This window comes from Amblyraja radiata, chromosome 39 (genome assembly GCF_010909765.2).
Source record: "Amblyraja radiata isolate CabotCenter1 chromosome 39, sAmbRad1.1.pri, whole genome shotgun sequence".
Classification (NCBI taxonomy): domain Eukaryota; kingdom Metazoa; phylum Chordata; class Chondrichthyes; order Rajiformes; family Rajidae; genus Amblyraja; species Amblyraja radiata.
In genome coordinates, this window is record NC_045994.1 from 16300228 (window position 1) to 16432727 (window position 132500).

At 46.3% G+C, this 132500-nt stretch overlaps 6 protein-coding genes across 12 annotated transcripts in view; 4 read left to right on the plus strand and 2 right to left on the minus strand.

The window, feature by feature from the left end:
• The window catches only part of ikbkb (inhibitor of nuclear factor kappa B kinase subunit beta), a 54713-nt gene extending 46093 nt beyond the window's left edge, over positions 1-8620 (plus strand). The window contains 5 exon segments of the mRNA XM_033013826.1: positions 5556-5655; positions 5957-6104; positions 6330-6406; positions 7871-7970; positions 8591-8620. Of these exon segments, the coding sequence (XP_032869717.1) occupies positions 5556-5655; positions 5957-6104; positions 6330-6406; positions 7871-7970; positions 8591-8620 (455 nt within the window).
• A 3948-nt stretch (positions 8621-12568) lies between these two features.
• On the plus strand, positions 12569-28524 carry enkd1 (enkurin domain containing 1). 2 transcript variants are annotated; one of them, XM_033013667.1, is made up of 9 exons: positions 12569-12653; positions 14869-14970; positions 16295-16519; positions 17978-18150; positions 22935-23084; positions 24237-24406; positions 26810-26946; positions 27664-27837; positions 28340-28524. In XM_033013667.1, exons 2-8 carry the CDS (start codon positions 14886-14888, stop codon positions 27822-27824), a joined length of 1101 nt encoding a protein of 366 aa, XP_032869558.1. In that variant the 5' UTR covers positions 12569-12653; positions 14869-14885; the 3' UTR covers positions 27825-27837; positions 28340-28524. The 2 variants fall into 2 exon arrangements, with proteins under 2 accessions (XP_032869558.1, XP_032869560.1); XM_033013669.1 differs by lacking the exon at positions 12569-12653 and adding an exon at positions 13943-14138.
• Positions 28525-30437: 1913 nt separating this feature from the next.
• On the plus strand, positions 30438-71644 carry polb (DNA polymerase beta). The gene is made up of 14 exons (XM_033013672.1): positions 30438-30622; positions 31610-31667; positions 32677-32743; positions 32921-32995; positions 34667-34725; positions 37889-37938; positions 38727-38778; positions 40813-40867; positions 42529-42601; positions 43328-43398; positions 50517-50603; positions 65930-65994; positions 67137-67276; positions 71312-71644. Exons 1-14 carry the CDS (start codon positions 30562-30564, stop codon positions 71404-71406), a joined length of 1008 nt encoding a protein of 335 aa, XP_032869563.1. The 5' UTR covers positions 30438-30561; the 3' UTR covers positions 71407-71644.
• A 5439-nt stretch (positions 71645-77083) lies between these two features.
• Positions 77084-89558, minus strand: dkk4 (dickkopf WNT signaling pathway inhibitor 4). Its single transcript, XM_033013689.1, has 4 exons — positions 89344-89558; positions 85528-85678; positions 81898-82065; positions 77084-77483 (listed from the first exon to the last, which is right to left on the minus strand). Exons 1-4 carry the CDS (start codon positions 89458-89460, stop codon positions 77230-77232), a joined length of 690 nt encoding a protein of 229 aa, XP_032869580.1. The 5' UTR covers positions 89461-89558; the 3' UTR covers positions 77084-77229.
• A 21897-nt stretch (positions 89559-111455) lies between these two features.
• vdac3 (voltage dependent anion channel 3) lies at positions 111456-127150 on the plus strand. Of its 6 annotated transcripts, none has more exons than XM_033013682.1 (10): positions 111456-111582; positions 114453-114520; positions 120378-120427; positions 121093-121095; positions 122171-122323; positions 123092-123144; positions 123958-124185; positions 124758-124908; positions 125470-125527; positions 126637-127150. In XM_033013682.1, the coding sequence occupies exons 2-10, from the start codon at positions 114454-114456 to the stop codon at positions 126726-126728; spliced, it is 855 nt and encodes a 284-aa protein (XP_032869573.1). In that variant the 5' UTR covers positions 111456-111582; position 114453; the 3' UTR covers positions 126729-127150. The 6 variants fall into 6 exon arrangements, with proteins under 6 accessions (XP_032869573.1, XP_032869576.1, XP_032869575.1 ...); XM_033013684.1 differs by having other exon boundaries at positions 111479-111589; XM_033013683.1 differs by having other exon boundaries at positions 111481-111596.
• Positions 127151-128597: 1447 nt separating this feature from the next.
• The window catches only part of LOC116967215 (cGMP-dependent protein kinase 1-like), a 35145-nt gene continuing 31242 nt past the window's right edge, over positions 128598-132500 (minus strand). The window contains exons 16-18 of the mRNA XM_033013651.1: positions 131782-131844; positions 131374-131440; positions 128598-129782 (exon numbers count right to left, since the gene is read on the minus strand). Coding sequence (XP_032869542.1) covers positions 129684-129782; positions 131374-131440; positions 131782-131844 — 229 coding nt within the window. The 3' untranslated portion in view covers positions 128598-129683. The remainder of the gene's footprint in view (positions 129783-131373; positions 131441-131781; positions 131845-132500) is intronic.

Here is a 132500-nt window from a genome sequence, read left to right on the forward strand (position 1 = left end):
TTTGTAGGTTAATTGGCTTGGTAAAACTTTTTAAACTGTTCCCAGTGTGTGTAGGATAGTGTTAGAGTGCAGGGGTCGCTGGTCGGAGCGGACTTGGGCACTTTCCGCGCTGCATCTCTAAGTTAAAAACTAAACTCAAGCACAAGAGCCTGATGGTTTGTTGGGAAGAAGCTGTCCTTGAGTCTGGCGGATGGTTAATTGGCCGTTGTGAGAGTGGGTGGCAGTGGTTGGCACGGACTGGATGGGCTGAAGGGCCTGCGTATATCTATATCTGCGATGCCAGGGTTGGCTGCGGTTGCTGTGCTGTGACGCGGGTGTACGGCAGCTCACTGTGCTGTGTGTCCCCAGGATGAGCCTGCTGCGTTACAACAGCACGCTGTCCAAGCTGAAGACCACCATGATGTCCATGTGCCAGCAGCTGAAGGCCAAGTTGGATTTCTTCCGCGTCAGCATCCAGATCGACCTGGAGAAGTACAGCGAGCAGATGGCCTTCGGGATCAGTGAGTACCCGCACTGAGCTGCCCGCGGCAAACCCAGCGCGGGCACGTGCCAGAACACCGCCTGCATCCGGCGAGGGGAGGGTGGGATTATCCACGGGTTCGGAACGTCCACCCAATGATTAAATTGGCGAGTTGAATTGAATTGAATACTTTATAAGTCACAGTGAAATTCTGTGCTTGCATGACCACAGTATGTGAATAGTCGCTACATAAAGGGCACTAACAAAGTTACAAATCCCCCACCCCCCTCCGCGCCAGGGCTCCCTTTGTTCTTCCCCTCCCCACCGGAGTTTTGTCCGAGCCAAGTTTAATAGCCTGATGGCTGTGGGGAAGTAGATATTCCTGTACCTGGTCGTTGCAGTCTTCAGGCTCCTGTACCTTCTACCTGAAGGTAGCGGGGAGATGAGTGTGTGGTCAGGGGTGGTGGAGGAGGCAGATACGATATTGGTGTTTAAGTGGTTTTTAGAATATTTGCATGGGCTCTGCAGGGAATGGAGGGACGAGGGAGGGGAGATCAGTTTGTCTTGCCACTGACTGGTAGCTGGTGTCTTCCAGCCTCAGAAAAAATGATCGCTGCCTGGAATGAGATGCAGATGAAAGCTGAAGGCTGTGGAAGGGTGAGTGGTCTGTGCACCTGCCCCCCGCCCTCCCCCCCACCCACTCAGCCTGTCCCCCTTCACTTCAGAGGGTCTGTCCCCTTCCCTTACCCCCTGCGTCTGTCCCCCCCCTGCTCTCCCCACTCCCCCTCTCTGTCTGTGTTCACCCCCACTGCCTTTCTCCTCTCCCCTTCTGTCCTCTCGCCCTTCTCCCACCCACTCAGCCAGTTCCTTCCTGCACCTCACCACTCCCTCTCTGTCATAGATCCATAGACACATAGACAATAGTTGCAGGAGGAGGCCATTCGGCCTTTCGAGCCAGCACTGCCATTCAATGTAATCATGGCTGATCATCTACAATCAGTACCCCGTTCCTGCCTTCTCCCCATATCCCTAGATCCTGCCTTCTCCCCATATCCCTAGATCCTGCCTTCTCCCCATATCCCTAGATCCTGCCTTCTCCCCATATCCCTAGATCCTGCCTTCTCCCCATATCCCTAGATCCTGCCTTCTCCCCATATCCCTAGATCTATTTGAAAGCATTCAGTGAATCGGCCTCCACTACCTTCTGAGGCAGAGAATTCCACAGAATCACAACTCTCCGTGTGAAAACGTTTTTCCTCATATGGGTTGCGGTCGGGGTGGGTTGGGGTCGTGGGGTCAGGGTGGGTTGGGGTCAGGGGTTAGGGTCGTGGGGTCAGGGTGGGTTTGGATTGTGGGGTCAGGGTGGGTTGGGGTGTGGCTGGGGTCGGAGGTTATGGGGTCAGGGTGGGCTGGGGTCGGAGGTCATGGGGTCAGGGTAGGTTGGGGTTAGGGTGGGTTGGGGTGGGGTCGGAGGTCGTGGGTTCAGGGTGGGTTGGGGTCAGGGTGGGTTTAGATCGTGGGGTCAGGGTGGGTTGGGGTCGGGGTGTGTGCCGTGCTGCTGGGGATCCGGGCCGGTGTGGAAGCACAGATGGAGTGAAACCTTCTCTACTCCCACTCCCCCCACTCTCCTTCCCTTACCACCTTTCCCCCTTCCTACTCCCCCCTTTCCTCACCCCGCTCACCCGCAGACGGCTGACGTCAGCAGTCTAGACGAGCAGTCGATGGCGTTGCAGACGGACCTGGTCGACCTGCAGCGGAGCCCCTCGGCCTGGCGACAGGGGGAGGCGCTGGAGGTTCAGTAAGTGTCCGCGCTCTCTCCTGGTGACTGCCCGCGGGGACGGGGTCAGGCTGTACAGAGGGGACCACTACCTTGCCACCCACCTCCCCTCCTCTCCCCGCACTTCTCCTCCCCTCAACTCCCCCTCCCCATCCCCACCCCTCAACCTCCCCTCCCTTCCCCGCGCTTCTCCTCCCCTCAACTCTCCCCTCCCTCTTCTCCCCTTCCCCTCAACTCCCCCTCCCCTTCCCTCAGCTCCACCGCCCCTCCCCTTTCCTCACCTCCCCTCCCTTCCTAGCTCCTGCCCTCCGCTCCCCTCAACTCCCCCCCTGCCCTTCCCTCCCCTCTCCTCCCTGCTCCTCTCGCCTCCCACCCCCTCCCCTCCCACCCCCCCCCCTCCCCTCCCACCCCCTCCCCTCCCACCCCCTCCCCTCCCCTCCCACCCCCTCCCCTCCCACCCCCTCCCCTCACCAGCTACCACTGTTCGTCTTTCTGCAATAAATCCAGGTGTTGCTGGGAATGCTGTGGAGAGAGGAGCGGTTCCACGCCGGGTTGACGTGCTGAGTCTTCCACCTGAGACGTTTACCCGCTCCACAGATGCTGCTCCACCTGCTGGATGTTTGCAGCAGCTATTGTTTTTATTTCAGATTCCTAGCATCTGCATTTTCTTTACATTTGAGTTTATAGTTGATTCTGGGTGTGAACTTGTGTCTGTGTGTCAGTGAGTGTGAATGTGTGTATCCATGCAAGTGTGTGTGTGTCTGTGAGTGTGTGTGTGTATCCATGCAAGTGTGTGTGTGTCTGTGAGTGTGTGTGTGTGTGTATCCATGCAAGTGTGTGTGTCTGTGCGTGAGTGAGTGTGAATGTGTGTATCCATGCAAGTGTGTGTGTGTCTGTGAGTGTGTGTCTGAGTGTGTCTGTGAGTGTGTGTGCGTGCGTATCCATGCAAGTGTGTGTGTCTGTGTGTGAGTGAGTGTGAATGTGTGTGTATCCATGCATGTGCGTGGGTGTCTGTGTGTGTGTGTGTGTGCGAGTGAGTGTGCGTGTGTCTGGGAGTGTGTGTGTGCATCCATGCAAGTGTGTGTGTGTCTGAGTGTGTGTGTGTATAAGTGCAAGTGTGTGTGTGTCTGAGTGTGTGTGTGTATAAGTGCAAGTGTGTGTGTGTTTCTGTCTCAATTATATTAAAATGAAAGTGAAGGATAAGAGGTCTTACATTTCAGTGTCAGTGTTTCTTTAATAAACCTTTTCCAATTTGGTAAAATTTCCAAACTACTCAGCAACCAACAAAATACTTTCCAAAGACAGACACAAAAAAGCTGGAGTCAGGCAGCATTTCTGGAGAAAAGGAATAGGTGACGTTTCAGGTCGAGACCGTTCTTCATTCCCAAAACATCACCTCTTCCTTCTCTCCAGAGATGCTGCCTGTCCCGCTGAGTTATTCCAGCATTTTGTGTTTATCTCCTATCCTGTATACTGACTGGAGCCGGTACTTTGTTTCCAGGGAGGAAGCCGCCATGGATTTGTTTCGCAAACTCCGGGAAAGACCGAGAGGTAGGAACACAACGTCATTCCTAAAACAAACGGGTGGGACGGGGGCGGGAAAGGTGTCAGTGGGCGGCACGGTGGTGCAGCGGGTAGAGTTGCTGCCTCACAGCGCCAGAGACCCGGGTTCAATCCTGACTACAGGTGCTGTCTTTATGAAGTTTGTACCTTCTCCCTGTGACCGCATGGGTTTTCTCCGGGTGCTCCGGTTTCCTCCCACACTCCAAAGACGTGCAGGTTTGTAGGTTAATTGTCTTCAGTAAAATTGTGAATTGTCCCTAGTGTGTGTAGGATGCTGGTAATGTGCGGGGATCGCTGGTTGGTGCGGGCGCAGTGGGCCACAGCGCCTGTTTACGTGCTGTATCTCTAAAGTAAAGTCTAAACGAACCCACCGACCTGTAGCTGTGCCGATGCTATGCCTACATATTTTCACCTCGCCCCGCCTCTGGGTGGTGGAGGTTGGGCCGGGGGCTTTGGTGCAGGCAGGGTAGTGGTGTGGGACGGGTCTAGTGGGGCAGGGGGGGAGGGAGTGATGAAAGGGAGGGGTGTGGGCAGGGTGGGTGACGGGCAGGGTGGGGTGTGGGCAGGGTGGGGTGTGGGCAGGTGGGGTGGTGGGCAGTTTGGGGGTGGGCAGAAGGGTGGGGTGTGGGCAGGGGGGGGTGTGGGGCAGGGTGGGGTGTGGGCAGGGTGGGGTGGGGCAGGGTGGGGTGCCGGAAAGGGTGGGGTGTGGGCAGGTGGGGAACGGGCAGGGTGGGGTTGTGGGCAGTGTGGGGTGCGGGCATGGTGGGTGACGGGCGGGTGGGGTGCGGGGGGCAGGGTGGGTGACGCGGGCAGGGTGGGGTGTGGGCAGGGGGGGGTGTGGGCCACAGGGTGGGGTGGGGTGGTGGCAGGGTGGGTGGTGTGGGCAGGGTGGGGTGTGGGTGTGGCAGGGTGGGGTGTGGGCAGGGTGGGGTGTGGGCAGGGTGGGGTGTGGTGTGGGCAGGGGGGGTGTGGGCAGGGTGGGGTGTGGCAGGGTGGGTTTTGGGCAGGGTGGGTGTGGGCAGGGTGGGTGTGGGCAGGGTGGGGTGTGGGCAGGGTGGGTTGGTGGGCAGGGTGGTGTGTGTGTGCAGGGTGGGGTGTGGGCAGGGTGGGTTGTGGCATGGTGGGGTGTGGGCAGGGTGGGGTTTTGGCAGGGTGGGGTGTGGTGTGGGCAGGGTGGGGTGTGGCAGGGTGGGTGTGGGCAGGGTGGGGGGTGACGGGCAGGGTGGGGTGTGGCATGGTGGGTGTGGGCAGGGTGGGGTGTGGGCAGGGTGGGTGACGGGCAGGGTGGGTGACGGGCAGGGTGGGGTGTGGGCAGGGTGGGGTGGGGGCAGGGTGGGGTGTGGGCAGGGTGGGGTGCGGGCAGGGTGGGGTGCGGGCAGGGTGGGGTGTGGGCAGGGTGGGGTGTGGGCAGGGTGGGGTGTGGGCAGGGTGGGGTGTGGGCAGGGTGGGGTGTGGGCAGGGTGGGGTGTGGGCAGGGTGGGTGTGGGCAGGGTGGGGTGTGGGCAGGGTGGGGTGTGGGCAGGGAGGGGTGTGGTGTGGGCAGGGTGGGGTGTGGGCAGGGTGGGGTGTGGGCAGGGTGGGGTGACGGGCATGGTGGGGTGCGGGCAGGGTGGGGTGTGGGCAGGGTGGGGTGCGGGCAGGGTGGGGTGTGGGCAGGGTGGGGTGTGGGCAGGGTGGGGTGACGGGCAGGGTGGGGGATGGGCTGTGAGCAGTTTGTGGGCAGGAGGCTGAGGGCTGACGGTGTGTTTGCTGCAGACCAGCGTACAAGTGGAGACAGCCAGGAGATGGTGCGTGTCCTCCTGCAGACCCTGCAGTACTTCGACAGGAAGGTGAAGGACATCTACTCCCACCTCAGGTACCAGACCCGAGACCCCGGTTCGACCCTGACCTCTGCCGCTGTCTGTGTGCAATTCGCCATGGGGTTTTCTCCACGTCCCAAAGATGTGCGGGTGTTTAGGTTAGGGGAGGGCGGGTGTGGGCGGTGGGGCGGGGCAGAGTTTGAGGAGATGGTGTGTGGGGGGGCGGGGGCAAGGTTTGAGGAGGGGGGGGCGTGTGTGGGGTGTGGCGGGGCAGGGTTTGGGTAGTGGGGGGGGTAAGGTGGGAGACAGGGTGTGGGGAGCGGAGCAGCCTCTGACCTGCCCCTCGTTGCCCTACAGTAAGACACTGGCGTGCAAGCAGAAGGTGATGGAGCTGGTCCCGCGGCTGGAGCGGGTGCTGCAGCTGATGAATGACGATGAGAAGCTGGTGATGAAGCTGCAGGAGAAACGGCAGAAGGAGCTCTGGCACCTACTGAAGATCGCCTGCGTGAGTCCCCACCCCTCACCACAGCACGGGGAGACCTGACCCTTCACTACATCACGGGGGGGGGGGGGGGGGGGAGAGTCCCAGTCTCTTGGATCTGCTAGTCCTGGTCTGGTAACGTTTCCAGAACGAGTCCCGGTCTCCCTGGAGCTCCCGGAGCAGTTTTCGATGTTTCTATGCCTATGTTTCATCCAGCACAGTCATGAACTTCCTCTCTCCCCTTTCCAGAGCAAAGTCCGAGGCCCGGTGAGTGGCAGCCCGGAGAACATCAGTGCCACCTCCAGCATGGAGAAGCCAAAGAGCGGGTATGTTGCCGTGGAACGAGATGCTCACCGCACACGGTTCAGTCTAGCGTGTCTGAGTTTAGTTTATTGTCAGTGGAGGTGCAGTGAAGAGTTTTGGTTGCGTGCTGTCCTGTCAGCAGAAAGACAATACGTGATTACAATCAAGCCATCCGCAGTGTACAGATACATGATAATGGGAATAATGTCAACAACGTTTGGTGCCAGATCAAGCGAGTAAAGTCCAATCAACGATTATCTGAGGGTCTCCAGTGAAGCAGATAGTAGCTCAGGACTAAAGGTAGACAAAAATGCTGGAGAAACTCAGCGGGTGAGGCAGCATCTATGGAGCGAAGGAATAGGTGACGTTTCGGGCCGAGACAGGTCTGAAGAAGGGTCTCAACCCGAAACGTCTCCTATTCCTTTGCTCCGTAGATGCTTCCTCAACCGCTGAATTTCTCCAACATTTTTGTCTACCTAGTTCAGGACTGCTCTCTCGTTGTGGTAGGATGGTTCAGTTGCCTGATTATAGTCGGGAAGAAACTGTCCCTGAATCTGGAGGTGTGTGTTCTCACACTTCTATACCTCTTGCCCGATGGGAGAGCAATGTCTGCTGGCCTTGCCGAGGCAGCGTGAAGTGTAGATGGAGTCAATGGAAGGGAGGTTGGTTTGTGTGTGGTCTGAGATGCGTCCACAATTCTCTGCTACTTCTTGCGGTCTTGGATGGGAGCTGTTCCCAAAGCTGTTTGTCTCGGACGTTGGCTTGGATGAGCATTGGACATTTGCTGCACCACCCCACGTGGCCTTCACCTTTGGCAAACTCCCTTTGTAAATTGTTCATGCAATCCGAATTGCAATCTTTTCAGTAGAAACAAGGAACTGCAGATGTTGGCTAATGGATAAATGGATGCAAAGTGCTGGAGTAACTCAGCAGATCAGGCAGCATCTGTGGAGAACATGGATAGGCGATATCTGCATGTAATCCAACCAAATCAGAAAATACTACACATAAATACAATCAAGCCAAACTCGTATAACCGTAAGAACAAAGGGAAAGATACAGAGTGCAGAATATAGTTCTCAACATTGTAGTGTAGCAGAGACACAGCCCAATGTCTGCAATGGGATAGGTTTGTGAATCGAGACTGTACCCTAGCTTGGTCCCGTTGTTCCAACCTACCCCATTGTGGACGTGCACTTTTTTAAATTTGCATTTTCTTTATAAACATAATGCTATACCACTATTGTGCATTACTCTGGTATTTTGCACTATCTGTTGTACTTGTGAATGGCTAGATTGCACTCATGATTTGACTGGATAGCACGCCACAAAGATTATCACCGTATTTCGGTGCAACTGACAATAATAAGCCATGAGCAAGCTCCTGTGTGTGCGGAGGACGGAGTGCGTACATTTATGGGAGGTGCGTGGAAGGGCAGAGCTGGGATAATCGATTGTGAAATGCATGTCCTCGTTCTTCCCTTCAGCGAGGAGTCGCTGGTGATGATTGAAGAAAGTCAGAACTACCGCAGCCAGCTTCTGACCGTCATGCAGGAGACAATCCAGGACCGAGAGAACACCTTGCAGGTGAGATTGGCCACACAGCACCTCGCTTGTTTGTGTTCACTTACAACGGTTCCCCTTGCTACATTTCATTCACTCCCGTGGGGCTACATGTGCTGCCACTGCTCCTGTGTTATCAATAGGGCACTGTAGGAAATTTTACTCTACGTTTGACCCTGTACCGGGACTGTGTGTTGAAGAGTTTTACCTTAAAAAAGACACAAAGTGCTGGAGTAACAGCTGGTTAGGCCGCATCTCTGGAGAACATTTCATGTTCCCTTCTTCAGACTGGTGATGTTTAGGGTTGGGACCCTTCTTCAGACTGATGTAAGGTTGAAGTCGGGTCCTCTCTTCAGACTGGTATGTTTCAGGTCGGGACCCTTCTTCTGATGCAAATGGTTCTTCAGTTTTACCAAACCTGTGCTGGGTTAGAGCTACACATGTCTGATGGAAACAGAAGTTACGATGCCTTGTGTTGACCTCAAGACACTTATAGACCTAAGTCAGCACAGGTTAGGTACAGTAAAACTCTTCATGTTTATTCCCAATGCACGCTTCCAGTAGTGGATCAAGCTCAAAGTTTACTGCCAAAAATAACAAACAAACTGTCAGCTTTCTTCATCTGTTTTTATTCCTTGTTTCAGTCACTGGATTGGAGTTGGCTGTCCAGCTAAGAGGGAGAAAGCAGTGGAGGTGGATGTCTTTGATCAGCGGTGAACTCAAGCCTGCCTCCCACCCACATGGACTTGCGGTACATCAGCTCCCTCTTGTCTTGGGAAGAAACTACATCCCACATTCTTAACAAACTGGTGACCAGTGCCAGGGAACCCGATTCTCTAGCCCGATGCTCTAATCCTTCCTAACTCCTGGAACCAGGAAGAAATCAATCTGAGGAAGGGTCTGGATCTGAAACATCACCCATTCCTTCTCATCAGAGATGCTGCCAGTTCCGCTGCGTTACCCCAGCATTTTGTGTCTATCTTCGGAAATCAATCAGCTCCTGGAAACCATCCCAAGTGGACACTTGGCAACATGTTCAGCAGAGGGCTTGGGCCTGTTCTGTGCTGTACTGTTCTACGTCCTAACGATCCTAAATGCGTCTCGGTCTGCCCTCTCCATGGGGTGGCTCTTGTGGGAGAAGGGCTGTTCCATCTTGTGTCGGGAGGGGAGGGCTGGGTAGTGGGAGCACACTGCCACACAGGACTACACTGGCCGGAAGACTTCTGATTCCAGCTTATTGCTCATTCCGCGGCGGGCTTGTGATAAAATGTTTCGCTCGAACAGGTTGCAGACACGGCTAATGACTAATTGTAGTAAAACATGTAATCAATGCACTGCACAGATCCACCAGCAAACTATTTTTACAATAAATAAAATTCCGTTATATGTGCCTTATAAAAGTGCAGTCACAGTCTTATCTGTATGTAATGTTATAGTCAAATGATGCCACTGAAAAGCTGATGTTTTAACTAAAGAGTCACCTTTGTGGATGTAGGTGAGTCTATTGTTATATACACCTGGGTGCAAAAATATGGAGACCTAAGAGACTGCAGATGCTAGAGTCTTGTGCAAAAAGAAAGTGCTGGAAGAACTCAGTGGGCCAGGCAGCATCTGTGGAGGAAAATGGACAGATGATGTTTCAGGTTAGGATCTGTCTTCAGACTGATGGAATACAGGGGAGAAAAGTGAAGAGGGAGGGGAGGGGCAAGAACAGCTGTTCCCTCCCCACCCTCACCTCCTTACCAGCTTTCTTCGTTCCAGTGAAGAAGGGTCCCAATCTGAAACATCTCCCCTCTATTTCACCCTACGGATGCTGCCTGACCCACTGTGGAGAGAGATGGAGGCAATAATAATGTGTGGTCCTCACCTTTCTCCCACCTGCCTTCCGCATCTATTCTCCGACATTTCCGCCACCTTCAATGTGATCCCGCCACTGCTCACATCTTCCTGCCATCACCCCTTTCTGCAGGAGGTAGGGACAATGCTCTCCAGAAGTCTCACTGACTCTGCCCCCTCCCCAAGCACTTTCCCCAGCAACCTCAGGGGATATAACACCTGCCCCTACACCTCCTCACTCACCTCCATCTTCTAGGGACCCCAGTAATCCTTCCAGGTGAGGCAGAGGTTAACGTGCACTTCATCAAACCTCATCTCCTGCATCCAGTGCTCCTGATGTGGTCCTCTCTACATCGCCAGGACCTGGGTCCAGAGCCTGGGGCTAGGTCGGTCCCGGAGGCCGGACTTGGGCGATGTCCCGGGATGGGGGTCCCAGCAAGATCAAAAACTTAACCCTAATGCAATTACAGTTCCTTCCTACACATTAAAAAATACTAATGGTAACTGATAACCTTTTCTTACACAGACTATTCATAATTTGATCTATCATGTATACAACATAATTATTTACCTGATCTTATCTTCAACTGACATCCTAAACCTGTTGAATTTGCTTGTGTCGTTAGAGTATTGTTTTTCTAAGACTGGAAAACTGGGCTGGAGATCAGGGGAGCACTTTGTATATTGGGGCTTGGACGATATTTCTTATCACGTCCTCTTGGCTCATGAGTATCATAAAGCTAGCTAGATAAAGGATCTAATATCTCCATTGCAAAAATGCAAGGCTGAAGATCAAGAGTTTCATTGTCATGTGTCCCAGACAGAACAATGACATTCTTACTTGCTGCAGCAGCACAACAGTATATGTACACATAGTGCATTGTATAGGGAGGTTTCACGGCAGTCGGGTCACGACCCATGACCCGTACTGTTGCTACGCTATTCCAAATGGATTACACGCGATGAACTGCAGGTAGGCACTTACCATTGTGTCCAGCGTAGCGGGCCCGTTAAAACCCGCTGAAATGGTCAATTTTTGCGCTGTAAATAATTATGGAAATCTGGATAAGCGTGTGAGACATTTAGCCTACTTCAGAATTCCAAAAGTGAGGAGAAATGATGGTAGATAGAAACAAGAGCTGAAGGGACAACAACAGCCAGAGTGCTTGGCGAACATTGGCCGTTTGCTCACTGCATTTCATCAACAGTAAGGCATTATTTGTGTTTTTTCTTGATTCCTTTGGCATCTAAAAAGTTTCAGAAGTGATAAATCGGGCTGTAATTTTTTTAAATCGCCCATGGCTCTCGTGGGTTTTTACATACAAAATGGAAACGCCTCTGAAGAAACATTTACAGCCAGATTGATCACTTCTGAGAATTCTTAGATACCAAAGGAATCAAGAAAAAACACAAATAATGCCTTACTTGATGAAATGCAGTGAGCAAACGCGATAATTCCCAATATATTTTCAATGTTTACCAAGCACTTTAGCTGCTGTAGTCCCTTCAGTTCTCGCTTCTCTATACCTTCATTTCGCTTCACGTTTGGAATTCTAAAGTTGGGTACATGTCTCTCACACTTACCCCGACTCCCATAATTTTTTTTCAGCGCAAAAACCCAACATTTTGGCGGTTTTTAACAGGTAGGAAAGTACGCGTTTCTTGCATTAATAACATATACCGGAAGTGACGGATGTCTTCAATAGAGCATGTCATTATACATTGTGAGAGGTATGAGGAAGAAAGAAGACAAATGAGTGAACGATTCAGAAAAGAAAACGTACAATTTGATTTAATAGATATTTTACAAAAGAATTCATATAAGTGCTATCAAATCCTATTGCTTTTTCTCAGGGTAACCAATTTGTTTGGAAAGATATAGGTTATTGGGACGACAGATGGCACAATGGGCTAAGTGTTCGGCTGGCAACTGGAAGGTAGCCGGTTCGAATCCCGCTTGGAGTGCATACTGTCGTTGTGTCCTTGGGCAAGACACTTCACCCACCTTTGCCTGTGTCTGAATGTGTGTGAGTGATTGGTGGTGGTCGGAGGGGCCGTAGGCGCAGATTGGCAGCCACGCTTCCGTCAGTCTGCCCCAGGGCAGCTGTGGCTACAGAAGTAGCTTACCACCACCGAGTGTGACTGAGGAGTGAATGAATAATGCGATGTAAAGCGCCTTGAGTATTAGAAAGGCGCTATATAAATCCCATCCATTATTATTATTATTAGTATATAAGTTATAATGTTATTTGATCCACAGTTGGTGGCGGTAATGCACTAAAAAGTTGTTTGCCAACCGCCAAAAAAAAACTACATAGAAGAAGACGGATGTCTTCCAGTTGGATTTAGCGACTCCGTGCGTCGAGCCCTATGACCTGGTGACCTTTCGTGCAACCCCCCTATATGTAAACATAGTGCACCTTGTATACAATATGATAAACGAGGAAGAAACAAAGAAATAAAATAATGAATGATTGGGGAGTGAAGAATGTGGAGAGAGATCTGATGAGATTGGGGTGATATTAATTGTGAACGCTTTAAATTCCATTTGGAATATTCTGGAGGACCAAGAACCAAGAACATCTCCTGCAGGACTCTGACCCCGGGCCCAGGACATCACCTACCCCCGGGACATTGCCCCAGCCCCCCCCCCCCCCCCCTCTGAGGCCCGACCTTGCTGGGACCTCCGACCAAGCCCCAACTCGGGCCCCAGGCTCCAGACCCTAGGCCTAGGCCCCCCCGCGCGTTGCCCTGGCGACCGCCGCCGTTGCCGGGACTGAAGCGGCTGCCATGACGATGGCGGCAGCGTGCGCGTCCCCGCGGCCGGGCGTGCGTGCGTGCGGGCGGTTGGACGGTGACGCTGGAGCGGCGGTGAGTGCGCCCGGGGACAGGGGGTGGAGGACAGGGGGCAGTGGGGGAGGGGTAGAGGGGGCAGTGGGGCTGGGGGTAGAGGGGGCAGTGGGGGAGGGGGCAGTGGGGCTGCAGTAGAGGGGGCAGTGGGGCTGGGGTAGAGGGGGCAGTGGGGCTGGAGTAGAGGGGGCAGTGGGGTTGGGGGTAGAGGGGGCAGTGGGGCTGGAGTAGAGGGGGCAGGTGGGGTTGGGGGTAGAGGGGGCAGGTGGGGTTGGGGTAGAGGGGGCGGCAGTGGGGGGGGGGTAGAGGGGGCAGTGGGGCTGGAGTAGAGGGGGCAGTGGGGTTGGGGGTAGAGGGGGCAGTGGGGCTGGAGTAGAGGGGCAGTGGGGTTGGGGGTTAGAGGGGGCGGCAGTGGGGTTGGGGGTAGAGGGGTGGCGGCAGTGGGGCTGGGGGTAGAGGGGGCAGTGGGGCTGGCCGTAGAGGGGCATGGGGATGGGGTAGAGGGGGCAGTGGGGCTGGGGGTTAGAGGGTAGGGGGGGGGAACAGGAGGGTAGGGGCAGGGAGGCAGGAGAGGGTGTGGGGGGATAGGGTGGATGGGGCTGGGGGGGGGTAATAGCATGCAGGGGGGAACAGGTTGCAGGGGGAAAGGAAGATGGAGGGGTTAGGAGGGTTGAGGGAGTTAGGGATGGGGGGGGGGAGAAGACAGGGTTAGGAAGGTTGAGGGGGTGGGGCTAGGGACACGGTTCAGGGGGGACATGATGTAGGGGTACAGGAGGATAGAGGGGACAGGAGGATAGGAGACATGTTTAGGGGACAGGAGGGTTGAGGGGGGACGGGGCTGAGGACAGGGTGAGGGGGGGGACTAGGTGTAGGGGTACAGGAGGATAGAGGGGACAGGAGGGTTGAGGGGGGACGGGACTGGGGACAGGGTGAGGGGGACATGATGTATAGGGGTACAGGAGGATAGAGGGTCACAGGAGGGTTGAGGGGGGACGGGGCTGGGGACAGGGTTAGGGGAGAACAGGATGCTAGGGGGTCGTGGAGTAGGGAAGACGGGGGGGGTTGGGATAGGGGGGACATGAGGGTAAGGGCTGGGGGGAAACTGCGGTGGCAGGGTGGGCTGGAGCGGTGGCAGGGTTACTGGTAGGGGGCCAGAGTAAGGGTAGATGATATAGTGTGCCGGGGGGGGGGGAGAGGGGCAGGCTGAGGGGCATACGGTAGACTTACAGGTAGGGGGCATGGGCAGGGCGGAGTGGTTATGGGTAGATGGCAAGGGCAGTGGATGGGGGACTGGTGGCAGGGGGCCAGGGTCAAGGGCAAAGGACAGGAGATGATGAGCCGGGGCAGGAAGCAGGGTTACAGGTAGGGACCAAGGGCAATTGAAGAGCAAACGGACAGTTGTCTGTGCAGATGGTAGGGTAGGGGGCAAGGGCAGGGGTGGCAGTGAGGTCGGGGAGAGGCCGAGAACCCCCCACCCCCCGTCGACCATCCTTATTTTGACTTAAGGTAATCAAAGATATGGAATAAAGTTGAGGTAGAAATCAGACATCCAATTAAATAGCATAAAGTGTTTGGAATAATCTTGAGCAGGAAGCAAAGTGCTGGAGGAACACAGCGGGTCAGGCAGCAACTGTGGTGGGAAATGGACAGACAGAATTTTCACAAGTTATGGGAGTAGAATTAGGCCATTCGGCCCATCGAATCTACTCTGCCATTCAATCATGGCTGATCTCTGCCTACTAATCCCATTTTCCTGCCTTCTTCCCATAACCCTTGACACCCGTTCTAATCAAGAAATTGTCCATCTCTGCCTTATAAATGTCCACTGACTCTGCCTTAAAAATATCCACTGACTTGGCCTCCACCGCCCTCTGTGGTAATTTTCCCAGATTTTCCCAGTAAACTACCCCCTGACTAAAGAAGTTCCTCCTCACCTCCTTTCTAAAAGAGCGCCCTTTAATTCTGAAGCTGTGACCTCTGGTCCTAGTATCTCACACTTTTGGTTTTGGTCCCTTCTTCAGACTGATGATAGATGAGGTTTGACATTATCGGGTCAGTCTGAAGAAGGTTTCTGACTCAAAACATTGTCTTTCCCTTTCCCTCCACAGATGCTGCCTGGCCCGCTGTATTCCTCCAGCACTTTGCATTTTGAGTGTAGCGTCTTTGTACGGCTAAATGGATTCTCGGTCTTTGTTCCTCTCTTTAACCAAGCTACTTTGACAATGCTTTGTTACAGCATTATCAGCAAAGAAAATGTCTGAAGGACCCTCCAACATATCTGGACCTATTCCACCAGATCCAACGCTGTTCCCAGACTTTTACCGACGTCCAATATCAGGTGAATGATTATTCCGTTTTTTTTCCCCAGGTGAAATTGCTCCAATTTTCAGTTTTGTAGTGTTAGTTAAATCACCAGTCTGATCTGGGTGGCCTTAAAGCAGGAGGCAGTGCAACTGGGTGGCAAGGGGGATAAATATCTGGTTGTCACGCGATACAAGCTTTCTGTCATTCTATACACCAGGAAATAGTTTGAAACACAGAGTTAAGGAAAGGCAAGGAGTAAGAAAGAGACAACAAATAAATTCTTATAGTAGACACAAACTAAACTTTTATCTTGCCAATAAAAATAAAAAATGCTAAACGTATTCAACAGTCCAGTTAATATCTATCGGGGTAGGGCCTTACATCGCCCGACGCAGCTTTAAGTGGCCGTGGGACTTGCTAGCGCCCGCCGGGGGCTTTGACTTTGAGTTCGGGAGAGGAATGGTGAGCAGGGGAGAGACAAGACTTTGCCTTCCATCACAGTGAGCAGGAGATGCACTGTGATGGATGTTTGTGTAAATTGTGTTGGTGTGTGTCTTGGTTCTTATCTTGTATGACTGCAGAAACCAAATTTCGTTTGAACTTCATGTGAGGTTCAAATGACAATATAAACGGTATTGTATTGTATTGTATTGGAAGGGTCTCGACCTGAATCGTCACCTGTTCCATCTCTCCAGTGATGCTGTCTGACCCGCTGAGTTACTCCAGCTTTTTGTGTCCATTGACAGAGAAACAGTTAACAGAGCTGGTCGATGATTAGCTGTTTACCTTGTTAAATTAGCAAACGGACTGATTTGCTGTAAGTGGCACAGTGTTGGACACTGTGAAGAATTTAATGGATGGGTTCTTAGTAAATGGACGGGTGAGGTTAAGATCTTTTATGGGATAATGAGATACCTGTGTATGATTACAAGGCAGATATTGGATGAAAAGTGGAGTTGGATTAAATTAATCGGAGTAGTGAGGTGGCCTATTCTTTACTCCCCATTTTTTTATTAGACCTGGTTTACAATTTATGTGAATCTTTTTATGGTGCCTTCTTTTGTGGATGGATCCTATTGATCTGGTTATGTAAAGTGACAGAGAAATGTCTGTAATCGGGGGAGGGGGGTGGGGGTGGGAAGGGTATGGTGGGGGGTGGGGATGGGGGGGTGGGATGGGGGTTGGGGGGGATGGGGAGGGGGGTTCGGGAGGATGGGGAGGGGTGGTGAGGGAGGGGTCTCAACCCAAAACGTCGCCAATACCTTCTCTCCATAGATGCTGCCTCATCCGCCGAGTTTCTCCAACAGTTTGTGTCTACCTCCCATCTAAGTTTAATTTCCTTCTGTTTCTGCCCGCAGCTCGGGGAAGGTTAGAAGGGAACAGCCTAAAGCTAGACTTCCTCACAGGACCACTGGCTCCCGACCCCACTTTGTACCCGTCATGCTACAGTGCCCGTCTGCCCCGGCCAGCCCCTCGTGTACGTGCGGACGCCCGGGAGATCCTCGAGAGGGGACAGAGGGGCTCTGTGGGCGTGCTGCTGCAGCTGGAAGGAGTGTCACTGCACAGGCAGCCTCCGCCAAGAAGTTAGTGGACTCTTTTACTGCTTACATCTGTGTATCCTTCAGCAGCAACAAGGAACTGCAGATGCTGCTTTATAAAAATAGACACATAGAGTTGGAGCAACTCAGAAGGTCAGTCAGTTGGGTCTCCAACTTCCTCACTCCCAAATAAGGGACAAAAGGTTAAAATAAAGGACAAATTCCTGACGGCAATTCCTTAACCGACTCGGCCGTGGCTGGGTGAATGATGAGTTGGCCCGGGTGCTGGACTGCACACAAAGCCCAGCCGGCGGGCCAGTTGAAGTCCGGCACCCCGTCCAACTCGTGAACCGATGATCGGCCATGAGAAGGAGGGGTGGTGGTGGTGTCGGCGGTAACGGAGGTCCGAAGGGCGGACAGCTGGCCGGGCTGCCGACCGACGGGGCCACAGGCGAGGAGCTGCTGCTGCTGCACTCCATGGGCTGCACTACGTCGGGACGGGTGAGGCGGGGCCGGTCGCGGCACTCCAACCCGACAGTCCCCTCGACCTGAGAAGTAGCAGTCAAATACGAGACAAGGACGGTCCCATACGGGACAATTTAGCCCAATATACGGGATGGCCCGGCTAATACGGGACAGTTGGCAATCCTATCAGTCAGCATCTCTGGAGAACATGGATAGTTGATGTTTTGGGTCGGTGCCCATCCTCAGGGTCCTGAGCAGAAACGTTACCTATAATTGTTCTCCAGAGATGTTTCCTGACCCTCTGAGTTACTCCAACTCTTTGTGTATCCATTAGTGTTGGGTCTGCAATTTTGTTGTGCTGAACAGCCTTATTGCTATAGTGGGATATCTCCATTAATGAAAAAACATATTAAAAAACACAGTAATTAAAATAAATAAATAAAACAGTTTTTGATGATGGGACGGCAACTGTATGTGTTTGGCTATTGCTTGGTGTTTTGGTGATCTATCCCAGACACCTGGCGGTTCATCTGTGCCTCCCAATTTATAGAACCCACAGTGTCTGTGCCAAACATGACGCCAAGACCATCTCCTATCAGCCTGCACATAATCCGTATTCTTCATTCCCCACATATCCATGTGCCTATCAAAACATACCTTCTGCCATATTATGGAAATGTTTACAGAAATCCCAGTGATGGTTAGATGACTTCAGTCAATTAGTACTGTAAAAAAATCTCTCAGCTCACTAGAGATGTTTTATTCCAATTGCATGGACCAGTATTAGGACAGGAACAGACCCTTCGGCCCACAATGTCCACACCGAACACGAAGCCAAGTAAAATGAACCTCCTCCAAATGAGAGGAAATCCAATCCTGAGGATTGGAAGGGCCACCTGGCTCGAAGGGCCGAATGGCCTCCTCCTGCACCTATTTTCTAAGTTTCTATGATTGCTCTCCATTAGTGCCCAACCCACTGCCATGAGGCTCACCGGCCTATAATCTCCTGGATTTAAGAAGGATTTTGTTTCTTGCTAGAGAAGGAGCCCAGGGACCACGAGAAGGAGAACGTACGGCGAATGCGGGAGATCCAGAAAAAATGCAGAGAGAAGGACCAAGAGCGTGAACAGAGCGGCCCCAAACCGGTGAAAGCGTTGTGGAAATCCCACAAGTATGAATCCGTTCCATCAAAAGTGATGGCTCGCTTACAGGTAAAGGCCCGGCCTAGGTGTGAGAGAAGCTCCTGGCAGGCAGGAGAGTAGTGGGAGACTCCTGAATGAATAGTGAGATGGATAAACTTGCACAAAGCAGAACAGAGTAAATGACTTGTGTCTGGGCTCCGTATGAAGTCAAGTCAAGTTTATTCGTCACATACACATACGAGATGTGCAGTGAAATGGAAAGTGCCAATGCTCGCGGACTTTGTGCAAAAAGACAAACAAACAAACAACCAAACAGAATGTAACAGAAAGGGGGTTGATGTCGGCTGTGGCTGATCAACATGTATGGAGGCTCTGAGCAAACATTAGAGAATCCTCCTAGATAGTCCGAAGAAGTCTGAGGAAGGGTCTTGACCCCAAACATCACCCATTCCTTCTCTCCAGAGATGCTGCCTGTCCCACTGAGTTACTCCAGCATTTTGTGTCTATCTTCGATTTAAACCAGCAGTTCCTTCCTACACAGAGAATCCTCCTACACCCCCATCGTTGTTGGAGTTATTGGATGTAACTGTGACATTATATGTCAGTAGAGCCTGGGCCCAAACTGCGCTGTAACTGTGGACTATGTATGGAATTATATTAAATAACTTAAGGAGGAGAAAAAATAAAATACAATGCACCATCTTCCAGTTCACTATTGAAGAAATCTTACCAACTTTTAAAAAAGTAAACCACATAGTGCTTGAGCAAGCACGCCAGGCAGCATGTGCAGACGGAATGGATAGGCAACATTTTGGGTGGGAACCTTTCTTCAGACTTTAGCTTATTTAAAAAAAAATTGTAGCTGTTAATTCCAACTAAGATTCAATCTTTATTGTCATTGTGCAGTGTACAGTTACAGATACAACTGTACATTGCACGATAGAATCTTAATTACTCCTGGCATGTCATGTTTGTCATTTCTTTGCTATCAAAATGGTACACTTTCAGGGTGGCTCAGTGGCAGAGCTGGTAGAGATGCTGCCTCACGATGCCACAGACCCGGGTTTGATCCTGACCTCGGACGCTGGCTGTGTGGTGATTGCACGTTCTCTTTGGGGTTTCATCCCAAAGACTTGCAGCTTTGCAGATTAATTGGCTTGTGTATATTGCCCCCTAGTGTGTAGGGTGTGGATGCGAAAGTGGGATAACATAGAACTTCAAGTTCAAGTGAGTTTATTGTCATGTGTCCCTGTATAGGACAATGAAATTCTTGCTTTGCTTAAACACACAGAAAATAGTAGGCATTTACTACAAAACAGATAAATGTGTCCATATACCATGATATAAATATATACACACATGAATAAATAAACTGGTAGTGCAAATAACAGAAAGTGGTTGCTAATAATCAGAGTTTTGTCCGAGCCAGGTTTAATAGCCTGATGGCTGAGGGGAAGTAGCTATTCCTGAACCTGGTTGTTGCAGCCTTCAGGCTCCTGTACCTTCTACCTGAAGGTAGCAGGGAGATGAGTGTGTGGCCAGGATGGTGTGGGTCTTTGATGATACTGCCAGCCTTTTTGAGGCAGCGACTGCGATAAATCCCCTCGATGGAAGGAAGGTCAGAGCCGATGATGGACTGGGCAGTGTTTACTACTTTTTGTAGTCTTTTCCTCTCCAGGGTGCTCAAATTGCCGAACCAAGCCACGATGCAACCGGTCAGCATGCTCTCGACTGTGCACCTGTAGAAGTTAGAGAGAGTCTTCCTTGACAATCCGACTCTCCGTAATCTTCTCAGGAAGTAGAGGCGCTGATGAGCTTTTTTGATAATTGCGTTAGTGTGAACGGGGGGGGGTCGATGGTCGGCCTGGACTCATTGGGCTGAAAGACAGGTTTCCACGTTTTCTCTCCAAGACTATCTCGGAGGGCGGTGGAGGCAGGTTCTCTGGATGCTTTCAAGAGAGAACTAGATAGGGCTCTTAAAAATAGCGGAGTCAGGGGATATGGGGAGAAGGCAGGAACGGGGTACTGATTGAGGATGATCAGCCATGATCACATTGAATGGCGGTGCTGGCTCGAAGGGCCAAATGGCCTACTCCTGCACCTATTGTCTATTGACTAAAAAACAAATATTTAAAACTTTTGCACGTAAGGTTTGTGAACCTTATTGCTCTAACTTATGATATTGTATTTTCAAAGTTGTTGGTTAGTGGACAGACATATATATTGGTGTGTCTCTGATTTATGTCAGGCATATAGAAAGGATGCTCCATCAGTACAGACAACACACCCAAACTACCCAGGACACTAATCTCAAAATGCACTAAGGAAGGGACACACTAATAGGTAGGATTTCCCTTTATTCATTATCTGGACACTTTAAAACTACATTTTTAGGAAAATGAACTAGAATTACTCAGTGTGCCAGTCAGCATCTCGGGAAGGAATGGGCACGTGATGTTACATAGATACATAGAAATTAGGTGCAGGAGTAGGCCATTCGGCCCTTCGAGCCTGCACCGCCATTCAATATGATCATGGCTGATCATCCAACTCAGTATCCCGTACCTGCCTTCTCTCCATACCCCCTGATCCTTTTAGCCACAAGGGCCACATCTAACTCCCTCTTAAATATAGCCAATGAACTGGCCTCAACTACCCTCTGTGGCAGAGAGTTCCAGAGATTCACCACTCTCTTGTGTGAAAAAGTTTCTTCTCATCTCGGTCCTAAAGGATTTCCCCCTTATCCTTAAGCTGTGACCCCTTGTCCTGGACTTCCCCAACATCGGGAACAATCTTCCTGCATCTAGCCTGTCCAACCCCATAAGAATTTTGTACGTTTCTATAAGATCCCCTCTCAATCTCCTAAATTCTAGCGAGTATAAGCCAAGTCTATCCAGTCTTTCTTCATATGAAAGTCCTGACATCCCAGGAATCAGTCTGGTGAACCTTCTCTGCACTCCCTCTATGGCTATAATGTCCTTCCTCAGATTTGGAGACCAAAACTGTATGCAATACTCCAGGTGTGGTCTCACCAAGACCCTGTACAACTGCAGTAGAACCTCCCTGCTCCTATACTCAAATCCTTTTGCTATGAAAGCTAACATACCATTCACTTTCTTCACTGCCTGCTGCACCTGCATGCCTACTTTCAATGACTGGTGTACCATGACACCCAGGTCTCGCTGCATCTCCCCTTTTCCTAATCGGCCACCATTTAGATAATAGTCTGCTTTCCTGTTTTTGCCACCAAAGTGGATAACCTCACATGTATCCACATTATACTGCATCTGCCAAACATTTGCCCACTCACCCAGCCTATCCAAGTCACCTTGCAGTCTCCTAGCATCCTCCTCACAGCTAACACTGCCCCCCAGCTTAGTGTCATCCGCAAACTTGGAGATGTTGCCTTCAATTCCCTCATCCAGATCATTAATATAAATTGTAAATAGCTGGGGTCCCAGCACTGAGCCTCGCGGTACCCCACTAGTCACTGCCTGCCATTGTGAAAAGGACCCGTTTACTCCTACTCTTTGCTTCCTGTTTGCCAGCCAGTTCTCTATCCACATCAATACTGAACCCCCAATACCGTGTGCTTTAAGTTTGTATACTAATCTCTTATGTGGGACCTTGTCGAAAGCCTTCTGAAAGTCCAGATACAACACATCCACTGGTTCTCCCCTATCCACTCTACTAGTTACATCCTCGAAAAATTCTATAAGATTCGTCAGACATGATTTACCTTTCGTAAATCCATGCTGACTTTGTCCAATGATTTCACCACTTTCCAAATGTGCTGCTATCCCATCTTTAATAACTGACTCTAGCAGTTTCCCCACTACCGATGTTAGACTAACTGGTCTGTAATTCCCCGTTTTCTCTCTCCCTCCCTTCTTAAAAAGTGGAGTTACGTTTGCTACCCTCCAATCCTCAGGAACTACTCCAGAATCTAAAGAGTTTTGAAAAATTATCACTAATGCATCCACTATTTCTGGAGCTACTTCCTTAAGTACTCTGGGATGCAGCCTATCTGGCCCTGGTGATTTATCGGCCTTTAATCCATTCAATTTACCCAACACCACTTCCCGACTAACCTGGATTTCACTCAGTTCCTCTATCTCCTTTGACCCGCGGTCCCCTGCTATATCCGGCAGATTATTTATGTCTTCCTTAGTGAAGACGGAACCAAAGTAGTTATTCAATTGGTCCGCCATATCCTTGTTCCCCATGATCAACTCACCTGTTTCTGACTGCAAGGGACCTACATTTGTTTTAACTAATCTCTTTCTCTTCACATATCTTACTGTGTTATGGCTTCTTCGGTCTGAAGAAGGGTCCTGACCCGAAACAACCCCTGTCCATCCCCTCCAGAGATGCTGCCTGACCCACGGAGATCCTCCAGCACTTTGTGTTTTGCTCTAGATTCCAGCATTGGCAGTCTCCTCTGTCTCTCGTACTCAGTCATGACTGTAAGTATCACCAGGAGGTCAAATAAGCTGACTACATAGAAAATAGGTGCAGGAGTAGGTCATTCGGCCCCTCGAGCCATTCAATATGATCATGGCTGATCGTTCAAAATCAGCACCCCGTTCCTGCTTTCCCCCCCCATACATTGGGACTGACACCTAGGCTTTCGTTTCTCTATTTTAATTTCTTCCACAAGATGAGTGTGTCGGAACCTGCAGCATAACTGAGCATGGCAGAGTGTTCCTTAAATTACTACCGAAGCCATTTCCTATTTGTATCTGGTCAATGACAGTCACAGTGAATACATGCCTGTAACCAGGTTGCAGACTTGCAGACTTTCCCGAATGCTGACTGATTCCTTTTCTGTCTTTTCTGTCATTTCTCATCAGGACAACACATCCCCCATGCCTTTGGATAATCAGCACTACCTTAAAGCTCACTCGCGATGTGGGACTGGGGTCGGTCCCAAGAGATGCACATCCCCGAGCCCAACCAAAGCAGAGGCGTGTGTCGAGCCTCCAGAGGATTCTATCGCAAATGTGAGTGAAATATTGGACAGAACTCACTAAGTATTTAAACGTAGGTAGACAGAAATGCTGGAGAAACTCAGCGGGTGAGGCAGCATCTATGGAGTGAAGGAATAGGTGACGTTTCGGGTCTCGACCCGAAACGTCACCTATTCCTTCACTCCATAGATGCTGCCTCACCCGCTGAGTTTCTCCAGCATTTCTGTCTATCTTTGATTTTTCCAGCATCTGCAGTTCCTTCTTAAACATTAAGTATTTAAACATGACTGTTTCATGCTTCGTTTAGTTTAGTTCAGAGATACAGCACGGAAACAGCCCCTCGTCCCATTGAGCCCACAATCACCTGTTCACACTAGTTCCAAATGATCCCAGTTTTGCATCCACTCCATACACGAGGGGCTATTGACAGAGAGCCAATTAACCTGAAGACCTGTCTCCGGAGAGTCTGAAGTCTGAAGAAGGGTTTCGGCCCGAAACGTCGCCTATTTCCATCGCTCCATAGATGCTGCTGCACCCGCTGAGTTTCCCCAGCAATTTTGTGCACCAACCTGAAGACCTGCATGTCTTAGGGATGTGGATGTGGGAGGAAACCTACTCGGTCACAGGGAGAATGTGCATACTCCACACAGACAGCATCCGAGGTCAGGATTGAACTTGCGCCCTGGCACTGTGAGGCAGCAGCTCTACCAGCTGCGCCACTGTGCTGCCCAAATGATCAAACTGAAGCATTATTCAATCCAAGGACAATATTACCAACTTGCAAACTCATTGCCCACAACGTGTCTGGGAAAGACTTTTGTTGGAAAGTCTTGATAATCATAGAGCATAGAACAGTACAGTACAGGAACAGGCCCTTCAGCCCACAATGTCTGTGTCGAACATTATGTCAAGACCAAGTATATTCCTGCACATAATCCATATCCCTCCATTCCCTGCATATCCATGTGCCTATCTAAATGTCTCTTAATTGCCAGGCACCCTTCACCTTCTGTGTAAAAAATAAACACTTGCCATGCACATCTTGCCACTTTGCCCCCTCACCTTGAAACTATGCCTTAAACCTCTGATATAACCTCTCTGTAAATTTGCTGTTAATGCGACTAATGAAAGTGAATTTTGTTTCCTGGTGATAATTACTAACCTGCTTGTTTTTTTTAATTGCAGGCTCAAGTCACAGGCGTCAGTATAGATTTCATCAGGCACAACGCCCAGAATGCAAGGAAAATGCCAGTACGGCGCTCCAAATCTCTGCAGTCCCTGACAGACGTGCTGGACAGGAAAGAGAAAGAACAGCAGGACTACATCAGCCAGAATAAAGGACAGCTACCACAGTAGTAAGGAATGCATTATTCATCAATCCTTTTCCTTCACCTCTTCCGCTGCAACTGGGTGCTATTGGTAGCTTTTATCTCAGAAATTATCCCAGCCTCACTCACCTTAACCTCCTACTCAATCCCCGACACAACCTTCCACATATCTCCATACAGCGCCAGAGACCTAGGTTCAATCCTGTCCGTACGGAGCTTGTATGTTCTCCCCTTGACCTGTGTGGGTTTTCTCCGGGAGCTCCGGTTTCCTCCCACACTCCAAAGACGTACAGGTTTGTAGGTTAATTGGCTTGGGAAAACTGCACATTGTCCCTAGTGTGTGTTGGATAATGTTAGTGTGCGGGGATCACTGGTCGGCACGGACTCGATGGGCCGAAGGGGCTGTTACTGCACTGTGTCTCTAAACTAAACTAACCAAAGATGCCGTGCTCTGCTCTGCCTTGAACGGCCTTGCATTTGATCATCCCTGCTTCTGGCGATTCCTTTACATCTTTTCCAGAGCTAAATTTGGCGTTTGCTACCCGGTGAGATCGACCAGTGTTGAACCTCACATGCCGAGGCCGACCACGACTGTCCATGACTGTCCCTCAGGTGGTGAACCCAGAGTCTTGCACCTGCAAGCCCTTTGCCCTCTCACCTGTGTCAAGTACGACACAGTACAGCACAGGAACAGGCTCTTCGGCCCACAATGTCTGTGCTGAACATGATGCCAGGATAAACTCTTCTCCTCTCCTCCACAAGATGCATATCCCTCCATTCCCTGCATATCCACCATCCTATCCAAAAGCCTCTTAAATGCCACTATTGATTCTGCCCCCACCACTGCCCTGGCAGTGCATTCCAGGCATCCACCACCTTCTGTGTAAAAACAAAACTTCCCTGCACATCTCCTTTAAACTCTGCATCTTTCACCTTAAAGCTAAGCTCTCCGGTCTATGACATTTCCATCCTGGGGAAAAAGGTTCTGTCTGCTTACCCTATATATATATACGCCTCTCAAATGTTATAAACTTCTATCAGGTCTCCCCTCAACCTCTAACGTTCCAGAGAGAACAATCTTAGTTTGTCTAACCTTTCCTTATAGCTAATACCCTCTTCCACCATCCCCTCAGCATTGAAATCAACTTATACAAACAACTTCACTGGCTTCCCATCTCCCACCGGATCATCTACAAAATCCTGGTCCTCACCTACAAAGCCCTCCACCATCTGGCCCCCCCCTATCTCACTGACCTCCTCTCCCCCTACCAACCCTCCCGGTCCCTCAGATCCACCTCACCCGGTCTCCTCTCCATCCACAAGTCCAACCTCCGCATTTTGGGGACAGAGCCTTCTCCAGGGCAGCTCCCAGGCTCTGGAACTCCCTCCCCCAACTGATCCGCAATTCCATGTCCCTCACCATCTTCCAGTCCCGCCTCAAGACCCATCTCTTCACCTCTGCCTATCCTTAGCCCCACGTCCCCCTCCCTTTTCATCTGTGCTTGAATTGCCTCATATTGTGTTTTGAATTGAATTCTGTCTTTAATTTGTGTACTAGTCATGTCTCTACTATTTATTTCATTCCGCTTACATGTTTTTCCTCTACTTGCTAAATTTTTGTAAGGTGTCCTTGAGACTCTTGAAAGGCGCCCATAAATATTATTATTATTATTATTATTATTATTATTATTATTATTATTATTATTATTATTATTATTATTATTATTATTATTATTATTATTATTATACTGAAGGGTTTCCAAACTTGATCATCTTACAGTCAGGAAGTTTTTACAACTCAGCTTTGGATTCCCTCACTCACCCACAATTAGCTGCTGATTAATCTTGTTCACTCCATTTGCAATAATTATGGTTATATACCTCAGTCTTGCCCAAATCCTTTAGCAAGGTTTCTAAGTTTGAAAAGTGGAACACGTACAAGGCATGTCCTTTGTTCCAGAGTGACATTGTCAAATTGAATGTTATTTGCTTTTCTTCCTTTAAGTCAAAACTAAATTTTCCTTTTTTTCTTCTCTCACAACATTCAATAAACTTATCGAATAGTGAAAGGCTTGGATAGAGTGGATGTGGAGAGAATGTTTCCACTAGTGAGAGAGTCTAGAGGCCGTAGCCTCAGAATTAAAGGACGCTCCTTTAGGAAGGAGATGAGGAGGAATTTCTTTTGTCAGAGGGGGGTGAATCTGTGGAATTCTTAGCCAAGTCAATTGATATTTTTAAGGCAAAGATAGATTCTTGATTAGTACGGGTGTCAGGGGTTATGGGGAAAAGGCAGGAGAATGGGGTTAGGAGGGAGAGATAGATCAGCCATGATTGAATGGCGGAGTAGACTTGATGGGCCGAATGGCCTAATTCTGCTCCTATCACTTATGACCTTATAAATCCTCTCATAAATCCTCTCCGTGTTTCCAGTTTAATTGAACGGCGGAATCAATGGAGGAAAGATGCGGAAGAGCGACAGAAAAATATCCCTGACCCCAGCATGCCTCCAGGTCACACCAGGATGCCAGAGAATGAAAGACTGGAAACACTCAGTTCCCTCCAACAAAGTAAGTTTCTGTGCTCTCCCTGCTGTAGAGGATAACATCTCTAGGATGACCCGAAACGTCACCTATTCATTTTATCCAGAGATGCTGTCTGACCCGCTGAGTTACTCCAGCACTCTGTGTCTATCCTCTGATGAATTATTGACAGGGTAACAGTTTGTGGATAACACTTGCTCCTGTACCAACTCTACATTTGGGTTAAACAAGCATTTCAGTCCAGCTCGCCCCATGCACCGTGTACAGATCACGCTCGGACAAAGCAGTGCCCAGTGATTGCAAGTTTTAAACAAATAAGTAAAGCCATTTTGCATTTCTAAAAGCAAGAGCTGCAGATGCTGGAAGTCTCAATTAGAAACAGAACATGGTGATAATATATGGTAGACAAAAGTGCTGGAGAAACTCAGCGGGTGCGGCAGCATCTATGGAGCGAGTTTCATAGATGGACCTCCGCTCCATAGATGCTGCCGCACCCGCTGAGTTTCTCCAACACTTTTGTCTACCTTCGATTTTCCAGCATCTGCAGTTCCTTCTTGAACATGGTGATAATATATAGCAGGTCAGGCAGTATCAACGGAGAAAAAAGACAATATTGTGGGTTAATGACATTTCATCAGAGCCCGTGAACTATTCAAGGTACATGGGTGATGCAAGTTGAGTGTTTAAAGTGTTTATGTTTTAATTAACTTGAACCATCTGCTTCCTGCCAACCCCTACCACTAGCCCAAAAGCAGCTGATCAAGCAATTGCTGATGTTTCCTGTGCGAGTGGATACGATTGGCATGCAGAACAGACGCGCTGACCTGGAGAAGAAACTGGCAGAGATCGAAGAGGCCATTAAAATCTTCTCTCGGCCCAAAGTTTTCATCAAAGTTAATGTCTGAGCAGCTCAGAAAGGTAAAATTCAGGTTGCAGCAACATTTCTGTTTCTGGTTATTGCTTGGAATAATGGTTATGATGTGAAAGGCTTGGTCATGATGTGAATGGGGGGAAGAGAGTTGAGGTGTATGAAAACAAACTTGAATCAGTTACCAAATACACAGGACAAGATGTTAAAAATGTTAAGTGCCTAATATCAACTTGCTCCCGGTGGTGATGGGAGCCTTATGCACTCACGTATGCTCCTCCGATGTTCAGAAAGGCTAGGCAGACACGTCACTGGGGTTATCAAGTGGGCAGCTTTTCTCTAAGAAAATTAGAAACATAGAAAAATAGGTGCAGGAATAGGAAATTTAAGGTGATTTCGTAATTCTACAAAAATTACCTTTTGAAAACTAGTGATTTTGTTCATCTCTGAATTAAATTTAGAAGTTTACAGAAGATGAAACCTATTTTGTAGCCAAATTAATAATTTGAATCCTCTGAATTATAGTTTTGTTCTTGTTCCTTTACATTGCAGGCTTTTAAACAGAGACATTTCTGGACCGCAGGAAACAAGTTGGAGCTACGGCACACTTTGCTTTCTGAGTCTGTTGGTAATGTTTCTCACAGATCTGTAAATAAACTGACAGAATATTTTTTTATAGTAATTAAATGTTCATTTTGTGATTCCAATGTTATTAAATTGATCAATTTTTGAAACAATGTGTTTTTGTTCTTTGAGACCTATAATAAGAGAAATATTTGGATCGTCAAAACTTCCAAGGAGTGGAGGAATATTTACCTTGTTTATATGGCATTCACAGACCATCCTCCTTTCCTTGTAGCCCCTTGACTCAATATCAAATTTCCCAACCTCCGATAACTTGCTTTCTTTGCCTATATCAGTACTGTGTTCAGCATGGTGGCGCAGCGGTAGAGTTGCTGTCTTACAGCGCCAGAGACACGGGTTTGATTCCGACTACGGGTGCTGTCTGTACGGAGTTTATATTTTCTCCCCGTGACCTGCATGGGTTTTCTCCGGGTGTTCTGGTTTCCTCCCACATCCCAAAGATGTACAGGGTTGTAGGTTAATTGGCTTGGCAGAAATGTAAATTGTCCGGTAGAATAGTGTCAATGTGCGGGGATCGCTGGTCGGCGTGGACTCGGTCGGCCGAAGGGCCTGTTTCCGCGCTGTATCTCTACAAGTCATTATCTGTGATATTGGCTCGGGTTATTTTTTTCTCTTTTGTTCCCTCTCCCTTAACACACGTATTTGCAACTCATCACACTTCTTTATAGCAACAAACAATCAGCCATGAGGGGAAAATAATTGCCGCCGATACTGCTCAACCCACAGATCCTCCAGCATACTGTTCCACACCTAGTTATCCCCTCTGACTGGCCTCATTAGCAATATATTCCCTTTGCAGAATGTGACCAAACTCTACTTGGCGGCAAAGTGTGAAGTGGAAACGATTGTGGCATTGATGCATTGTAAATAAAATGTTAATGTAACAACCTTTAGGTTTGTTATTATATATGCAAAAGTACAGTGAAAATCTTTGTTGCATGCTCTCCAAGCAGATCAGATATACCATACATAGATACAATCAGTTCAAATACAGCTACAATAAATAGAGCAAAGGGGAAGATACAGAGTGCAGAATATAGTTCTCAGCGTATATCATTTCTTTTCACAATGTTCCCAATATCCTAATGAGCTCTAGGGGCTAGTGGAGTCGAGGGATATGGGGAGAAGGCAGGCACGGGTTATTGATAGGGGACGATCAGCCATGATCATATTGAATGGCGGTGCTGGCTCGAAGGGCCGAATGGCCTCCTCCTGCACTTTTATTTTCTATGTTTCTATGTCCTCAATGGGATTGAGGTGAAATGGAAAGTACCCTTGCTTATGGAAGGACTGTTCAGAGGCCTGTTAACAGACACTCGCTGAAAAGGGATAGGGATAGGGAAGGTTTTGAGGGATATGGATCAAAGGCAAGCAAATGGGACCAACTTAGATGGGGCATCTTGGTCGGCATAGCCGAGTTGGGCTAAAGCCTGTTAGTGCTGTATTTCTATTGAAGGCACAATGAATGGGACTCTATTTGATGGCACAAATACAATACAATGCAACGTCCAGGTTCAGGAATAGCTACTTCCCCACAGCCATCAGGCTATTAAACCTGGCTCGGACAAAACTCTGATTATTAATAACCCATTTTCTGTTATTTGCACTTTATCAGTTTATTTATTCATGTGTGTATATATTTATATTATGATATATGGACACACTGATCTGTTTTGTAGTAAATGCCTACTATGTTCTGTGTGCTGAAGCAAAGCAAGAATCTCATTGTCCTATACAGGGACACATGACAATAAACTCACTTGAACTTGAACAATGACAGCATTTTCTATGCATATTTCTGAAATAATGTGCAGTGCTCCCCATGCATGTGGACGTGGCATTCCCAGTGACACGTTGCCCGACTTTCTATTGCGGTTTGTGCACTATCTCTCTGTGCAATAAAGCCAATAGATCAACCGGTATAACGAGGTTTATAAATATAGTGTAAGGCAGGTTGCAGCCTGAGGCCAGCGCGGGGGCGCGCACGGTTTAAATCCCCGGGCGGCGGGGGCGCGCACGCGGCCTAGCGACGCAGCAGAAGCCTGGGCTGACATTGTGACGGCGGCCGGGGACGGGGACGGGGAAAGGAGGCTGCCGTTCGGGCGGGCCTTGCACAGACAGCCGCCGCCATGAGCAAGAGGAAAGCGCCGCAGGAGTCGCTGAACGAGGGGATCACCGACTTCCTGATCGGTAATGGAGGCCGGGAGACAGCGCGTTCAATCCCCTTCCCCTCCCCCTTCCCTTCCCCTCCTCTTCCTGCCCCTCTTCCCCCTTCCCCATCTCCCACTTCCCCTCTCCCCCTTCCACTTCCCCTCTCTCACACTCTTCCCCTCCTCTCCTCTTCCCCCTTCCCCTCCTCTCCCCTCCTCTCCCCCTTCCCCTCCTCTCCCCCTTCCCCTCCTCTCCCCCTTCCCCTCCTCTCCCCCTTCCCCTCCTCTTCCCCCTTCCCCTCCTCTTCCCCCCTTCCCCCCTCTCCCCCTTCCCTCCTTTCCCCTTCCCTCCTTTCCCCTTCCCTCCTCTTCCCCCTTCCCCTCCTCTCCCCCTTCCCCTCCTCTCCCCCTTCCCCTCCTCTTCCCCCTTCCCCTCCTCTTCCCCCTTCCCCTCCTCTTCCCCCTTCCCCTCTCCCCCCCTCCCCTCTCTCACCCTCTTCCCCTCTCCCCCTTCCCCTCTCCCCCTTCCCCTCCTCTCCCCCTTCCCCTCTCCCTCTCCCCCCTTCCCCTCTCCCCCCTTCCCCTCTCCCCCTCCCCCCCTTCCCCTCTCCCCCCTTCCCCTCTCCCCCCTTCCCCTCTCCCTCTCCCCCCTTCCCCCTTCCCCTCTCCCCCCTTCCCCTCTCCCCCCTTCCCCCTTCCCCTCTCCCCCCTTCCCCTCTCCCCCCCTTCCCCCCTTCCCCTCCCCCCCCCTCCCCCCCTTCCCCTCTTCCCCTTCCTCTATTCTCTCCCAGGGGTAACAGTCGCCCTCACCCCCACTGCCCCGTCTCCCCAGGGTAACAAGTCTCCCCCCCCTTCCCTGGGGTAAGTCACCCTCACCCCACTGTCCCCACTTTCCCCAGGGTAATAATCCTCACCCCCCACCCTCCTTCTCCCCGTGGTTATAGTTACCCCCTCTCCCTGGGGTAACTGTGGCCCTCACCCCCCACTGCCCTCTCTTTGAAACATACCTGGTTGTTTTATTTTGCAGAACTGGCTAACTTTGAGAGGAATGTGAATCGAGCAATGCACAAGTACAATGCTTACAGGTAATCCTCACTATCAGCAGCATTGACGGCCGTAAGATCCCAGCTAACAGTTGCATTTCTTCCCAGGGTTCCTGACCTAATCAACAATCACTGTGGTGGAGGAGCTCAGTGGGTCAGGCAGCATCTGTGGCGGGAATGGACAGGTGATATTTTGGGTCGGGACACTCCTTCATACGGATGGAGTAGGGGGGAAAGTAAGCTGGTAAAGAGAGGTAGAGCTGGAGCAAGTGATCGGTGTATGCAGTTCAGTTGACTTGGGTCAGTGGCTCCTGCTTAATATTGGTCCCCTCAGTAAACCCAGTTCATCACCCCTATCAGGGGGTGCTTCCAATTGGATCCAGAATGATGTTCTGGACAAACAAATGAGTTACTCTAGCAATGGTTCCTAATATGAACCACATGATCGGTATACTTCAAACTTTAATTTCACATTTTAATTGGTTTAGTTTATTTAGTTTCGAGATACATCGCGGAAACAGGCCCTTCAGCCCACCGAGTCTGCATCGACTAGCGATCCCCCGCACATTAGCACTATCCTACACACACTAAGGACAATTTACACATATACCAAAGCCAATAACCTACAAACTTGCATGTCTTTGGAGTGTGGGAGGAAACCAAAGATCTCGGAGGAAACCCACACAGTCACGTGGAGAACGCACAAACTCCATAGAGACAGCACCTGTAGTCGGGATCGAACCCGGGTCTCCAGCCCTGCAAGCGCTTAAGGCAGCAACTCTACCGCTGCGCCACCGTGCTGCAGTTGTCCCGTGGTTGCCGGGTTATAAATAGAAATACACTTTCAATCTGAGTTTGTCATCTGTAAATTAGATTCTTAATTTGCAGTATACCTGCTTTCTATGTGAGGCTCACATGGAAAGGGAAAATGCGTGTAATACAATTTTACAAAATTATAACTGTATCGAGGCTTTCTATTCTGCAGAATGATTACCAAAAACAAAGTAGACATTTGGAATGCAAGTTTGTACTTTTTGTTACCTTCTGACAGGAAAGCAGCGTCAGTTATTGCAAAATATCCAACAATAATCAAGAGTGGTGCAGAAGCTAAAAAACTGGTGAGCATTTCAATACTAAAAAAACATTTTTGTAACGTTTCAAAATGTTGTAAACTTTAGTTATTCTTCCCAATATTTGCATCATTTAATACATCTTAAATGAGTTAAAATGACAGGGTACCCGAGTGGTGTTTTGTGAGATAGAATGCATTAATTTATATTTGCAATACGTTTCAGGAAGGAGTTGGTGACAGGATTGCTAAGAAGATTGACGAGTTTCTAGCAACAGGAAAGTTGCAAAAGCTGGAAAAGGTACATCATGGATTATTTATTCAATTAATCCTTTCGAGTGTTAATCACCTGTTTAGATTTATTCCAGATTAATGGTACGGGATGATCGAACAATCATCCAAAGTAAGAAATCTATCAGGCGTGAAAAGAAAGCCATGTATGTTTTGCAAAGAATAATGGATGGGATTTATATAGCGCCTTTCTAGAATACTCAAGGCGCTTAATACATCTTTCGAGAATACTCAAGAAGATCTTCAGTTCACTTAGGTGGATCCAAAAAAGACACAAAATGCTGGAGTAACTCAGCGGGACAGGCCGAGACCCGAAACGTCATCCATTCCTTCTTTCCAGAGTTGTTGCCTGCCCCGCTGAGTTACTAAAGTATGTTGTGTCTATCTTTGGTTTTAACCAGCATATGCAGTTCCTGTACATTTTGTTTTGTTTTTTTAAATTTTATTTTTATTAGAAGTACAGTAAATTACATGAATACACATCACATATATCTTATTACATTTTGTTGTACCACTTCGTTTTTTGAGCTTTAAAAAAGGTAGAAATAAAAGAAGTAAGGAAAGTGAGCAAGAGTCGTGAAGGTGCAGGAAAGTGTTGGGAGAAGAAAGCCCCTTAGGGAAGAAATTAGAGAAGGAAGTAAAGAAAGGAAATAAGACCCTAGAAAGAAATTTTTTTAAAAAAAAGGAAAAACAATCGCTCTATTGTAACACAAAACTCCGCAAAAAAGGATATACCAACCGTGTTTTTATTAAAAATTTATTTTATGCCCCCCGTTACCAGATCCTGGTACCATTTATATTTTAAATTACTATTGCACCTTATGCTTGTAATAGTTCCGTAAATGCAGACCATGTCTTTTGGAAGTGGTCTGCTTTGCCTGCTAGGAGGAGTCTCATCTCTTCCAAGTGTAGTGTTTCGAACATGTTTGAAATCCACATTTTTATTGTTGGTATTGGAGCATTTTTCCAAAATTTGAGTATAAGCTTTTTTCCCCATTATTAGCCCATAATTAAGTAAGTGCACTGTACATTTTGAAAAGAGGGTAGTCCACACAACCCCAACCCCATATGTTTACCAGCGGGGTTGGTATACTTACTGTTGTGAAATCTTGCTCTAACTAAATTGATTTCAACATTTTCTATAAATGTAGAACTTCAAATTTTTTTAAAATTGTTTAAAAATGAAGCAGGGACTTGACCCAAAACGTCGCCCATTCCTTCTCTCCAGAGATGCTGTCTCACCCGTTGAGTTACTCTAGCGTTTTGTGCCTACCTTCATTGGTGTAAATGGTGTAAAAAGAAATTCCACATCACATCGAGTAACTGGGAGCACATTGCACTGGACAGGCTCTCCTGGAGGAAATCCGTGCAGGAAGGAGCTGCACGTCACAAAATGGAACTACGCTATGTCGCAGAGACAAAGTGACAGCATCGTAAGGAGAGAGATAGAGAGAGAAGGGGGCTCGACGACTACCAACCATCCCCAGTCTCCACTGCCCACGTTGCACCAAGGTGTGTGGATCGCGGATCAGCCTCTACAGACATCTGCAGACCCACAAGTAGACGACCCTATGGAGAGGAGAGGACAGTCGTACTCGTTTCCAGTGACCGCCATGATGATGGAGTTTAGAATTTTCATATGTTGATGATTACATTGAAATTTTGCTTTCTTTTCTCGCAGATTCGTCAAGATGATACCAGTTCATCTATTAACTTTTTAACAAGAGTAACCGGGATAGGGTAAGTTCTGACGGCAATAACATTTATCACAGTGGAACTTCATTATCTGGCAAAATGGAGGGGATTCCCTCTATCCCAATAATTTTTGTTGCTAATGCCAGTATAGTTTAGTTTCTTATTGTCACATGTACTGAGGTACAGTGAAAAGCTTTTGTTGTGTGCTAACAACACTCAATAGAAAGACAAAATGCCTAACAGTAGTAGTGAAGTTGGAGATGGTATCAAACAGGAAATTAGAAATGCGTGTGACAAAGGCAAAACCGTTATAATGGGTGACTTCAATCTACATATAGATTGGGTGAATCAAATTGGCAGGGGTGCTGAGGAAGAGGATTTCTTGGAATGTATGCGGGATAGTTATCTAAATCAACATGTAGAGGAACCAACGAGAGAGCAGGCTATTTTAGACTGGGTATTGAGTAATGAGGAAGGGTTAGTTAGCAGTCTTGTTGTACGTGCCCCCTTGGGCAAGAGTGACCATAATATGGTTGAGTTCTTCATTAGGATGGAGAGTGACATTGTTAATTCAGAAACAATGGTTCTGAACTTAAAGAAAGGTAACTTTGAGGGTATGAGACGTGAATTGGCCAAGATTGACTGGCAATTAATTCTAAAAGGGTTGACGGTGGATATGCAATGGAAGACATTTAAAGACTGCATGGATGAACTACAAAAATTGTTCATCCCAGTTTGGCAAAAGAATAAATCAGGGAAGGTAGTGCATCCGTGGATAACAAGGGAAATCAGGGATAGTATCAAAGCGAAGGATGATGCGTACAAATTAGCCAGAAAAAGCAGCATACCGGAGGACTGGGAGAAACTCAGAGACCAGCAGAGGAGGACAAAGGGCTTAATTAGGAAAGGAAAAATAGATTATGAAAGAAAACTGGCAGGGAACATAAAAACTGACTGCAAAAGTTTTTATAGATATGTGAAAGGAAAGAGATTAGTTAAAACAAATGTAGGTCCCTTGCAGTCAGAAACAGGTGAGTTGATCATGGGGAACAAGGATATGGCGGACCAATTGAATAACTACTTTGGTTCCGTCTTCACTAAGGAAGACATAAATAATCTGCCGGAAATAGCAGGAGACCGCGGGTCAAAGGCGTTGGAGGAATTGAGTGAAATCCAGGTTAGCCGGGAAGTGGTGTTGGGTAAATTGAATGGATTAAAATCCGATAAATCCCCAAAACCAGATAGGCTGCATCCCAGAGTACTTAAGGAAGTAGCTCCAGAAATAGTGGATGCATTAGTAATAATCTTTCAAAACTCTTTAGATTCTGGAGTAGTTCCTGAGGATTGGCGGGTAGCAAACGTAACCCCACTTTTTAAGAAGGGAGGGAGAGAGAAAACGGGGAATTACAGACCAGTTAGTCTAACATCGATAGTGGGGAAACTGCTAGTCAGTTATTAAAGATGGGATAGCAGCACATTTGGAAAGTGGTGAAATCATTGGACAAAGTCAGCATGGATTTACAAAAGGTAAATCATGTCTGACGAATCTTATAGAATTTTTCGAGGATGTAACTAGTAGCGTGGATAGGGGAGAACCAGTGGATGTGGTGTATCTGGACTTCCAGAAGGCTTTCGACAAGGTCCCACATAAGAGATTAGTTTACAAACTTAAAGCACACGCCATTGGGGGTTCAGTATTGATGTGGATAGAGAACTGGCTGGCAAACAGGAAGCAAAGAGTAGGAGTAAACGGGTCCTTTTCACAATGGCAGGCAGTGACTAGTGGGGTACCGCAAGGCTCAGTGCTGGGACCCCAGCTATTTACAATATATATTAATGATCTGGATGAGGGAATTGAAGGCAATATCTCCAAGTTTGCGGATGACACTAAGCTGGGGGGCAGTGTTAGCTGTGAGGAGGATGCTAGGAGACTGCAAGGTGACTTGGATAGGCTGGGTGAGTGGGAAAATGTTTGGCAGATGCAGTATAATGTGGATAAATGTGAGGTTATCCATTTTGGTGGCAAAAACAGGAAAGCAGACTATTATCTAAATGGTGGCCGACTAGGAAAAGGGGAGATGCAGCGAGACCTGGGTGTCATGGTACACCAGTCATTGAAAGTGGGCATGCAGGTGCAGCAGGCAGTGAAGAAAGCGAATGGTATGTTAGCTTTCATAGCAAAAGGATTTGAGTATAGGAGCAGGGAGGTTCTACTGCAGTTGTACAGGGTCTTGGTGAGACCACACCTGGAGTATTGCGTACAGTTTTGGTCTCCAAATCTGAGGAAGGACATTATTGCCATAGAGGGAGTGCAGAGAAGGTTCACCAGACTGATTTCTGGGATGTCAGGACTGTCTTATGAAGAAAGACTGGATAGACTTGGTTTATACTCTCTAGAATTTAGGAGATTGAGAGGGGATCTTATAGAAACTTACAAAATTCTTAAGGGGTTGGACAGGCTAGATGCAGGAAGATTGCTCCCGATGTTGGGGAAGTCCAGGACAAGGGGTCACAGCTTAAGGATAAGGGGGAAATCCTTTAAAACCGAGATGAGAATAACTTTTTTCACACAGAGAGTGGTGAATCTCTGGAACTCCCTGCCACAGAGGGTAGTCGAGGCCAGTTCATTGGCTATATTTAAGAGGGAGTTGGATGTGGCCCTTGTGGCTAAGGGGATCAGAGGGTATGGAGAGAAGGCAGGTACGGGATACTGAGTTGGATGATCAGCCATGATCATATTGAATGGCGGTGCAGGCTCGAAGGGCCGAATGGCCTACTCCTGCACCTAATTTCTATGTTTCTATGTTTCTATATCAATGGATTTAGTGCTTTCAGAGTTACAGCAATGACAGTAAGAAAGAACTGCAGATGCCGGGTATAAATCGAAGGTAGACACAAAATCCTGGAGTAACTCAGCGGGTGAGGCAGCATCTCTGGAGAGAAGGAATCTGCGATGGTTTGAGGACGTTTACCAGGATGCAGTTTAAGAGATTGGAGACCTCGGAGGTTTTCAGCTCAGAATAAGGAAAAATTATGTTTATCTGATGGCGTAAGGGCTAAGATTTGCCACGTTAAATGAATTAGTGTCCTGATCAATTTAAAATAATGGGCAAAAGAGAAATAACAGGGGAAGGAGGTGAAATATTTTGGAAGGTATTTAAACGGGATTGAACCCAGTCACGTACTAATGCATGTTGCTACTTTGCAGACCTGCGGCAGCGAGAAAGTTTGTGGAGGAGGGAATCAAGACTTTGGATGGTACGGTATTTGAGCCCACATTTTTTAAAACTACAACAACACCAGGCTGTAAAGTTACAATCTTAAATTAAAAAAATTATTGCCCATAAATAAAAATACATATGAAAATGTTCCTTTAATTCTTTACTATGTATGTGCAATATATTTCCTGAGAATGCAAAGTATTTATTTCACTTCAGCGTTTTGTTAATGATTGGTCTTTCATAATGAAAAGCAAAAAAATCAGCAGTTAAGAAAAATAAAAACAGAAAATGCTAGAGATACACAGCAGGCCATGCAACATGTTTAGTTTAGTTTAGAGATGCAGCCGTTTGGAAGACCGAGTCCACGCCGACCTGCAATCACCCCTATGCTAATTCCATCCTACACATTAGAATGTGGCAGGAAACCGGAGCACCCGGAGGAAACCCACGTGGTCACAGGGAGAATGTACAAACTCCAGTAGTCAGCATCGAACACGGGTCTCTGATGATCTGCGGCAGCAACCCCGGCAGGGCCCTCCATTTTGAGCATTTACAATTGGGGATGAGTAAGAGGTTACATCTAGAGAACTATGGGGCTGGAGTTGAATATAGGGATGGGAAGGTAAAGTGTTAAGTGCACAGCTCAAACCCATTTACATGGCCACTGTGATGATCATCTTTAAATGTACCGCTCTTTGAGAGAGGAACAGTTAGCCCTCTGGAACGGGAAACCAATTTGATCTAAGTCTTGGCAGTAATTCTTTCCTGTCATTTGAAGTCTAAATGGCTATTAATGATTTGAAATATTATTTCTCTGATCTACAGATCTGAGAGAGAATGAACACATACTGAATTATCATCAGCGGATTGGCTTGAAGTAAGTGTTTTCGTAGTGGAGCCATTTTGTCATAAATGAAATGTGATACAGGACGGGATCAAGTATTAATGGTGAAAGATTCGGTGCAGAGAGCAACTTTGCTTGCTGCACATTGTTTGTTGTGGTGCCTACAATCATCATAGTGTTTTACACAGTCTCTTCAGCCCAACTTGCCCACAATGACCAACGTGGCAATGTGAGCCTGAAAACTGTAACGTCCAGGTTCAGGAACAGCTGCTTCCCCACAGCCATCAGGCTATAAAACACAACAAATAAGCTATGAGCTCTGAACTGCAAAAGACTATATTATTATTTGTTTTGCACTATATTTGTTATTTATTGAACTTTTTTATTTCTCTCGTGTTATATACCATGTTTACATATTCACATATTCTGTTGTGCTGCAGCAAGTAAGAATGTCATTGTCCCGTCCAGGACATATGACAATAAAACACTCTTGACTCTTGACAAGCCCCATCAACACTCGTCCCACCTGCCTGTGTTTGGCCCATATCCTTCTAAACCAGACCTATTCACGTACCTGTCCAAACATTGTCTTCTAAACATTGTGGTAATGCCTGCCTCAACTACCTCTTCTGGCAGCTCGTTCCATACACCCACCACACTTTGCGTTTAAATTTAAAAAAAAGTTGCCTCTCAGGTTCCTATTAAATCTTTTCCCTCTGCGAGTTTGTGAGTTTGCCAGAACAGCAGAGAGAGCCAAAGTGAGAGTCTGAAAGATGTCTTACTTTATTGTTAATCACTAAAACCTTTGCAGTCCTCTTTGGATCCAGACATTCACCTTTATTCTCCTTTGATTTCTCCTGCCACATACCTTTTCTCTGAAAGAGTGTAAATGTCTATCTATTGGTCATTTGGAGGAAAATTACTTTGAAGGGACAGTAATATTGGCAAAGAGCTTGCGGTCAAAATGATTTTATACAACACAAAATGGGCGGAAAATGATTTTTAGAGAATTGACAGGCAAGGTGTATGTTCCATTTAAATCTGAAAGGTGAAGTTTATCTTTGTAATCAGAGCCTTGCAGCCATTAATTAAAGTTTGACTGTCCCCATTGTAATTTCAAGTTGGAGGAAGTAGTTTTAAGGGAATTCATGATTCAGCCAGCTATTTTGTTATACTCCTTGGTTAAGAAAGTTAGTTTGCACCTGTTAAATCTTCCTGTTGTGCTTTAAAGGATATGGAGACTAATCTGAAATTATCCACAATGATTGAGCATTCATTTTCCAAATAGATTAACCTTCAAGACTTCAAAATGTTTTACGTTAAGGACACATCCTTTGCGTTTAATTTGTTTGCTGATTTTGTACACAGGCTAAAATTGTTGGGGAAAAATTTAATCATTTCATTTTTTTAGATCGTTTTTCTTAAATGTGAGCAATTTTGTAGTGCAGGTATTTGCTTGATGTGCTAAAGCCCTCTGGTGGCAAAAAAAAGGGATAACTAAACAACTTCTAGTTTTGGACAATAAGATCATGTAATGGGTGGAGAATTAGGCCATTCGGCCCATCAAGTCTACTCCGCCATTCAATCATGGCTGATCTATCTCTCCCTCCTAACCCTATTCTCCTGTCTTCTCCCCATAGCCTTTGACAATAACTTAGCCACACTGTGCTACATGTAATAATCGCAGAAATATTTTTCTTGTAATGGATTTCAAAACGGAGGCTGGGCAGTAACACAATGTTTAATGTGTTACATAGATCGCACAATTATAGTTTGGATCTGAAACTTGCGCTTCTACCCTGTGCTTCATGTTAGTTAGTATATTATATGCGGTGCAGGAGGATTGGCGAGATATGAAGGTATTGTGTCAAAGTAGTTGTTATTTTTCATTGATGCTAAACCTGAACCATTTAAAAGTAAGGGGTGACCTGAATTAAGTCACGCAGGATAACAGAGAGAGCTTTTAACTGAACATTTAACCTACAGGGGTGACCTATAATAGGCCAGTTCAGGTGGAATTACTTTCCAATTACTAAATGCTCATAGTTATTTTATTGATTTCTGTAGGTATTTTGAGGACTTTGAAAAGCGAATTCCTCGGACAGAAATGGTGAAAATGCAGGTAAGGCAAAGAGACCTCAAACTGGGTAAGATATGTAGGAAAGAACTGCAGATCGAAGATAGACACAAAATGCTGGAGTAACTCAGCTGGACAGGCAGCGTCTCTGGAGAGAAGGAATGGGTGACGTCTCGGGTCTCGATTAGAGAAACATGTCCTTCGGCCCACTGAGTCCCCACCGATCAGCGATCCCTGCACACTAACACTATCCTACACACACCAGGGGCAATTTTTTACATTTACCAAGCCAATTAACCTACAAACCTGCACGTCTTTGGAGTGTGGGAGGAAACCAAAGATCTCGGAGAAAACCCACGCAGGTCACGGGGAGAACATACAAACTCCGTACAGACAGCACCCGGGTCTCTAGCGCTATAAGGCAGCAACTCTACCGCTGAACTACAGTGCCACCCTTAAACTTTGTAGTTACTTCATTGGTCTCAAGGCTTGGGAGGTTCTGACGTGATGGAAGGAATTGCACAAATGCGTTTTATTTCTCCTTTGAGCTCTACTGCAATTTTTGTTTTAATCGAAAATTCTTGTTCTCTTTTGAAAACTTGTTGAAATTGGTTCTAAGAAGCCATCAGTCAAATTTTCCTGTCTTTAGTCCTCTGGTTTTTCACCATGAGCCATTGGAAACTATTTCATGCTACTTATTTAAACCTTTCATGATTTTCACACTTGCATCTAATCTCCAGTTAGTCTTCCCCTGTTGCAAGGAGAACAATCTCAAACTCTATGGATGATTTATAAAACACCGATGAATAGTTGGGAATAATGAATTCCTGTAATCATTTAGTAAATCTCCACTCTTTAGGAAAAACTCTTGTTGCCAAATTTCTTGTTTTATTTCTGGGCAGTCCATATTAAAAACATGAATTCCTGGCTGGAAGAAATGGATCAACAACCAGATTGGTTAAGGATGGAAAAGGAAGACTGTTTACCTTTTGAGCACAATTCTGTGTGCTTAAGCAAAGCAAGAATTTCATTGTCCTATACAGGGACACATGACAATAAACTCACTTGAACACTTGAACTTGAACTTGAACTTGAAATTGGTCCGATTATATTTGCTCCCACAAAACTGCACAAAAAAACCTATAAGGAAAACCCTATAATACATAGTGGAATACGAATTTGGAAACAATTAAAAAAAGCTTTAAAATTGAGTAATATACCACTATGCCTTCCCATTGTAACTAATCCTTTATTCAAGCCATCCATATTGGATAAAGGTTTCACACAAAGGAAAAACTGCCACACCATTCCTAAGTTTGGTCCTTAGCAATTATCATTCTCTGAATATCTATGTGCCGATCCAGAACACTATTAAATGCCACCATTGTATCCGCCATAATTGGCAACGTGTTCCTGGCACAAACCACCTTCCTTCTGTGTAAAACTAAAACACTTGCCCCGCACATCTCCTTTACACATTGCCTGCACATGATCCCAGCATATCCATGCAATTTTACCACAGTAGAGTTGAAGTGAATGAAAGATCTGCCACACAATACACAATACACAATAATTTATTTGTCACTTGAACCTCATAGAGGCTCAAATGAAATGTTGTTTCTGCAGTCATACACAGTCACGAATGTCACTTCTGCTTTTACTTAGCCTCGTGAATTTTAATTATTTTTGTCTCTTTTACTCTTTAGGCTCTAGCTCTGCGGGAGGTGGAAAAATTAGATTCTAAATATGTCGCCACCGTTTGTGGCAGCTTCAGACGAGGTTGGTACATTCTGCTTTCTGCATTAGCAAAATGAAAAATGGCAAATGGAATACTTGCTCTTTTGCCTAAACCAGGATACCATTTGATGATTTTCCTAACTTTTCCTTGCCTCATTTTTAAATGTTGTCTGCTTTAAAAGCAGATTTTTTTTTAAATGGATCAAATTGCCAAGGATGTGTGCAAATTCACAGTGTGCTGAAGGGGACTGGATAAGCTCTCACTGGTTGATCGCGGGGCTTGAAAAAAACATGAGAAGTTATCACTTGTGATCTTGAGACTTATCCACTCCTCTCAATGTCGCCATCTCTACCACATCTGCTCCCAAGATGAAGCTTTCCATCCAAGATGTCTTCTTTCGTTAGTAAACGTGGTTTCCCCTCCCCCGCTGTCACGGATGGAACCTTGAACCATGTCTCCTCCGTGGCCAGTGGTTCTGCTTTTGCTCCCCCTCCCCCCAGGCGCAACTAGGACAGAGTTCCCCATGTCCTCATTTTTCACCCGACTTGCCTCCGCATCCAACACATCATTGTCTCTACTTAATAACATTTATAATACTTTCCTCTAAAGTGATTGAGCTGATAGACGACGTGCTGTTACAGTTTTATGACCACCAGTTATTCTTTATCTGTTCACTATTTCTATTTGTTTAATGACTACTAAATGCAAAAAAAAATGTAGGGAGTATGGATCAAAAGCAATATTCCTCAGTGTTCTCTTGTTCTCAGGCGCTGAGTCCAGTGGTGATATGGATATTCTCTTGACTCATCCGGACTATACCTCGGAATCATTAAAAAGGGTACGTTGCTTTCTAGAGATGTCAGTTTACAATGTCATGTGTTAGTATTCAGCATGTACATAATCACCAACTCATGTCATATGGGTTTCAGTTGTACAAAAAGGTGATTCATCATCACAGGTGCATTTGGCAATGGATGGACAAGACTTGTTGGCCTTGGATGTGAATGAATAATGAAAAGCTATACCTGTTTCTGCTGTCCTGCAGTGTAGTCTATTATAATAATCCCTGAATAAATTTAAATGGTTTCATTGACCTCTCCCCATTTTGTTTATTAGAGCACAGAGTGCCAGAGGAACTCTGCAGGTCAGGCAGCATCCGTGGGGGAGTAGACACTGCCTGATCTGTTGACTTCCTCTGGTGTTTTGCTGGAGATTCCAGCACTTGCAGTTTCTTGTGTCCCCATTCTACCTACCCTGGGACAAGGTGTGTGCTTCCTATACCTAGTCATGGCCATGCATTTTGTTCAGATTCAGGCATTGTTCAACAGCAGAGGGCACTGTACTTCTTCCCTAGGATGCAGATAGACTGAAGGAATTAGATGCCAGTGCTGAACTCAAATAGATTTAAACATTTTTTAATTGCTGAAAACCGTGTCTTTGCAAGAGGATGCTCACGTTGCAGTATTAAACTACAGAATAAAGACTGAATGCTTTAATATAGGAAATAAATCCTGCAGACATGGCTATGATTAAGGTGACCTTTGGTCACCTTTTGAAGGAATTTGTGAACAGTTTAGTTTATTGTCACGTGTACCAAGGGACAGTGAGCCTGCAATTTGATGGGAGTTGAGGGAGAGTAATCAGGACCAACTTTGCAATGCAAGAATAATTTCAAAGCTACTTTCACATGACATCTTTAGGCCATTCTCAATATTGAATGTGGACAAAAATGCTGGAGAAACTCAGCGGGTGCAGCAGCATCTATGGAGCGAAGGAAATTTTTTTCCTTCGCTCCATAGATGCTGCCGCACCCGCTGAGTTTCTCCAGCATTTTTGTCTACCTTCGATTTTCCAGCATCTGCAGTTCCTTCTTAAATAATATTGAATGGATTGTTCTGATTCCATTTTCAGGTTTCTTGCATAAATAACTATCACCTGGATGGTGTCTAGTTTTGTTTTTTAATTGTCACGTGTACCGAGGCAAGGCTTTTTTGTTGCGTGCTGTCCAGTCAGCGAAAAGACTATATGTGGTTACAATCAAGCCATCCACAGGTCTGCTCGATGATGAGCCAACACCTTTTTGATATTCATTTTGAAGATACAAAATAAAGGATTTCCCAAGTAGTAGCTATATAAAAAAGACAAAGGGTGGCTAAGGTGAACGTTGGTCCATTGGAGGGTGAGACTGGAGAGTTGTTGGTGGGGAACATGGAAATGGCAAAGGCATTAAACGAGTATTTTGTATCAGTCTTCACCATAGAAGACACAAAAAATATTCCAACGCTGGATAAACAGGGGGCGGTAGGAATGGAGGAGCTAAATACTATTAAGATCACCAAGGAGGTGGTATTAGGGAAATTAATGAGACTGAAGGAGGATAAATCCCCTGGGCCTGATGGATTACATCCAAGGGTCTTGAGGGAGATAGCGGTGGGGATTGTGGATGCATTGGTGATAATTTTCCAAAACTCCCTGGAGGCAGGAACGGTCCCAGTGGATTGGAAAATGGCCAATGTAACACCTATATTTAAAAAAGGAAGTAAACAGAAGGCGGGTAACTATAGACTGGTTAGTCTAACATCGGTGGTGGGTAAAATGTTAGAGACAATTATTAAAGAAACACTAACGGGGCACTTGGATAGACATGACTTCATCGGACAGAACCAGCATGGTTTTGTGAAGGGGAAGTCCTGTTTAACGAATCTGCTCGAATTCTTTGAGGAAGTAACAACCCGGGTGGATAAAGGGGAACCGGTGGATGTGGTATACTTGGACTTCCAAAAGGCTTATGACAAGGTGCCACATAAGAGACTATTGCTAAAAATAAAAAATTATGGGATTGGGGGTAATATATTAGCATGGGTAGAGGATTGGCTAACAAATAGGAAGCAGAGAGTGGGGATAAATGGTTCATACTCGGGATGGCAACCGGTAACTAGCGGGGTTCCGCAAGGGTCGGTGCTGGGACCCCAGTTGTTCACAATTTATATAAATGATTTGGAGGAGGGAACCAAGTGTAATATATCAAAATTTGCGGACGATACAAAAATGGGAGGAAAAGTAGGGGATGAGGAGGATAGGAAGAGTCTGCAAAAGGATATAGATAAGCTAGGTGAGTGGGCAACAACTTGGCAGATGAAATTTAATACTAATAAATGTGAAGTCATTCACTTTGGGAAAAAAAATGATAGGGCAAGTTATTTTCTAAATGAGGAGGAGCTGCGTTGTAATGCAACGCAAAGGGATCTAGGGGTATTAGTACATGAATCACTAAAAGTTAGTATGCAGGTGCAGCAAGCAATCAGGAAGGCCAATGGAGTTTTGGCCTTTATTGCTAGGGGGATTGAGTATAAAAACACGGAGGTCTTGCTGCAGCTGTACACAGTATTAGTGAGACCACATTTGGAATACTGTGTACAGTTCTGGGGTCCATACTTAAGAAAGGATGTACTAGCCCTGGAGGCAGTGCAGCGAAGGTTTACAAGATTAATTCCTGCAATGAGGGGATTGACATATGAGGAAAGGTTAAGTAGGCTGGAACTCTACTCTTGGAGTTTAGAAGAATGAGAGGCGATCTCATTGAAACATATAAGATCGTGAGGGGCCTTGATCGGGTGGATGCACCGAGGATGTTCCCAATGATCGGGGAAACTAGAACTAGGGGACATAGTTGCAGAATAAGGGGGGGCTCTTTTAAAACTGAGATGAGGAAGAACTTCTTCACCCAGAGGGTGGTTAATTTATGGAATTCACTGCCCCAGGGAGCAGTGGAAGCAGAAACTTTAAATATATTTAAGACTAAAATAGATGTTTTTTTAGCTGCCAAGGGGATAAGGGGCTACGGGGAGAGGGCAGGGATATGGACCTAGGTATGGTTAGTATAGTAAGACCTGAGTGATCTCCTGGACAAGTGTCGATCGCCTGGATTGGGGTCGGAGAGGAATTTCCCGGATTTTTTTCCCGAATTGGACCTGGGTTTTTATCCGGTTTTTTTGCCTCCCCCAGGAGATCACGAGGTTCTTGGGGTGGAGAGGGGTGATAGCGGTATAAAGGGGAGGGTAGTGTCTTGTGTTCTGTGTCTTGTGTCTACTGTTTGTGGGTAAGTGTGTCTGTTTAGTGTTCAGCCATGAGCGAATGGCGGTGCGGGCTCGACGGACCTGGTGGTCTACTCTCGCACCTACTTTCTATGTTTCTATGTTTCTATGTTTAGTACATTAACAGAAAAAGAGTGTGGGAAAATTGGCTGGGAAAGAAATCTGACAAAAAAGCTGAGCGACTTAAAAGTTCCCCTTTAAACCATTTAGATGGTTTCATGTTAACATCATGCCATGCAACTTTACCACATTTTGAAATTAATTTGTTTACGAGCGTCGAGGCTACATGTGTATTTAATTTTAATCCCACTTCACTAGCCATGGTAAGGAACCAATTCCCATGTGTGTTCACCTCATTAAACCGAGCATAGTAGCACCATTATAGTATGTCATTTGATAAATGGGATTCTAGTTTGATCACTGATGTTGCTAATTCACTCCTGGCGCCACGAGTGGACACAGCAAGGAAACTAAATCCAGCATTGCTAGGCTACTTACTAGAATGCCAGAAGAAGATTGGAGCAAAGTGGTTTGGACAAATGGAAAGGGTGCATAGTTGGTGAAACTAACTGAGAAGTTGAAAATATTTCGATGGGCATTAATGACAGACCTAATGGTTGAATTTGATCAAACTGCCCCTTCACTGAATTTTAGCACCGTGGAATTCATAGGAGTTTAGTTTATTGTCACATGTGCTGAGGTACAGTGAAAAGCTTTTGTTGTGTGCTATCCAGTCAGCAGAAAGACAATACACGATTACAATCGATCCATTCACAGTGTATAGACACATGATAAGGAATAACGTTTAGTGCAAGGTAAAGCCAGCAAAGTCCGATTAAGGACAGTCTGAGGGTCACCAGTGAAATAGATAGTAGTTCAGGACTGCTCGCTTGTTGTGGTAGGATGATTCAGTTGCCTGATAACAGCTGGGGAGAAGTGCTGCCCATTAGAAGTGATATTTTGACCTGCCATTTAATGATCTCAGCAAACCTCTGTGTGAAGGCCTTTTACTGGTGGATTTCTGCCTGACCGAACATTGTAGACACTGATAGTAGGAATGGGTGACTGAAGAAGGGTCTCGACCCGAAATGTCAGCCATCCCTTCTATCCAGAGATGCTGCCTGGCCCTTTCCATAGGTGAGAAATAAAAATGTAACTGTGATTGACTACAAGATGTCAACTGTCAGTTTGTAAATTGTGGGAGGAAGGGAAGGCTGGAGGAAGGGTTGAGCTCAAATGACCGAGGTTCAGTCATCACTCCCTCCCTAGATGCTGACTGTCCCTCTGTGATCCTCCAGTACTTGGTTTCTTTGCTCAAGATTCAGGCATCTGCAGTTTTTTGTGTCTCTTTATTTCTGAATATGCAATGAGTTGTCTTTTAATATAAAATAATCAATAAATGCAGCAAAATATCTCTCCTGAATAGCAAGTTTAGCCTGATCTTTGCCATATTTCCATTGACTTATCCATTCACATGCTGTTCTTTCATTTGTATTTTATTTATTTGGGCTGAGACCACAGGATTTTTGTTGTTCCCTTTCAAATATACTTTCCCACAACAAAACAGCAGCTAATTAAGCAAGTGAGAAAATAAATAGAATTCTCACATTTTGATGAGATTATGTTGACCTATATATAGAAATGCAGCACAATTAAACTCTTATGTTTTCCAGAACAGAAAAAAATAGAAAATATTCACCAGTTCTAGCCATTTATGTCACAGGTGAAATAGAATAACAGACTTAACATTTAGTCAGTGATAGCCATTTGGCACAAAGGACAATTCCTGTAAATGCCATGTGTGCCTAATACTGTGACCCAGCATTTTAATTGAATGTCATTTGGGATAAGAGGAGATTTGCAAGGCTAACAAATGCAGTGATGATAAGGCGTTTAGTATTTAGAGGTGCTGATATCTTTACAGCCTAGGATTTACAGTATTAAATTCATTGTCGCTTTCCACCTCTTAGCATAGAGGATAAATTCCAGACACTGGAAAATAATGTATGAATGGAGAGAGAGGAAGCAAGCATTCTCTTTATGGTTTACTATAATATGGTCATACAGCACGGAAACAGGCCCTCCCTTCAGCCCTACACTCATCTACACTCGTCCCACCTGCCCATGTAGAATAGAATAGAATGCAATTTATTGTCATTCAAACCTAGGTTTGAACGAAATATAATTTCTACAGTTTTTTACATTACAAAACAATCCAAGACCCACACTTAACACAGTTTTACATAAACATCCATCACAGTGAGTCTCCAACATCTCCTCACTGTGATGGAAGGCAAAGTCTTTATCTCTTCCCTTTGTTCCTTCTCCCGCGGTCCAGCAGTCCCACTGCAGTGTCGAGGCGAAATGGGGCTCTGATGTTAAAGCCCCCGGCGGGCGATGGTAAGTCCTGAGGCCGTTTAAGCCACGCCGGGCGATGTTAGGCCCCGGCTCCATGTCCTTAAACCCAGCGGGAGAAGTCGCCGTTGCGGAGCTCGGAAAAGCGGTCTCCCACCAGGGACCTGCGAGCTCCCAATGTTCCCGTCCACCGGGTCTGCGGCCGGTGCCTCCGAACTCCAAAAGTCGGGTCACAGCCGCGCGCCACCACAGCTCTTCCCGCTCCGAAGTCGGCCAGCTCCGCGATGTGCGTTCCGCAGGCTCTGCAACTGGAGCCCCCAGGTTAGTCCCGGCCGGAGGTTGCCGCCGGCTCCACGATGTTAGGCCCAACGACATCCGAGACCCGACAAGGAATAGTCGGGTCCCCGCACAGGGAAGAGATTCAAACGGTTTCCCCACAGCCCCCCCACCACCCCCCACATATACACAGCTAAAAAAAATAATAAAATATAACTCAAGACATACATTTAACAAGACAAAAATAAAAAAGACAGACGACTGTAGTCGAGCCGCTGTCGTTAGGCGCCGCCACTAACTATGTATGGCCCATATCCCTCTGATCCTTTCCTAACCATGTACCTGTCCAACTGCCTTTTAAATGTTGTTTATAGCACTTTTATCAACTACCTCCCCTGGCAGCTCGTTCCACTTACCCACCACCCTCTGTGTGAAAAGTCACCCCTTGGGTTCCTATTAAATCTTCACCCTCTCACCTTAAACCTATGTCCTCAAGTTCTTGATTTCCCCTTGTCTCATTAAAACACTCTGTCCTTTCACCCTATATAGTCCCCTCATCTTACACACCTCTATAAGATCACCCCTCGTCCTCCTGCGCTCCATGGAATAAAGTCCTAGCCTGCCCAACCTCTCCCTGTAGCTCAGTCCCTCGAGTCCTGGCATCATCCTTGGAAATCTTCACTGCACTCTTTCCAGCTTAAGGGCATCCACCGTCTGATATAATTAAGTAAAAACATCAAAAAGATCGATTTGTATTAGCACCAACAGATAGTGCTCTCAGGGTTATTTCACTAGCCTTTCTGTGGAATAGAAATATTTGGGCAGCATGGTGGCACAGTGGTAGAGTTTTATATATTCTATGTTTTGTGTTATTCTGTAGATTGGCAAACCTCTTAGAAATGTAGAAGGTGGTTTATGGTATGAACTGCAGTTTGTTGAATTAGCCTTAGAGCTCTCACTGCCAGTAAAGTTATGGGGAGCGAATGAAATTCTTATTGAATATTCAAGTGAGTTGTGTAAAAGACTTGGCAACAATACTGAAGTTTTGTGTTCTTTCAAAATGGCAATAGATTTGAACTGTATAATAATAAAATGAAGAACATATTAATGAACTTGCAAGTGTGTTAGTATGGCCTCCAATTGTCCCCACCAGCTAAATAATTGCACAGATGATTATTATTTGAGATCCACTGGAGCTCAGTTACTGAGATTTTTATTGGATCTTTTTCAGCCAAAGCTTCTTCATAAAGTTGTGGAATGCCTGGAAGCAATAGACTTTGTCACCATCACCCTTTCCAAGGGAGATTCCAAGTTCATGGTAAGTAATATTTCTCCAGTTGCTGCAATGAGAAAACGATAAACAAAAGCAGAATTTTATCTTTTTGTTAGTCTGGAATTGTCTCCCTTTCACCCATTGTATTAAAATCACAAATAAAATGATGGGAGAGTGGATTTTAGATGACTTCATCAAATATGTATATGCTGACATCCTAGTCATAATCATATTCCTGTGGTGGCACGGTGGCGCAGCGGTAGAGTTGCTGCCTTACCGCGCTTGCAGCGCCAGAGACCCGGGATCGATCCCGACTACGGGTGCTGTCTGTACGGAGTTTGTGCTTTCTCGCTGTGACCGCGTGGGTTTTCTCCGAGATCTCCGGTTTCCTCCCACACTCCAAAGACGTACAGGTTTGTAGGTTAATTGGCTTGGTTTTGTATACTTGGTATAAGTGTCCCTAGTGTGTGTAGGCTTGTGTTAATGTGCGGGGATCGCTGGTCGGTGCGGACACGGTGAGCCGAAGGGCCTGTTGCTGCACTGTATCTCTAAACTAAACTGCATGGCAGCAGGCCCTTCAGCCCACCTTGTCATACTGAGCTAGTCCCATTTGCCTGCGTTTGTCCCATAGCCCTCTAAACCATTCCTATCTATCTTGTCCAAATGTCTTTGAAAAGTCATAATTATATCCACTTCCATAGCTTCCTCTGGTTCTTTCCAGATATGGACTACACTCTGAGTGAAAACGATTCTCCTGAATTCCCTCATAAATCTCTTCCTTATGACATAGGCTTAAGATCATCAGGATCTTAAAGTTATGCCGTCTAGTTTTAGATTCCTCGACTCTGAAATAGATTGTGAGCGTTCACATTATCCATGCCTCTCAGGATCTTGTACATCTTAATAAGGTCACCCCTCGGCCTCCTATGCTCCAAAGAAAAAAGTCCTTGCCTATCTAACCTCTCCATGTAATTCAAACCTGCAAACCCAGGCAACATCCAGATGAATCTACGCTGCACCCTTTCCAGCTGAATGATATTTTCATTTAGCTGGGTGACCAGAACTCCATATTGTACTCCATTCAGTATTCAGTACTAGATAGTTTTGGGGCAATTGCTTTGATGACAAATTAGACTGTCTGTGGAACTGATGCGCTACAATACTGAGAACTAATTCTGCACTCTGTATCTTCCCCTTTGCTCTATCTATTGTAGAAATATAGAAAATAGGTGCAGGAGTAGGCCATTCGGCCCTTTGAGCTTGCACCGCCATTCAATATGATCATGGCTAATCATCCAACTCAGTATCCTGTACCTGCTTTCTCTCCATACCCCCTGATCCCTTTAGCCACAAGGGCCACATCTAACTCCCTCTTAAATATAGCCAATGAACTGGCCTCAACTACATTCTGTGGCAGAGAATTCCACAGATTCACCACTCTGTAAAAAATGTTTTTCTCGTCTCAGTCCTAAAAGATTTCCCCTTTATCCTTAAACTATGACCCCTTGTTCTGGACTTCCCCAACATCGGGAACAATCTTCCTGCATCTAGCCTGTCCAACCCCTTAAGAATTTTGTAAGTTTCTATAAGATCCCCCCTCAATCTTCTAAATTCTAGCGAGTACAAGCCGAGTCTATCCAGTATTTCTTCATATGAACGTCCTGACATCCCAGGAATCAGTCTGGTGAACCTTCTCTGTACTTGAGTTGTACTTGAGTTTAACTTGATTGTATTTATTTATATCTAGTATTACCTGATCTGATTAGATAGCATGCAAAACAAAGCTTTCCACTGTACCTCAGTACAGGTGACAATTATAAACCTGAAGTTAAACATGTTAAATGCATCGATACTATTCATTTCACCCACTCCATGGAGCAGGGAGTTGCACATTTTCACCACTCTTTTGATATAACAATTTCTTTGGAATGTTCTAATTTCTTGGTAATTGAATCGTGATAGCTTCTGGTAATACTGTTTCCTGTTTTCCTAAATCTACTCTATCAAAACTTTGAAGATTTTCAATTGCCGTTTCAAAACAAGGACCCTTAAAACAAACGGGTTGAGCTTGAGTTATTGCTAATCAATATAAACCTCTACAAAGGAATGTAAGAGGATGCACTTTGGGTTTCATCCAGATCTTTGAAATCAAGTCAGTAATGTTTATCTTAAATTGCTTCCTGTGGGTAAACTGACACCTTCATTTTATCATTTCAGTCTTTGCTATTCTTTTAAACTTGAAGCACCTGATCTGCGGAAGGTTTTGAACTTTTAATCACATGTTTTCCCTCTGCTTTTGAAGTATTCTGACAAGTGTGGCGAGCTTTCTGTAGGAGTGGCAGAACACTGCTGGTTTACACTTCAGAAGTCTGTTCATTGATCTTGGTTTAAGATCATCATGAAAGACACTGTGGTGTCTGTTCACCTGCAACTCTCGTGGCTTTTGAAAACATGAGTTAATTGACTTTCCTCATAAAGAGGTGTGAAATACAATTTGATATATAAATATCAAAATTAATTTTGGTGTTGAATTACAAGCACAATAACGGTGTCTCCCAAACAAAGATCTTATTATCTCTTGTCAAGGTGTGAAGTGATTTTGTTGATTGTGACACGGCTCAGATTGCTGTAACAGGCTACAGAACGAAGTCAACAGAGTCTGTGGCAATGACACATCCCTCCCTGATGAGCGTAATGTGTTCTGTGGTGATTTTGAACAGTAGATCAATGGGCTGATGCCGACTGCACCAACAGCCTCGGGTGTATCTCTCTCTACACACAGTCACCGTCACACACATCAGATCGGTCTTTCTGAGATTGGAAACCCCTAGAAACTGACTGGCAAGGAAGGAGACTTGTCTGTGTCCTCAGAATCTGTACGGACTAGCTGGCAGGAGCATCCACTGACATATTTAACTTTGTCCTACTCCAAACTGAGATTCCCACCTGATTGAAGAAGCCCGCTATCATCTTGGTGACAAGGAGAAGCAAGGTAGCGTGCCTTAGTGACCACCGCCCAGTGGATCTGACATCCATCATCAATCAGCATGTGCTTCAAGAGGCCGGTCATGGTGCACATCGTCATCAGACTCTCAGTCAGCCTTGATCCACTACCATTAGTCCACTGCCACAACAAGTCAATACACAATAGGTGCAGGAGTAGGCCATTCGGCCCTTCGAGCCAGCACTGCCATTCAATGTGATCATGGCTGATCATCCCCAATCAGTACCCCGTTCCTGCCTTCTCCCCATATCCCCTGACTCCGCTATTTTTAAGAGCCCTATCTAGCTCTCTCTTGAAAGCATCCAGAGAACCTGCTTCCACCGCCCTCTGAGGCAGAGACCTTGGCAGATGACATTTCCATGGCCCCACCCTCGTCCCCAGAACATCAGGATAACAAGGACATTGATGTAGATGTGACTCTATTCACTATAGCTCCGCATTCAATGCCATAATTCCAACCAAACTCAAGTCCAGACTCCTGGACCTAGGGCCCAGTGCCGCCCTCTGCAACTGGATCCTTGACTTCCTGATCCGGAGACTGCAATGAGCAAGGATAGGCAACGAAACATCCTCCACAATTCTCAACACCAATGCCCCAAAGGGATGCATTCTCATCCCCTTACTTTCCTCCGTAAACTCTCAAGACTGTGTGGCCAAATTCAACTCGGACTCCGTTTATACATTTGCAGATGACAGAGCCATGCTGAGCTAGATCTCGACCAATGATGAAACAGAGAGCTTAGTAGCGTCACGTCAAGACAACAACCTCTCCCTCAGTGACAGCAAATTACAAGAGCTGGTCAATAACTTCAGGAAGTGGGGTGGTGTACACGCCCTAGTCTACATCAGTGGGGACGGTCAGAAGCTTCAAGTTTGCTTGGTGTAAATATCACCCACGGCAAGTATCACCTACATTCCCAGCACGGCCAAGAAAGTACACCAACTCCTCTACTTCCTCAGAAAGGCGCAGCGGTAGAGTTGCTGCCTCATAGCGAATGCACGCCGGAGACCCGGGTTCGATCTTGACTACGGCTGCTGTTTGTACGGAGTTTGTACGTTCTCCCCGTGACCTGCGTGGGTTTTCTTTGAGTTACTTCTGTTAACCCTTTCTGCCTTCAGTTTTGTATTCAGCTTGCTTTTAATTCTGCTACTTCTCATTCACTCCATATGTTCTATCATGGCTTGAATCTATTTTACAGTGCCTTTTTGAAGGCCTTATAATCAATTCCTGTTTTCAATAGAGTTGTGGTTCAGAACTTTTACAGTTCTGCTGGAGGTTCAACTTTTATAATTAGTGGTTTTTCTTTATTGGGATCGCAGCTTGGTTTGGGGGCAGCTTCATCCAAGCCTGCAAGAAATGGCAGAGAAATGTGGACGCAACCCAGACCATCACACAAACCAACCTCCCTTCCCTTCCATTGGCAAGGCCACCAGCATAATCAAGGACGAGTTGCACCTCTCTTCTCCCCTCTCCCATCAAGCAAGAGTTACAGAAGTGTGAAAACACACACCCCCCACATTCAGCGACAATTTCTTCCCAGCTGTTATCTGGCAACTGAACCACCCTACTGGATAATTAGACAACTGGGACTCTTTAGACTTTAGACAGCACAGTGGCGCAGCAGTAGAGTTGCTGCCTTACAGCGCCAGATCCCCAGGTTGGATCCTAACCACGGGTGCTGCTGTCTGTATGGAGTTTGTACATTCTCCCTGTGACCACATGGGTTTTCTCCGGGCACTCCTATTTCCGCCTACATTCCAAAGATATCGAGGTTTTCATGTTATTAGACTTTTGTAAATTGCCCCTAGTGGGTAGGATACAAAACTGGGATAACATGGAACTTGTGCTTGGGTGCTCATTGGTCTGCGCAGACTCGGTGGGCCCAAGTGTTGTATCTCTAAAATAAAATAAACTAAATTCTAATGTAATGTTTATATTCAAATGCACTAAACTCTTTATCATTTCTTGGGAACTTTACTTTCAAAAAGAAAATAAATCTCTCTGAAAGGAGAAACAAAGTCAATCTGTATGGGTAGGAACTGTTTAAACCGAAGAAAGACACTCAGTGGGACAGGCAGCATCTCTGGAGAGAAGGGATGGGTGCCATTTTGGGTTGAGACCCTTTTTCAGACTGATCAGATTCAGTCTAAAGAAGGTTCTCGCCCCAAAACATCACCCATTCCTTCTCTCCAGAGATGCTGCCTGTCCCTCTGAGTTGCATTTTGTGTCTAACAAAGTCAACATTTCAGGTTAAGACCAATCACCTAGTTACATTAATTCTTTGCTCTGACCACAAGGCTGATGGCCTGATTAATCTTTCCAGCATCTTCGGTTTATCTCAGATTTGCCGCCTTCCTGCGGCAGCTGAGGAAACACACAATTTGCCACAGGCAATGATGGTCCAATACTACACGGCCATCGTAGAGTCTGTCCTCACCTTCTCCATCATGGTCTGGCTTGGCTCAGCCACCAAGCACGACATCCAGAGGCTGCAGCGAATCGTTCGATCAGCGGAGAAGGTTGTTGGCTGCAACCTTCCCTCCATTGATGAACCGTACACTGCAAGGGCCAGGAAGCGAGCGGGTAAGATCGCCTCTGCCCCTCACACCCTGGCCACAAACTCTTTGAATCACTTCCCTCTGGAAGGCGACTCCGGACTGTCAAAGCCGCCACAGCCAGACATAAAAGCAGGTAGTAGCTCTACTCAATAACCAAAAGTCTAGCCTCCTTTTGCTCTGGTATTTTATTTCATTCACATGTTTAAACTAAAATGTCTATTCTTAATGTTTTAATGTTTTATGTTTTGTCTTTAGTTGTTTACTGTATGTCGTGTTGTTACTTGTGAGTGGAGCACCAAGGCAAACTCCTTGTATGTGTACATACTTGGCCAATAAACTTCCTTCATTCATTCATTAGTTCATTAATTAATTCATTCATTCATCATCTGCGGTGTTTTGCTTTTGAAAAGGTTTGAAATTCATGTTGCTGCCAAGCCCAAAGGCACGAGATGATTTATGGAGAACTTGAAAAAGAATATCTACTTGGCCGTCTGCTCCTGTAAAAAAACGTTTGTTTTTTTATTATTGAAGTGGGTGGGGTGAAGATCAATGAAAACTAAATGATCAGTACAGCTGCTGACATGCCTGAAGCTATGGCTGCACTCCCATTAAAACCTTTTGGTTTTATGCCATATGCATTGCCCTCCATAATGTTTGGGACAAAGACCCGTCATTTATTTATTTGATCTGTGCTCCACAATTTGAGATTTGAAATAGAAAAAAAATCACATGTGGTTAAAGTGCACATTGTCAGATTTTAATTAAGGCCATTTTTATACATTTTGGTTTCACCATGTAGAAATCACAGCTGTGTTTATACATAATCCCCCCATTTCAGGGCACCATAATGTTTGGGACACAGCAATGTCGTGTAAATGAAACTAGTCATGTTTAGTATTTTGGTGCAAATCCTTTGCATGCAATGACTGCTTGAAGTCTGTGATTCATGGACATCAACATTTGCTGGGTGACTTCTCTGGTACTGCTCTGCCAAGCCTGTATTGCAGCCATCTTTAGCTTATGCTTGATTTGGGGGCAAGTCCCCTTCAGTTTTCTCTTCATCATATACATAGAAACATAGAAAATAGGTGCAGGAGTAGGCCATTCAACCCTTCGAGCCTGCACCGCCATTCAATATGATCATGGCTGATCATCCAACTCAGTATCCTGTACCTGCCTTCTCTCCATACCCCCTGATCCCTTTAGCCACAAGGGCCACATCTAACTCAAAATTCAGATCGGGTGATTGACTTCACCATTCAAGAATTTACTGTTTTTTAGCTTTGAAAAACTCCTTTGTTGCTTTAGCAGTATGTTTGGGACCATTGTCTTACTGTAGAATGAACCGCCGGCCAATGAGTTTTTAGGCATTTGTTTGAACTTGAGCAGATAGGATGTGTCTATACACTTCAGAATTCATTATGCTACTACCATCAGCAGTTGTATCATCAATGAAGATAAGTGAGCCAGTACCTTCAGTAGCCATACATGCCCAGACCATAACACCCCCACCAATGTGTTTCACAGATGAGGTGGTATGCTTTGGATCTTGAGCAGTTCATTCTCTCCTCTATACTTTGCTCTATTGCCATCATTCTGATACAAGTTAATCTTCATCTCATCTGCCCACAAGACCTTTTTCCAGAACTGCGGTTGCTCTTTTAAGTACTTCTTGGCAAACTGTAACCTGGACATCCTATTTTTGCAGCTAACCAGTGGTTTGAATCTTGCAGTGTAGCCTCTGTATTTCTGTTCATGAAGTCTTCAGCGGACAGTGGTCATTGGCAAATCCACACCTGTCTCCTGAAGAGTGTTTCTGATCTGTCGGACAGGTATTTGGGGATTTTTCTTTATTATAGAGAGAATTCTTCTGTCATCAGCTGTAGAGGACTTCCTTGGCCTGCCAGTCCCTTTGTGATTAGTAAGCTCACCAGTGCTCTCTTTGTTCTTAATGATGATCCAAACAGTTGATTTTGGTAAGCCTAAGGTTTGGCTGATGTCTCTAACAATTTTACTCTCATAATGGCTTCTTTGACTTTCATTGGCACAACTTTGGTCCTCACGTTGATAAACAGCAATAAAAGTTTCCAAAGGTGATGGAAAGACTGGAGGAAAGACTAGTGATGAGAGCTCTCTTATACCTGCATTAAGAAGGCAATTAAACACACCTGAGCAATACAAATGCCTATGAAGCCATGTGTCCCAAACATTATGGTGCCCTGAATTGAATTGAATTGAATTGAATCCCTTTATTGTCATTCAGACCTTATGGTCTGAACGAAATTTCGTGCCTGCAGTCATACATACATCATACAATAATAAACAACAATAAACACAAATTAACGTCCACCACAGTGTATCCACCAAGCACCTCCTCACTGTGGTGGAGGCAAAAAATCTTAGGGTTACTGTCTCTTCCCTCCTCTTCTCCCTCTGCGCTGAGGCGATTCCCCACCGGGCGATGCCACAACAGTCCCGCGGCTCACCGAACCCCGCAACGGGCCGGCTCAAACACCGCGGCCTGGGGGTGGTCGAAGCTGCCGCCCTCCAGTCCAGCACACGCAGCCGCTGGCGCGCGGCTGAACCCAGGACTCAGGTCACCGCCGCCAGAACGCCGTCCCAGCCACCGGAGCACCGTTCCAGCCCCGAGCCGGATCGCCCTCACGGGAGTGCCGTTCCTCCCTCGAGTCGGAAGGCGGGACTATGTATAAACACAGCTGTAATTTCTACATGGTGAAACCAAAATGGCCTTTAATCAAATCTGACAATGCATTTAACCACATGTGATTTATTTCTATCACATATATCAAATTGTGGAGTACAGAGGCAAATAAATAAATGATGGGTCTTTGTCCCAAACATTATGGAGGGCACTGTGTGCTGGATGTGGTTCATGTAATTATGCAATTTAATTACAGGGCTGTTTACTTTAAATTGGTTTTAAATGGCGTTAAAAGAGAGGACATTTGCATAAATATTTTGAGTGTTTATGTGAGGGTTGTGGCTGTTACAAAATGTACTTTGAGGTCTGCCAATGATGGTAGCTGGGATTACAATAAACCCGCTTAATGACCGCAGTCAGCACGTGAAGAAAGAAACAATTATTCTGCTTTATATTGTCTCCTTTAGGTTCTTGTGATGTTCCTTCAACAGCATAGAAATAATTTGTTCTCATCCTCTGTCTCGGCCCGAAACGTCACCTATCCATGTTCTCCAGCACTCAGTGTCCTTTAGTGTATTAACCAGCATCTGCAGTTCTTTGTTAGGCATAAAGTCCTATGGGCTGCACAGTGGATGTGAATGCAGTCCTGAATAACGTGCCTTACTCACCTTTACCTAACACGAGCGAGAACTGATAATGTCATAGCACAGCACATCAGCAGCCTCAATATCCATGTCCACATTGTACCCATCCATGCTAATCTCAGTTACCCACATTAAGTCCGTAGCCTTCTCTGCCTTGGTGAATCAGGTGTTTGTCTCTTGATGCTTCCTAAATATTGTGTGTGCGCGCGTGTCTGTGCGTATGTCTGTGCGTGTGTGTGCGCGTGTCTGCGTGTATACCTTCCCCATCTCTAGAACAACATATTTTAGCTGCAACAATCCTCTGTAACGAAAATTCCCCCTCACATTGGTGTGACGTCTGTATGGTCGTGAGTAGTCGCCCAAAGAGTCGTACCTTTTTCTGGTCGCCGCTGGATTTTCAACGTATTGAAAATTTTCGGCGACCTGCTGCGACTATGACGGGTGCCGGCAGTCGGCGAATAAAACGCATAAGTGGAACAGGCCCATAAGCATGCTACAACCCTGTAGGTATGCACGCCTCTAGCAGTGAAGAGGAAATGAGATTTGAGCACAACATACCATGAAGAAGGATAAGAATGCCTTTCACAACAGAAAAAAGAATTGCAGGATGCGGTCTCTCCAAACCCTGTGAATGGTATGCTCTGTAGGAAGCAGGAGACTTCTAGCTAATTGTCTGCAGGTCTCATTTTGGCCTGATAATTGATTTAATTGTTACTTTGAACTCAGTAGCTACTTCTTGAAAGTACAGGTTTAATGAAACGCAATGCTTGCAGCTGTAATTTACAGAGTCGATGAAAAATCTTGTACAAATTGTTAACGGTAATTTTACATGCATTGACGTTATTTTTGAAGTACCTGAATACAAAGGTGTCAGCATTAATTGATTTAGTGTTGTACATGTAACTGCCCCAAACCAATTTCATTTAGTATCTCAGAACAGAAAGACGTTTTTTATTCCTTTAATCATTTTAAGCTTTTAACGTATTGGTTAAAAATGTAAAATTCCATCAAAGTTTTCAAATCTTCATGTTAATATTCTTCAGAGCAGTAATAAAACGGTGGAGTTCAAAATACTTGACCTCGCTGTAAGGAGCTGAATGGTGCTGGTCTGGCCCCACACCTAGAATTGTCAGTGGCGCAGTGGTAGAACCGCTGCCTCACAGCGCCAGAGACCCAAGTTTGACCCTGACCATGGGCGCTGTCTGTGCGGGGTTTCTATGTTCTCCCAGTGACCGCTTGGGTTTCCTCCCACATTCCAAAGACGTGCGGGTTTGTAGGTTAATTGGCCCCAGTGTCTAGGATGCAAAAGTGGGATAACATAGAACTAGTGTACGGAAATAGACACAAACTGCTGGAGTAACTCAGCGGGACGGGCAGCATCCCTGGAGAGAAGGAATGGGTGACGTTTCGGGTCGAGACCCTTTTTCAGACTGATGCAGAAGTGCAGTGTTGTTCAATGTGGTGTTGTTCAGACTATCGTATGGAAGATGGATGGTTGGAGTGGACTTAGTGGGCCAAAGGGCCTATATCCATGCTGTATCTCTAACACTAATCTACCGGAGAAGAGATCTAATCTCACTTGGACAGTGAAGTCTGAGTGACGACTAGGTTTCACCGATGCAGGGCTGACACTGTCACCCAAACAGGCTCAGACAGAAGATAAGGTGGGCAGCAGAGATTTGGCTCAACATTTGTTCTCTGATATTTAAAAACACAAAATTCTTAAAAATAACTAAAACATTGGAAGAAAAACCTCATCTTTCTCTCCCCATTCAAACCCATCAAAGTCTTTAGAATCTCAGATCTAAATTGTGTCTGAGTGTTCGATACTGTTGTAGATTGGAAGGTAGTGATGAATTTGCTGCTATATATTAGTCAATATGTTTTGGAATTCTGCAATGGCAAATTCAGTCCAAAACTTACTAAAATGTGCCAGCAATATTTAGCCCAATCATTTAAGCGATGGATCCACCAGAATCACAGCGATCCAGACCACATTTATCTGGCGGAGAAAAGGAATGTGTGACGCTTCGGGTCGAGACCTTCTTCAGAATGAGGGTCGGGGGAGAGGGAAAATAGGGATATGAAAAGTGTTCCTTTTTCCACGCTGTGTCTCTAAACTACACTAAACTAAAAGAAAGTGACCAAGTAGCTAGCCTGCCATTTTTGGCTTCACGTTTCTGGCAACTTGTCCGATAGGTTTTTTGCTGAAATGAACATTTTGCAAAACCCTGAAATAAAATGATTTGTGGCATTTAATCATGCCCATACACTGTCACTTTTTTAATTATAACCTATTTCTCAGCGGAAAGAGCCATTGACCACTTTTTGTAATAAAAGTGGATGCCGGGTGGTATAGATTGTGGTGAATTGTAACTGCGCTAAATTGAATACAGTGTTATTAGTGGTGAGGCAGGCAGCTGCTGCCTGTTGGTCTGTTTAGAATGAACTATTATCAGATAGTTGTGCATCTTTGAAGTGCTGGTTGAGACTTGACCTGAAGCTTTGATAGTGAAGGCATCGATCAGGCAATAGTCTGTTTTACTACCTTGTCTGAATATTGATTGCCCGTTGAATCTCTGCTTTCTCTGCTTCCTTGCTTACCTGCTGGCACAGCCGGCCCAAGAAGTCTTTTTGTGACAGCTGCTTTGGAGACACCGATGAGGAAGTATTATTAAGTTTTAAACAACAGAGCCATTGTTAACTTCATTTGGCTCAGACCGACCTTCCCTTGCTGTGGTCTTACAGTATATTCTGTAACCCTAATATCCTGTATGTATGGTTGTGAGCAGTCGCCCAAAGAGTTGTACCTTTTTCTGGCCGCTGCTGGATTTCCAACATTTTGAAATTTTCGGCGGCCTGCTGCTACTATGACGGGTGCATAGGAGGTGGTCGGTGAGATTGCCACAAACTAAAGGCAAATCTCCAGTCATGGAGGTGTCTATTTAATGTGTTGCCTTTAATGATGAGGATCAAAGAATCCCTGAACTACTTGGCCCGATGATCATTACAGGGTGACAACCACTACACATCTCAGTTTGCAACTCACCATTTCATAATGGATATCATAAAGGCTTTTTAACTGGATACAGTCTTGACCTCCTCACATCAAGAGTAACTGGCAGCATGCGTTTCTCAAAAGAGTCCGTTTTGTGATAGACTGAACCCATAGGATGCCCAGAGCTCCACAAAGAACCACATGGTACATCTGAACGACTACCTGAACTAAAAATCATAGCCTCAAACACATTGCTCCTTCGTGAGACTGGCATAGGGTCTTTGCTCACAGAAGATTCTTAGCAGATCAGCCCTCGTTGTGTGCACTTTGTAAGCAACTCTTGGTCGATGATTATTGGTGTTCAACTACATTGCCTTCTCTCCAGAGACGCTGCCTGCTCCGCTGACTTACTCCAGCTTCTTGTGTCTATCTTCGCTGTAAAGCAGCATCTGCAGTTCCAATCATTCTATTTATAATTTGTATTTGCATAACACTAATGGCCCTGTCCCACGGTGCGAGTTCATTTCCAAGAGCTCTCCCGAGTTAAAAGAAATCAAACTCGTGGTAAGCACGGAGAATGAACGTAGCGGGTACGTCGGAGCTCGGGGACGTCTCTTAGCGGCTCGTAACGCTAACGGCAGGCACTCGGGAAGACTCGCTAATGGCAGGTAAGCTCGGGAAGACTCGTGAAGATTTTTCAGCATGTTGAAAAATGTCCACGAGAGCCCCGAGTACCGACGAGCGGCCATTACCGTAAATCTCCGAGTTCGAATCAGGGCAAACTCGGGAGAGAGCTCTTGGAATGAACTCGTACCGTGGGACAGGGCCATTAAATTGTCAGTAATAAATCCCGAGGAAGATGGATAAGGTCCATCAGACGACATGAATGAATTTGGTGAAGCTGACACAGGCGGCCTTTAATGAAGGAGCCATGTACAAGCAGCTGCTTGTAGATGCGCTATTTAATGCTCAGTGTACATTGAGGAGGATTGCATATCTGTGGTTAGTAATAAAACCAAGTTGGATTATACTTAAGTAAAACATTTCTTCAGCGTGTACGTTATGAACAATGTCACTATCAGCATTGGCGTTGCAGTTTTAGAAAATATATATGAATTTAACAAAATAATATCATATCCTAATTGTATAGAAAATTCAATTGTCTGTCGGCAGGTCAATTTCCCTCCTGGGATAAATAAAGTTCTATCGTATTGTAAAAGTTCTCCTGTAATGAACTGCAGAAAATAGATTAGATATTTTCACTTGCAACTATTTTTCTAAAAGTTGGATTGCAGATTGTTTCATAATGCTCGTGGTCGGTTAGAACTTATGAACAGTACACCCATGTGTCGGAGGGAGATGCAGATATTGGTTTAGATGGAAGATAGACACAAAAAGCTGGAGTAACTCAGCGGGACAGGCAGCATCTCTGGAGAGAAGGAATGGGTGACGTTTCGGGACATTTGTGTCTTAACAGTACACCCATGTATTTTCTTTCTGAATGAACAAAAATACTTTGGATTCAACACTTTTTGCCTCTCAAATGAAATTGCTCCTGTCAGGAACAGTTTGTTGTGCCCGGATGGAGCGTTGTGCATGGATTTTTCAGGAGCTACCTTGTCTCTCAAGCATAACACACACTGGTCGAAACGTCACCCATTCTTTCCCTTGATGCTGCCTCACCCGCTGAGTTACTCCAGCATTTTGTGTCTACCTTTGCTCGTAGGGAGGTTGCACGTTCTCTCCGTGACCTGCGTAGGTTTTCTCTTGGCGCTCCGGTATCCTCCCACATTCCAAAGACGTGCAGGTTTGTAGGTTAATTGGCTTGGCATAATTGGAAATTATCTCTAGCGTGTGTGGGATAGTGTGAGTGTGCGGGGATCGCTGGTCGGCGCGGACTCGGTGGGCCGAAGGATCTGTGATTTAAAGTGTATTAAATATCAACATGCGCCTGCCTGTTCTACCATACCGTTTATAGTCTCTTGCAACTTATCACTATTCTCTTTACATTTCACAATATTGCCACAAATCATCCCAAGAATTATTTTTAAGTGAAACTAAATTTGAAGACGCCAATCTTTAGAGGACAGAATGTTACTTGTTTAATGATGCATAAATTAGTGTTAATGTTACTGTTCCCCACTTGGTGTTTGGCAAAAACCGGAGTTGTTTAAAGATGATGTGGCTTGTGGTGGGAGTGGAATATTTAATCAATCTGTATTATCTAGCTCATCAAGACAACCCCTTTCACAAAGATAGGCACAGAGTGTTGGAGTAACACAAAGATAGGCACAGAGTGTTGGAGTAACACAACGGGTCAGGTAGCATCTCTGAAGAACATGGATAGGTGACGTTTTCTTCAAATCGGAAACATCACCTATTCATGTTCTCCAGAGATGCTCCCTGACCCGCTGAGTTACTCCAGCACTTTGTGCTTATCTTTGGTATAACCCAGCATCTGCAGTTCCTTTATATCACATCCTTTCTCAGAAAACTGGATTTTATTGCAACTCGTTTAAGAAGGAACTGCAGATGCTGGAAAAATCGAAAGTAGACAAAAAATGCTGGAGAAACTCAGCGGGTGAGGCAGCATCTATGGAGAAAAGGAGTAGGTGATGTTTTGGGTCTCGACCCGAAACGTCCCCTACTCCTTCTCTTCATAGATGCTGCCTCACCCGCTGAGTTTCTCCAGAATTTGTTGTCTACTTTTATTGCAAATGATCTAGTTTGATGGTGAAATTCTCTGCACAGTTGCTGCCTGATCTCAACTCAAACAAAACTCTGAACATTAATAGCCCATTATCAGTTTATTTGCACTTTATCTGTTTTATTTATTCATGTGTGTATATATTTATACAATGGTAAATGGACACACTGATCTGTTCAAGAAGGAACTGCAGTTGCTGGAAAATCGAAGGTACACAAAAATGCTGGAGAAACTCAGCGGGTGCAGCAGCATCTATGGAGCGAAGGAAATAGGCAACGTTTCGGGCCGAAACCCAGAAGGGTTTCGGCCTGAAACGTTGCCTATTTCCTTCAGTCTGAAGAAGGGTTTCGGGCCGAAACGTTACCTATTTCCTTCGCTCCATAGATGCTGCTGCACCCGCTGAGTTTCTCCAGCATTTTTGTGTACACTGATCTGTTCTGTATTCATGCCTTCTATATTCTGTTGTGCTGAAGCAAAGTAAGAATTTCATTGTCCTATCTGGGACACATGACAATAAACTCTCTTGAATCTTGATCACCAAATCGTGCAATCAATGAAAAATATTAATCTGTAAGAATGATAGTTCTTCAACTTGTTTACATACTGCACACAATGTACTAGTACAATTAAATCCTTGTTTCCTTTTCATTGCAAATATACCCAAAATAAGTGTCTCTGGTTTTTTTTTTTGCCCGACTGTTCAGGAATTGATTTTTTACTTGTGCTGCTTTTTTTACTGACAATTGATAAAGATTGGTGAATTGTTAACTCTCTCTTTCCCTGCCTTTTTTGAACAGGGTGTCTGCCGATTACCAGAAGAGAGTGATGGCAGTGAGAATCCATTCAGGAGAATTGACATCAGGTGAGTTGATGAAATAATGATTAAACAAAATGCTCTATCCATCGGGTATTGGACCAGCAAGTAGAAGATGGGTGGCACCAGTTAAAAAATAAAGGAACCAGGAACTTTAATTGAACTCACACTAAAGTGTCTGCAATTAATTAAAAACATTAAGATCAAGAAAAGTAGATAAACTATAGATTAAGATAAAGAGAAAAGGGTAGTACGGTGGAGCAGTGTTAGAGTTGTTGCCTTACAGTGCTTGCAGCTCCGGGTGCTGTTTGTAGGTAGTTTGTACGTTCTCCCCGTGACCCACGTGGGTTTTCTCTAAGATCTTCGTTTCCTCCCACACTCCAAAGATGTACAGGTTTGTAGGTTAATTGGCTTGGTATAACCTTGCTGTCTCCTCCCCCTCTCAGCTCTTCCTCAGCCCTTGGGCTCCTCCTCTTCCTTTTTCCTTTCTTCTCCCCACCCTACATCAGTCTGAAGAAGGGTTTCGACCCGAAACGTTGCCTATTTCCTTGCTCCATGGATGCTGCTGCACCCGCTGAGTTTCTCCAGCACCTTTGTCTACGTGGGTAGGATAGTGTTAATGTGCGGGGATCACTGGTCGGTGCAGACTCGGTGGGCCGAAGGGCCTGTGTCCGCGCTGTATCTAAACTAAAACTAAAGTAAAATCAATTTTAACCTTGGAATAAAAATAAAGATGATTGAGAGGAACTCAGCAGGTCAGTCAGCATCTGTGGAGAGGAATAGCCGATGAACAAGTGGATTGCTAAATTGCACATGAGATTAAAACATTAAAAAATGATTTTGTTTTAGTGCATAACTGTAAAAATTAACAATATATGCCGAAATCTAACTCTTTGTTGGCTGTTTCAGGAAGAAAGGCTGTTAGTCTTCAATTGGTTTTATCTCTGCGGTCATTGGGAGCCCTTTGTTGCTTCCAACAATACTGGTCGCGATAGCTAGCTTTGCCATTGCCTTTATGTACTTGTATTCATGTATATTTAAAAGGGATATTCCAAATGGCACTATTTCAGAAATTGGGCAAGTGAACACGATCCCCAACGTGAATGAGTTGAGGAATGAACCATCTCCATTGTTCAATAGCTTATGGTCCTTTGGCTAAAGGTTGCTAACTGTGGACGTTTCACCTGCAGGCTCATTCCAAAGGATCAGTATTTCTGTGGCGTGCTTTATTTCACCGGAAGTGATCTCTTTAACAAGAACATGAGGACCCAGGCCCTGGAAAAAGGCTTCACATTGAATGAGTACACTATTCGTCCATTGGGAGTGACAGGTAGGAGCTGAATCCTTTTGGAAGCATAGAGACACAAGAAACTGCAGCTGCTGGAATCGTGAGCAAAGCATAAAGTGCTGGAGGAACTCGGCTGGTCAGGCAGCATCTGTGGAGAGAACAGATGGACCTGAGGACCTCCTGGTGGGGAGCAGGGGTGCAAAGGGACTAGACATCATGGTGAAGATGTGGAGATGGTGCCTAAAAACTGAGGTAGCTGACATGGTGGAGAACATGTGAGGTGTCTCGGATGTAGATCAGGACTGGACAAGGTAGAACTGAGCTATTTGGAGATGAGTTACTGGAGAGTATTCTGAGGGGTAAGACAAATATATGCATTTGGATAGACAGGGGCTGACCAGGCTAGTCAACATGGTTTTGTATACGGGCGATTGTGCCTTATGAATCTGAGTTTTTTGAGGAGACAAAGCAAAAAGATGATTGAGAACAAGGCCATGGACGTCTATATGGACTCGACAAGCATTTGATAAGGTTTTACATGGTAGGCTGGATTGAGACACTTCTTCAGATGTAGGTTAGATCTTATGGGATTCACAGAGTCAAATAAATGCGCAGTCTTACTCAGAGTAGGGGGATTCAAGAACCTGGGGAGAGAGGTTTATGATGAGATTTGAAACTTAATAGGAACCTGAGGGGCAACCTTTCCCACAGAGGATGGTGGGTATATGGAATGAGCTGCCAGAGGAGGTGGTTGAAGCAGGTATTATAGCAACATTTAAAAAACATTTGGACAGGTTCATAGATAGGGAAGGTTTAGATGGGCATGGGCCAATTGTGGGCAGGTAGCACTAGTAGATGGGGCATCTTGCTCAGCATGGGCAAGTTGGGCCGAAGGGCCTGTTGCTGTGCTGTATGACTCTTATTACTTTATTATAACTATTTTGCAGAATGTGCAAAGTTTTAAACTTATCATTTATTCTCATATAACACTTCAAACCATAAAGGGATTGTAGCCAACATTACCAATGCTGGTCAGCGATATGGGAACAAGAGCGTGCTTAAAATATTGCGGCTAAAATCACTGAATAGCTGACAAAATTATGTGGTCTCAATGCTGGCAATGGTGAGAAGCAGATTACCATAATGCGCCAACTCCAAATTTCATCTGCAAGTGAAAAAAGATCAACAAATATCAAAGATGGACACAAAATGATTTAATAACTCAGCGGAACAGGCAGCATTTCTGGATGGATGGAATGGGAGATGATTCGGGTCAAGACCCTTCTTCAGATGTCAGCGTCTGAAGAAGTGTCTCAACCTGAAATGTCACCATATTCCTTCTCTCCAGAGATGTTCCCTGACCCGCTGAGTTAGTCCAGCTATATGTGCCCAACGTTATCACTCTTAGCGCTAAGAAAATCAAGGGATATGGAAAGAAAACATTTGGATGATCGTATTGAAAAACGTACAACTCTTTGGGCAACTACTCACGACCATACAGGTGTCATGTGTTGACATGTCGCGGGGTGATGCCTGTATGGCTGTGAGTAAGTAGCCACCCAAAGAGTCGTACCTGTTTTTGGTCGCCTCTGGAGTTTCAACATTTTGAGACATTTCGATGACCTGCATATAAAACTGCACACAATACTCCAGGTGCTCCTAGCGCTGTAAACTCCTTGTGTGGAGGAAATTGATAACAATCTGGAGAGAGTAAAGTTGGATATGATTGGTAGGTATGTTGCAAAGCGCACCTGAAGCGTCGTTGAAAATCTGCCGCTGCGGGTGTGCGCGATTTTGGCGCCGTTTAGAGGGGGGCGGGTTTAAAACGCTGTTCAAATCGAAGATGTTCAGCCTAGTTAATTATTAACGAAAAATCGCTGGAAGACCCCGTCGCAAAAGCTATTATTAGTTTTAAAGGCCTCGTATAATGGTTATAGTAGTTTAAAAATAAATCTCTAAACCCGCGACCACCAGCAACCGCAGGGTCTCATAGAGCAAATAATAGAAGGTAGGTTGTATATTTTTACATTAAAAAGGGCTTCTTAAGATCCCTTTATACAAAGTTTAATATTGCGAGTAGCTCATTTTGGGCCCATTATATCCCGCAGTATTTTTCTGGGCATTTGGGGGCACAAATCTACCGCAATGTGAACGTTCCAAACCAGCGCGTTCCACAGGGACCCACTGGAAAGCTGATTTAAAATGGGCATTTATTTACAGCAATTGAACACTAAATTCCTTCCATTTGGTCTATAAATTAATGTAAATGAGATTTAAAAATCATGTTTTATTGTGAATTATTTGTGAATTATTTGGACATTTAGGCTATTTAAAAATGTTAATCATTTATTAAGAAATGGATAGATGTTTAGATCTAGTAATTGAAGTCTGAAATTAGCTACAATTAGGTAACTAACTAATTATATGCTTTAATTTCAGGTCATCCAAGTAAGATTATTTTATATTTGTTTCAGAATGCTTCAATCTATGATAACTGAAAATTTCATTCAGTTCTCTTAATTTTTAAGAAAGTTATGGGCTTTTGACTGTTCACGATCACAGCTTTTTTGTTATGTCCATAGAAAATCAATAGGGAACAAGATGCTCATTTCCGAGTATGAAAATGGCCATAACTTTTTAAATACTTGAGATATGAAAGTGAATTAGGTGTCAAATTAAACTTATTTTTATGCTTTATCTGATGGGATAAATTACAGACTTGATTTTTAAAATCTCAAAATTTTGTAACATTGCTATGATTGGTGGGTGGTTGATGGTCAGTATGGAGTCAGTGGGCCGAAGGGCCTGTCTCAGTGCTGTATTTCTCTTTGACTACAATAGTTTAGTATAATATGTTTATAAAGTTGGGAGTAGAGGATGGGAGGCATATGTCGAGCAGAAGAACTTGGTTGAAAAACTCGTTTGTTATAGATTTGACACCACGTATGTTAGACAACATTTAAAGATGTTGGTTTCAATTAAATACTTTTTTTAATATTTCTCTTCACAAAGAAACCTTAGAGAGAACTCAATAAACGTCTGTACTGTGGTATGATATGTTTTTGATTGTGGTGTGAAAATAGCCGAGTTATATCTACTTCAATGGTTTGGGTCACCCATACTAAGAGAAATGCAATTTAAATAATTTAGTTCTGGGTGGCAAGAAAGGGATGCTTCCACAGATGGTCAATGATGGGAGAGATTCTAAATCACAAGTGGTAAATACATTGAAAACTGAAAGGTCTGTTTCATTGTGAAGTTACATGTGTGGGAAGAAGGTTTCTATGCCAAACTGACCACTTTCTGATGTGAAATGAGTGCGTTAGGCTGCCCTAGACTGCATGGGATACAAATGAATGTCTGGCACCAGACCTACCGGTGAGGTTTTCAAATCCTTTGTACAACATAAGCTGTGGAGAAAAGCACAAAATGCTGGAAGTCAGTGGGTCAAACAGCATCTGGGGGGGGGGGGGAATCGACAGACTAAAGGACCTGTCCCACATGCGTTTTTTTATTTTTTTGGCGACTGCCGGCACCCGTCACAGTCGCAGCAGGTCGCCGAAGATTTTCAAAAATGTTGAAAATCCAGAGGCGACCAGAAAAAGGTACGACTCTTTGGGCAACTACTCACGACCACACAGGCGTCACCCCGCGACATGTCGACACGTGATGCCTGTACAGCGGGTGAGGCAGCATCATGCAATCCTTGCATCTCACCTCCTGAGTTTCTCCTGCATTTTTGTCTACCATCGATTTTCCCAGCATCTGCAGTTCTTTCTCAAACGTGTTGACAGAAGGTGCGCGGCCGTGCCGGGGGCTTGGCGCAGGATGCGGTACGGCCAGAGCTCGCCGCCTGTCGGGCCGGATGATTACGGGTTAGGGGTAGCATTCGGCCCGGGGGCCGTAGGTTGCCGACCTCTGCTCTACACATTGTACAGACAGCACCTGAGGGAAGGATCAAAGCAAGGTCTCTGATGCTGTAAGATGGCAACTCTAGTGCCAATCAGTTTTCTTGCACACTGATGTATTGAGTGAAATGGTTGTTGCATCATTGACATTGTGCTGTGTTGACGGCAGGAATCCCTGGCGAACCACTACCAGTGGAGAGTGAAAGCGACATCTTTGAATACATTGAATGGCGATACAAGGAACCAAAAGAACGAAGTGAGTGATTGCGTGCCACCTGACGACCACGCGCAGTCACCTCACAGAACACTCCGGGGTTCAGTGGGAGCGAGAATGTGCTGAATCTTGACAAGTAAAGAACCAAGTGAAATATTTCAGAAGGAATTCTCAATAACTTTATTCAAGACCTGGGTAATGCGCATATGGCTAGCATGTTATGTATTTATAGAGATCAACTTTTGTACAAGGTCCCATGCAGTAATATCAATAAAGCACAATTAGGGATCTGCGGTGTGGTATTTAATCATGAATGAAAAATAATAAATACAAATATTCACATCATGTTTGTAAAAAGAGTGGAGCAGAAGGGAAGTACTGGTCAGATAACATCATAGAAACATAGAAAATAGGAGGCCATTCGGCCCTTTGAGCCAGCACCGCCATTCATTGTGATCATGGCTGATCATCCCCTATCAATAACCCGTGCCTGCCTTCTCCCCATGTCCCTTGACTCCACTAACCCCTAGAGCTCTATCTAACTCTCTTAAATCCATCCAGTGATTTGGCCTCCACTGCCCTCTGTGGCAGGGAATTCCATAAATTCACAACATCAAACTATGCAAACCACTGCAACATTCACAGTTAGACCGTCTCCAAACTTAACTCAACATCACTGATAATTTCCAATCAATCCCCTTTAATTCTTTTGATAAATGAGTACAGTATATAGATTGTTTACTTAGTTGATCATTGCAAAGACAATAAATATTAGTGTCCCATTGGCTTGTACGCGGAATACTTTCACAAAAGATTTGCAAGAGGTTAACTTTGTGGTGGCAATTTGGGCCATCGTACCTCTGGCTAACGTGGATACTCTGAGTCGTATAGCGCTCCCACCTGGCTGTATGCAGCCATGTTGAGTCAGAGGGTGGTGAACTACATTGCCTCGGAAGGCTGTGGAGGCCAAGTCAATGGATATGTTTAAGGCAGAGATGGATAGATTCTTGATTAGTACGGGTGTCGGGGGTTATGGGGAGAAGGCAGGAGAATGGGCTTAGGAGGGAGAGATAGATCAGCCATCATGGAATGGCGGAGTAGACTTGATGGGCTGAATGACCTAATGCTGCTCCTCTCACGTATGAACTCATGTCTGTCTCACAAGTTAGAGTGATAGTCATCACTTTGGCCCAACCGACCCATGCCGACTAAGATGCCTCATCTAGGGGGATCTTGGCCGGCATAGACAATTTGACCCATGCCGACCTGCCCGCTTTTGGCCCATATCCCTCTAAACCAGTGTCACCTCGCCACATTTGGCTCAGATCCCTCGACATCCAGCTGTCCAAGTTATGATGCTTTAGGTCACCTGCAACAGTGCTTGGGGCATAGCTTCTCTATCCTTGGCACGAGCACCATTCGGCTGCTGTGTCTTGCTCTGTGAGCCTGAACTGTTTCTGGCATGTGTGGGAAGGAACTGCGCGTGCTGGTTTAAACCGAGATGGACACAAAATGCTGGAGTAACTCAGCGGGACAGGCAGCATCTCTGGAGAGAAGGAATGGGTGACGTTTCAGGTCGAGACCCTTCTTCAGACTGTTGATAGAACCTAGATTTTTGAAGAAGGGCTATATTTCCAGAAACTTGAGACGTTGTTTTGATTTGAGTTAAACTATGTGACGTATACTATGAGCCCAGTTCTCTAAAAATCATGAAATATTACCTGAAATTGTTTTACTAATCGAGTGCATGCATCAATATTTTGAGGTTGCATGTAAGTGATGGATGTGTGGTTCTTCTTTCAGTTTGTCAGATCTTTAGGTTGTCTACTCTGTTGGTGAGTTTGTGGGGTGGGGGGTGGGGGGGGGGGGGGGGGGGGAACATGAACTATATATTACGGCTTTGAGGGGAAACATTCATTAGATTTAACGGAGGTTAGACTGCAGGTATTGTAATCTGGAGCAAAAAACAAACTGCACCAATCTCTCCCCCCCCCCCTCTCCCTCAATGTCAGTAAAATAGACAATAGACAATAGGTGCAGGAGCAGGCTATTTGGCCCTTCGAGCTAGCACCACCATTCAATGTGATCATGGCCGATCATCCCCAATCAGTACCCCGTTTCTGCTTTCTCCCCATATCCCCTGACTCCGCTATTTTTAAGAGCCTTATCTAGCTCTCTCTTGAAAGCATCCAGGGAACCTGCCTCCACCGCCCTCCGAGGCAGAGAATTACACAGACTCACCACTCTCTGTGAGAAAAAGTGTTTCCTCGTCTCCGTTCTAAATGGCTTACTCCTTATTCTTAATGAAGTGGGGTGGAGGAACCTCCTGGCTATATCAACGGTGCTGAAGTGGTGATGGTTGAGAGCGTCAGGTTCCTCGGTATAAATCCCGCCAACAATTGATCCTCATCCAGACACCTTGAAGCTGCAGCCAGGAAGGCAGGCCAATGCCTTTAGCCTCAGAAGGCTAAGGAAGTTTGGCATGCCACCTCTCCCTCCTATTAATTTCTACAGATGCACCATAGAAGACATCTAGTCAGGATGCAGGTGGACAAAAATGCTGGAGAAACTCAGCGGGTGAGGTAGCATCTATCAGGATGCAGCACAGCTTTGCCCAACACTGCACTGAACTGCAGACAGTTGTGAATCACGTAGACCTCCCCCGACTCTCAGTCTGAAGAAGGGTCTCGATCCAAAGAAGGATCTCAACCCGAAACATCACCCATTCCTTCTCTCCAGAGATGCTATGCTGCCTGTCCCACCGAGTTACTCCAGCATTTTGAGTCTAGTACTAACTTTTATTCTTGTATTTTATACTTGTCTTATTCTATTTTAGCTTGTTTTTATTTTCTATGTAGTGACTGTTTGTAATTGCTTTTGATTGCTCTTTAATGCTTTGTGTAAAGCACTTTGAATTGCCTTGTTGTTGAAATGTGTTATATAAATAAACTTGCTTGCTAACTTCGGTGTAAACCAGCATCTACAGTTCTTTCTTACACATAGACCAGCCCCTGTTAACTCCTTCTATACTTCCAGTTGATCTCTCAGTCTACCTTGTTTTGGCCCTTGCACTTTTCATGTATCTGCAGTTTCTCTGTTGCTGTTACACTATTCTCCACTCTGTTTATTTTCTCTTCTGCACTACCTGATGTACTCGTGTCTGCCGTGAATCGCTTGCATAGCACGCATCAATGTCTCTTGCTACACACAAGAATTAACAAACACCGATATTCTTGTGAGTGACACACATTCTAGATCGGGTTGAGAGCTGCTTACTTATGGTAATAAAATATGAGTAATGAAAAGTTCTGCTCCTCTCCCAACTTATAAATTGAGTAGCTTATGTCCCATTTTAAGGACAGTATCACTATAATCTTTGTGCTACAAACTTCACAAGTTACGTTCAACTCACAACCTTTTATCCTTTGATGTAAGTGCTGGCGTTTGTGGACATAAACTTTATTTTTCTTTTTGCAATCATTTGCAGAGGTACAAGAAGAAAGAACAGCTTGGTTGACTTTACTGTTGTGTGTGTAATAGTGTGCGTTCTCTTTCACTATACTTTATAAAATATATGTTCCCTTTCAGCTAATAAAATATTAATCTGAATTGACATTGGAAGAAGTTGTATCAAATTTAATTTCACATTGGTCATGCAAAATTCTATTTAATGTAGAAAATAATATGAACATTTGCAGTTCCAGATACAAACATATCACATTTAGAAATAGATTTGAACACTCCACACAACTGCTTAAAAAAATGGATTTTCATTTTTGCGCCATTTCAAATGATTTTGTTTATTTGATCTTATTGATTGATTTGAAATATCTTAAGTTTATAAATTATGAGTGTTAGATTATTAAATTGTTAAATAGCTTGAAATGCAGAAATAGTTACATAGTTTTGAAAAATAATAATACAAAATCAATTGATTTAACAAAAGATAGCATTTGTATACCGTTACAAATTGATACAGTAACTAAGTAGTGTATCCTGTAGCTGAGGACAGCTCGATTGTACGAAATATATTTTTGGACAAGCCATGTTTGGAGTATTGCATGGTGGTTTGGTCACCCTATTACAGGAAGGATGTGGAGGCTTTGGAGAGGGTGCAGAAGGTGGTTTGAGGGGAGAAATATATACAATTTTGAGAGGCATAGATAGAGTGTTCAGTCAGAACCTTTTTCCCTGGCTGGTCACGGCTTTACGGCCAACGAGATGTGTGACAACTTTACCACAATCGACCACAGTCCCCAAGAATCTCTGCGTAGGAAGGAACTGCAGATGCTGGTTTAAAACCGAAGATAGACACAAAATGCTGGAGTAACTCAGCGGGACAGACAGCATCTCTGGAGAGAAGGAACAGGTGATGTTTCATCAGTCTCGACCCAAAACGTCACCCATTCCTTCTCTCCAGAGACGCTGCCTGTCCTGCTGAGTTACCCCAAGAATTTCTGTTATCTTTGATGGTGGATATAATCCTAGCACACGCTGGAGTGGCTAAGTCTTTTATCCTGTTGCAGCATATCTGTGTTCATTAAGTAATGAACCATGCACTTCCATGTTACAGCCATTTCAAACATGTTACCTATGTCATTATACTGGATGTGTCGACTTTAGATTTAAACCAGCATCTACAGTCCTTTCTAAGCCCCTGTCCCACTTAGGAAACCTGAACGGAAACCTCTGGAGACTTTGCGCCCCACACAAGGTTTCCGTGCGGTTCCCGGAGGTTGCAGGTGGTTGCCGGAGGTTGCAGGTAGTGGAAGCAGGTAAGGAGACTGACAAAAACCTCCGGGAACCGCACGGAAACCTTGGGTGGGGCGCAAAGTCTCCAGAGGTTTCCGTTCAGGTTTCCTAAGTGGGACAGGGGCTTTACTACGCTCATTATACTGGGTATCAGATTATACTATCGTTTGATTTATCCTTTACTGTAATTATCTTTAATTATTTTGTTATTTGTATAGGTTCAAGACTGCAACCCTTTTTTTTTGTTCGTGAATCTACACAATTGGATTTATTTTTAGTTTCTGCGTGCTGGATTGCTGTTTGATACAGTCTTACTGTAAATCAGATGTCAAAAATGGGAACGAAAGTTGTTGAATATTTCAACAGAAAATGCTCCCCCCCCCCCCCCCCCCCCCCCCCAAATCAGAAGATCCATAGTCTACTTTTTCCAAATATATGTCTAAATCATTGTGCTGCTGCAAGTAAGAATTTAAGCGTTCTATCTGGGACATATGACAATAAAACACTCTCGACTCTTGACCAAGCTTCATTGCTTATAAAGTGGTCGCTGTAAGTTTGTGTAACAGGGGATGTGCACATATGAACACTCGATAATTCCCTCTCTGGGACACTTACCTACAAAGCTATTTTGACTATTGAATTACAAACAAAAGTAGTGGAAAGAAAGAAATGCTGCCAGCACTGGAGATGTGGAATAATGCAGGTGATAACAGCATGAAAGATTTAAATTAATGCCAACCATAGGTCTTCCTCAAAGAAGGTCCACAAGTAGCAGAATGGGTTTTTTTTCATGTATCCTCGAGATTGGGACACTGTCTACAGCCATCAATATTTTGATGCACCAATTTATTTGGTATACAAAAATGCTGGAGAAACTCAGAGGGTGAGGCAGCATCTATGGAGCGAAGGAATAGGCAACGTTTCGGGTCGAAGACCCGAAACGTCGCCTATTCCTTCGCTCCATAGCTGCTGCCTCACCCGCTGAGATTCTCCAGCATTTTTGTGTACCTTCGATTTTTCCAGCATCTGCAATTCATTTGGAACAGCTTTGCTTAATGGTTTTATTGTAATTGGTGCAGTTTGCGACGTGGCTGCAACAAGTATTCGGAGCTCAGCCCTCACTAGACGCGTTGGCAGACCCGTAGCCTGGAGTTGCCTTGAGACGAGTCTTCGTTCTGGTGGCGGCAGGCCAAGCCTGGACTGCAGGCACACCGCTGGAAGATCTCTGGCCCCTGAGGTCCATCCTTCTTCCCTCGTTTCGAGCAGACCTGGCCCTCTTTCAGGACAGGCCGGCAGATCTTCGACCAGAAGTGACGGGCGCAACACAGTCCAGCGGAACAATCTGAAGTTCGCAGGCACGTCTCCCCTTCCAGACCTGCAAGGTAAAGAGTATTTATGAGCAAGGACATTTGCTCAGCTTATATCATTAAATCTCCATATACACAGCTTGCACGCGCACATATTTCAAAGTCAAAGTCAACTTTATTCGTCACATACACATATGAGATGTGCAGTGAAATGAAAAGTGGCAATGCTCGCGGACTTCGTGCAAAAAAACTGCAAAACAGAATGGAATAGAATCACATATTCACATATTGCATATTTGTGGGAGGAATAAAAGAAAAAACAGCAATTTTAAAAAGTCACCACACAACAGTAAATTGGTTTCAGTAAAGTTAGTCCCTGGAGAGATAAGTTACAAACTCTTGGCCTCTGGGAAGAAACTCCTTCTCAAACTCTCCGTTTTCAGCATTTGCCTGCAGAATGTTCCATCACACAGCTAGCAATTGGTTACCACAGTTTAGTTTGCCCACACTGAACAAGAAGGGTCTTGAGCCGAAACATCGCCAATTCCTTCGCTCCTAGGCGCTGCCTCACCCGCTGAGTTTCTCCAGCATTTTTGTCGACCTTCAGGGAGATTGCATTCATCGAAACAGGTGTAGGTTGCAATCAACCTGGCGTGCACAATCAAATAGAACAACTTGTCCTACAACATTAGGCCGTGCACGCCATACGCAAGAAGAAGAGGTCTACCTTTGATTTTTCCAGCATCTGCAGTTCTATCTTCTACGGTCTGGAGGAGACTGGTCTGTACAGCAATATGTTTAAGAAGGAGCTGCAGATGCTGGAAAATCGAAGGTACACAAAAATGCTGGAGAAACTCAGCGGGTGCAGCAGCATCTATGGAGCGAAGGAGCATTATGTCCTTCGCTCCATAGATGCTGCTGCACCCGCTGAGTTTCTCCAGCATTTTTGTGTACCTGTACAGCAATATGTCTGGAGAAGGGTTTCGGCCTGAAACGTCGCCTATTTCCTTCGCTCCATACATGCTGCCTCACCCGCTGAGTTTCTCCAGCATTTTTGTCTACCTTCGATTTTCCAGCATCTGCAGTTCCTTCTTAAACACTGTCTGGACTGGTTTGATTTCACTGACGTTTTATTTTATCTGTGTATTGAGTTAGCATTAATTTCAGGGATTTAACTCTCATCCTTGTCATAAAAAGTTGCCAGGAAACAATATTCTTCCTTTTTATATTATAGCCCATAATTTAAAAATGCAATCTAATTGACAAGACAAGATTTATTCAGACATAATCTTTGGGAGCCCAGTCACAAACTTAAAATCAGAAATCTTATTGTTATAAAATTGTTGATTTCACAAATTGATTCATCCAGTTTCAATTTGGTTTACTGTCACGTGTACCGAGGTACAGTGAAAAGCTTTTGTTGCGTGCTAACCAGTCAGCGGAAAGGCAGTACATAATTGCAATCCAGCCATTCACAGTGTACAGATACATGATAAGGGTAAGGCTATATTTAAGAGGGAGTTAGATGTGGCCCTTGTGGCTAAAGGGATCAGGGGGTATGGAGAGAAGGCAGGTACAGGATACTGAGTTGGATGATCAGCCATGATCATGTTGAATGGCGGTGCAGGCTCAAAGGGCCGAATGGCCTACCCCTGCACCTATTTTCTATGTTTCTATCTAAGGGAATAATATTCAGTGTTTCTCCCGCTCATTGGATATCTAACAGAATAATGATTAGGAAGTGATGTAAGTAAATGAATGTAGTTTGCAGTTAATGATATTTGCAGTGCAAAGATTAGTACGATAACAGTTAAAACTAGAAAGAAGGGTCTCGACCCGAAACATAACCATTCCATGTTATGCAGGGCTGTGCAGGAAGGAACTGCAGATGCTGCTTTAAGCCGAAGATAGACACAAAAAGCTGGAGTAACTCAGCGGGACAGGCAGCGTCTCTGGAGAGAAGGAATGGGTGACGTTTCGGGGACCCAAAACGTCACCCATTCCTTGTCTCCAGAGATGCAGCTTGTCCCGCTGAGCTTCCTCCAGCTTTTTGTGTCTTTCTCCAGCGCTGCTGCCTGACCCGAGTTATGCCTCAACTTGTGCATCAACCAGCATCTGCAGCTCCTCGTTTCCACATCTGGAAAGAAAGGTACCAGATCTCCTTTTTTTCCCCCTTCTAGTCCCTCTCTGTAAATGCATACAGTGGTCCCACCACTTAAAGCTCCGTAGGCACATTCCCACAGCATTTAATCTGATTATCTTGAGAACAGGATCGACTCCTGTGCAGTGAGGCTAATATGAAGAATATGACGATACCAAGCCCTGTAATTTAACATGTCGGGTCACAATCAGAAGCTCTACCACACTCTTAAAAACTAAACTCTCCACATATTTAATAAGTTATAAACATATGGAATTGATTCACTGGATACATTTTTTAAGTTGCCATTAGGCCAATTCACTCACTGCAAGGTGGTAAAGAAATGTTTTGCTGTAATTTCCCGAATCATATTTATAAATGAGGGGAAGTGCAGGCGGACTCTTAATTCAGTAATTACAGCTTTCTTTAGTTCCCCTCCTGAATGTGTTGGTACTGACGCCCAATGTCCCATTAAATCCTCAACCAAATCCTGCACTCTTTAGATGTGGGCTTTGTGAATGACCAACAATTGGTAGAGTGTCCTGATCCAATTCCCCTTTCACAACCTGATACCACAGGGTCAATCACTGACCACAAATTGCTGCCTTATTTAATGTCTGAAACCCTCCTAGTTTAGACTCAAAAGGCGGGACAAGCAGCATCTGTATTCAGACTGAAGAAGGGTCTCAGCCAGAAACGTCGCCCATTCCTTCTCTCCAGAGATGCTGCCTGTCCCACCGAGTTACTCCAGCATTTTGTGTCTATCTTCGGGTTAAACCAGCATCTGCAGTTCCTTCCTACACAACCTCCCTAGTTTGTTACCTTCTGATACGAGAGTCATAGAGTCATGAGAACAGGCCCTTCAGCCCAACATGCCCCATCTACACTCGTCCCCCCTGCCCATAATGCACTCAACCTATCCTATCCAGGTACTTGTTCAACCTTTCTTTATAGCTGGTACCCTCTAATCAAGGCAGACAATAGACAATAGGTGCAGGAGTAGGCCATTCGGCCCATCGAGCCAGCACCACCATTCAATATGATCATGGCTGATCATCTACAATCAGTTCTCCGGCAGCATATATAATTGGACGTAACTTTTCTTCAAATTAGTTTTAATTTACACCGCTGAGGTTTTGAAGACCTACAATTTGATGAAGTTTAACTGAAGTGAGTTTAATTGCAAAAACAATATGGTTAGTGTAGGTCCAGCTCTTTGATTGATGTAATAGTTTAGTTTAGTTTAGAGATACAGTGTAGAAACAGGCCCTTCGTCCCACCAGGTCCGCGCCGACCAGCAATTCCCGCACATTAACACTATCCTACACACACTAGGGACAATTTTTACATTTACCAAACCAATTAACCTACAAACCTGCACGTCTTTGGAGTGTGGGAGGAAACCTGAGATCTCGGAGAAAACACACGCAGGTCACGGGGAGAACGTGCAAACTCCGTACAGGCAGCACTCCCAGCGGCCAGACTCCCAGCGGCCAGACTCCCAGTGGCCACACTCCCAGTGGCCACACTCCCAGTGGCCAGACTCCCAGTGGCTACACTGTCAGCAGCTACACTGCCAGCGGCCAGACTCCCAGCGGCCAGACTCCCAGTGGCCAGACTCCCAGTGGCCACACTGCCAGTGGCCAGACTCCCAGTGGCTACACTGTCAGCAGCTACACTGCCAGCGGCCAGACTCCCAGCGGCCACACTGCCAGTGGCTACACTCCCAGAGGCCACACTCCCAGAGGCCACACTCCCAGAGGCCACACTCCCAGGGGCTACACTCCCAGAGGCCAGACTCCCAGAGGCCAGACTCCCAGTGGCTACACTCCCAGAGGCCACACTCCCAGAGGCCAGACTCCCAGTGGCTACACTCCCAGAGGCCACACTCCCAGCAGCTACACTGCCAGAGGCCACACTCCCAGTGGCCAGACTCCCAGTGGCCACACTCCCAGAGGCCACACTCCCAGTGGCTACACTGCCAGCGGCCAGACTCCCAGTGGCCACACTCCCAGAGGCCACACTCCCAGTGGCCAGACTCCCAGAGGCCACACTCCCAGTGTCTACACTCCCAGTGGCTACACTGCCAGAGGCCACACTCCCAGAGGCCACACTCCCAGTGGCCACACTCCCAGAGGCCACACTCCCAGTGGCCACACTGCCAGAGGCCAGACTCCCAGTGGCCACACTGCCAGCGGCCAGACTCCCAGTGGCCAGACTCCCAGTGGCTACACTGCCAGAGGCCACACTCCCAGCGGCTACACTGCCAGAGGCCACACTGCCATCAGCTGCGAGTAAGTGTACCACAAATTAAACAAGGGCACGCTGGTCGGGTACATTACCTTTGCCAGCCTGTCGATTTTCCACCCTCTCCCACTCGTTCTTTGGTCGTGCTTCCTTGACTCTCTGGGTGTGGGGCCGTTTGGTCTTCTTGCTGCCCTTTGTGTTGCGCGTCTCTCCGTCCTTAGACTGCCTCTCCGCTGCCGGGGCATCCGATGCCGTGCACGCATCTGAAGCAAAAAGAACAAAACGGGCAACTGTCAGTAGCTGCTCCTCCCGGGCTGAATCACCTTCTCCAGAGATCAACCTTCTCCGATTATATCAGTACTTTATTGTGAATCGGACGAGAGGGTGGGGGGGGGTTATTGTGTGCTGGATCACAGCAGCAGATATAGAGTTATGCAGGATACAGCTGTAATAAATGCATAGCCCTGGGCTAGTGGGGATTCGGGGGGAAGGGATGAAGATAAAAGGTCCTTTTCAAAGCTACGTTTCCCAGGTGAATGGAGTGAAGGATTTTTTAATTTAAATGGAACTCAACTTCACAAGAGGAGGCAGGTATTCACCTCCTGGCAGAATATGTAGGCTTGCCACAAAAAAAATTATGCTTTCATTAATTAGAAGTGTTCACACGTGATCATTTGCTGGAAGATGTCGCATCCCGCAATTCTTGCTATTGAGGGAGTGCAGCGTGGGTTAATTCCCGGGATGGCGGGACTGTCATATGCTGAGAGAATGGAGCGGCTGGGCTTGTACACGCTGGGGTTTAGAAGGATGAGAGGGTATCTTATTGAAACATATAAGATTGTTAAGGGTTTGGACACGCTAGAGGCAGGAAACATGTTCCCGATGTTGGGGGAGTCCAGAACCAGGGGCCACAGTTTAAGAATTAGAACGGAGTCGAGGAAACACTTTTTCTCACAGAGAGTTGTGAGTGTGGAATTCTCTGCCTCAGTGGAGGCGGGTTCTCTGGATGCTTTCAAGAGAGAGCTAGATAGGGCCCTTAAAAATAGCGGAGTCAGGGGATATGGGGAGAAGGCAGGAACGGGGTACTGATTGGGGATGATCAGCCATGATCACATTGAATGGCGGTGCTGGCTCGAAGGGCCGAATGGCCTACTCCTGCACCTATTGTCTATTGTCTATGTGTGTTACTATCGAGACAGACTTTCACAACGTGCCTGAAAGCAGCTGTCCGCAAATACCCACATTGTAATTATGGCAATCGCTCGGACAAATGTTCCATTCTTCTTCCTCCGCGGTTGCTAATAACTCACATTAGTATTGAACCTCCCCCCGGCCGTTCAAGACCCACATCTCCATTGTCTTTCTCTAAATTTGAAGGGAGGAACTGCAGATGCTGGTTTAACCCCCAGCAGACAATGGACCATTGTGGGCTCCACACTTCCTTGATTATGGTTGGGATTTTTTGCATATCTTCCATTCATTTGTCCCAAGGACCGTCCACATCTCTCGTCCCCACCCCCCTTCCCCAGCAAGAGCTATGATGTTAATTAGAGAAATGGCTCTCGCTTCATCTGTGAACTTTTATCTGTCAACTTCACTTGCTGAAGCTGAAAAGATCTGAGATGAGTGGGGCCAATGATCAAAGTGGCATTGTCTTCAATGTCCATCTCAGCTTCTCATGTTCCAAAGCCAGATAGAACCTTAATACACTGGAGCTCCCCTGGGATTGTGTTGTAACTAACGCCTCCTCTGGTGGTGTTTTGCCCGTTAACCCCAAGCCATTGAGCTTTACAGTTCTATGGTGGCCATCAGATCCGAGCTGGATCACCCGTCCTCCCCGCAGCCCTGCATTCATTCACTGTGCATCAAAGGTTGCCACTTGCAAAGATTCAGTGATCCCTGCTCCAGTTACTCCCTGTGGCCAGTGTATCCTGTGTTCTGTCGAGTCCACACAAAGAGGCTGCTTCCGCCTCCTTTGGTGATTGTTTAAAGCGATGGTCTCTGGCGGGCGACTGTGATCGGTCTATTGTGAGAGGAACAAGCGGCTGCCATCGCCCAATAATGACACTCAGTGTGGATGTTGGTGCTGTCTGAAAGCAGCATTATTGGTGAAGTGTAGCATCGTGGAGCTCTGTTACTGGGGGATCAAGGCTGACTTAGTCATAGAGTGATACAGTGTGGAAACCCCCCCACCTTGCCCACACTGGCCAACATGTCCCAACTATACTTGTCCCGCCCGCCTGCCTGCGTTTGGTCCATATCCATCCAAACCTGTCAATAGACAATAGGTGCAGGAGGAGGCCATTCGGCCCTTCAAGCCAGCATTGCCATTCTCTGTGATAATGGCTGATCATCCCCAATCAGTAACTCGTTCCTACCTTCTCCCCATATCCCCTGACTCGGCTATCATTAAGAGCCCTACTAGCTCTCTCTTGAAAGTATCCAGAGAACCGGGCTCCACTGCCCTCTGAGGCAGAGAATTCCACAGACTCACAACTCTCTGTGAGAAAAAGTGTTTCCTCGTCTCCGTTCTAAATGGCTCCTTATTCTTAAACTGTGGCCCCTGGTTCTCGACTCCCCCCAACATCCGGAACATGTTTCCTGCCTCTGGCGTGTCCAAACCCTTAACAATCTTATATGTTTCGATAAGATACCCTCTCATCCTTCTAAACTCCAGTATACAAGCCCAGCTGCTCCATTCTCTCACATGTCCTATCCATGTACCTGTCTAACTGTTCCTTAAATGTTTTGGATAGTCCCTGCCTCATCTTCCTTCCCTGACATACACACGCATGAACACGCACACATGCAGCGAGACCTGGGTGTCATGGTACACCAGTCATTGAAAGTAGGCATGCAGGTGCAGCAGGCAGTGAAGAAAGCGAATGGTATGTTAGCTTTCATAGCAAAAGGATTTGAGTATAGGAGCAGGGAGGTTCTACTGCAGTTGTACAGGGTCTTGGTGAGACCACACCTGGAGTATTGCGTACAGTTTTGGTCTCCAAATCTGAGGAAGGACATTATTGCCATAGAGGGAGTGCAGAGAAGGTTCACCAGACTGATTCCTGGGATGTCAGGACTGTCTTATGAAGAAAGACTGGATAGACTTGGTTTATACTCTCTAGAATTTAGGAGATTGAGAGGGGATCTTATAGAAACTTATAAAATTCTTAAGGGGTTGGACAGGCTAGATGCAGGAAGATTGCTCCCGATGTTGGGGAAGTCCAGGACAAGGGGTCACAGCTTAAGGATAAGGGGGAAATCCTTTAAAACCGAGATGAGAAGAACTTTTTTCACACAGAGAGTGGTGAATCTCTGGAACTCTCTGCCACAGAGGGTAGTCGAGGCCAGTTCATTGGCTATATTTAAGAGGGAGTTAGATGTGGCCCTTGTGGCTAAGGGGATCAGAGGGTATGGAGAGAAGGCAGGTACGGGATACTGAGTTGGATGATCAGCCATGATCATATTGAATGGCGGTGCAGGCTCGAAGGGCCGAATGGACTACTCCTGCACCTAATTTCTATATTTCTATGTACGAATTCCACAGATTCACCACCCTCTGACTAAATAAGTTCCTCCTCATCTTTCCAAAGGTACGTCCTTTTATTCTGAGGCTGTGCCCTCTGGTCCTAGACTCTCTCACTGGTGGAAGCATCCTCTCCACTCCACACCCACTCTGTCCAGGCCTCTCACTACTGGGCCAGTGCCAGTGTCATCGTCCTTACTGTTCAGGCAGTGGCTTCCATCGCAGCACATGGCATCTCGGTGGCATCGCTTCCGGGTCCCTCTGCACTGGGAACAGGCGGGCGCTTCACGCCGAGAGGAGAGGCAGAACTCCCGGGGGCCGCACTCAGCATCTGACGCGCACTGGGGCTCCTGAAGAAGCAATGGAAAGCAGCAGGTCAGTGATGCTAACGTTACAAGAATGATCCCAGGAATGAGAAATAGAACTGCGGAAAAACCCTTAACGACCCGAAACGTCACCTATTCCTTCGCTCCATAGATGCTGCCTCACCCGCTGAGTTTCTCCAGCATTTTTGTCTACCCAGGAATGAGTGCGTTAGCAAATGATGAGCGTTTAACAGCACTGAGCCCGTACTCGCTGGAGTTTAGAAGGTTGAGGGGGGGACCTCATTGAAACTTTTACAGAATAATGAAGGGAAAAGATAGAGTGGATGTGGAAAGGATGTTTCCACTGGTGGGAGAGTCTAGGACCAGAGGTTGTAGCCTCAAAATTAAAGCCTGCTCTTTTAGAAAGGAGGTGAGGAGGAACTTCTTTAGTCAGAGGGTAGTTAATCTGTGGAACTCATTGCCACAGAGGGCTGTGGAGGCCAAGTCTGGATATTTGGATAGGTGATGTTTCACAGAGTGCTGGAGAAACTCAGCGGGTCAGGCAGCATCTGTGGAGAACATGGATAGGTGATGTTTCACAGAGTGCTGGAGTAACTCAGCGGGTCAGGCAACATCTGTGGAGAACATGGATAGGCGATGTTTCACAGAGTGCTGGAGTAACTCAGCGGGTCAGGCATCATCTGTGGAGAACATGGATAGGTGACGTTTCACAGAGTGCTGGAGTAACTCAGTGGATCAGGCAGCATCTGTGGAGATCATGGATAGGTGATGTTTCACAGAGTGCTGGAGTAACTCAGCGGGTCAGGCAGCATCTCTGGAGAACATGGATCGAGTCCGGGTCTGAATAAGGTCTGGAAACGTCTGAAACGCCGCTGATCCTTTCCCTTCCACCGATGCTGCCTGAACCCCCGAGTTACTCTCGCACTCAGTGTCTATCTTTGGGTGAAACGTACACGTCGGAAACAGACCCTCGGGTCCACACCGGCCACCAGGCGCCCAATTACACTCATCCGATGACACAAGAGACTGCAGAGGCTGGAATCTTGAGCGAAACACAAAGTGCTGGAGGAACTCAGGGGGTCAGGCAGCCTCTGCGGAGGGAATGGACAGGCAACGTTTCTGTTTGGGATATCGCCTGTCCTTTCCCTCCACAGATGCTGCCTGACCCGCAGAGTTCTTCCGCACTATTCGTATTTACACGAAACCAACAGCCTTCCCACTTTAGTCTCCCCCACATTCCCATTGGATCGTTCCCACACATCTGCACACCAAGGGCAATGTACATCAGGCAGAGGGATGGGATCGGGCTACAGAGGCCCAGATGGAGAATGTTGAAACATTATCCTAAATTGCTAAAGTGAAATAGAGCAGGTGTTGGAAATCCGAAAGACAATCCGAAATGTTGATTATCTGAAGGATTGACATCGGTGGTGACAGTAGTGACCACAGTGGTCGCTGTAGTGAGCGCAGTAGTGAGCGCAGTAGTGAGCGCAGTACAATACAATACAATACAGTTTTATTCGTCACATTGCACATAAAGTGCAAGTGAAATGAATTTGTCAGCAGCGGTACAATGATAAAGAACACACAATACACAATAAAAATTTAACACAAACATCCACCACAGCATTCATCACTGTGGTGGAAGGCACAACATTTGGCCAGTCCTCCTCCATCCCCCCCCCCCCCCCCCCCCCCCGTGGTCGGGACCAGAGTCCAGAGCCAGTCCATAGTCGGCTCTTCCCCACCGGAGACCGCGGATTTAGGTTGGTGTAGGCCACAGTAGTGAGCGCAGTAGTGAGCGCAGTGGTGATGGTAGTGACCACAGTGGTGAGCACAGTGGGTTATGAGGAGTGGCGTTGGGAGAGCTCTGGTGAAGATGGAAGCAGGGGAACCAGGAGAACAAATCTTGTCCCACCTGCATCTGGGCGGAACAGAGTAATGGTTGAAGCTCAGGTCTTTAATTCACCCGGGATTCCCCCTCTCTCCGTCTCTTCCGCTCATTCATCAGGATGATGGATGTGGCACAAACGCTCGCTGGAGATCCCGTCCGCCCACCTTGTTTGGGGAGGTGCGTTTCATGTAGAAACAGATCAAAAAGAGGAACGGCCAAGAGCAGTCGATCGATGAGATCAAATACACTCTGACAGCCGCTCATTTGTGCCTCTACTGAAGCTGAATCAAAGATTAAACTTCTCACATTGACAAGTGGCTCGGATGCAGGGTCAGTCAGCACAGCCATGTTGGGCAGAAGGGCCTGTTTCTCAGCCGTGTGGCTCAATAGCTTTGCAAGCCGGTTACAAAATGATGTGTAATTGTCTCCTTTGAACGACTTACTGCAAGAGGGAACATTGACTCAGTGTGTGTGTGTGTGTGTGTGTGTGTGTGTGTGTGTGTGTGTGTGTGTGTGTGTGTGTGTGTGTGTGTGTGTGTGTGTGTGTGTGTAGGTGTGTGTAGGTGTGTGTGTGTGTGTGTGTGTGTGTGTGTGTGTGTGTGTGTGTGTGTGTGTGTGTGTGTGTGTGTGTGTGTGTGTGTGTGTGTGTGTGTGTGTGTGTGTGTGTGTGTGTGTGTTGCCCAACAGTAGTCCCACCTCCCTCTATGTACACTGATACCAACCAAACCTCTGTGGCTCCAGTTCTAACATCATCATGTATAACTCTTGGTTCAACATTGAAGTAACAGAGGTGAACGTGTAGAAACATAGAAACATACAAAATAGGTGCAGGAGTAGGCCATTCGGCCCTTCGAGCCTGCCACCATTCAATATGATCATGGCTGATCATCCAACTCAGTATCCTGTACCTGCCTTCTCTCCATACCCCCTGATCCCTTTAGCCACAAGGGCCACATCTAACTCCCTCTTAAATATAGCCAATGAACTGGCCTCAACTACCTTCTGTGGCAGATAATTCCACAGATTCACCACTCTCTGTGTGTGAAAAAAAATGTTTTTCTCATCTTGGTCCTAAAAGATTTCCCCCTTATCCTTAAACTGTGACCCCCTTGTTCTGGACTCCCCCAACATCGGGAACAATCTTCCTGCATCTAGCCTGTCCAACCCCTTAAGAATTTTGTAAGTTTCTATAAGACCCCCCCTCAATCTTCTAAATTCTAGCGAGTCCAAGCCGAGTCTATCCAGTCTTTCTTCATATGAAAGTCCTGACATCCCAGGAATCAGTCTGGTGAACCTTCTCTGTACTCCCTCTATGGCATGAATGTCTTTCCTCAGATTAGGAGACCAAAACTGTACGCAATACTCCAGGTGTGGTCTCACCAAGACCCTGTACAACGGATGTCCGGTTTCCTGCCTCTAGTGTGTCCAAGCCCTTAACAATCTTATATGTTTCAAATTTTGGCCCATGCACAAAGGACACAAAAGCCTCATCCCAAAACATCACCTATCCATGTTTAGACACAAAATGCTGGTGTAACTCAGCGGGACAGGCAGCATCTCTGGAGAGAAGGAATGGGTGTCGTTTCGAGTCGAGACCCTTCTTCAGACCTGAAACGTCACCCATTCCTTCTCTCCACAGATGGGTTACTCCAGCATTTTGTGCCCACCAGAGTGGACATCTCCCATGGGCACCATCTTCCATCACCCCGGACATCTCTTCATCCCCACCCCCTGAACCAACACAGCCGGCCAAACCTCCCCTCCCTCCCCCGGCCACTCGGCCCGCGCCTCTCACCTGATGGGCGGGAGTATGTTGAATTTCGGCCGAGCTCCTGATGGTGTTGGAGTCGAGGACCAAGGCGTGGATGCGGATGGAGAGGCAGAGGGCCAGCAGCGTCACGGCGCAGCTCATGGTTCAAGCGGCGGCTGGGTCTCGGAGCTCCGGGACCAGGGGGTGAAGTAACCGGTGAACGAGGACTGCTCCCTCTCTCTCTCTTCTGCTCCTCCCCGCTTCCCTCTCTCCCTCTGGCTCTCTATCCCTCAATGTCTCTCTCTCTGCCTCTCCTCTCTGTCACTCTCTATCTCTCTCTGTCTCTCTCTCTGTCTATCTATCTTTCTGTGTCTCTTTCTCTCCTATCTCTCTCCGTCTCTGTGTCTGTGTCACTCCTGTCTCTCTCTGTCTCCTTCTGTCTCTCTATGTCTCCTGTGTCCGCGTCTCTCTCTCTACCTCTCCTTCTGTGTGTGTCTCTTTCTCTCCCTCTGTCCCTCTCCCTCTCTCCGTCTTTCTCTCTCTATTTGTGTCTCTCTCTGTCTCTCTGTCTCTCTCTCACTACTCTCTGTGTCTCTCTGTCTCTCTTTATCTGTCTCCTTCTGTCTATGTGTCTCTCTCTGTCTCTCTCTCTCGATCTCTCTGTCTGTCTGTCTCTCGGTCTCTCTGTCTCTCTATTTCTCTGTCTCTCTCTGACAGTGAATATCCTTTCCTCCAAGCCGCCACTTCTCCTTATAACGCCCGGTCTCCCCGCCCCCTGACGTAGCTAGGTAAGTGCGAGCAGGGGGGTTTGCAGGGGTTTGCAAGAACTAGTTAGTGAATTAGTTCGTTAGTTAGTTAGTTGGAGCCGCCCCGGCGCTGTTTCATGTGGGCTGAAGCGGGGGCGGTCTCTGGCCCCCGCATCAAACGCTGATCCGATAATATTAGTTCATAGACAGGTGAGCGAAAGCAGACAGACGCTCTCTGCAGAAAGGTGCGATTGAGGTGGGAAGTCGGCGGAAGTCCTCTCCTTTCATCTGTCCGCAGACTGCTCTGAAGACCGCCGGACACTGTCGCCACTTTGATGGGGCCCTCCACCCCAACCTTGCCCACACCGGCCTACATGTCCCAGCTACACTGGTCCCACCTGCCTGCGCTTGGTCCATATCCCTCCAAACCTGTGTTCCCATCTATGTAGACAAAAATGCTGGAGAAACTCAGCGGGACAGGCAGCATCTATGGAGCGAAGGAAATAGGCAACGTTTCGGGCCGAAACCCGGAAGGGTTTCGGCCCGAAACGTTGCCTATTTCCTTCAGTCTGAAGATAGGTTTGTAGAACTTGTAGAAATAACAGAAGAAGGGTTTCAGCCCGAAACGTTGCCTATTTCCTTCAGTCTGAAGATAGGTTTGTAGAACTTGTAGAAATAACAGAAGCCCGAAACGTTGCCTATTTCCTTCACTCCATAGACGCTGCTGCACCCGCTGAGTTTCTCCAGCACTTTTGTCTACCTTCGATTTTTCCAGCATCTGCAGTTCCTTCTTAAACATTTTGTCTACTCCCATCCATGTACCCGTCTAGATTGTTTCCTAAAAACGAGACACAGAGACACAGTCCCTGCCTCAACTACCTGTGCTCAAGAGAGAGTTGGATTTAGCTCTTAGGGCCAACGGAGTCAGTCAGGGGATATGGGGAGAAGGCAGGATTGTGGATGATCAGCCGTGATCATATTGAATGGCGGTGCTGGCTCGAAGGGCCGAATGGCCAACTCCTGCACCTATTGTCTATGTTTCTACGTTCACCTTCTCTGGCAGCTCGTTCCATACTCCCACCATCTTCTGTGTGAAAGCGAGAACCGAAACATCACCTATTCCTTTGCTCCATAAATGCTGCCTCACCCGCTGAGTTTCTCCAGCATTTTTGTCTACCTTCCGTATCTCCTAGACTGTGGAACAACATCATCCCTCTTCCCATCAGAACTGCCCCCTCCATCGACTCCTTTAAGTCGAGACTTAAAACTCATCTTTACTCTCAAGCCTTCCTTGACGTCCTCTGAGGGAGGGCTATATGTATGTAGTGATGTATGTACTTAATCTATGAACTAATGTTGTATAACTTTAGTACCTCCACCAATGTAAAGCACGAGAATTGTTTTTTAAATGTGCTCTAGAAATAAAAGTGGGGTGGGAGATTGCAACCTTCACGTGGTCCGCCCTGGTTTGACTAATGCAATCCACCCGGCGTGCACAGTCAAATAAGATCAAATAGTACAAGTTGTCCTACAACTTTAGGCTGTGCCCGCCATACGCAAGAAGAAGAAGAAATAAAAGTGAGTGAGTGAGAGATCTCTCAGTCTCCCTCTCCCCTGAATCTCAGTCTGAAGAAGGGTCTCGACCCGAAACGTCACCTATTCATATCGACTTCCCCCTTATGGATAAGGGGGAAGTCTTTTAGGACCGAGATGAGAAAACCATTTTTCACACAGAGAGTGGTGAATCTGTGGAATTCTCTGCCACAGAAGGTAGTTGAGGCCACAGTTCATTGGCTATATTTAAGAGGGAGTTAGATGTGGCCCTTGTGGCTAAAGGGATCAGGGGGTCTGGAGAGAAGGCAGGTACAGGATACTGAGTTGGATGATCAGCCATGATCATATTGAATGGCGGTGCAGGCTCGAAGGGCCGAATGGCCTACTCCTGCACCTATTTTCTATGTTTCTATTCCTTCACTCCACAGATGCTGCCTGTCCCGCTGAGTTTCTCCAGCATTTTTTTATCTACCATCGATTTTTCCAGCATCTGCAGTTCCTTCTTAAACATTTAAAATCCTTTTGTATTTATCAATTAATTCCACTGATAATGTCTCCACTAATTTTCCAGCACCTGCGAACAATTCATTATATCCTGTCTTATTATTGAAGTGATTTAATCTTTTGAATCGTGAAGGTTCATCTCCTCCTCCTGCCCTCCCCCTCCCCATCTCTTCTGTAAACACTCTAAACCTGTGATAATTCATTTCCAGTTGTAAACAGCCTTTGGGCTGCTCACTCAGTAATCACCACAGCCCCTCAAGCAAAACAGCGGCTGAAATTGATTTGCTTTTAGTCCCACTAATCCCCGTGTCTGTTTTGGAAACACACACACACACACTCTTCTCCGCTGTGTGTATTGTTCACGCCTTTCTTCATTCTCTTTCGCAGCGTAATGGGAGTCGGGCCGCAGTTCCAGAACCGCGACCATCCATTCTAGCGCTCAAGCAGAACATCACATTGGAATAACGTCTTTAATTTGGATGGGATCGGGCATCATCAAGTCTGAAGAAGGGTCTCGACCCGAGACATCACCCATTCCTTCTCTCCAGAGATGCTGCCCCTGTCCCGCTGGGTTACTCCAGCTTTGTGTGTCTCTCATTAAATCAAAGATGGGCACAAATAAAAAGCCTGGAGTAACTATGTGGGTCAGGCAACATCTCTGGAGAAAAGTGATATTGGGTTGTTGTATTTAATAGCCTGATGGCTGTAGGGAAGAAACTGTTCCTGAACCTGGACGTTACAGTTTTCAGGCTCCTGTACCTTCTTCCCGATGGCAGGAGAGAGATGAGAGTGTGGCCAGGATGGTGTGGGTCTCTGATGATGTTGGCTGCCTTTTTAGAAACATAGAAACATGGAAAATAGGTGAAGGAGGAGGCCATTCGTCCCTTCGAGCCAGCACCGCCATTCATTGTGATCATGGCTGATAGTCCCCAATCAATAACCCATGCCTGCCTTGATTCCACTAGAGCTCTATCTATCTTTTAAATCCACCCAGTGATTTGGCCTCCACTGCCCTCTGTGGTAGGGAATTCCGCAAATTCACAACCTCTCTTTTGAGGCAATGACTCCGATAAATCCCTTCGATGGTGGGGAGGTCAGAGCCGGTGATGGACTTCGGGCACTGGTCACAACATTTTGTAGTCTTTTCCGCTCCTGGACGCTCAAGTTGCCGATCCAAGCCACGATGCAACCGGTCAGCATGCTCTCTACTGTGCACCTGTAGAAGTTCAAGAGAATCCTCTCTGACATACCAAATCTCCGTAATCTTCTCAGGAAGTAGAGGCGCTGATGTGCTTTCTATATAATTGCATCAGTGTGCTGGGTCCTGGAAAGATCTTTGGAAATATGCGCGCCCAGATCACAATATGCACTATCAGATCACAACTGGTCAACAGAGGATGCGATCACACTGGCTCCCCACCCCGCATAGGTGTGATGGTTGTGGAGTAGTCATTAGGTTTAGGATTATTATTGTCACATGTATCGAGGGACAGTGTAAAGCTTGGTTTTGCCTTACATCAAATCAGATCAGGTAATACAATACATAAATACAACCAAGTCAAACTCAAGTACTTTGTTTAAGAAGGAACTGCAGATGCTGGACAATCGAAGGTAGACAAAAATGCTGGAGAAACTCAGCGGGTGAGGCAGCATCTATGGAGCAAATGAATAGGTGACGTTTCGGGTCGAGACTCTTCTTCAGAATGTTATGTTATGATTCCATCTCAACTCTGCAATAATTTAACCGTCTTGCTCAATAATGCACAAAATGATTTCACATCCAACATAATTAAAGCCTGTTTTTTGAAAAGTCCCCACAGTTTCTTAGAAGCAAGGGAACTTGATACTGTTGGTGTGGGATATAAAACTCTGGGGAAAGGGCGTATGCTCCTGTAGGTTATTACATTTTCAATTTGGAGTGATATTAAAACTAATCACCTTGTAACCTCAGGAATTACGGCACAGTTTTAATCTTTGATTTATGGAGACTTCTATTGCTAGAGATGAGAGTGAAGTACGGGGTGAAACATTTATCTCCGTACAGACACAATCAATTTCTAAAATACACAGGAGACTCGTTCCTGACCTCGGGAGCTGTCTGTGTGGAGTTTGCACATTCTCCCTGTGACCACGTGGGTTTCCTCCAGGTGCTCCAGTTTCTTCCCGCATTCCAATTATAGTCCTGTATAAATTGCCCCGAGTGTGTCGGGAGTGGGTGAGAAAATGGGATAACACAGAACTTGTGTGAACGGGTGATCGATGGTCAGTGTGGACTCAATGGGCTGAAGGGCCTGTTTCCACGCTGTATCTTTCAATCAATCAATGCAACAGGAGGCAAATGTAGAAACAAGGAACCGCAGGTGCCGGTTAAGGAAACAAGACACAAAGTGCTGGAGTAACTCAGCGGGTCAGCAGCATCTCGTCACCAATCCATGTTCTCCAGAGATGCTGCCTGACCCACTGAATTTCTCCAGTACTTTGTGGGGTTTATTCAAGCAAGCAGGAGATTTTCTTTTTTTTTTTTTTTCACTTATATTTTTATTGATTTTTAAGAGATATTTTCAAAACAGTCAACACCATCACCATAAATAAAACAAAGTAAGAAAAACAGCAATCAAAATTAAAAAAATAAGTAGATGGGGGGGAGAAAAAAAAAGAAGTAAATAAATTTTAAAAATTGGAATAAGACCGTGTGGTTCACTTACCAAATTAAAAAAAGAAAAACCATTACATTGATTAGTTATCTGGAGATAATTCAACATTCATACAAACATACCATCTAGTTCTATATAACGCAATCTTCCCATATCTAACTCGGCATTTATCTAATTGGTGTCATGGCTCAAATAAACAGTCCATTTTTCCCAGAACTTCTCAAATGAATTCTCCTTGACCCTCAAGGAATATGTCAATTTCTCCATATTAAAGATGTCTCGCACAATTTCTAACCACTGTTCCTGTTTTGGACTTTTTTCATTAAGCCACTGCCTGGTAATGGCCTTCTTACTTGCTGCAAGCAAAACTTTAATCAAATATGTAAACATAGAAACATAGAAATTAGGTGCAGGAGTAGGCCATTCGGCCCTTCGAGCCTGCACCGCCATTCAATATGATCATGGCTGATCATCCAACTCAGTATCCCGTACCTGCCTTCTCTCCATACCATACCATACTCCATGTATCTTCTATTTTTACACTATCTTTAATACGCCCCAGATACATCACAGGGCAAGTATTTGGGATTTTATAACCCAAGATATTATTTACAGCTGCATTAACATTTTCCCAGTATGGCCTTATCTTTACACAGTTCCAGAAAATATGCGAGTGGTCTGCCTCCGTACTCCCACACAGCCTCCAACAGTGTTGTTGGGCAGCAAGTTGTCTGCTTTTTATTTTGGGTGTTATAAAAAAGCGAGATAGATTCTTCCAGCAAAATTCTCTCCATACTAGTGAGCTTGTGGATGAACATTGTGTTTCACACATTTGATACCATTCTTCTTCTGTTATTTGAATCTTTAATTCTGCTTCCCATTTTGTTTTTATGTAGAGCGTTGATTCTCCCCCGCTTTCCACCATAGCTTGGTAGAAAGCAGAGATGACCCGAGACCCCTTCTGTTTGTATGCATCCACAATCACCTTGAGTTTCAGCTCTGAATCTCACTGGTTGCAATTCCATTTGATTAAGTCTTGTTATTTTGGGCTGCAGGATACACGCGATAAGTTTTCCTTTTGGTTTCTCACCTGGTACATTGATGCCGCCAAAGTGGAGATGGTTGTCCCTAGGAGTAAAGGTTCAGGACCCACCATATCGAAGCAATAGCCAAGAAATCACACCGACACCCCTACTTCCTGGAAGATTTAGGAAGTTCGGCAACTCTCACCAACTTCTACAGATGCGCCACTGAAAGCACTTTATCCGGATGCATCACAGAATTTGTTTGGGAACAGCTCCATCCAAGACCGCAAAGAAAATGCTAAGAATTGTGGACACAGCCCAGACCATCACGCAAACCTACCTCCCTTCCATTGACCTCCTCTAGACTTTACACTGCCTCGGCAAGGCCAGCAGCACAATGAATTGAATTGAATTGAATTCAAACAATAGTTTGAACGAAATCGTGTACCTTTCATGACCGAAAAAAAGCAACAGAACACACAATTAACACGATTTAACACAAACATCCATCACGGTGAATCTCCAGGCACCTCCTCACCGTGATGGAAGGCACAAAGTCTTATCTCTTCCTTGCTTGTTCTCCCGCTGCGTCAAGGCGATCGAGGCTCTCGATGTTGAAGCCAGGTCACTCCCTCTACCCCCCTCTCCCATCAGACAAGAGGTACAGGAGTGTGAAAACGAACGCACACCTCCAGATTCAGGGACAGTTTCGTCCCAGTAGTTATCAGGTAACTGAACTGTCATATCACTCATATCAGAGTGGTCCTGACCTCCCATCCTCATTGGAGATCCTTGGACTATCTTTAACTTGGTGTTACTGTAATGCACAGGAAACTCTCCCAGTTAGAATACCCGGCTGGGGAAAATGGCCAAGTTTAGATGAAAGTGAAGAATTGGAATGAAATGTTGGCACTGAAAAAGCTTGCGGAAGCAATGACACACATTCAAGTCTGATGTAAATAATGGATTAGTTGCTACAGGAAACAGAGGAAGGCTTCCTTGAATGATGTGGTAATGTAGGTAGAAGGTGATGGACAGAACAGAGAAGGTATGTGGATCATTAAGATGGCAATGAGAAAAACAGGATATAAAGGCAGACACAGGTGGCTAATAACTGATAATTAGTTAATTTAAGAACACATGGCATTCAGGTTGAGCTAGAAACAAAAAACAGAATTAACTGTATTAAGGGGCTGTCCCATTTGGTGATTTTTTCGGTGACTGCCGGCATAATTGACTGGCGTATCAGGTCACTGAAACATTCGCGGCGTGATAACGTATAGTTTTTTTCAAGAGTCGCAACATTCTTTTTGCCGACGCTAGGTTTTGAAATGTTCATAATCTTTTGGTGACCCTGAACTTCTTCTTTCGTGTGGTGTGCACAGCCTAAAGTTGTTGGACAACTTGTTCTGTTTGATCTTCCGTTTGTGCACGTCGAGTTGATTGCATTAGTCAAAACAGGGCGGACCACGTGAATGTTGCAACCTCCCACCCCGGTGAACTTGATATAACGCCGTCAGTTGCCGAAAGAGTCGCAAAGTACGACAGGCCCTTAACTCATTATCACCTAGCCCACTGCCAACAATGACCTGTTTCCTTGATCATCACAACTTTTTTTGCATCTTTCATTCCTTTGTTCCTTTGCTCTCTACATCACCGAATATATCTCTCATTTCCCTTTCCCCTGACTCTCTGAAGAAGGGTCTCGACCCGAAACGTCACCCATTCCTTCTCTCCAGAGATGCTCCCTGACCTGCTGAGTTACATCAGCTTTTTATGTCCATCTTCGGTTTAAACCAGCTGGGATGTCAGGACTTTCATATGAAGAAAGACTGGATAGACTTGGCTTATACTCGCTCGAATTTAGGAGATTGAGAGGGGATCTTATAGAAACGTACAAAATTCTTATGGGGTTGGACAGGCTAGATGCAGGAAGATTGTTCCCGATGTTGGGGAAGTCCAGGACAAGGGGTCACAGCTTAAGGATAAGGGGGAAATCCTTTAGGACCGAGATGAGAAGAAACCTTTTCACACAGAGAGTGGTGAATCTCTGGAACTCTCTGCCACAGAGGGTAGTTGAGGCCAGTTCATTGGCTATATTTAAGAGGGAGTTAGATGTGGCCCTTGTGACTAAGGGGATCAGGGGGTATGGAGAGAAGGCAGTTACGGGATACTGAGTTGGATGATCAGCCATGATCATATTGAATGGCGGTGCAGGCTCGAAGGGCCGAATGGCCTACTCCTGCACCTATTTTCTATGTTTCTATGTATCTATGTATCTGCAGTTCCTTCCTGTCCAGAATTGACTTGGTGGTACGAGGCAAAAGATGCTAGTGGGGAGGTTGTTTTTCAGACTGGAGGCCTGTGATCAGTGACGTGCTCCAGGAACTATAGATGGGTCCACTGTTGTTGGTCTTCTCCATTAACGATTTGGATGAGAACGTAAGCTGACATGGTTAGTAAGTTTGTAGATTACACCTCTATTGATCAACAGGGAAAGTGGACAAATGGAATTTGACTCAGATAAGAGTAAAGTGAATTATAAATTGACTCGTGTGACAATAGACAATAGACAATAGGTGCAGGAGTAGGCCATTCGGCCCTTCTGGACAGGAAGGAACTGCAGATGCTGGTTTAAACCGAAGATGGACATAAAAAGCTGAAGTAACTCAGCAGGTCAGGGAGCAATTCTGGAGTGTTTCCACCATTTTCTGCTTGTATTCTACAAGGACAGGATTACCTATGTAAGGCAGTGCGTGATGCAACGACGTGTTCTGAGCATCTCGTCCCCAGAGAGTGAAGGGAATCAATGATAAAAGCTATGGCCCACTTTCTTTGCCTGTGGTGATGAATCCACATCTTCAAAGACATTGCTGGTTTGTACATGTGAGAACGTGTTCAAACCTTCTTAAATGTTGCCAACTCCAACCTGACTTTGGGCCAAAGAAGTCAAGACACCACACCCCTATAGAAAAGTATCAAGAGTGGAAAACAAGTACAAGATTGTTTTTGGCAAGATTAAAATGTGTCACTTAGGCTCCGACAATACCAATCATGTCACCAGTAAATTCCACACAGTAATAGAACTGACAGAAAATTCATAACTCAAGAGGCCATTCAGCCCATTTTGTCTGTGATGGTCGAAAAACCAGGGCTCAGTTCGATCTGACCCTGTATGTGTTTAATTCCTCATCCAAGTACAATAGACAATAGACAATAGTTGTAGGAGTTGGCCATTCGGCCCTTCGAGCCATTCAATGTGATCATGTCCAAGAAGGAACTGTAGATGCAGGTAAATCGAAGTCTGAAGAAGGGTTTCGGCCCGAAACGTTGCCTATTTCCTTCGCTCCATAGATGCTGCCGCACCCGCTGAGTTTCTCCAGCATTTTAGCCTACCTTCAATGTGATCATGGCTGATCATCCACAATCAGTACCCCGTTCCTGCCTTCTCCCCATGTACCCTGACTCCGCTATCTACTGGAAAGTGTTGAGGGAGTCAAGCCAATGAGCTCGAGACTCAGGGGTAGGATCACACAGGCCATACCCCCCCCCCCCCCCCCCCCCCCACCATCAACTCCATCTACATTTCACGCTGCCTCAGGGAAGGAGTCAACATCATGAGGGGCTACTCACATCTTGGCCATTCCCTCTTCTCCCCTCTCCCGTCAGGCAGAAGATACTGAAAGTTTGACAGCACGTATCACCAGATTCACAGACAGCTTCATCTCTGCTGTTATCAGTTTAAGAGTCAAGAGAGTTTATTGTCATGTGTCCCAGATAGGACAATGAAATTCTTGCTTGCTGCAGCACAACAGAGTATGTAAACATAGTACACGGGAGAAAAAAAGTTCAGTGTGTATATGTACACATGAACACACATACTCAATAAATAAACAAATATAGTGCAATAATAATTATAATCTGGTGTAGTTCACAGCTTATTTGTTGTGGTGTTTAATAACCTGATGGCTGTCATAGGCATAAACTGTCCTCCCATAAGTTAGGTTGTGACACCTGTCACTCTGGCCATTCCTTCTCCTCTCTTCTGCCTTCTCTAATGGTGAATCTGCCACAGACGACTGTGGAGGCCAAGTCACTGGGTATCTTTAAGGCGGAGATTGACAGATTTGTGATTAGTGCGGGTTTAGTCAGGGGTTATGGGGAGAAGGCAGGAGAATGGCGTTGAGAGGGAGAGATAGATCAGCCGTGATTGAACGGCAGAGTCGACCTGATGGGCCGCATGGCCTCATTGTGCTCCTATAATTTATGAACTTCTGAACTTCTGGGGGAAGATGCAGGAGCTTGAAAACTTGAGTATCCAGACTTAGGACCAGCTTCTTCCCAACAGCTATCAGACTCTTGAACCAATCACCTCTTTCACCCCACCCCCCCCCCCCCCTTTCCCACGTACTCCTACTCTTAACTCTACTTCATTCAAGTTATCCCACGGTGGCGCAGCGGTAGAATTTGCCGGCTCACAGCACCAGAGACCCGAGTTCGATCCTGACTCGGGTGCTGTCTGTGTGGAGTTTGCATGTTCTCCCTGTGACTGCGTGGGTTTCCTCCGGTTTCATCCCTCACCCCAGAGACATGTGGGTTTGTGGGTTAATTGCTGCAAATTGCGGTGGATAGGGATAGTATGAGAGAGTGGAATAACACAGACCTAGTGTGGCCAGCATTGACTCGGTGGGCCGAGCGGCCCGTTTCCACACTGTATCTCTAAATACTAAACACATATATATTGTACATTCATTTTCTTTTGCACTGCTTGGATTTAGCACTACAATCTTGCGTCATTCTGCTCCTCGGTACAAATTATAGTCATTGTTACATTTAGCATTAGTGTGTGAGTCTCATGTCAACAAACACCTGGTATAGACAGCAATAAGACAAACTGTGATCTGTACATCTGAGGAGTTGTAATGTGGTAAATACGTTAGAGAATAAGACAGCTATCCGTTCATTCATCTACAGAAAAATAATTTATGATCTATCTTTTGATGCAACTATTTATTTTAATCCTGACTTCTTGTTCCCTTAAAACGATGCTCCAATCTGAGTTTGCCACATTTGAAGTATCTTCTCTAGAAGATTTCCCCAGATATTTCCTCTCTTTGATGGTTCTTGCAGCTTCTGCTTCTGATGGTTTTATGTTCATAGTTACTGATCTTCAGATACTCAGGATCAAGCAGTCATCATGGTTTTATTGAAGTGGCTTTGATGTTTCAGGCTTCACCACCATTCACAACAGCCCCAGACTCCCTGGGCTTTCTGTGTGTAAAAGGAGTTAGCACCTTGAATAGCTCCACAGTAAACCCTAGCTCATGGCTTAGTTTAGTGTAATTTAGAGATACAGAGTGTAAACAGACCCTCCCCTCCCCCCCCCCCCCCCCCCGAGTCTACACCGACCAGCGATCCCCGCACGCACTAACACTATCCTACACACACTAAGAACGATTTACACTTACACCAAGCCAATTAACCTTCAAACCTGCACGTCTTTGGAGTGTGGGAGGAAACCAAAGATCTGGGAGAAAACCCACGCAGGTCAGGGGGAGAACGTGCAAACTCCGTACAGACAGCACCCGTAGTCAGGATCGAACCTGGGGTTGTCATTGTACATGTGGTAGAAACACACAATTGCAGATGCTGGTTAATGCACAAAGGGACACCGAGTGCTGGAGTAACTCAGCGGGTCGGGCAGCATCTCTGGAGGACATGGATAGGTGCTGTTTCGGGTCGAGGCCTTTCATTAGATTCTAGGCCCAGAATGGAGCCTGGACTCTGGGTGGGTTGACGGACCCGGCCTGCTGGTGGCCGTGGGAGAGGTGAGGATTGGAGGAGTCGATGGTCATGGCCGGAGTGCGGGTGAGGGCAGGCGGCAGCTGCAGGTCCAGCACGCTCCAGGCCCAACTAGTCCCTGTGGAAAAACAACTTGTCCCGCCCATCTATTTAACCATTCCCCCTTTCACCTCATAGCTACGCCCTCCAGTGTTGGACATTCCCACATTGGAGACAAGGTTCTGACTGTCTACCCTATCTATGCCGATCATCATTTTATACACTTCCATCAAGTCTTCCCTCAATCTCCATATTCCAGAGAAAACAATCCAAATCTGACGAAGGGTCTCGACCCGAGACGTCACCTATTCCTTCTCTCCAGAGAAGCTGTCAGACCTGCTGAGTTACTCCGGCTATCTGTGTCTATCTTCGAGTCTACCCAACCTCTCCCTGTAGCTGAAACCCTCTGATCCAGGCAGCGTTCTGGTAAACATCTTCTGCACTCTCTTCAACATCTTTCCCGTAATGGGACGACCAGAACTGCATGGAATAAAGGTGCGTGAGTACCGACTATTGTACCTGTCTAACGTAGAACATAAAGGCGGTTATAAAAACAATGTTGACATTTCCCCGCTTGTACAACCATTACAACATCCTTAATTGTCGTAAAACAGTTCACAGGGAAAAATTGAAACTGTGCCATGTGAAACATAGAAACATAGAAATTAGGTGCAGGAGTAGGCCATTCGGCCCTTCGAGCCTGCACCGCCATTCAATATGATCATGGCTGATCATCCAACTCAGTATCCCGTACCTGCCTTCTCTCCATACCCTCTGATCCCCTTAGCCACAAGGGCCACATCTAACTCCCTCTTAAATATAGCCAATGAACTGGCCTCGACTACCCTCGGTGGCAGAGAGTTCCAGAGAGTTCCAGAGTTCCAGAGATTCACCACTCTCTGTGTGAAAAAAGTTCTTCTCATCTCGGTTTTAAAGGATTTCCCCCTTATCCTTAAGCTGTGACCCCTTGTCCTGGACTTCCCCAACATCGGGAGCAATCTTCCTGCATCTAGCCTGTCCAACCCCTTAAGAATTTTATAAGTTTCTATAAGATCCCCTCTCAATCTCCTAAATTCTAGAGAGTATAAACCAAGTCTATCCAGTCTTTCTTCATAAGACAGTCCTGACATCCCAGGAATCAGTCTGATGAACCTTCTCTGCACTCCCTCTAGGGCAATAATGTCCTTCCTCAGATTTGGAGACCAAAACTGTACGCAATACTCCAGGTGTGGTCTCACCAAGACCCTGTACAACTGCAGTAGAACCTCCCTGCTCCTATACTCAAATCCTTTTGCTATGAAAGCTAACATACCATTCGCTTTCTTCACTGCCTGCTGCACCTGCATGCCCTACTTTCAATGACTGGTGTACCATGACACCCAGGTCTCGCTGCATCTCCCCTTTTCCTAGTCGGCCACCATTTAGATAATAGTCTGCTTTCCTGTTTTTGCCACCAAAATGGATAACCTCACATTTATCCACATTATACTGCATCTGCCAAACATTTGCCCACTCACCCAGCCTATCCAAGTCACCTTGCAGTCTCCTAGCATCCTCCTCACAGCTAACACTGCCCCCAGCTTAGTGTCATCCGCAAACTTGGAGATATTGCCTTCAATTCCCTCATCCAGATCATTAATATATATTGTAAATAGCTGGGGTCCCAGCACTGAGCCTTGCGGTACCCCACTAGTCACTGCCTGCCATTGTGAAAAGGACCCGTTTACTCCTACTCTTTGCTTCCTGTTTGCCAGCCAGTTCTCTATCCACATCAATACTGAACCCCCAATGTCGTGTGCTTTAAGTTTGTATACTAATCTCTTATGTGGGACCTTGTCGAAAGCCTTCTGGAAGTCCAGATACACCACATCCACTGGTTCTCCCCTATCCACGCTACTAGTTACATCCTCGAAAAATTCTATAAGATTCGTCAGACATGATTTACCTTTCGTAAATCCATGCTGACTTTGTCCAATGATTTCACCACTTTCCAAATGTGCTGCTATCCCATCTTTAATAACTGACTCTAGCAGTTTCCCCACTACCGATGTTAGACTACTGGTCTGTAATTCCCCGTTTTCTCTCTCCCTCCCTTCTTAAAAAGTGGGGTTACGTTTGCTACCCGTCAATCCTCAGGAACTACTCCAGAATCTAAAGAGTTTTGAAAGATTATTACTAATGCATCCACTATTTCTGGAGCTACTTCCTTAAGTACTCTGGGATGCAGCCTATCTGGCCCTGGGGATTTATCGGCCTTTAATCCATTCAATTTACCCAACACCACTTCCCGGCTAACCTGGATTTCACTCAATTCCTCCAACTCCTTTGACCCGCGGTCCCCTGCTATTTCCGGCAGATTATTTATGTCTTCCTTAGTGAAGACGGAACCAAAGTAGTTATTCAATTGGTCCGCCATATCCTTGTTCCCCATGATCAACTCACCCTGTTTCTGACTGCAAGGGACCTACATTTGTTTTAACTAATCTCTTTCTTTTCACATATCTATAAAAACTTTTGCAGTCAGTTTTTATGTTCCCTGCCAGTTTTCTTTCATAATCTATTTTTCCTTTCCTAATTAAGCCCTTTGTCCTCCTCTGCTGGTCTCTGAATTTCTCCCAGTCCTCCGGTATGCTGCTTTTTCTGGCTAATTTGTACGCATCATCCTTCGCTTTGATACTATCCCTGATTTCCCTTGTTATCCACGGATGCACTACCTTCCCTGATTTATTCTTTTGCCAAACTGGGATGAACAATTTTTGTAGTTCATCCATGCAGTCTTTAAATGTCTTCCATTGCATATCCACCGTCAACCCTTTTAGAATTAATTGCCAGTCAATCTTGGCCAATTCACGTCTCATACCCTCAAAGTTACCTTTCTTTAAGTTCAGAACCATTGTTTCTGAGTCAACAATGTCACTCTCCATCCTAATGAAGAACTCAACCATATTATGGTCACTCTTGCCCAAGGGGGCACGTACAACAAGACTGCTAACTAACCCTTCCTCATTACTCAATACCCAGTCTAAAATAGCCTGCTCTCTCGTTGGTTCCTCTACATGTTGATTTAGATAACTATCCCGCATACATTCCAAGAAATCCTCTTCCTCAGCACCCCTGCCAATTTGATTCACCCAATCTATATGTAGATTGAAGTCACCCATTATAACGGTTTTGCCTTTGTCGCACGCATTTCTAATTTCCTGTTTGATACCATCTCCAACTTCACTACTACTGTTAGGTGGCCTGTACACAACACCCACCAGCGTTTTCTGCCCCTTAGTGTATCGCAGCTCTATCCATACCGATTCCACATCCTCCAAACTAATGTCCTTCCTTTCCATTGCGTTAATCTCCTCTCTAACCAGCAACGCTACCCCACCTCCTTTTCCTTTCTCTCTATCCCTCCTGAATATTGAATATCCCTGGATGTTCAGCTCCCAGCCTTGGTCACCCTGGAGCCATGTCTCCGTGATCCCAACTATATCATAGTCATTAATAGCTATCTGCACATTCAACTCATCCACCTTATTACGAATGCTCCTTGCATTGAGACACAAAGCCTTCAGGCTTGTTTTTACAACACTCTTACCCCTTATACAATTATGTTGAAAAGTGGCCCTTTTTGAAGAAAAACTAATCAAATAATTGTGTGGCTTTTATCACCGATTGTTGCAGGAAGTCACAGGTGTTTCTCCAGAGTTCCTCCAGCTGTTTGTTCTTTTGATCAAATATGGATAAACAAAGAAAATGGAAACGTATAAATAGGCAATTAAAGGAATCAAACTGGAACAGGAAGGTAGACAAAAATGCTGGAGAAACTTAGCAGGTGAGGCAGCATCTCTGGAGCGAAGGGATAGGTGACGTTTCGGGTCGAGACCCTTCTTCAGACTGAAGTCTGAAGGGATAGACTTTGCTCACCTTTGCCCTTGCATTAGCTGCTGAGAGTTCCACTCATAACTTTGTAATCTCTCAGCTCAGTTCATAGAGTCATACTGCATAGAATCAGGCCCTTCCACCCAACTTTCCCATGCTGACCAACATGCCCTGAGATGGGCTGGTCTCACATGCCTGCGTAAGGCCCATATCCCTCTAAACTCTTCCTATCCATATACTTGTCTTTTAAAAGTTGTTAGTCCTTGCCTCAACTACCTTCTCTGGCAGCTCACTCTATTAACCCGCCAACTTGTGTGTGAAAAATATGTCTCATATGTTCCTATTAAATATTTCCCTTCTCACCTTAAACCTATGTCTCCTGCTCCTCGATTCCACTATTCTGTGTAAAAGACTGTGCATTCACCCTATCCATCCCACTCATGATATGACTGGATAGCTGTTTTTCACTGCCACAGGCAACTGAACCATCCTACCAACAGCTAGAAGCAGTCGTGAGCTACTATCTACCTCATTGGAGAACCTTGGACTATCTTTGATCGGACTTTACCATGCACTAAAAGCTATTCACATTATTCTTTTTATCATGTGTCTGTACATCGTGGACGGCTCGATTGTAATCATGTATTGTCTTTACCTGACAGGTGAGCTCACAACAAAAGCTTTTCACTGTACCTCGGTACACGTGGCAATAAACTCAACTCAAACTCATCTCTGTACTCGTGACAATAAATAACCAAACCAATCCAAAGCCGACAATTCTTTAGACTTCCACGGTTTTTAATTCCCTTCCTTTAGGACAGAACTTAAGATGCGTCTTGACCTGAAAAAACAGCCTATCTTACTCTCCAGAGGTGCTGAGTGTCCCACTGAGTTACTCCAGCATTTTGTGTCTATCTTCAGTTTAAACAAGCATCTGCAGTCCGTTCTGTGTTTTCTCAATCTACATCGAGTAACCACACATTTGCTACTGTTTGGCTACCAGCTAGAAATCTCGTTGTGATTTATTGTGCCATCTATCTTTGTGATTTTAACAAACTGGGTAAATACGTTTTTGATTTCAATGTGCAAGTCTGCAGCGAATGCAACACAGATCCTTGCGGGACACCACAAGGTTACATCCTAGTGGTGATCTTCCCATTATGCCTTCTGCCTGCCTGTCTGACTATCTATCCCCATACATATTTGAAGCCAATGATCTGCCTTTCACCAGGTTCAACTTCAGCCGGTATTTTCCGACAGACTGAATCTTTTCAGGAAGTCTAGATGATATCTGTAGACGTTTCCTTGTCCGTTGCTTTGAACTTCATGAAAACATTTTTTTGATTCCTCAGGCGTAACTTGTCCTTAATAAATCCACACCATGAAAATGTTCAAAGTGTTGAGTTATCTTTTAATTATAGACTCCAGTCATCTTCAGACAATGGATGTTCGGGTGACTGGACTATAATTCTGTAGTTTCTCTTGATATTCTCTGTTGCAGACTATTTACTGTTGGCTTCTCTCCTGGTTATGAGGATGTCGGTGAATTTTTTGCACTCTCTCCCCCCCCCTTCCTCCCCCCCCCCCCCCCCGCCCCCGGGAATGTCCACAAGTTTAGGTTTATGTGGAGATGCATTGGCAGCATGCATTCTCATCTTCCGTTATTTTACCATTTAGAAGACCTGGTTTACAAGGGGTTAAACACAAAGTGCAGGAGGAACTCAGTGGGTGGGGCAGGAGGGAAAAGGGCAGATGGCATATCAGGTCGGAACCCTTCTTCATATTGATAAACAGCATCATATGGTTGAAGTCTCCCCTTTGTTAATTGTAGCTTTCTTTTCTCTCTCCTTCCCTTCTCCGTTCTCGCTCTCTTTCCTCCTCCTCGTTCTCTCTCATCCCCTTTATTAGTTTAGAATTTAGTATAGTTTAGAGACACAGCGTGGAAACAGGCCCTTCGGCCCACCGAGTCCGTGCCGACCCGCGATCACCCGTACACTAGTTCTATCCTACACACGAGGGGCAACTTACAAACCTACAAACCTACACGTCTTTGGAGTGTGGGAGGAAACTGGAGCACCGTGGTGGTGCAGCGGTAGAGTTGCTGCCTCACAGTGCTGGAGACCTGGGTTCGATCCCGACTACGGGTGCTGTCTGTACGGAGTTTGTACGTTCTCCCCGTGACCGCGTGTGTTTTCTCCGAGATCTTTGTTTTCCTCCCACACTCCAGAGACATAGAAACATAGAAACATAGAAAATAGGTGCAGGAGGAGGCCATTCGGCCCTTCGAGCCAGCACCGCCATTCATTGTGATCATGGCTGATCATCCCCTATCAATACCCGTGCCTGCCTTCTCCCCATATCCCTTGATTCCACTAGCCCCTAGAGTCTATCTAACTCTTAAATCCATCCAGTGACTTGGCCTCCACTGCCCTCTGTGGCAGGGAATTCCATAAATTCACAACTCTCTGGGTGAAAAAGTTTTTTCTCACCTCAGACTTAAATGACCTCCCCTTTATTCTAAGACTGTGGCCCCTGGTTCTGTAACGTACAGGTTTGTAGGTTAAATGGCTTGGTATAAATCTAAATTGTCCCTAGTGTGTGTAGGATAGTGTTAGTGTGCGGGGATCGCTGGTCGGTGGGTGGGCCGAAGGGCCTGTTTCCGCTCTGTTTGTCCAAACTAAAGTAAACTAAACACCCGGAGAAACCCCAAGCAGAATGTCCAAACTCCTTGGGAAGCACTAACACTTTGAGCATCAGGTAACAGTGGGCCTCTTACATGGTTGGAGCTCCCTCTTGTGTTGGAATTGATACTGTGCAAGATTAATCTCTGCATGGCGATGTGACTTGCTGGACACACACATGAATAGAATAAGTTTAGAGAGATATGTATGGACCAAACGCAGGCAGGTGGAACTAGCCCACCTAGGGCTGCATGTTGCTCGGTTGGGCTGAGTTGGCAAAGTTGGGCTGAAGGGCCTCTTTATCTGCTGCATGAGTGACTATGGACTGAGCTGAGAGATTATAAAGTCATTAGTGGAACACTCAGAAGCTAATGCAGGGGCCAAGGGCAACAAAGTCCACAGAGTTTGCAACTAGAGCTAAGTGGCGCAGAGGTAGAGTTGCTGCCTCACAGTGCCGGTGACCCGGGTTCGATCCCGACTACGGGTGCTGTCTGTACGGAGTTTGCACGTGTTCTCCCCGTGACCTGCGTGGGTTTTCTCCGAGGTCTTCGGTCTCCTCCCCCACTCCAAAGACGTACAGGTTTGTAGGTTAACTGACTTGGGTCAAGTGTAAATTGTCCCTAGTGTGTGTAGGATAGTGTTAGTGTGCGGGGGTCGCTGGTCAGCACGGACTCGCTGGGCCGAAGGGCCGGTTTCTGCGCTGTATCTCTAAACTAAACTAGAAATTAAACTAAGAATCGATGGCTGGGGGAAATTTGTGACTGAGCCACAGGATTGTGTCTGAAGAAGGGTCCTCACTTATTTCTTGCCTATACAATGTGCCATCGTCAACGATATAGTCCCCACATTAAAACAAAGTCAAAATATAAAGCAAGGCTGCCTGTCTCTCATCGCCTTCTTGAATTGTATCTCTTCGATCAAGGCATCCAACTGTATTTTGAATGTCTTCAATGCATCTTCTGCCTTCACCGCCGTCTTTATTTTCAGTGTTCCATTTGATGTTGATACCCAGTCTGATGAAGCAGCCTCCAGCCATCGTCACCTTCCACTGGGATATAACTCATCTCGTACACGTAGACCACCTTCTGATCCAGTTCCACCTTCTCAACTCAGCCTTCGAGGGTTTTATTTTAGTAGTCGATTTCTCTCGTTTTATGGAACTTTGCCAAAATCTTCTTCAAAGTGCAGATAAACTGTATTATGTTGCATTTTTAGCAAAGGGTGATGTGTTACTGGTGCAATATTTCTATTGCTTGAAGGCTTTATGGAAGTGTTCACTGTACTGTTTCAAACAGCAGTCTCTGCTTCAATGGGGTCTCCTGGAGAATATAATATTGGCTTCAGAGTCCCTGAGAGCCACATATAAATGTCTGGAGCTAGAGGTTCAGTTGTGTGAGTACAAAGCAACGAAGTACATTGGTGTTGATTGGATTTTAATGGAAGCAGTGCTCATTGAAGAGCCTTTTATTACAGAGATTGCAATTTTACTAAACAGATCTCTTGTCAATAAATGGGAATATTAAGCAGGATAAATGCCCGATCAACTTAAAATGGAGGTGGTGATTTTGAAAAAAGACTTGCATTTTATATGAACCTAAACATATACAAAATAAAAATAGTGCAAATATGTTTACAGGACCTAGAACAGCACGGCACAAGAAAGGGCCTTGCGGGCCACAATGTTTGTGCCGAACATGAATGCCAAGTTAAACTGATCTCAGCTGCCTGTATATGAGGATTATGAGGAAAAACCTTTTCACCCAGAGAGTTGTCAATTTGTGGAATACTCTGCCTCAGAAGGCAGTGGAGGCCGATTCACTGGATGCATTCAAAAGAGAGTTAGATAGAGCTCTTAGGGATAGAGGAATCAAGGGACATGGGGAGAAAGCAGGAACGGGATACTGATTGTGGATGATCACATTGAATGGCGGAGCTGGCTCGAAGGGCCGAATGGCCTCCTCCTGCACCTATTTTCTATGTTTCTATGAATATGAACCATATCCCTCTAATCACTGCAGTTCCATGTGCTTATTTAAAAAACCTCTATTGTATTTGCCTCCATCACCACCCCTGTGGTCTAGGCTCCCACTATGCTCTCTGTAAATAACTTGCCCCAGAACGGAGACGAGGAAACACTTTTTCTCACAGAGTGTTGTGAGTGGAATTCTCTGCCTCAGTGGAGGCCGGTTCTCTGGATACTTTCAAGAGAGAGCTAGATAGGGCTCTTAAAGATAGTGGAGTCAGGGGATATGGGGAGAAGGCAGGAACAGGGTACTGATTGGGGATGATCAGCCATGATCACATTGAATGGCGGTGCTGGCTTAAAGGGCTGAATGGCCTACTCCTGCACCTATTGTCTATTGTCTATTATCTATCTCCATTAAACATTCCCTCTCTATGACCTTATAGCTATGCCAACTAGTGTTGGACATTTCTACCTTGGGACAAAGGTCCTGACTGTCTACCCTATCTGTACGAATCATAATTCTATATACTTTCATCAAGTCTCCCCTCAACCTCTGACTTGCCAGAGAAAACAATCCAAGTCTAATCAGTCTGAAGATGGGTCTCGACCTGAAACATCACCCATTCCTTCTCTGCCCTGCCCTGCTGAGTTACTCCAAATGTTTGTGTCTACCTCCAGCACCAGACTAGTTCCGCCACGATGCAGTGGAGAACATCACAGGAGATATTTTTTTTTCCTGTGGCTATCAAACTGTACAACTACTTCCCCTTCTGTCGTGGGGTAGACTAACTCCCCTTCCTCTCCCCAATCTTTGCACATCCCCAATCCTGGACTGTCCACTTGTCACTTTAATTTCATGTTTCATTTATCCTGTTGTGTTTTATGACTGTTGGCAGACCGATTTAATATATAAAGTTCTATTGTATCGTATCCAACCTCTCCCTGTTGCTAAAACCCTCTAATCCAGGCAGCATTGTGGTAATGTCCATACATTCTCAGTGTGTGTACATTCAACAGTGCCATACTCAGTGGCAGGAGGTACCTAGGTCACTCTGCACTGATGGATGGAGGTGAGGAGCCAGGGAGAGGATAAGGCCGAGTGCGCCTGCGCGGGGTGCCGTCCGCCCACTCACACCCCCCGACAGTGCCGGCATTTCACTCGACGGCGCAGGCGCGGTGCCGGCACTTCACTCGACAGCGCAGGCGCGGTGCCGGCACGTCACTCGACGGCGCAGGCACGGTGCCGGCACTTCACTCGACGGCGCAGGCGCTGTGCCGGCACTTCACTCGACGGCGCAGGCGCGGTGCCGGCACGTCACTCGACGGCGCAGGCGCGGTGCCGGCACTTCACTCGACGGCGCAGGCGCGGAGTAGCGGGCTGTCTCCTTCACCTTGTCCTCAGCAGCAGCGGGTTTAGGTCGGTCGGAGCGGAGACGCCAGGTGACAGGTGACAGGGCGCGGGGACCGGGGACAGGGGAGATCCCGGGCTCGGGTGGCTGGGGCGCGGTGAGGCGATCGTGTGTCGGGCCTGGTCTGGTCTTGTCTGACAGGGCTGGGGGCTGGTGCTGGGCCCTTGGGGCAGGATGTGGACATCGTCACCTCCCCCCCTTTCTCACTGACCCCTCCCCTCCATCCCCCCCCTTTCTCACTGACCCCTCCCCTCCATCCCCCCCTCTCCACCCCCCCTCCCCTTTCCCACTCCCTCCCCCCCTTTCCCACCGACCCATCCCCCCCTCCCCCCCCTTTCTCACTGACCCCTCCCCTCCATCCCCCCCTCTCCACCCCCCTCCCCTTTCCCACCGACCCCACCCCTCCATCCCTCCCCTTTCCCACCGACCCCACCCCTCCATCCCTCCCCTTTCCCACCGACCCCACCCCCCCCCTCTCCACCCCCCTCCCCTTTCCCACCCCCCCCCTCCCCCCCTTTCTCACCGACCCCTCCCCTCCACCCCCCCTCTCCACCCCCCCTCCCCTTTCCCACCCCCCCTCCCCCCCCTTTCTCACCGACCCCTCCCCTCCACCCCCCCCCTCTCCATCTCCCCCCCCCCCTTTCCCACCGACCCCTCAACTCCATCTCCCCCCCCCCTTTCCCACCCCCCCTCCCCTCCATTCCCCCCCTCCCCCTCTTTCCCACCGACCCCTCAACTCCATCTCCCCCCCCCCTTTCTCACCGACCCCTCCCCTCCATCCCCCCCCCCCTTTCCCACCGACCCCATTCCCCCCCTCCATCCTTTCCCATCGACCCCTCCCCTCCATCCCCCCCCCCCCCCTCCACTCCATGGCAGGCACGGTGGAACAGCGGTAGAGTTGCTGCCTTACAGCAGAATGCAGCGCCAGAGACCCGGGTTCGAGTCTGACTACGGGTGCTGTCTGTACGGAGTCTGCACGTTCTCCCCGTGACACTCCAAAGACGTGCAGCTTTGTAGGTTAATTGGCCTGGTTAAAAAAAATAAAAAAATTGTCCAGTGCTGAGTGAGCCTCCACCTAAACCTTTTCAGCGTTCCACATCCAGATCCAGATCCCCCATTCCCCCATCTGCCTCCCCCATTCCCCCATCTGCCTCCCCCATTCCCCCATCTGCCTCCCCATTCCCCCCTCCCCCGCCCCATTACCCCATTACTTCCCCCTCCCCATTCCCCATCTATTCACCCCCCTTCCTCTCCATTCCCCCCCATCCATTCACCCCTTTCCTATTCCTCTTCCCACCCAATCCCCCATACCCCCTCCCTGTCCCCCCTCCTCCCCCCAAAAACAATCCAAAATTGTCCAACCTCTCCACAGAGCTAATGCCCTTTAATCCAGACAGCATTCTGATATTTTATTCATGTATATATTGAGGTCCAGTAGATTGGGTTTTGTTCTCTAATTATTATGAATTTGTTAATTATTATTCAGTCCAGTTGAGGCCTATACAAGTTTTATAAATTAGAATGTAACTTCCTCTGTTTTTTGCCTGATAAAGCCCAGCAGCCCATATAGATAGAAACAAAAAGCTGGAGTAAATCATAGGGACTGACAGCATCTCTGGATAGAAGAAATGGGTGACGTTTCTGAAGATGGGTCTCGAACCGAAACGCCACCGGTCCACAGATGCTGCCTGTCCCGCTGAGTTACTCCAGCATTTTGTGTCTACCTTCTGTGTAAACCAGCATCTGCAGTTCCTTCCTACACCCCAGTATCCCATATGCTGCCTTAACCACATTTTATACTTACACTGACACCCTCAAGGGTTCCTGGACTTCAATGCCCCCTGTTCATCAATGCCCTGTTAGACCCTCCTCCAATGTGGAACCTTGTCAAAGGCCTCACTGATGTCCATGTAAACCATATCTCGTCTGCCCTCATCAATATATTTGTTTGTTTCCTCTGAAAAATCAATCAGGTTGGTTAGACAGGATCTGTTCTTATGTTTTATAAAATATACACAATTGACATGAGTGAAATTGTAGCCTGAATGTAAAATTGATTAGGAGAGAAAGACTGAACTGATTATTATTTTCGTACTGGAGTCTGCTATACATTGTTCCTCCCTGTTGTCGCAAGGAGGAATGAGTATAAGGTTCGAAAGTGCGCGGCCTGAAGATTGGTATTCGGTGGCACAGTGGCGCAGCAGGTAGAGCTGCTGCCTCGCATTGCCAGAGACCCAGGTTTGAACATAACCTCAGGAATTGCCTGCTTGGAATCTGCACCAATCTCCCTGTGACTGCGCGGATTTCCTACGGTGGGCTCTGGTATCTACCCCCCCCCCCCCACATTCCCAAGATGTGTGAGTTTGTAGGTTTTATTGGCCTCTGCGTAAATTGCCCCTAGAATGTAGGTTGATGCAAAAGTAGGGAAATATAGAATTAGTGTGAATGGGTGGTCAGTATGGACTAGGTGGGCCGAAGGGCCTGTTTCTGTGTTGTATCTTTCAAGCAATCAATCAAAAATCATTCAATTGTCTCATTCATTTTCCTCCCCTTGGAACATTCATTCACACATCCTATCTTTTTTTCCATGGTGGAATCTTACTAGTTATCTTTTCTTTCTAATCATGAAAGATGCTGAAGAGGCTCACACCGTTTAAAGCAGCCAGTGTCAGTCCCTGACACACTGGATCTAAACTAAAGCAGCTAATAGTGCCTCAGTACAATCACTTGGTCACTGGGTGGAAACTGGTTAAAGTTTGTTTAATTTGAACTCTGGAACCTATTATGGCAAATGACAAACTCGCCAACAAACATGGGTCCTGGATTTTGGAAGAGTAAGACATTAAGTCTGAGTATGTGTTGAGTTTCTGTTAAATGGTTTTATCTCCTTTCCAATGGCAGGATGTTTGTGCCACCTTCATACGCAGATCTTGGGAAATCCAGCAGGGATCTCTTCAACAAAGGATATGGTCAGTATCTTTTTTATCTGAGTGACGTCAGAACTGTTCCAAAGGTTGGATAAGAGTTGAGTTATAAATGCCTTTGCAAATTGATTGGAGATTGTCATTGCACCTCGCCTCATTTCTGCAAAGAATATAATTGTATATATTTTTAAATAATGTTTGAATGTACAAATGCCTCACATCTAATAAACACGTTGTGATTACTGTTGCAGTAATGGTGGATATGTTATATTTGTATGGTAATGCACTCCTGCCCAACGTACTAATCCAGTGTTTTTGTAAATCAGCATCTATTGCACATATTTACACCCACGTCCAGCTGTGACACACTTCCTCGCTTATGTGTTGTAGTATCAACCCAGATTGTTCATAAGTCATTGGAGCAGAATTAGGCCATTTAGCCCGTCGAGTCTACTCTGCTTTTCAATCGCGGCTGATCTATCTCTCCCTACCAACCCCATTCTCCTGCCTTCTCCCCATAACCTTTGACACCCTAACTAATCTGGAATCTGTCAATTTTCACTTTAAAAATACCCAATGACTTGGCCTCGACAGCTGTCTGGGGCAATGAATTCCACAGATTCTCCACCATTCCGACGAAAGAAATTCCTCCTCATCCCCGTTCTAAAACTTCACAAGCATTGTGCGTTCAAATGACAAGAGTTGGAATTGAACCTGTATTCTTCTGCTACCCCTGTGCAAAAGAGAGATTTATGATTGTATAGTAGGATTCACACCCCTTGTGGACAGGACAAAGGTATTTACAGCCACAGGAGGATCTGCTACCATCCAATACAATCACTCTACTCAAATCTATTTCATCTATTGTTCTTGATTCTGGCTTGATTGTATTAATGTATAATATTACCTGATTTGATTGGATAGTATGGAAAACAAAGCTGTGTAGATAGAACTGCAGATGCTGGTATATACTGAAGATAGACACAAAGTGCCGGAGTAACTCAGCGGGACAGGCAGCATCTCGGAGAAAAAAGGGATGGGTGCTGTTTTGGGTCGGGGCCCTTCTTCAGACTGTTCTTCAGACTGAATCCCAGCCCGAAATATTACCCATCCATTTTCTCTAGAGATGCTGCTTGACCCGCAGAGTCACTCCAGCACTGTGGAACATCTGTAGAAAACAAAGCCTTTCACTGTACTTTGGTACATGTGATTATAATAAACCTAATCCTCTTCAAGTAAATTGGGATTTTTAAAAAATACCATCAAAAATTGATTTGCCTGTTGTTTTTGTGGGCCTTTTCAGTTTAATTTGTAATCATATGTGGTGTCCTGGAATAGAAGGCAACGTGATGAATCAGCCGATTTCCTGTGATCTGTTCCTAGTTCAGTTCCTAGTTCACTTTTGGTCTCCAAATTTGAGGAAGGACATTCTTGCTATTGAGGGAGTGTAGTGTAAGTTCACGAGGTTAATTCCCAGGATGGCGGGACTGACATATGTTGATAGAGTGGAGCGGCTGGGCTTGTACACTCTGGAATTTAGAAGGATGAGAGGGTATCTTATTGAAACATAAAAGATTATTAAGGGATTGGACACACTAGAGGCAGGAAACATGTTCCTGATGTTGGGGGAGTCCAGAACCAGGGGTCACAGTTTAAGAATAAGGGGTAGGCCATTTAGATGAGGAAAAAGTTTTCACCCAGAGAATTGTGAATCTGTGGAATTCTCTGCCTCAGAAGGCAGTGGAGGCCAATTCTCTAGATGCTTTCAAGAGAGAGTTAGATAGAGCTCTTAAAGATAACGGAGTCAAGGGATATGACGAGAAGGCAGGAACGGGGTACTGATTGTGGATGATCAGCCATGATCACAATGAATGGCGGTGCTGGCTCAAAGGTCCGAATGGCCTCTACTCCTGCACCTATTGTCTATTGACATGTATTCTGTGCATTTGTGGCAGTGGTTTTCCTTCTCTTTTGCCAATGATTTTCAAATGATCTCAATATTTCCTGTAATGAAGTGTCAGTGGGCCTTTATTTGCAACCCTGCCCTCCCGAAATGCAGAGAGAAAGTGGAAGCTGCCTGTGTTCTCCACAATGGATTAACCACAATTAACAATAGCTTGTGATCACAATGAAGCCACTGCAAGTCCCTCTTTGCCTGGGCGTGCACTGCCACTTGTTCTTTGTTCAAAAGGTTAAGCTGGGGAGGGGTGAGGGGAGGTGGTGGGTTGGGGGCCTGTGTGGAGAGGTGCTGCTGGTTTCTCCAAAATTTCAAGCAGTACCAAGTAGTGAAGCATCTGATGTCTTCCATACTGGTTATTGTTGGGTGGGGGAGGGGGAGGGAGGGGGGAGGGGAGGGGGAGGGAGGGGAGAGGGGAGGGGAGGGGAGGGGGAGGTGGGGGGGGGGAAATGCCTGCATTACTGGCCAGACTGGGGTGATTTCTCAGCCTTACTGGGACTTGCTCCCTCTGTATTCCCCGCGACGGTTTGATTCTAAGCGCAGTTACGGAGTTTTTTGTGAAGGGGAAGCACGTGCACAGATCTGGAATGGAGGGTGAGCCTGGCACTGATTGATATGAGCAGAAGCACTCGGAAAATACTTCACATTCATTTATGGCCACGTGAGGCAGTCCAGTGTATGTCATTGATTCTTGCTGGTGCCAATGGATCTGATGCAATAGCTCTTTATATAGTAACAGCAGCTATTTTTTGCAAAGAGCCCCTGAGAGTGAAACTTGGTGTACGAGTCGATTTGACTGCTATCAAATAATTCACGAGTAAATCCACTGGCATCCGCTTTTGCAGAGATTTGTAACTGATGTGAGCTGAGGAGAAATAAATGGGAGAGCCCAAGTGGTGCAAGAATTTAATTAAACCTTGACATGGTGAATCCTGGGTTTTAACTGAGTGTAGGCTGCTGTCAGTGTGAATTGTGAAGCATTATTATTTGGATATAAGCATTGCAGCCATGGAAACAATAGCTGACCACCACAATATTACATTCCAAACTTAATACAGTGCCCTCCATAATGTTTGGGACAAAGGCCCATCATTTATTTATTTGCCTCTGTATTCCACAATTTGTAATAGAAAAAATCACATGTGGTTAAAGTACACATGGTCAGATTTTATTAACGGCCATTTTTATTCAAGGGTTTCGGCCCAAAACGTTGCCTATTTCCTTCGCTCCTTAGATGCTGCTGCACCCGCTGAGTTTCTCCAGCACTTTTGTCTACCTTTGAAATTACAGCTGTGTTTATACATAGTCCCCCCCATTTCAGGGCACAACAATTTCCAAATCTCAAATTGTGGAATACAGAGGTAAATAAATAAATGATGGGTCTTTGTCCCAAACATTATGGAGGGCACTGTATATGCGGGGACAAAGACAACTTCAGAATCAAGAAAGGTCTTGACCTGAGTTACGTTATAGACAATAGACAATAGGTGCAGGAGTAGAGGCCATTCGGCCCTTCGAGTCCGCACCACTATTCAATGTGATCATGGCTGATCATCCCCAATCAGTACCCCGTTCCTGCCTTCTCCCCATATCCCCTGACTCCGCTATCTTTAAGAGCCCTATCTAGCTCTCTCCTGAAAGTATCCAGAGAACCGGCCTCCACTGCCCTCTGAGGCAGAGAATTCCACAGACGTTGGTACACAGTGGTTCAAAAACCTTGTTGATGGGAGGTAGCTGTTCTTCTTCTGTAGATTCCTTCTATGGTGGGAGGGTCAATGCCGGGCAGTATCCACCACCCTCTGCAGCCTCCGTTGATCCTTGGCGTTCAAGTTACTGAACGAGTCTGTGATGCAGCCAGGCAGTGTGCTCTCCACCATACACCTGTAGAAGTTCGATAGAGTACTCGGCCACCTGTCGACTCTCCTGAAACCTCTGAGGAAGTGGAGGCGTGGTAGAGCTTTCTTTTTGATGGAGTGATAATTAGATGCAAGTACTCCTTAATACCACCACTTATGTACTTGTCATGGAACCCCACCCTCGACACATACACTTTTACCTTTAAGTACAATGGTTCAGGGTTTTTTATATTTCAAACAATGTTGGATTTAATTTAATTCCTGGAATTTTTGGTATTTCCTTGTAGTTAGAAATATTCAGCATTTTGCTCCGAAGCCCTGTGCAATATCAGCAGTACCAGTCAAACGTCACCTATTCCTTCGCTCCATAGATGCTGCCTCACCCGCGGAGTTTCTCCAGCATTTTTATCTACCTGGTTTACAAAAGCTTGATTCATGGACTCCCCTAAATGTGACTAAACTCACATGATATTAAATTCAAAAGTTGCTGCCTTACAGTGCCAGAGACCCGGTTGTTGTCTATCTGGAGTTTGTACGTTCTCCCTGTGAGCGATTGGGTTTACTCCGGGTGCTCCAGTTTCCTCCCGCACTCCTGAAGTGCAGGTTTGTAGGTTAATTGCCTTCCGTAACTTTGTCCCTAGTGTGTTGGATAGAAGTAGTCTGCGGGAGTGCAGATTGGTGCGGACTTGGTGGGCAAAAGGGCATGTTTCCACACTGTATCTCTAAACTAAACCAGATTACTTTCCCCTCCCTGTCTCCACTTTTGGTGATTGTTCTTTCTCATTAATCATGTGTGATTTTGATGCCCTTCGCCACAACATGTGGAGGTGTGGTCACTGTAGTGAGACATTTTATGAGCATATTCTAACTTATGGACAATATTGACTCAGTAATAATAATAATAAATTTTATTTATGGGCGCCTTTCAAGAGTCTCAAGGACACCTTACAAAAATTTAGCATGTAGAGGAAAAACATGTAAGGGGAATGAAATAAATAGTAGAGACATGACTAGTACACAAAGTAAAGACAGAATTCAATTCAAAACACAATATGAGGCAATTCAAGCACAGATGAAAAGGGAGGGGGACGTGGGGCTAAGGATAGGCAGAGGTGAAGAGATGGGTCTTGAGGCGGGACTGGAAGATGGTGAGGGACACGGAATTGCGGATCAGTTGGGGGAGGGAGTTCCAGAGCCTGGGAGCTGCCCTGGAGAAGGCTCTGTCCCCAAAACTGCGGAGGTTGGACTTGTGGATGGAGAGGAGACCGGCTGATATGGATCTGAGGGACCGTGAGGGTTGGTAGGGGGAGAGGAGGTCAGTGAGATATGGGGGGGCCAGATGGTGGAGGGCTTTGTAGGTGAGGATCAGGATTTTGTAGGTGATCCGGTGGGAGATGGGAAGCCAGTGAAGTTGTTTGAGGACTGGAGTGATGTGATGCCAGGATTTGGTGTGGGTGATGAGTCGGGCGGTTGCATTCTGGACCAGTTGGAGTCGGTTGATGTAGGTGGAGCTGATGCCAAGGAGAAGTGAGTTGCAATAGTCCAGTCGGGAGGAGATAAAGGCATGGATGAGTCTTTCAGCAGCGGGAGGTGTGAGAGAGGGTCTGAGTTTGGCGATGTTGCGGAGATGAAAGAAGGAGGTTTTAATGACATGGCGGATGTGAGGCTCAAGGGAGAGGGTAGAATCAAAGATCACGCCAAGGTTGCGGGCCTGGGGAGATGGGGAGACAGTGGTGCCGTCGATGGTGAGAGTGGGGTTATTGATTTTGCTGAGTGTGGATTTGGAGCCTATGAGGAGGAATTCTGTCTTATCGCTGTTGAGTTTGAGGAAGTTATGTTGCATCCAGGTTTTTATAGCTGACAAACAGGAGTTGATATGGGAGAGGGGGGGGTTGTGGGGGGATTTGGTGCCGAGGTAGATCTGGGTGTCATCGGCGTAACAGTGGAAGTCCAGGTTGAAGTGGCGGAGTATCTGACCAAGGGGTCACAGACATTACACAGTATTGTCTGTGAAAGCAGAATTCATTCATTGCCACAGGACAGGTTGTAGTGCTGCCCACACTAAAGTTTCCTTGTTCTCTTTCATTAGGGTTCGGTTTGGTGAAGCTGGATCTCAAGACCAAATCATCGAGTGGAGTGGTGAGTGTTATAGAAAAGCACTAAGTTGGGACGTCTGTTTCTGATAGTAAAATGGACAGCCTTTCACAATATGCTGTCAGGTGATAGGGAAAGGCAACAATGCCTGCCGGGAAATGGGAATAATTAGAATTATTTCAGATCACAACTGTACAAATCTCGAGCTGATCAGAAAACAGCTTTGAGAATGTCCTAGGAAGGAAGTGATTGAGAGAGGTATGATTATTATATGCTGGCATTTGTGAGACCCTTTTAATATTTGTGTATTAACATTGTTACATTTGGAGCAAATGATCTGAGCCAGGGTTAATTTGCATCAAGCTTTAGTTTCTCCATTAACTGAACCTGAATGAACCTCAGTAAACTTTGTGAATTGGTCTTCTGCAGATGCCTTTCCTGATGTTCTCTGTTTCATACTCTCAATTCATTTACAAGCCTTTCCCAATAAGCTGTTTGGTTATTGAGTCCAACCACAACTTTCAGTGCTGTCACCACTGCATTCTAAGGATAGGTGGAACTATCTGGATGGGAATTGGTGACTTTCACTCTGCCGTCTGTGTCTGCCAGTATATTGGTCACACTTGATCTTGCAGACAAATTCTAACATACTTTTCCCCTCTTTGCTTTCCTCTTGCTGCCTGATTGTGTGTGCTGGATTCTGCACTCAGATGGTAAGAAAGTGTTGCTGAATCCATATGTGTTCTCTCACCTTCTCCTCCCTGCCTTCCCCTTTTGACATTTGATTAACACAGTGCCTGGATGTGAAGAATGTTTGATTTATTTCTGCTGATGGTGTTGCCTCCCTGCCCTGCTGCTTGCCCTGCTCAGGTGCCAGTGTTCTATGCTGTATATTTGTGGCCTGATATTCCCAGGCTGAGCTGAGGCAGCAAGGTGTACAGAGACGAAATATAACAAATTGTTATCAGGTCTCCAGGCCATAATTCCCAGATTATTATGCGGGTTGTATTGGATATTCGAGAGGTTTATGGGAATTTGATGTGAAACTGATTAAATTGTTTAGTATTTAGCCTGTGTTAGTATTTAGTATTGTTGTCCAGCTATAAGTTTGTTATTTCTTCCTTGGTCTGGACTTCCTAGCTGAGGAAATAATTTTAGGTTACAGCATGGAAACAGGCCATTTGGCCCATCTAGTTCTATGTTATCTCACGTTCATCTCCTCTCCCTACATGGGGGAATTTACAGAGGACAATTAACCTACAAATCCCGACGTTTTTGGGATGTGCGAGGAAACCCATGTGGTTACAGGGAGAACGTACAAACTCCACACAGACAGTGTCAGCGGTCAGCATCGAACCCGGGACTCTGGCGCCATGAAACGGCAGCTTTACTAGCTGCGTAACTGCACCATCGTTTCTCTGCGTCTGTTCACAGGCTCTTTGTTCACCCTTCACGTGTGCCGTGTACCCCCCCCCTTCCCTGCCCACTACACTTGATGCACTTGATGTGACAAATAGCCAATTGAGCAAGTGACTGGAAGAGTTGATGCGTATGGAGCTGGGCATAAGATCCCTGCCAAGTAAACTTGCTGTGTGTTAGCCGCTCTTTATTGAAAACCTGATTCCTACTTCTGCGGTCTTTAATTTCCTGTAACAAAATTGTGGAATAAATAATGGAATTAAAATGAGTTGTATTTTACCATGTCAGAAACTAACATGATAGATCTACACTACAAATCTATTGGCCCCAGCAGTGGGTAGGAAGGTTTTGAAATGTTTTCTCTTTTAGGAGTTTACTACCTCTGGGACTTCAAACACTGACTCGGGCAAAGCTACAGGCAGCCTGGAAACTAAGTATAAAATGAAGGACTACGGCATCACCTTCACTGAGAAGTGGACTACAGAGAACACTATGGCTGCTGAGATCAGTCTTGAAGATAAGGTCTGTAGAACAAACACATGCATTCCAAGAATGGGAGAAAGTAAATATTAGCATAAAGAAAACTTGAATTATTAACATGGTGTTAAATGTAAATAGTCTTGTGCAGTGTTAGCTGAATCGACCCAAGATTAAAATGAGCTCCAGGCAATTCAAGCAAATTCCTTTTAAATCTTGATCATTTGGATGCAGTGCTGTCTGATGTACCCCACAGGATATGTCGAGCTAGCCTTGCCTGATTACAATTACTGATGTTGACTGGACTGCATGTTTGCATTCACAGTCCCTGACCTGAAGACAATTGGCGTGGGTGGGTAAATCGTGTCACTAACATTGTCTGTTGAAAGATACGGCTTGGAAACAGACCCTGCGGTCCACCGAATCCATGCTGGCCATCGACTGCTCATTCACACAGACATCACACTGTATCAGGATCGAACCCCCCACCCCCCCCCCCCCCATCCCCTCAGCTCGATCCATCTATCACTGGATAGATCTATCACTGGATCTATCATCGCTCCATAGATGCTGCTGCACCCGCTGAGTTTCCCCAGCAATTTTGTGTACCATCTATCACTTGCCAGGTTTTGTCTCTTCAGCTTTCTCCCCTCCACTACAATCAGCATGAAGAAGGGTCCCGACACGAAACTTTGTCTGTCAGTGCCTCACAGATACTGTGTGACTTGCTGGGTGGCTCGCTGAGTTCCTCCAGCACTTTGTGTTTTGCTGTTTCCAAAAATAAAACCTAATTCCCGTTTCCTTTCTCCACAGCTTGCTAAAGGACTGAAGTTGACGTTTGACACCACATTTGTACCAAACACAGGGTAAAGGTCGTACTATCTGCTTAATGTGGGGGGGGGGGGGGGGGGCCCGCAGGGGGAATAGTTTACAACATGAATCTTGCTTCCTTGGTTAAGAAGCTAGACATAAATGCTGGAGAAACTCAGCGGGTGAGACAGCATCTATGGAGTGCTTTTCATTCGCACCAGTGCTATGATACAATAGGAATCATTTTTAGTTTTAGAGATACAGGGCAGAAACAGGCCCTTCGGCCCACCGGGTCCGAGCCGACCAGCAATCCCCGCACATCAACATTATCCTACACCCACTAGGGACAATTTTTACATTTACCAAGCCAATTAACCTACAAACCTGCACGTCTTTGGAGTGTGGGAGGAAACCGAAGATCTCGGAGAAAACCCACGCAGGTCATGGGGAGAACGTGCAAACTCCGTACAGACAGCACCCGTAGTCGGGATTGAACCCGGGTCTCCGGCGTTGTATTCGCTGTACGGCAACAACTCTACCGCTGCGCCACCGTGACTGCGAATACACCACTGGAGATCCGGGTTCGTTTCCGACTACGGGTGCTGTCTGTACAGAGTTTGTACCTTCTCCCCGTGACCTGCGTGGGTTTTCTCCGAGATCTTCGGTTTCCTCCCACACTCCAAAGACGTGCAGGTTTGTAGGTTAATTGGCTTGGTAAATGTATAAATTGTCCCTAGTGGGTGTAGGATAATGTTGATGTGCGGGGATTGCTGGTCGGCTCGGACCCGGTGGGCCGAAGGGCCTGTTTCCGCGCTGTATCTCTAAACTAAACTAAACTAAATGAATCTGGATTTGTGCTTTGCCTGCAGAAAGAAAAGTGGAAAGCTGAAGACCGCCTACAAGCGAGACTACATTAACTTGGGTTGTGATGTTGACTTTGACTTCGTCGGCCCCACCATCTACAGTGCGGCAGTTTTTGGGTACGAAGGCTGGATCATCGGCCACCAAATGGCCTTCGACACTGCCAAGTCCAAGCTGGCACAGAGCAACTTCTCCTTGGGGTACCGGGCTGGCGATTTCCAGTTGCATACACACGTGTAAGTACACCTGAGAATGGAGGGCGCTTGCATTCACAGCTCAGTTTCTCTGCTGAACCTTGCGTTCAAGAAGAACATGTCATTTAATCTGCTCAATCTCCCACACTCCAAACTAGTCGCCTGTAGTTGCATCGAAGTGGGACAGGCCCACTTAGGAGACTAAAGATATGTTAAGGGCCTGTCCCACTTACGCCATTTTTTTCGCCGACTTGCCGGCACCCGTCATAGTCCCAGCAGGTCGCCGAAAATGTTCAAAGTGTTTAAAATCCATCCAGCGGCTACCAGAAAAAGGTACGACTCTTTGTCACTCACGACCATACAGGTGTCACTTGTCGACATGTTTGGTGGTGAGTAGTCACCCAAAGAGTCGTACCTTTTTCTGGGCGCCGTTGGATTTTCAACACTCTGAAAATTTTCGGCGACCTTCTGCAACTATGACGAGTGCCGGCAAGTCGGCGAAAAAAATGGGGTAAGTGGGACAGGCCCTTTAGACATCTGGAACTGCTTCTCCACTGCTGCTAATGCGATGGTGCTGCTCAATTAGAATTCCTTTCCTCCACTTTGTGTCTCAGGAATGACGGCGCTGAGTTTGGCGGCTCCATTTACCAGAAGGTGAACGACAAGGTGGAGACTGCAGTCAGCCTTGCCTGGACAGCTGGCAGCAACAACACTCGCTTTGGAATTGCCACCAAGTACCAGATAGACCAGGACGCCTACGTATCAGTGAGTAACCTTGGTGGACATTTATATCCCCAAAATGGATTAACCTCGTATCAGAACAGAGACTGAGAACAAAGTGTTGGTTCCAACTTTAAAGTGGGTTCTCTACTGCGTGTGGGAGAATATGTACAATTATGGACAAATTCTAGGTGGAGAGAGTAATTTAGTAATCTTTCAAAGAGAAGGTTAAGGATAATGGAAGGAATGGCTGCCTAGAATTATATAATTCAGTGATTCGAGGTTTAATAGTGGAGTGGTAAAATTAAATGGTGATTTAAAAATATACAAAAATAAAAGGAAAATTACATCAAGGGAAATTTGTTTTCCTGATAATAGTCTCACTCCCCCTCTCCCTCTCCCCCTCCCCCTCCCCCTCCCCCTCCCCCTCCCCCTCCCCCTCCCCCTCCCCCTCCCCCTCCCCTCCCCCTCCCCCCTCCCCCTCCCCCCCTCCCCCTCTCCCACAGTCTTCCACTCACTTCCCCCCTCTCCCTCCCTCTGCCCCTCGCCCCCTCTCACCATGGTTGTTTTCCCCATTTGTTTGAATACTTATTTGCTGTGTTTCAGGCCAAAGTGAACAACTCCACCCTGATTGGACTGGGATACACTCACACCCTCCGACCAGGTTTGTATACCTTCCCCTCTTAGCTCGTTCAGTTTGAAATATCTTTCATTAGTAATGTAGCTCTGTGATCTGTGCTCTGTTCTGGCGACAATGGTCTCAGTTCGTGCAGTTCGGACAGAGGAAAGGGGTGTGGTTGATACGGCCTGGAGTGGAGTTTATACCTTCTCCCTGTGACCGCGTGGGCTTCCTCCTTCTGGTTGTAAGGCGGAGGAAACTTGATTGGCCGAATGACCTAATTCTTCTCCTATGACCTTCGGCCCACTGAATCTCCCATTCACACCAGTTCTATGTTATCCTACATTTTCATCTACTCCCTACACACTAGAAGCTAATACACAGACCAAACTTTCCTACAAATCCGCATGTCTTTGGGATGTGGGAGGAAACCAGGGGGAATGTGCAAACTCCACACAGACAGCACCCGAGGATCGAGCCCGGGTTTTAATTTTAGAAGTACAGCATGGAGACAGGCCCTTCGGCCCACTGAGTCCATGCTTAACATTGATCACTTGTTCACACTAGTTATCCCACTAAACACTAAGGGCAATTTACAGAGGGCCAATTAACGGACGAAACTGCACGTCTTTGGGATGTGTGAGGAAAACGGAGCAACCGGAGTAAACCCACGCAGTCACAGAGAGAACGTGCAAACTCCACACAGAGAGCACACGGGGATCGAACCTGGGTTTCTGCCGCAGTGAGACAGCAGCTCTATAAGCTGCCCAACTGTGTTGCCCGCAGAGCTATTAGTCGCATGAAGGGGTCTTTGGAGAATGTGGGTGTGCGACGTGAAGGGCCATTATAGGGCGCGTGGAGGTGTGGGGAATAGAGGGATGCGGACCACATGCAGGCAGAGGAGAACATGGCATCATGTCTGGCACAAACCTGATGGGCCGAAGGGCCTCCTCCTGCGCTGAACTGTCCTGTGTTGTCAGGGGATATGGGGAGAAGGCAGGAACGGGGTACTGATTGGGGATGATCAGCCATGATCACATTGAATGGTGGTGCTGGCTCGAAGGGCCGAATAGCCTACTCGTGCACCTATTGCCTATTGTCTATACCTGCTGACCCACCCTTTCCCTCCCCTCCCTCCCTCCCTCCCGCCACAGGTGTGAAGTTGACACTCTCTGGGCTGATCGATGCAAAGAACATTCACGCAGGTGGTCACAAGGTGGGTCTGGGCTTTGAGCTGGAAGCATAATTTGCGAAGAGAATCAAAGCAACCTCGGGTTAGCTGCTATCACACTAAAAATCTCTCGAGAAAACGACCCCTCCACAGACAAAAGGCACTGAAGAATTATGAGGATATTTGGCCATATTGTTGGATTTTTATTCTGCTGAGCTCACTCATCGACTGTCAACGGTAAGCATGGATCGCAGTCCCTTGGGACTGGACCGGTTTCCCTCTCAACAGCATCTGGGGGCTGTATCATGCCGATATTCTCATTCTGAATTATCTCCCCAAAACGTCAGCTTTCAATCAAACGCTATAATTACAGCCAATGATTTATCCTCCCCCCTCCCCCTCCCCCCCCGTCCGTATGTGGTGAAGTGCTCCATGACCATTTTTGAATCACTGTCGTGTATTAAACATTGAAAGTAAAATAAAAAGAAGTAATTGACTTTCTTGGTCGTTGTCCTGTTGGAGGCTCCGTGAGTCATTCTGTCGCCGAGCTGCACCGCTGCCTCTGCCAGGGCTGGGAGATGGTCAAACCATGCACTGGTGCTGCAGGTAGTCACATGCAGTTCTTGCAGCCCAGTGCTGTACACACAGCTGTAGCAATGAACCCCCCAGTTGGCAGAAGGTAGCCACATATAGGATGTGCTGGCTCTGGGAAGGGTCCAGAGGAGGTCCCAGGATTGAGGCTGGTTCTCTGGATGCTTTCAAGAGAGAGAACTAGATAGGGCTCTTAAAGATAGCGGAGTCAGGGGATATGGGGAGAAGGCAGGAAGGGGGTACTGATTGGGGATGATCAGCCATGGTCACATTGAATGGCGGTGCTGGCTCGAAGGGCCGAATGGCCTACTCCAACACCTATTGTCTAATCTAAACTGGATAAAGTTAGATTTCATGTCTAAAATGGAAATGGTTAATCGGGTAATGCAGGAATTACTCGGTAGTTACTGAGCTGCGAAATTATTCTGATGATTAACTGTTAATTTGTTGTGGACTTTTGACTGCTCGATTGAGCGTAAACATTTGCAGTAATTTTACATAGAAACATAGAAAATAGGTGCAGGAGTAGGCCATTCGGCCCTTTGAGCCAGCACCGCCATTCATTGTGATCATGGCTGATCGTCCCCAATCAATAAGCCTGCCTTCTCCCCATATCCCTTGACTCCACTAGCCCCTAGAGCTCTATCTAACTCTCTCTTAAATCCATCCAGTGACTTGGCCTCCACTGCCCTCTGGGGCAGGGAATTCCACAGATTCACAACTCTCTGGGTGAAAAAGTTTTTTCACAAATGTCTTAAATGGCCTCCCCTTTATTCTAAGACTGTGGTCCCCTGGTTCTGGACTCGCCCAACATTGGGAACAGCTTTCCTGCATCTACACCAAGAAGGAAGGCCTCTACAAAATCCAAAGCCTGTTAAAAAATAAATTGTTGAAATAAAAACCACAGATGCTGAACATTTTTAGTACATTTATATAGTAAAAAGTTAGAATATGCTGGAAACACTCAGCAGGTCAGGCAGCCTCTGTGGCGAGAGAAACACAATGTTCTGATGTTCCCAGTATAGTGAGAAGATCGGGTACACAATGAGAAATGAATTAGTTTTACAAGAGCCAAATTTATATGTGCCAGCTATTGTAAAGTCCAGAAGGGAGTGGAGTTTTAGTTTTGTTAAGAGATACAGAGTGACAACGTGCCCACTGGCCCACCATGTCCAGGCCGACCAGTGACCACCCGTACACCAGTTCTATCCTACACACTAGGGACGCTTTGCAGAAGCCAATTAACCTGCAAACCCGCACGTCTTTGGAATGTGGGTGGAAACCGAAGCACCTGGAGAAAACCCACGTGGTCACAGGGAGAACGTGTAAACTCCACGCAGACAGCACCCGAGGTGAGGATTGAACCAGGGTCCCGGGCGCTGTGAGGCAGCAACCCTACCCCCACTGGCTACACCCTGCTGACTTGTGACCTTGCACCCAACACACTCCAGCTTGGTTTTGATTTTAAAAGCCAAAAAACTGCAGAGGTCCGAAATCTGCAATAAAATAACAAAATGCAAAGGTTACGGGGGAGAAGGCAGGAGAATGTTGAGAGGGAAAGGTAGATCAGCCATGATTAAATGTTGGAGTAGACTCGATGGGCCAAATGGCCTAATTTTGCTCCTATGACTTATGAACATCCCGATTTGCAGGTTCACCGAGTCTGCAGTTGCCCTCACTGAGGTCACTCAAGGGCCTGTCCCACTTGCCGATCTTTTTTCGGCAACTGCCGGATCTGGGTTGCCAAAAGATTTTGAACATTTCAAAATCCAGCAGCGACAAAAAAAACAGTTGCGACACTTGAGGAGAGGCCGCTCGTCAATACGTTGTCACAGTGCATCACGCCGCGACTTTTTCGGTGACCTGATGCGTCAGTCAATGATGCCGACAGTCGCCTAAAAAATCGGCAAGTGGGACAGGCCCTTTAGATTTAAGAGACTTTTAGACAGGTAGGTGGATTGCCAAGAAAGGAGGGATAGGGGCCATGTTCAGGCAGGGGAGACTAGTGTAACTTGGCATCATGTTCATCCCAGACATTGCCTGCTGTAGGGCCTGTTCTTGTACTGTACAGTTCTACGTTTCTGTAATTCGTATCTGCCTTGTTGAAGTCTCAAGAACACTAATAACACCCCAAAACAGGCCTTACTGATTCAGATTCAATGCTAATAAGAGAGTTTTCCCAATGAAATAAATAGGAGCACCTTTAAATATCTAGCACTCGGCCTACCTGTGGTCTTTCCCTTTATTTACATGCAGCCATACAGTTTTAACTTGCACCTATCCTAGCTGCAGATTATATTCTTTCTCTTTACAGACATCGTGTTGTCCAAGTTGACTCTGCATTACAGACTTTGAGTCTTGTGTCTGCTCCTCTGAATTGTTCCCATCTTTCGCTCCCTGTATCCACGGTACACCGGGTTCAGAGAGCAGGGGACGGAATTAAAAGTCGACATCCCAGCCCGAGTTCTCGTCCGGAGGTTCCTCCTCTGTGTCCTGGGGGAAGGTATCGAAGTTGCTGGAGTCCAGGGGCCCGTTCACCTGGAAAGGACAGACACACACACATTTATCGAGACACAAGAGACCGCAGACGCTGGAATCGTGAGCAAGAAACAAAGAGCTGGAGGAACTCTGCGGGTCAGGCAGCATCTGTGGAGGGAATTGGACAGACGACAATTCGGGTCAGGACTCTTCTTCAGACTGAACTATGAAGAAGTTCTCCTCCTCCTTCAGTGTCTATTCCCTCCACAGACGTTGCCTGACCATCTGAATTCCTCCAACACTTTTCTTTGTTCAGATTCAGATTCAAATGTTATTGTCATTGTGCAGTGTACAGTACAGAGACAACAAAATGCAGTTAGCATCTCCCTATAATGGATGGGATTTATATAGCGCCTTTCTAATACTCAAGGCGCTTTACATCGCATTATTCATTCACTCCTCAGTCACACTCGGTGGTGGTAAGCTACTTCTGTAGCCACAGCTGCCTTGGGGCAGACTGACGGAAGCGTGGCTGCCAATCTGCGCCTACGGCCACCTCCGACCACCACCAATCACTCACACACATTCACACACAGGCAAAGGTGGGTGAAGTGTCTTGCCCAAGGACACAACGACAGTATGCACTCCAAGCGGGATTCGAACCGGCTACCTTCCGGTTGCCAGCCGAACACTTAGCCCATTGTGCCATCTGTCGTCCCAAGAAGAGCGACATAGAATATGTTCAACTTTTAGAGGTGTCCATCGAATGAATCAGCCCCAAAACGTCATCTGTCCTTTCCCTCACAGCGCCAAAGACATGGGTTCGATCCTGACTACAGGTGCTGTCTAGGCGGAGCCTATATGTTCTCCCTGTGACCGCGCGGGCGATCGCCGAGAAAGATGTGCGGGCTTTTGTAAATTGCCCCTCGTGTGCAGAGAGTGGATGAGAGTGAGGGATAACATTGAACTTGGTGCGATTGATGGTGGATTTAGCGGGCCGAATCATGGTTCAGAATAACTGACCCTTCAATGTGGAGGTTTAGAGGTTAGTTTGGAGATACAGCATGGAAAAAATCTCTTTGGTCCATTGAGTTCTTTGTTGACCATCGAACACTCGTTCACAATGGTTGCGTTATCCCACTTTTACATCCATTCCTCTACACACTAGAGAACAGTTAGCCCACAAACCCGGAGGTGGGAGGTAGGAGGAAACCCCTGAAGCACCCAGGGGAAACACACATGGAGAAGGGATGTGGATATGAGAATCCAGGGTTGCTGGAGCCCCCTATTAGATCAAATAGAAATGTTCACATCATGGTGGCGCAGCGGTAGAGTTGCTGCCTTACAGTGACTTACAGACCCGGGTTCGATCCCGACAATGGGTGCTGTCTGTACGGAGTTTGTACGTTCTCCCCGTGACCTGCGTAGGTTTTCTCCGAGATCTTCGGTTTCCTCCCACACTCCAAAGGCGTGCAGGTTTGTAGATTAATTGGCTTGGTGTAAGTGTAAATTGTCCCTAGTGGGTGTAGGATAGTGTTAGTGTGCGGGGATCAGGGGTCGGCACGGACACGGTGGGCCGACTGGCCTGTTTACCACACTGCATCTCTAAGAATAATGTGATGCATAATCTAGAAAATGTGAGGTCGCTTACACTTTGAAGAATAGGTGGAGTGAGTGTTCCTTTCCTGAGACCGTCAAAGTTGAAGCCTTCAAACCACCTGGAACACAAGAAACAGACAATTGTTGTACAGAGTGTACCATTTTATTACATAGAGAGGGGTGGGTGCCTGGGTTTGATCCCGACTACGGGTGCTGTCTGTACGGAGTTTGTACGTTCTCCCCGTGACCTGCGTGGGTTTTCTCCGAGATCTTTGGCTTCCTCCCACACTCCAAAGATGTGCAGGTTTGTAGGTTAATTTGTATACTTGGTATAAGTGTAAATTGTCCCTAGTGAGTGTAGGCTTGTGGTAGTGTGCGGGGATCGCTGGTCGGCACGGACCCGATGGGCCGAAGGGCCTGTTTCTGCACTGTATCTCTAAACCTCTTCCACGCCACTTACTTGTGCTTCTGGATGTCTTTAACTCCGTTCTTTTGGTTGCCGAGCCTCTCGGAAGGATTGTCCCTGTTCAGACACAGAGAGAGTTGGCAGAGTGTTAAGGGCCTGTCTCACTTGGGTGTCATTTACGCGTCATTTACGCGTCACGTCCGGGTCGTTACGCGCGCATGGCGTGCATTATGGCGCGTGGTGAGACGTGGTTGTGTAGGCAGTGACGCAAGGTCACGCGCGGCGCCCCAGGATTTTGGGATTCACAAAATCTTCGCTCGCCAACTGCGTGACGTGCAAATGACGCCCAAATGGGACAGGCCCTTTACACATATGGTGCAGACGGGGTGATGAGTGGACATAGTTCCTCGTACAGGTTCTTCTGCTGTAAATTGTGTCGCCATTACATAAATTGGATATAACCCGAGTGATGTATTGGGGAACACCATTTATATTATTTATGATGCGATCAGGAACTCAAAATCCACTTTAAAGTTGCTTTTGAAGTTGACAAGCAGAAAAAAAGCTGTCTTGGGTTTAAACAGCATAAGGGGAAAAAAAGTTTTATATAAGTCCCTGCAGTAGGCAGACAATATTGTCCCTCAGGAACACAGCTGCTACTTTAATAGGAACCTGAGGGGCAACCTTTTCACAAAGAGGGTGGAGGGTATATTGAACGAACTGCCAGAGGAGGTAGTCGGGGCAGGTATAACAACATTTAGATAGGCTCATGA

Excerpts from the sequence above, each read along its gene's own strand:
- dkk4 (XM_033013689.1), bottom strand. The coding sequence starts at position 89,460 with ATGAGCTGCGCCGTGACGCTGCTGGCCCTCTGCCTCTCCATCCGCATC. Across the intron at positions 85,679-89,343 it reads AACATACTCCCGCCCATCAG|GAGCCCCAGTGCGCGTCAGA; the intron begins GTGAGAGGCGCG and ends TTGCTTCTTCAG. Across the intron at positions 77,484-81,897 it reads AAATCGACAGGCTGGCAAAG|GTCTGGAAGGGGAGACGTGC; the intron begins GTAATGTACCCG and ends TTTACCTTGCAG.
- vdac3 (XM_033013682.1), top strand. The coding sequence starts at position 114,454 with ATGTTTGTGCCACCTTCATACGCAGATCTTGGGAAATCCAGCAGGGAT. Across the intron at positions 122,324-123,091 it reads AGATCAGTCTTGAAGATAAG|CTTGCTAAAGGACTGAAGTT; the intron begins GTCTGTAGAACA and ends CTTTCTCCACAG. Across the intron at positions 124,909-125,469 it reads ACCAGGACGCCTACGTATCA|GCCAAAGTGAACAACTCCAC; the intron begins GTGAGTAACCTT and ends GCTGTGTTTCAG.
- enkd1 (XM_033013667.1), top strand. The coding sequence starts at position 14,886 with ATGTCTGAAGGACCCTCCAACATATCTGGACCTATTCCACCAGATCCA. Across the intron at positions 14,971-16,294 it reads TTACCGACGTCCAATATCAG|CTCGGGGAAGGTTAGAAGGG; the intron begins GTGAATGATTAT and ends TTCTGCCCGCAG. Across the intron at positions 16,520-17,977 it reads CAGGCAGCCTCCGCCAAGAA|AGAAGGAGCCCAGGGACCAC; the intron begins GTTAGTGGACTC and ends GTTTCTTGCTAG.
- polb (XM_033013672.1), top strand. The coding sequence starts at position 30,562 with ATGAGCAAGAGGAAAGCGCCGCAGGAGTCGCTGAACGAGGGGATCACC. Across the intron at positions 30,623-31,609 it reads GATCACCGACTTCCTGATCG|AACTGGCTAACTTTGAGAGG; the intron begins GTAATGGAGGCC and ends TTTATTTTGCAG. Across the intron at positions 65,995-67,136 it reads TTCAGGAGAATTGACATCAG|GCTCATTCCAAAGGATCAGT; the intron begins GTGAGTTGATGA and ends TTTCACCTGCAG.